Source organism: Malaclemys terrapin, chromosome 1 (assembly GCF_027887155.1).
Source record: "Malaclemys terrapin pileata isolate rMalTer1 chromosome 1, rMalTer1.hap1, whole genome shotgun sequence".
Taxonomy (NCBI): domain Eukaryota; kingdom Metazoa; phylum Chordata; order Testudines; family Emydidae; genus Malaclemys; species Malaclemys terrapin.
In genome coordinates, this window is record NC_071505.1 from 80,179,735 (window position 1) to 80,323,913 (window position 144,179).

General features: G+C 40.7%; 3 protein-coding genes across 4 annotated transcripts in view; all 3 read right to left on the reverse strand.

Annotated features, from left to right (window-relative positions):
• The window catches only part of KERA (keratocan), an 8,554-nt gene extending 7,674 nt beyond the window's left edge, over nt 1-880 (reverse strand). The window contains exon 1 of one of the 2 annotated variants that reach the window (XM_054016212.1): nt 815-880. The gene's annotated coding sequence lies outside the window, so the exon portion shown is untranslated. The other variant, XM_054016210.1, reaches the window with a different exon arrangement.
• A 20,662-nt stretch (nt 881-21,542) lies between these two features.
• On the reverse strand, nt 21,543-34,691 carry LUM (lumican). The gene is made up of 3 exons (XM_054027902.1): nt 34,347-34,691; nt 30,617-31,531; nt 21,543-22,618 (listed from the first exon to the last, which is right to left on the reverse strand). The coding sequence occupies exons 2-3, from the start codon at nt 31,509-31,511 to the stop codon at nt 22,464-22,466; spliced, it is 1,050 nt and encodes a 349-aa protein (XP_053883877.1). The 5' UTR covers nt 31,512-31,531; nt 34,347-34,691; the 3' UTR covers nt 21,543-22,463.
• Nucleotides 34,692-51,811: 17,120 nt separating this feature from the next.
• Nucleotides 51,812-102,498, reverse strand: DCN (decorin). The gene is made up of 8 exons (XM_054027914.1): nt 102,318-102,498; nt 98,576-98,813; nt 76,877-76,989; nt 63,054-63,267; nt 62,705-62,818; nt 61,341-61,434; nt 55,564-55,702; nt 51,812-53,377 (listed from the first exon to the last, which is right to left on the reverse strand). The coding sequence occupies exons 2-8, from the start codon at nt 98,775-98,777 to the stop codon at nt 53,183-53,185; spliced, it is 1,071 nt and encodes a 356-aa protein (XP_053883889.1). The 5' UTR covers nt 98,778-98,813; nt 102,318-102,498; the 3' UTR covers nt 51,812-53,182.
• Between the last annotated feature and the right edge of the window lie 41,681 nt (nt 102,499-144,179).

Below are 144,179 nucleotides of genomic sequence, written 5' to 3' on the forward strand. Positions count from 1 at the left end.
GTATAAGGATTTACCCTGTTTCATGAAATATACAGATTCACTTGTTTTGTATCCAATTCCATTCTGAGTTTGACGCTTTCCCCTATTAGACAATGAAATCACTGATAATTTGTTCCTACAGATACCATTTGGGTAGCATAGTAACAGTGCCTCATTGGACCTGCTGTATTTTCTGATTTTTGACAAAGATTGGTTAGCATTTTTGGAATATAATAACAAAAGATCAACAGCACAAATTTGTGGTGAAATACAAAAAGTTACTTTGGCAAAAATAAAATTTAGATTGAAAGAATATCTCTGATATCACTGATGCAAGAGTAAACTTAAGGGTTCTATTATTTGTGTGTAAAATGTGATCATTTATTGCTATTACTTTTTTATTATTATTATTATAATTATTTATTATTGCTGGAAGCAGCAAGTGCAATATTCCCACAGATCTGCTAGCCCCAGAAATTGCTGGATATTTGGAAGTATTCCAAAGAGGACAAACAAAAGATTTCTAGGGAATGTTAGAGTTGATTCACACACTGAAATGTTATCCCCCTATTATGTAAATATCTATAGCCTTAAAAATATTTTTACAAGTAATTAAAATAATTTACCTTGTTAGTCAAGTTACTGCAGATATCTGAAGCCTGTTAGAAATCACTTTACAGTGGAAAGCTTTGGCTGCTAGCAATTTGTTGGATCCTGTCCTCCGGACAATTATTAGCATATAAATCCTAAAGTACACACCAACATCCCCTGATACATTATCATTTACACCTTATCTATTCTTTCTAACTTGACAATGCTTCAGAATCTAGCTTACCTCAGCTTTCTTGGCTCTTCTCTTTCTATTGGTCACTGTGGTTAGACTGTAATAGTTTGACTCAGGCTACACGCTGTGTTTTATGAATACAGCCTAATATATACGCATCAGTGCCTACAACTTTTAACCCCTACAATAACTAAGGCACCTCAGCACCTAGCTACAAAAAGACAGGAAATCCTGACTCTAACATAAAGCAGCAACAGTACTAAGGACACTTTCCCTCAGTCTGTGCTCAGATTTTTAAAAACGAGCAGGTTTGATTTAATTGAAACGGGTAATATAAAATGCATCTTTGTTCACAATATTATGTGATACTTTACATATAAAGTTTGGTTCCATCATACTTCATTTTCATAATACCTAAATTAGGGCAAAAAGAATTAAAACCAGTGCCATCCGGTCCTACGGAAGTCTTTTATTTGATTCTGATGAAAACCAGATGCACGAACACCATTTAAAATTATGAATACTTGTTTAGGAGAAACCGATAGTAAAACCACTTGATAAGAACTTTTTAATCAAATATATTTTTAGTTCTATAAGAATTAGATGATGTATTTGACCTTTTCTTTAACAAAGACATTTTACATGCTCTTCTACAGAGATGATGTAGTCTGCTAGACTTGACTTTGTGCCTCCTGCTGTGAGCTCTGTTTCTAATAATTTTTGGACCAATAAAATGTTTTGTTTCTAATTTGTTTTAAACAAGTGTTTTCCATCCCTTATGCTATCCAGAGCACAGATACATGCTTCTCACATTTTCTTCTTTTTAAGTGCAAACTCAAAGTAACAATTTGACTTCAGGAAAATTAGCCACGTTCAAAAGTAATGTAAAGACAAAAATACTTTAAGAGAAAAGCTATTGTGAAATACTGCCAACATAAAATACATTCTGCCATCTTTATAGGGCTTTGTTTTATAGAAGTCTCACTGATATAATACCACTTTAGTTTTACTTTTATCTGATTTGGTTCCATAAAACAGAATGTTTTTATAACACTAAATATTTGGCTCTCATAAATAGGGTGAAATAGAAAGAAACCTGTAGTAAAATAGACAAAAAGGTTCATAATTAAATTTTAACCCTTACTTTTTCACATCATCTTGCAAACACAGGATGGTCAACCTGTTTTAGCAAAACATTAAATATGTGCTTCACTTCAGTGAGACTTATGTGCATCCCTAAAGTTAAGAACATGCTCAAGGCCTTGATTCAGCTAAACATTAAAGTAAATACTTGAATCCTATTTTTTCACTGGGACTTAAGCATATAAATTGTAATGTAATCTGTAATGTAAATCTGTTTTGACTTTGTAGCAAGCTTTTGCATAATGTATGGAAGGATATTGTGTTATAGAGGTCTGTTCACTACTGAACTGAGAACATCTAAATCTCTTTACTATGGAGACATAAACTAGAGAATCCTGGAGGCAAATATCTATTGTGATAGTCACTAAATTGCCAGATGTGGTACATTTTAGAAGAAAATAGAGATTGACAGTTGTATTATGCTTTCCATTGGGGTCTGTCTGAAAGTAACCTTTAACTTGTTAATCATTTGCAGGCTTCTATTACGTATTGTTGCATAATTTTATAACAGCAGTGAGACTCTTAGGGCCTGTACTGGTTCTCACTCGGTGGTTGGTTGGGAAGCGTGGCTTAGTGGTCAGGCTGCATTATGTGACCAGCAGGTGGGGTTGTTGGTAGGGGAGCCTGGGCCCTCCCACTCCACCAGGCTACAATTCAGGGCCCTTTGGGCTACCAGTGGTATGGCAACCAAGGCGGTTTAAGGCTGCCCTCCCTGGACCACTTCCTGTCTCCCTTCTACCCACCTAAGAATGGTCCAAGGCTTTCTTGTGCTGGGGGAGTCCAATCAAGAAAATAAGAGGGGATTACTAATGTCCACGACCTACATGCAGGAGAGAGGGAAATACTTCCTACTTTGATTGTTTCTGGGTCCTCCCTTCCCCTTGGGGGCAGTTATGTCAGAAACTTCAGCCTTCCCTCTGCTTTGTGCTGCTGGAGCAGTGGGCTGTCGGTCTACTGTCTTCCACATCTGCCCCCAAATGAGCTGTCTCCCTGCCTTTTAATTCCTCCACCAGATGGAGCATTTGCTGCAGGTGTGGTGGGGCGGGACTGACTGGGCCCAAAATAATCCCTTAATTCCACATTGGGCAACAAGGGGTTTATACACCACATCACAGGGCCAAATTGTAACAGACAGCATAATTGGTTGTGTGAATAACTGCCCATCAGTGCGAGAAGGAAGGCACAATCTGGCCCTTAGTAGTTTGTAGCCAGACATTCCCATCTGCTGTATAACTCAGGAGCATAAAAATTAATAGAAAAGCCTTTCAAATCAAGAATGGAGCGAGTGGTGAATATATTCCATGTTGATGTAGGCACTCAGTATTACAGAAACCTCTATGTGACCACCATGTGCTTGGGATACTACAAGGATTTGGGTGGATGGCCTGGGTGAGTCCCTTAAAAAAGAGCCCAATTTTCATGAACCCCTCAAAATTAGAAAGGCAGGATAGTTCAGTCCCTAGCTTGAGATTTGGGAGACACTTGTTCAATTCTCTGCTCTATCACAGATCCTCTGAGTGACTTTGAATCACTTAGGATATGTCTACACTACGAAATTAGGTCGATTTTATAGAAGTTGATTTTTAGAAATCGATTTATAGTCAATTGTGTATGTCCACGCTAAGCGCATTAAGTCGGTGGAGTGCGTCCTCACTACCATGGCTAGCATCGACTTACGGAGTAGAAACATTCTACGCTCTACAATTCTGGGGAGACTGCGTGGTCACCTGTGCTGCTGAGTTCACCATGCTGACCAAACAGGAAATGAAATTCAAAAGTTCCCAGGGCTTTTCCTGTATACCTGGCTAGTGCATCGGAGTTCAAAGTGCTGTTTAGAGCAGTCACAATGGAGCACTCTGGGTTAGCTCCTGGAGGCCAATATAGTCGATTTGCATCTGCATTACCCCAAATTTGACCCAGCAAAGTCAATTTTAGCACTACTCCCCTCACTAGGGAGGAGTACAGAAGTCGATTTTAAGAGCCCTTTAGGTCGACGGAACGGGGTTGGTTGTGTGGATGCATTCATTTTTAAATCGACCTAATGCGGCATCTTAAAAAAAAAAAAAAAAAAAAAAAAATGGAGATATCCCATCTCCTAGAACTGGAAGGGACCTTGAAAGGTCATTGAGTCCAGCCCCCTGCCTTCTAGCAGGACCAAGTACTGATTTTGCCCCAGATCCCCAAGTGGCCCCCTCAAGGATTGAACTCACAACCCTGGGTTTAGTAGGCCAATGCTCAAACCACTGAGCTATCCCTCCCCCCATTGGTAGAAGGTCACTGTTGAATTATATCATTACCTCCTGCTCTGTATAATTAACCTCTCCATGGGAGGGGTAGTAACATGCACCCACAATGGAGGATCCAACAGTAACATGGCATGTAACATGGTCATGTGCTCAGGAATAAAGCTGGAATGTGTTGTGATAGGGCTCAGATCAGTAGCCATCACTTGAAGTAAATCCCCAGGCATTACAGCCATGTTCTTTGTCTTTTCCATGAGTTTGATATCTTGGCCTCAATGAGGGGATGATGCAGGGGCTATGATGTGGCTGTGAAAACCTCAAGTTTTCAGCATGCAGTTTCTAACTTGCCAGAATTTCCCCTTGTGAGAAAAATCCTAACTTTGGTAGTTTTCCAATTGTCTATTGCACTGGCCTTGGTTTTAGTGTTTCAAATAAGCTATTAACAAATTATTGGTTACTCGTGAAAATTAGATGAAGCAGATACTGAAAGCTGTACAAATACAAATCTACAATATATTGAATAGTTTCCTTACTCTAAAATTCCCCATCATGTACATGTTTTTTCCTGTCCCCCCTCACATGTTACTGTTTCTTGTTTAAATAGTATAATAAATGGGCATAGATAATTACAGACCAATAAAGGACAATGGGCAAGGTTGCAAAAGTGACAAGTGATTTGAGGTGCCTTGGATTTTGAGTGGCCAACTTGAGACCCTGTATAAAGGGGCCTGATTTTCAGAGTATGGGTGCTCAGCACTTTCTGAAACCTGGGCCCCTTTAACGTGTCTGAGATTGGGCAACCAAACAACAAAGAAATAAAAATCACAGTCACTTCTGAAAATCTTGGCCACTGTCCCTGCTTCTAAGTGCTTAAATTAAGATACAAAAATGGGAAACAGTAACAAACACAAGGAGCTTGCGGGGAGGTAAAGGGAAGAGAACCAAGTATAAAGATCTGGTGAATGCTTTTATTAGCATTAAGTCTATCCCAAGGGCTTTATTTTAAAAAAAGATGCTATTGACAGTATTTTAACAATTAATACTGTTAGAGACTGTTAAATACTCTTTAGGGTTTTACTCCAGGCCCTAGCTTTAGCATTTTATTATCCTATATATCATAATCCATGCCTAATCAAATAAACAAGTTAAGAAAAGTGATGTTAACAGAGGACAGCAACATCTCTTTGAGCTCAGAGGTGAGCAAGCTCAAGACCCCAAATGCACAAGCATTTGAGCAGCTAGAAGATCTGGAGAACTGGGAGTGCCTTAAGAACTGCTGCTCAGAGGGAAAAATGGCTTACTTTTACATTTCTGCATGAGTAAGGACCTAGTCAGCATCAAACATGTTACAAAGCTCGTTACTAGCAAAACAAGGAGCTAGCTCACTATCCTCCTGGATTACAACATAGTTAAGCATATGCATAGGTACAAAATCTTCAAGGCATACAATTTATTCCTACCCCTGCTACTCTCAAATGGAACTGGAGCTTTCTACTGTAGGACATTCTTCTGGGTTAACACAGTACAGAAGAGAAAAAGTCATTGTGTACCTAGCCACTGTGGAGAAAGCGCTCGCCCTCTACGTGAAGTATCCAGCCTGGCTGAATGTGCTTCATTATGGAAATACTTGGCTGTCCATCCGCCTTCTCTGTTCTGTGCTCTTCACCATGGTGACTTCACAAAAGTTCCATGATCTGAGACTGAGTTCCATGCCAGGGACTGAGAATGGAATTTGTCTTGGCTGGCTAGTTTTAACTAACCTGCTATGTAAATCTTGTTGTAAATCTGTTACCTCAATTTGCCTGCATGCTTTAAGCAATCAGAACTTGATTGCTGTCACTGTCAATATTGAAGCAAGCCTGTCCACGGTAAATTCTTTGGGCCTGGTTATTAAAATATCAGGTATATAACTGTATATGCAAATATTTATGCAATCATTATTTTTATTACCACAATAGTGCCTAGGATCCCTGATCATGGACCGGGACCCTATTGTGCTGGGCACAGTGAAAACACACAACAAAAAGACAGCCCTTGCCTCAAGAGACATGCAATCTAAGATTAAGACGAGACAACAGATTGACACAGACAGGGGAGTACAAGTGACAGGGGACGGAATACAAGCCAGAAAAGGGAAAAAATAAGTTAAAGAATTTTTAGGTAAATTAGATGTATTCAAGTCACCAGGGCCTAATGAATTTAACCCTCAGGTCCTTAAGGAATCTTAGAACTTTTAGTGATTGCCTTTGAGAACTTATGGAGGATGGTGAGCTCTCAGAACTGCATAAGAACAAACATAGTACCTATGTTCAACAAGAGGAACAAAGAGAAGTCGGGGGACTATGGACAAGTCAGCTTAACTTTGATACATGGAAAGATATTGGAACAAAATATTAAAAAATCAATTTGTAAGCCTCTGGAGGATAATAAATAATAGCCAACATGGATTGATCAAGAACAAATCATGACAAACTAATCTAATTTCATTCTGTGACAGGGGTCGACTGGCTTAGTGGATGGGGGAAGAAGTAGATGTGATATATCTTGATTTTTAGTAGGCTTTTGAGACAGTTCCACACGACATTGTTCATAAGCAAACTAGGGAAAGATGCTCTAGATGAAATTACTATGAGGTGCATGCACAAATGGTTGAAAGACCATACTCAAAAAGTAGTTAACGATTCTCTTTCAAACTGGGAGGACATATCTAGTGGGTTCCCATGGGGGTCTGTCCTGGGTCTGGTAATAGTCAATATTCTCATTAACAATGTGGCTAATGGAATGGAGAATAGGCTTATAAAATTTGCTTATAACACTAAGCTGGGAGGAGTTGCAAGTAGTTTGGAGGACAGGATTAGAATTCAAAATATCATGACAAAGCAAGAAATTGGACTGAAATCACCCAGATGAGTCAATAAAGACAAGTGCAAAGTACTACACTTAAAAAGGAAAAATCAAATAAACTAATACAAAATGGGGAATAATCCATAGTGCGGAAACAGATCTGGGGGTTATAGTGGATCACAAATTGAACATGAGCCAACAATGTGATGCAGCTTTAAAAAAGAAAATATCATTTGGGGAGTACTAACAGGAGTGTCATATAGAAGATCCAGGAGGAAATAGTTCCACTCCACTTAGAAATAGTTAGACTCAGCTGACGTATTGTGCCCAGTTTTGGGTGTCACACTTTAAGAACGATGTGGGCAATTTGGAGAGATTCAGAGAGGAGAGAGAAAAATAAGTGGCTTAGAAAACATGACCTATGAGGAAAGGTTAAAAACCACTGGACATCTTTATTCTTGAGAAAAAAAAGGTTTAATGCGGATACCTGATGAGTTATGGACAGTTATGAAAAGGATGGTGATAATTTGTTCTGTATGTCCACCGAAGGTAGGACAAGAAGTAATCAACTCGATCTGCAGGAAGAGAGATTTAGGTTAGATATCAGGAAAAACTTACCAGCTATAAGCATAGTTAAGTACTGGAAAATGTCACCAATGGAGGTTGAGGAACCTCCATCTCTGAAGGTTTTAAGAACACGTTAGACAAATACCTGTCAGGGATGATCTATGTATACTTGATCCTGCTGCAGCACAGGTGATCAACTAACTTGGGTCCCTTCCATCCTACATTTCTGTGGTTCTATGAGACCCTACTGGTCAGTGTGGTTTCTGCACACCAGCAGCCTAACAGTTGTCAAGTTCTTTTGTAGGCCTCATGGCCTGGAGCACTTTGAGGAAGGCTTGAAAGATAGATGAGCAGGCAGTTTTGCAGATAATTATGAAAAGAACCCCTCAAGCATGAGGGGCAGCATGGGTACTTGTCTGCAAATTTAACAAGCGGACAATGGAGGCTGGCATCATGGGCCCATTGGAGATGAACATCGATTATTTAAAAGTGAATGATAGACTATGGTTATGATGTGGAATGACTATAAATACCAGCTGCTTATGTTTTATGTGATAGAGAAGGGGGAGCTAGTGGAGGGATGCAAAGAGAGCAGTGATGTGGCCAAAATGACAGGCTAGGAAAATGATCAGCAATATGCTGAATGCATGTAAGCAAGTCAAGATTGCATTTGTCAAGGCCAGAGAGGAGAATGTCGCAGTAATTGAGACACGAGATGATGAAAGCCTGGATAAGAACGTAATAGATAAGAATGATCATACTGGGTCAGACCAATGATTCATCTAGCCCAGTATCCTGTCTTCCAATAGTAACCATGGTGCCTCATAGGGAATGAACAGAATAGGCAATCATTGAGTTCTCCATCGCATGTCGTCCACTCCTAGCTTCTGGCAATCAGAGGCTAGAGACACACAGAACATGGGGTTGGATACCTGACTATCTTGGCTAATAGCCATTGATAGACCTATCCTCCATGAACGTATCTAATTCTTTTTTGAACCTAGTAATACTTTTGGCCTTAACAACGAGTTCCAGAGGTTGACTGTGTGTTATGTGAAGAAGTACTTCCTTTTGTTTGTTTTAAACCAGCTGCCTATTAATTTCATTGTGTGACCCTGGTTTTTGTGTTATGTGAAGGAGTAAATAACACTTCCTTATTTACTTTCTCCGCACGGTTCACAATTGTATATACCTTTATTATATGCCCCCTTAGTCATCTCTTTTTTAAGCAGAACAGTCCCTGTCATTTTAATCACTTCTCATACAGAAACAGTTCCATACCCTTAATCATTTATGTTGCCCTTATCTGTATCTTTTCCAATTCTAATGTATCTCTTTTGAGATGGGGTGACCAGAACTGCACACACTATTCAAGGTGTGGGAGTACCATGGATTTATATAGCGACATTATGATACATTCTTCATTATTATCGACCTCTTTCCTAATGGTTCCTAACATTCTGTTAGCTTTTTTGATTGCCACTGCACATTGAGTGGATGTTTTCAGAGAACTATCCCCCATGAGTCCAAGATCTCTTTCTTGAGTGATAGCAGCTAATTTATACCCCATCATTTTGTATGTATAGTTAGAATTATGTTTTCCAACACGTGTTACTTTGCATTTATCATCAGCCATTTTGTTGCCCCGTCACCCAGTTTTGTGAGATCCCTTTGTAACTCTTTGCAGTCTGCTTTGGACTTAACTATCTTGAGTAAATGAGAACTTCTAGTGTAGCTGGATAATAAAGGCCTAATCTTAGAGATGTTATGCAGAGAGAATTGGCAAGATTTAAACATAGCCTGGATGTGAAGATCAATAGAGAGAATTAGTACCTTCATTTCCCTTGACTGCATATACACATTGGGTATTGGTACATGCAAGTGGATAGTGTGATACATAATTTCAGCACAGATATAAATGAATCCCTTAGGGGCAAGGCTGGAGAATCAGGGTCCATGCGGACATTTAAAAACAGAAAAAGACATAGATCATGTAAATCCAGCCCTTCCTCTGTCTTCTTCTCTACTGCTTGTGTTATATTTTACATAGGATTGATAATACAAATCCTTTTGGGGGAAACTAATAGTAAAATCACATTGCATAATATAGGATTAAAAACCATAGCCACAGTTTTCAAAAGCTTGGCTCCTATGTGACTAAGAGCAGAAGTCCTATTAAAAGTCAGCAGTCTGGTGCTCCTAAGTCACTAGGTACTTTTCAAAATCCCACTCTGAGGTACTTTTGAAATCCATATTTAGGTGCCTAAATAAAACTGGCTTTATTTTCAGATGTGCTTAATAAACACAAATTCCTATTAAAGTTAATGGGCTCTGCTGCTATTTTTAGGATTTAGGATCCTAACTTTAGGCATCTTGATTTCAAAATGCTGGCCCTCAAATTTACTTTGTTGGCCTTAAAAAATATTTATGAGCCCATGGGGCTTTATTACATCATCCCACAAAATGGTCCCAATAATATGAATATGAAGTCCAGTAAACATTGTCTATCAAATCTGGAAAGCAGCCAGTAGAGCTAGATGGGTGACAGATGTGCAGGACGTGATCATGAAAAATTCATGAAGGAGGCATGATTTCAAAAGTTCGCATTTGGTCTTCCTTATCTTGATGAGAACTCAATATTGAAATTGCTTGTAAGATATAAAATTTCCAAAAAATCTATCTGCAGTCTTATTAGCTTTCCAACTAAAGCATTATCTTCAGTAAAGAAGAGTTCCTGCACGCAGTATTAAATATAATAGAAAAATTCCACTGTTTATTTTGGGATAGCCAAGACTGGACATGTGCAGGCTGCTAAGTATAACGCTGCCTCCATTTCTATCTTTGCTAACCCTTGCACTCCTTCAAATTCAAGGAAACATCAGAGTGTTCTTCTCCCTGGTGTAACTATCTGTCAGTATATTTGAAAATTCCATTTTCAGAATACTTGTCTTACAAAAGAACATGGCTTGTCTGACTCAGCTTGATGTGTATTTGACTGAATATAACGTTGTGATCCATTGTTATTTTAATTGTCCCCCTGCCATGGTTCTCTCCCCCACCCCAAAGTGTTTTCGTATTTATATTATGAATCTGAGAGTCCATGGTTTTCTCTCAACTTTGCAGTCATCTTCTTTTCAGGTAAAAAAGACTGAATGGTGCTGTCGTTGGAGCATATCAGTATCACTCCTCCATATAATATCTCCTTCTGGGCAAGGGAGTTGCCTTCTGGGCAGAGGTCCTCAGGCTTCAGAAAGTCTTTTGGGGGTCAGGGGACTATCCAGGAGGATATGTCCAAATTGAAGGATGTTCAATGACTTCACCTAGGAAACAATCTGCACTCCCAGAGTGCAGACATTAATTGCTCCAGAAAACATCACAGGGAAAATCAGAGTAATGCACTTATCTTAATGGGTGCAATGTTAGCAATCTAAGGAGCCAATAGAGGACACACAGTAAACACTCAGAATCTGGGCAGACCACCCTAAATGGTTTTATTTAAACTAATTATGGGTAAGAACCTGAAAGTGGAAATCTGTAGATAAGAAAGGGCTGGATAAACAGTTCAATTGCACACAAACTAACACGTAAAACCCTGCAGTCCAGCTATCCTGCCCCATCCAAAACACGCCCACCAAAGTTGTCCCTCTCATGTAAAGACAAATTCCAAACACCAAACATACATTCCATGTTAGGATGCTGAGAAATGAGTTGCAAACTGCCCGCATCTTAAGTACATAAATGTTGGCTGCCTTATAGGTCATATGGCCTGTTGTCTTGCAGAAGGGGCTCCAGTAATGAGGTAGGAGAGATGCTCCCCCAAATGATGTAATAGGTTGGAGGTCTCACAGGAACCACTGGGTCTCTGGCCAAGGTTTTCAAAAACAGGCATCTAAAGTTAGCAAAAGCCATATTTAGGCAGCTCCATAACTGGCCTGATGTTCAAAAAGTATGCTGTAGTTCCCTCTGACCTCCCAAACTTCATTGTACTCTCCCCCCCCCTTGGGGAAAAATCATTAATTTTTCTTTTCATTCAAAAGAATCAGGTGATTTTTTTTTGCCAACCTCCATTAGCCATTTTTAGAAGATGGGAGCTCTTTTTGTTATAGCAATTGGAGACAAAACCAATAATCAACTCGGAAGGCTTTGGGGAGAGTTCTTTTTCCTAGAGTCACTGTTACACGTGGGTTTGGTGGAAAAGGTGGGGAGAGTTCACAAACAAAGGCCCTCTACTGATTAATATTATGTAACATGTTCATTACGCCTTTCATCCCCAAAAGTTTTAGAAACTATAGATCAAAGGGTCATCTACGTGGGTTATTCTCACTCGTGGGACAGGAAACTCCATGAATCTGGACATTATTCTTTATGGGAATGTGGGTTTTTCCTCTCCACAGAAAGGGAAGGGTATTAGATCCCCAGAGCATGAAGCTCTCCTGAGAGCCAGAAGCCAGGGGTATTAGCACCACATCTGTCTCCACATTGACTCCTTGGCCCCTAGCAGAATCCTCCTTTACTTGTTCCATTGCACCCACAGAATCGTGATATCATGCCAAAAGAGTGTGCCCTGTGGAGTGTGCATCCCCCTTTCCTGTATTTGTCCTCTGTAGACAGCAGCCAGTAGTACACATCACACTGCAGAGCAGTGGGGAAAGAGGGCTACTGATGCTTGTATGATCAGTATGATGGGTTCTTTCATACCCATGCATGCCATATAGGATCTTGCTTTTTAAACATTCAGAAGACCCATATGCAGTAAACTGTTGACAACTTTAGCTCAGAAGGGTGAAGGGGTGAGTCTGTCCTGCCATGATTTAGAAGCTTGTGGTTTGAGGCAGTCTAAATATTTCAAGTATGATGCTGCAAGCATGAAATGATCCCTTCCAGCACAGTTAGCCAAAGGGATTGTTGTTCCTGAGTAGCACATTCATTTTCTTCTCTCACTGAAACTGAGTAAACCACCTCTCCAGAAATCCATCTCCTTGCTATCTTGGAGAACAAGACTGTAATGGGAACTTCCCCAGGGCTGCCTGGTTGTTCCTGAGAATGATCTCCAGTAGATTCTGAGTTTGCTATGGATTTTTGTTTGCCGGTTTTGTTTGAGAGAGGGGATAGAAAAGATTTCACAATACAGATACTATACCACAGCCATTGTGTAAGGCAAAAGTGTACATGCTAATTCAGTTATTCTCTATGGTACATTTTCCAGGCTTTGGGTAATGTTTTCAAAAGAGCTCAAAGGTCAGATTTGTAAAGGTATTTAAGTACCTAAGCTGCAGATAGGCACTTAATGGTATTTTCAAAAGAGCCCCTCTGCATCTTTAGGCAGCTAAATACCTTTAAATATCTGTCCTTAAGTACCATTTTCAAAAAATGACATAACTCCTTAGGCCCAGATTTTTAAAGGTATGGTAAAAGCTTTTTTATCCATCATGTTGGGGGTATGGGGGTGCTAATAAGTGAAAAATTCCAGTTAACTAAGAGGGAGGGAGTTTGGGTTGCGGGCGGGGGTCCGGGGCAGGGGCGTGGGAGGGTGTGTGGGGTGCCGAATCCGGGGGGCGCTCACCTCGGGTGCCTCCCCACAAGCGGCAACCTGTCCCTGCTGCTCCTAGGCGGAGGCATGGCTAGGCAGCTCTGTGCGTTGCCCCCAGCTCTCATTAGCCGGGAACGGCACCTGCAGTGTTACTCCTAAATCAGTTAGGCATTTCAGTGCTGAGCAAAGCAACACCTGCATGCCTTTTAAAAATCTGGGCCTACGTGGCTAGCTTCACAGAGGGGACCTAGGTATTGCAGCACTTTTCATCCTGCTTCAGGACAATATCAAATTTCAAAATTTCAGAATTGCCTGCAGAGCGAAAACAACGGTCTACAATTTTTGAGAAGTCGTTTGCTTCAGTGATAAAATGTGCTACTTATTATGTATTTTGATGTGCTGAATTCAAATATGACAATTAAAACAACTGATTGGCTACTGTTTCTAAGACATTTACGTTTTTACATTTTATGTCTATGTATATTGTGTAAATAGGAGAGTTTTAATCATAAATTGTAAACCTAGGTCTTTTCATGTGTTTATGGTTGCTTTACATGATAATATTTCACCTGTCCTGTTTATGTAACACTTTAAAAATCAGCAAAAGGGTTATATAAATAAAATGTATTATGAAACAAAAGGCAAAAAACTATTATGTACATAGTTTAGTCCTATTCAGTGTCTACTCGGCGCTTCTTGGCTTGTCTCTTGTATTCATTAAATGGAGCATCTCTTGTCACTGTCCAGCAATAGTCTGCAAGCACTGATGGGCTCCATTAGCCCCGAAAGCGTTTCTCCATTGTTGCAATGTCCTGGTGAAATTGCTCGCCGTGCTCGTCGCTCACTGCTCCGCAGTTTGGTGGAAAAAAATCTAGATGAGAGTGCAAAAAATGTATCTTTAGTGACATGTTGCAACCAAGGCTTTTGTATGCCTTGAGGAGGTTTTCCACCAACAACCTGTAGTTGTCTGCCTTGTTGTTTCCAAGAAAATTTCTTGCCACTAACTGGAAGGCTTTCCATGCTGTCTTTTCCTTGCCAAGCAGTGCATGGTCAAATGCATCATCTCGAAGAAGTTCACGAATCTGAGGATCAACAAAAACACCTTCCTTTATCTTAGCTTCACTTAACTTCACTTGGAAATTTTCCACGGAGGTACTTGAAAGCTGCTTGTATTTTGTCAATGGCCTTGACAAAGTTCTTCATCAGACCCAGCTTGATGTGTAAGGGTGGTAACAAAATCTTCCTTGATTCAACAAGTGGTGAATGCTGAACACTTTTCCTCCCAGGCTCCAATGACTGTTGGAGTGGCCAATCTTTCTTGATGTAGTGGGAATCTCTTGCATAACTATCCCATTCGCAGAGAAAACAGCAGTACTTTGTGTATCCAGTCTGTAGACCAAGCAAGAGAGCAACAACCTTCAAATCGCCACAAAGCTGCTACTGATGTTGGTCATAGTTTATGCACCTCAAAAGTTGTTTCATGTTGTCATAGGTTTCCTTCATATGGACTGCATGACCAACTGGAATTGATGGCAAAACATTGCCATTATGCAGTAAAACAGCTTTAAGACTCGTCTTCGATGAATCAATGCACAGTCTCCACTCATCTGGGTCGTGAACGATGTTGAGGGATGCCATCACACCATCGATGTTGTTACAGGCTACAAGATCACCATCCATGAAGAAGAATGGGACAAGATCCTTTCGACAGTCACGGAACATGGAAACCCTAACATCACCTGCCAGGAGATTCCACTTCTGTAGTCTGGAGCCCAACAGCTCTGCCTTACTCTTGGGTAGTTCCAAATCCCTGACAAGGTCATTCAGTTCACCTTATGTTATGAGGTGTGGTTCAGAGGAGGAGGATGGGAGAAAATATGGGTCCTGTGACATTGATGGTTCAGGACCAGAAGTTTCATCCTCTTCCTCTTCCTCATCTGACTCAAGTGAGAATGATTCTGGTGCATCAGGAACTAGCAGTCCTTCTCCGTGGGGTACTGGGTGTATAGCTGATGGAATGTTTGGATAATGCACAGTCCACTTTTTCTTCTTTGACACACCTTTCCCAACTGGAGGCACCATGCAGAAGTAACAATTGCTGGTATGATCTGTTGGCTCTCTCCAAATCATTGGCACTGCAAAAGGCATAGATTTCCTTTTCCTGTTCAACCACTGGCGAAGATTTGTTGCACAAGTGTTGCAGCATATGTGTGGGGCCCACCTCTTGTTCTGATCTCCAATTTTGCAGCCAAAATAAAGGTGATAGGCTTTCTTAACCATAGTGGTTATGCTGTGCTTTTGTGATGCAAAAGTCACTTCACCACAAACATAGCAGAAGTTATCTGCACTGTTCACACAAGTACGAGGCATCTCTGCTCACTTTGGCCAAACAGAAATGTGTCCCTTTGCAAAATCAAACACTGACAAATAAGAGAGCACGACACTGTATGATTTCTAGAGCTGATATAGGGCAATTTGTTCAGCAGAGTGATGTAAGCTTCGTTATGATTGCATCATCCATGACTTCTAGGAATAACATGATGCAATTCATATCATGTATGACGCAATACCAGCTTCAGATTGCATCATTCATTGTTTTGCCTAAAAAGCAAGTACTGTCCAAACCCAGTCATAGATTTATTCATAGATCCAGTCAAAGATGTATTTTAGTCATTTCTGGTTTAAATTGAGATCCCTTCCCTTTATAACTCGCTTATCCTCCGCCATTCCCAAGTCACGGGTCATATATACTGACCCAATAGCATATCTTGAAAACTAGAGCCAATCAACAATTTTAAGCATCATTTTTGTTCTCAGTGACCCAGAATTAGTAAAGTTTGACTACATTTATTTCAGAAGCATTTTGGCTGTAGAGCAGTGAAATCAAACTTTTTGACTATCTCTGCTAAAACTACACAGTGAAGTTACAAACCATGGACCATATTTGAGATCCTTATTTGGATTTTATTCAGTTCTGAAGTAAAATTTTATTCACTTCAGGAATTTGCTTAAATGAAAATTGTGTAAGGACCTTCAGGATTTGGTCCCACACATTAAATAAATAATCAATAAAGCTGTTACAAATAACACCCTATGTTATGACAGACATTTAAAAAGTAAATGTAAAAGTATTCTTCACTATTTATAAAGGGCCAGATCCTCAGCTTGTATTTAGTCAGTGTCACTCCATTTACTTCAACTGAGACACACTGTTTTACACCAATTGCTATCTTGCCTGCTGTCTGTATACGTGCTGCTGCATTTCTCTCAGCTTGATCCATTGATGCTATAAAACTTAATACAGATATGGAAGCTATAAAACTATTGTAATATGGCAAAGCTTTGCTCATAAAGAAAAAGTAACGTCCTGTGACTTTTCCTTGCTTTTTGATAAAAATACGTGGACAGCTTTCTCCCATTTTTATCCAGCGATAAAGCAGCTATACTTCATGGGAATGAGAAAGCAACACGTTTCAGGATGTCAAAGAAAATAAAGAGTAAAGTCCATGTGATGCCAGTAGGGTTTTTTTGGGGTGGTCGTGGCAGGGTACGGGAAGATTCATCTGATGTGCTGAGATTCACGAAGAGGAGCGTTCAAATGGAGGTTGAGTAGGTTTCTTCTCAGTAACACCTTTTCATTGTAAAACAAACATAATGTTTTAACTCTGTATCTCTCTAAGCATGGCTGGAGAGGAAATGTGGGTTGGGGAAAATTAATTTTTCTCTTGTTTCCTTGGGGGATTGATAGAACTTCCACCAAAATAAAAAAGAAGAAAAAAAAGAGGTCAGGGAGCACTTTCTGAATATCAAATCCCTTTAAGTTGTCCTAAGTTGGATACCCCAAAATCAAAACTCAGAATGGGTTTAATGTGATTTTAATATGGAATTTAATGGAGTTTCAGGTTTCCTTTGAAAAGTTTGCACTGCTCTAATCAGTGTATTGACTAAATGTGCTAAAGGATTTTTCCGATTGCACTAACCAGTTTCTATGTGACATACGCTGACACAGTTACTTCAGTGTTGCTGTGTGCCATGTTAAGTTACCAGCTGGCTTTAAAAAACAGTGGTTTCCTACAAGACTCAAAAGTTTGTTTCACTTTCAATAACAGATGGTGTGATTAAACCAGCATCAGTTTTTGCCTTCTAGTTAAATGTGCTCTGTACATTTTCAACTAGACCATTTTCTCCAGTACCAAAGGCCCCACAGCAAATTTGCTTAAATGAACAGTTTTGTTCAGTATTGGACTCGTACTAGCTTTCTGTACTGCATACAGAATTATGCTAAGTGGCAACAAAGATTAGTGACAGAGCTGTAGATATACTCTGGGGGGATACATGGCAAAATATTTATAGCTGTATTATCAACCTCTTCAATTTTCCATCATCGCAAGAACAATTGTTGCCAGCTGGAGTGTCTTTGCTTAATCATTTTATACTCAGGTATAGATCTGTGCTGAGTACTTTCTAAACACTCCTTTCCCAAAGGATTTGGGTTACATTGAGCAGTAACTGATGGAAAAATATGGGGCATGATCATAACTATCTGAGATGCACAATGTCACGTGGAACTTCCAGGGAACACAGTCATTGAACCACCCTTAGAGAGTATAGACATGATCTCCCATCATCATCTGACCAGTTCCTCTGGTTAGTGCAAAGGAAAAGCAGGGCCATGGCCCCTTCTGCTCTCTGCTCCCTTTAAATGCTTGTAGTTGGTGCTAGCTTTGGGTACTCCTGTTGTCCCACTAAGTCTTTTTCCTTACTTTGCACCTGCTGTGCATGGACTGGATAAATCTGGCCTGTACTGTGTCTTTATTGCTATATAATATAAATAATGAGAGTATCTGTCCTTAAAGGCAAAGGGAATCTGTTTTATTAAGCAGAAGTAGAAATAAGTTGTGCATTTGGATCTTTGCCTCATTGAAATGATTCCATTCTCTTAATGCTGCTCTCTTAAAGGGAGCATCAAAAAAGTGCAAATGGATCAAAAATATGTGCATCTTTAAATGTGATCCATTTTCAATGACTGAAAATATTTATATACGTCTGTTTACATAGGAAATGAAGTTCTGGACTGAGGCCAGGCTTGCCAAGATTTGTCTATGGAGCTATTACAATGCATTGAATATACAAGTTGGTAATGATAATGGAAATGTTATTTCAGTCTTGACTACTGCTACTGGAAAGAATGGCAGTGGATGCTGATAACGTTCTTTATCTTTAAAACAACTGTGGGTAATTCTTCCTAATCCATAAGTATCTGGATAGCTAGAGAAAGCTACTCTGTACCAGATGTGTGTTACAGCTGATCTTTTACTGCAAATATCACAGGCCAGTTTGCTACGCTTATGGCGCCTTAAATAGGAAAATCCATTGGCTAAGAGAGCCTAAGTGATAGCCTGGCCTTGTGCTCTATTTAGTCCTACCTCTGACAAAACCAGGACAGAAAGGAGAACTGCCATTTTTGATGATGTGGCTTAGCCATTTAATATCAAACTTCTATATAACAAGATCCAGAGAGAAATGGAGTTTTATTCAGATATGGACTGCCGAGTACATCTTTTGCCTTATAAACACTTTATTATGATGGGAGGGAAGCAATATATTTAGGGACTGCAAGCTCTCCACTGAGAATTTAAAAAGTTCTAGAGGCAGATCCCACATATTGTCATATTTCTTTTGAGAAGAAGTTTAGCGGTAAATGCTGGCATTTGAAAATCAGTGGGAATTAACCCCTTCCTTCCTTCCTCCAAAAACCACAACCTAATTGACACATGCCAATTTAGATCCAAAATTGAGCTTCTGTACAAACAGGTTTTAACAACTAATATCAACAGAAATATTCCTTAAACAACCACATTTCAATTGAAACAGTTTAATTTTTAATGAATAATATTCCCCCTCATTGTGAATCACTGAAGCACTGCACATTACCAAACCTGCCATTACCTTGTGCTCTCCTGCCTGTTTCATGTATTCAGCTCTTGCCTCTCAGCTTATATTTTGTAAGCTCATTGATTTAGGGGCTATCTTTGTGCTGTGTCTGCCAGCTGCATAGGGAAAGACAAAATTGTATTCTACAAAATGGTATAGTGGAGAGCATGAAAGCTTAATACTTCCAGTTTGCCCTTGGGATTGTCATGGGTCCACATATCCTCGTACTGGGTAGTGTCTATAAGGTAAATCTAGTCCTGTATGAAAATATATTTTAGATTAAGAAATACATTTGTTTTAAATGATAGCTTGATGGTCAATCACATTTCCCTCTGTGAAAGGCTGGATCAAATTGATGAAAATCAGTTTCTGAAATTCCATATGCAACTTTTCACCAGTTAATTTTGTGTATTTCCTGAACCCTTGAAATATTGCTCTTCATGAAATTGAGTGCCCACATTTTTTGCATATCAGCTCTCAAAATCCACATAAAATCAAAATGTCTTGATTGTACAAACTCACACACATGAAATTCCACCTTGAAATGTGATAGCAAACATCGTTGGCAATTTTGACTGGTGAAGAGAAGACAGGGACAGAAATAGTAAGCAACATACAAACAGCCACATGTACATCTATCATATATTTTATTCAGTCACATATACACACACATCACAGCAGGTCAGGTGAAGACAGGGAGGTATGTACTGTGGGTCAGCATTCAGAAGTAGCATGAAGGTCTGTCTTGCATCCTCAAGGTCAACAAACCCATCATCCAGCCAGAGTGGATGGGCCAAGCTCAAGTGACAAGTTTTCTAAAGTTTTCATCAGCTATTAAATGTTCCCAAACACAGACATTCTAGCTCAATGTCTAGAAAGTATTAACTTATATGGAAGGCCTAGTTTTTGTAAAATGAAGCCCAGAGTCAGTACATATTTCTGTTTGTCTGCTTTTGCATCATGTGTGCAAATTGGGCAGCTACATGTGCAAAGTGGGTATTTAGGTCTATTTGCATATGCAAAAGGAGGCACAGAAATGCACATGGACCTTGGCTCCTCACTCTATGTAAATCAGGACCAGAATGTGAAAACAAGGGGGTGGATAGTTCCTTTTTCTTTCACTAGCTGCAGGGACCCTGAATGTGTCAGATCTTCTGAGTGAGAGGTGAGTACTGGTTCTGCATCATCAACCTCACCCCCTTGTGGGCCCCCTGGGAAGCTTTGTGCTGGAGATCTGCAGGACTGTGCTCTATGAAGCTTAGGGAGTAAACAGTAGGGTGAGTACCTGCTCTCCAGAGCCACCTTCTCTGCTATGATGTTGGTTATCCATTTCTCATTTCAGAGGTGGAAAGGAGGTTATTCTCCAGTGGTTGTGGGGATTCATAAGTGCTATATTGCTTTGATGGAGGGGTGCCCTCTACCCCTCAGTACCCTGTAATGATGTTAGACAGTCACAGTGGTAGATAACTAATGAAATATGGAAAATAATAATAGGAGAAAGAGCCAGTGTAACCCACTGTTCAGTGTATGTTACAGGTCCTTCTCAGTGCCCAGTCCACAGAGGATATGAGTCTTACATCTCTGACCTACAGGGAATTGTCATTTAACTTAAGCTGTAAAGCCTCATTCTTTTAGCCCTGGAGGTCTTGTGTCAATCAAAATGGTGGTCATCACAAAAGTATAGCAGAAATAGCTTATCAGCCAACACAGGAGGCATCAAAACCATAACATACACCAATTCAAATCCTACACAAAGGGGCTATGTTGTCAACTCTCAAAATTTTATTATGTGTCCTGCGATATTTGGTGTTTTTGTAAAGTCCCAGGTGCTGGAGTCCTGTGATTACATGAGAAATGCAGATTTAATTTTTTTTAAGTAAGTTTTTAACCCTCAGTGTTGTGGAGAAAAGCTTGACGTCACAAACATCAAAGGCTCTTAAAAAAAAGAAGGCAAATAGAAAACAAACAAACATTATTTTGTAATTAATGATTTTGAGTACCTGTTGCATGCTTTTTGAAGTTTAGGGTTGGCAGTACTCCAGGGATATTTCTTTGGGTGGTGATGGTGGTGGAGTGAATGATTCTACCTTAAAAATTAAGATAGTACTTATTTGAGGGTTTTATAATCAAGGAGTCAAAAGGCAGATAGTATCCATGGGACAGTACTTGTTTCCAAGCAAGCTATCATATTGGCTTTTAGTTAATGCCATGCCTATTTTCGTGTGTGTTCCAAGACACACAGTACTTTGACTTCCCATTCCCAGGTAGCATGCACTAGTTTCTTTGTATCAGAAGGGATTGACACTGCCTTACACTTAGTGCCTGTGACATCTGATACATTTCATTTTCATGTTCACAAAATTCATAAATACATTTCAAATGATTACTTAACAGTTCATTATAGCAGACATGCTTCACCTGGCAGTTCTCAGTGCACCAGGCCTGAACAAAATGGTAAACACAAGTGCTAGTGGATATAATTGGATGATATGTTTGAAAACATTTTGAAACTACAAAGTTCAGAAAACAGTTTATTTAACCTTACAATAAATTCAGCAAAATATAATACCTTAGAATTTTTAGTTTTAACCTGAACTTCCTTTTCAAGTTTATAAAAGACTGCAACATATTTGACAATGATATGGACACAACAGAGCTATTTGCTATGTTTTATTTTCTACAGTCTGGTTAAACGTAGCATGCAAGTAATTGAATAAAAATACTCGTATATATGATTTACTGTGAAATAACAATTCTACTGGTAGCAGACAAAAACCTCTCCATGAAAGTATATAGGTAAGTGACAAAAACAACAACAAACAATTTAAAAATCCTGAAAAATGTTCTTGTTTCTTCATAATCTTTCATGTCTCATTAATGTCATATTCAAATGGGCTCTGAAAATATATTTTCATACAAATTTTATCATATTTATATTGCTAAATTGTATTATGCTGTTCTTTTGCCATTTCTAAAAATATATCAAAGGTGTGAATAATTTAGAATATTAATGTTGACCAGGATGAATATTGTACATACACAGTTCAGCCCTAAATTACCATTCAGTACTCTACCAAAAACACACCTGATTTCCATGAGAACCTGAGCAAAACTGCATACACCAATGTTTGTGTGCATGTGTTTGAAGGCACATAGCTTTTTACAATCATGATCATATTCCTCCAACTTGGAAGCCAGATTTATTGGGGGGAGGGGGCTGAATAGGGTCCTTTTGTGTTTTCAGAAACAAACAATTGAAACTACTTGTAAAAATATGCACAAACATGTTTTGTTAGGATCACCAGGTTCATGCTAAATATTAACAAACAGAATAGATAATATGCAAATTGACTTTTGTTAAGACATCCTAATTTTAAAGAGTTATGCTGGTGTAAATCTGCAGTATAGTTATGACCCTTATAAGGAAATCGGAGGCACTTCACTCCAGTGAGATATCAGCAGCTACACGGAGACAGTTGTACATTTCCTGTGGCAGGTCAGATCGAGTGAGATTATTTCCATCCAAACGCAAATGTTTGATCCTGGAATAGGTTAGTGGTCCAACAACCTTACAAAAGCTGCTCAGTGGGAACTCTGAAACACAAAATAATGATGATAATTAATCATAATAATAGTCTATTTGACACAATTGTCTGAAACTATGACTAATGCCAGCAGGTATCTGTGGCCTTGAACACAATGCACTATATATTTAGCTGGAGTAAAGTGGTAGCTCCCTTGACTTCAGTGGAGCTCCATGGATTTACATTAGACGAGAAGCTCACACTTAGTTGCTGGGTTTTCAAAGGAGCTCAGAGCTAGATTTTTCAAGTACTCAGAATCTATGATTGGTACCAGATTTTAAAAAGAGTCCAGCTCCCATTTAGACACTTAAATAAATGGCGAGATTTTCAGAAGAACTCAGCACCCAGTTGGCAGGCGTGTTTGGGAGGAAGGCATGGTCATACTGAATAAATTGTAAGAAAGGTATAAAGCAAATGCTGGATGGCATACATATGAAGAGAGACAGAAATGTGCAGGTGAAAACAGACTAGGGGTATGCTGGCAGATGGATGCAGGCCAATGGGCCTCTGTATTAGGGATTATCTTTTAAATATCTTATTTTTTATTTATTATATCTCAATGTGAAATTCATTTCTTTTGAAAATTCCACCCTAACCCTCATTTCAGGCTAACTAATGCTGTCTTCCCTTAAGTCACCTAGGAAAATTGCTGCACCTTGTAGATAAAAAAACCTTTTTCCTGATGGGGGTATTAAACAAGACAGAAAAAGATCTGAAAAATATGGTAGGTGATATCCCCATTTGGACTTCAAGGGGACTCCTTGTTCATGCTCATTAGAATCTTCCATTGTCATTGGCAAAATATGGCCCGTATGAACCAAACATATAAGTACTGCACCTACATGATTTAGGAGTCTCTTCAAAACATGGAAACTTAGGTCATTTCTAAGGAATGGAGACGTAAAATTGGGGAGTGGGTGAAGCTTTGTGGGGGATTCACAAAATAATTTTTTTTTTAATTACTTTAGAAAGTGGGGCCTACCTCAGCAGTTCTGTTTCATTCTGCCTTACTCTGCCACTGGCAATTTCCCTGTTGTTATATATTGTACGGCCTTCTCTTTGAAGGGAGAGAGATAATGGATATTCTTACATGACTAAAGGTGCTCAATATTGGAGTGTAGAGTAATATATAAACTATAGTGGAAAAAAGTAGAAAGTAGGTCAGATGTTGAAGGATGAATATCAGAAAACAATTCAAGTATGTAGGGACATAATTGGAAAGGCCAACCACAAAGTGAGATTAAACAAGCTAGAAACATAAAAGGTAACACGAAAACATTCTACAAATACATTAGAAGCAAGAAAAAGACCAAGGATAGGGTGGGCCCATTATTCAATGAGGAAGGAAAGACAATAACAGAAAATGTGGAAATGGAGGAAGTGCTAATTGCCTTTTTTTATTTCAGTTTTTACTAAAAAGCTTAGTAGCAATCAGACATCTAACATAGTGAATGCCAGTGAAAATGAGGTAGCTTAGGCTAAAATAGGGAAAGAACAAGTTACAAATTACTTAGACAAGTTAGATGTCTTCAAGTCACCAGGGCCTGACGAAATGTATTCTAAAATACTCAAGGAACTGACTGAGGAGATAATTGAGCCATTAGCGATTATCTTTGAAAACTCAAGGCAGACGGGACAGATTCCAGAGGACTGGAAGAGGGCAAATGTAGTGCCCATCTATAGAAAGAGAAATAAGGGCAACCCAGGGAATTACAGATCAGTCATCTTAACTTCAGCACTCAAAAGATAATGGAGCAAATAATGAAGCAATCAATTTGTCAACACCTAGAAGATAGGTAATAGTCAACATGAATTTGTCAAGAACAAATCATATGAAACCAACCTAATAGCTTTCTTTGACTGGGTAACAAGCCTTGTGGATAGGGGGGAAGTGGTAGATGTGGCAGATCTTGACTTTAGTAGGGCTTTTGATACTGTCTCACATGACCTTCTGATAAACAAACTAGGAAAATATAACCTATATGGAGCTACTATAAGGTGGGTGTATATCTGGTTGGAGAGTAGTTATCAGTGTTTCATGGTCAAGCTTGAAGGGCATATTGAGTGGGGTCCAGCAGGGATCGGTTCTGGTTCTGTTCAATATCTTCATCAGTGATTTAGATAATGGCATAGAGAGTACACTTGTAAAGTTTGCAGATGATACCAAGCTGGGTGTGGTTGCAAGTGCTTTGGAGTATAGGATTAAAATTCAAAATGATCTGGACAAACCAGAGAAATAGTCTGAAGTAAATAGGATCAAATTCAACAAGGACAAATGCAAAGTACTACTATAGGAAGGAACAATCAATTGCACACATACAAAATGGGAAATGACTGCCTAGGAAGGAGTACTGCAGAAAGAGATCTGGGGGTCATAGTGGATCACAAACTAAATATGAATCAACAGTGTAACACTGTTGCAAAAAAAGCAAACGTCATTCTGGTATGTATCAGTAGGAGTGTTGTAAGCAAGACACAAGAAGTAATTCTTCCACTCTACTCCATGTTGATAAGGCCTCAACTGGAGTAATGTGTCCAGTTCTGGGCACCACATTTCAGGAAAGATGTGGAAAAATTGGTGAAGGTCCAGAGGAGAGCAGCAAAAATCTAAAAAACATACTTGACCTCTGAGGAGAGATTTAAAAAAATGGGTTTGTTTAGTCTGGAGAAGAAAAGTCTGAGGTGGTGACATAACATTTTTCAAATACATAAAAGGTTGTTACAAGGAGGATGGTGAAAAATTGTTGTCCTTAACCTCTGAGGATAGGACAAGCAGTAATGGGCTTAAATTGCAGCAAGGGAGGTTTAGGTTGGACATTAGAAACAAAAATCTTAACTATCAGGGTAGTTAAGCACTAGATTGCCTAGGGAGATTACAGAATCTCTGTCATTGGAGATTTTTAAGAACAAGTTGGAGGAACACTTGTCAAGATTGGTCCAGTTATTACTTAGTCCTGCCTTGAGTGCCCTATTGAGGTCTCTTCCAGTGCTATGCTTCTGTGATTTTACAGGCTGATTCTGATATTCTTCCAGATATGGGATACTGCCTGACGTCAATAGGCCTATTTGCATAAGTAAGAATAATTTGCATGAGTGATGTTTGTAGGATTGGGTCTATGTAGATTGTTACTAAATTTGACACTCCATAAACTATGGAAACAGTAGGTATCACTTTGATCTTTCATGCTGCTGTGACTGCAGTTAAATACATGTCAGGACTCCAACAGGGCAATCAAAACCATGGGGCGAATACAGCCACTTCCTCCATAGCTAAGAAGGAACCTTTGGCTGTGGCATCAGTGCAGTTCACTGTGCATGGAAGGGATTGGATGTGTTATGTTATGCAGGGAGTTTGCCACACTTCCTACCCAAAAGGAGTCAGGGACCAGGAAAGGACCCTCAATCTATTCCAGCCAGGGAGCAATCCAAGGTCTTTTCATGTCTTTTGTGGGAGGATTCATCCCTGTATCTGTCCAGAACCTCTCCTGGTTACTGGATTTGCACCTATTAGTAAAAAACACAAAACTGCTCAAGAGTTCTTATTCATTCATTTAATCTAAAGTTTCTACAATATATTCCAATGATTAGGTCTGCTAAACTGCAGACAATTTGGCTGTAATTTGTCAACTGAACAGATAAACACATACAAGAATTTAAAGGCTAATCTTTTCATTTATTTTTCTTGCTTAGGGAAGCAAAATTAATGGCAGTCAATGATTTTAAGGGTCACATTTTAAAAAATGGCTCTTAAATTTGAACATAGAATTTTCAACATTATCTTTTGTGAGTACAAAGACTGCCACTTGGTTGTAATATAAGCTTTGCATGTATTAATGAATAGATATTTAACTACCTGATTGCATATCTAAACTCCATGTGTGCTTGTAAACTGTATCATATGTACATGTATTATTTGCATGTGTGAATGACTGCATACAAAATGGTGTACATTGTATTGGGATAAGATTGAGACCACTTTGAAAATTGGGGCCCGAGCCAGTCCTCACTGAGGTCAAAGGAAAGGCTCCTGTTGACTTCCATCAGGCTCCTGGTCCACAACTTCTACATTTTTACATGTCATATACAGAACATATAAATGTCAAATTGTGAGAGGCTTTTTTAGTGTGTTCACCTTTCTGTTGTAGTTATATGACTGAGGGTTTTCTGAATGCACCTGCCACCCTTACTTATGAAACATCTATAACAATTAGTCCCTCTTTAGTATAAGACCACTCTAATGTAGTCATGTGCATTAGCACCTGAATTCCAATATTATAGAGACAAATATTGCAAACACTTCTCCAATAATGTTCTGATGTGTTTTGTTTCTGGAAATCCCCAGAACATTCTGAAGTTGCCCAGACAAACATCGAAACATTTGTATATTGTAACTACTGGAAAACGTTGTGACTGTAACATGAGCATAGCTCTCCTTGACTTTCTGGGATCCCTGTGCATGGAGAAGTGTCCGGAATTTTGCCAGCGAGGTGCAATTCACCTCCTTGTCACTGAAGCCCGACATAGAGATAGTGACTAGGACAGGTTGGACATTTTCCATCAAAACTGTGTGTTGACAGAAAGTTGGGTTTTCAACTAAATCAAATTATTCACAAAAGTGTCTGTTTTCCATGGGAAAAGTAGCTATTTCATCCAGATACCAATTCCACAAAACCCAATTTTTTTTCAGTATTTGTCTGAAAGCCAAAATATTTTGATTTGAAATGGCACTGCAGTGCCTGAGGGAAGTTGTATTTCAGGTGACGTATGCTCCCAGTCTCCTCTATGGACTGGATTCTCTGGGCCAAACTACATCTCTCGTCATACACCATGACCAGGTACTTCTATGTCACATCCCCTGCACTCACCAGCCCATAATGGGGAATGGGAGTATAAAAAACTATTTTCTGACCAGTTTTGGCTGCCCAAGTTGCCAGGCAGGATTGCTTCTGTATTCCATTGAAATGGTGTCTGAACCAATCTTGCATAGGCCTCTGTGCAAAATCATTTTGGGGGCAGACCTGGAATGGACCAGGGGAAGACCAGTGTTTACACAAAATGAAGTGGCCCCAGAACTCACTCCATGCAGAACCAGCACTAAAGGGCTGTGGTTATTAATTCAGCCCCTAGGATTAATGGACTGGTGCAGAGGTTAATTTTCCTGCACTGCACCCACATATAGTCTGATCACTAGGGCTTTAGTTAATCTCCGTGTTTTTCAAATGAAAAATGACATATGGAAATTTTGTCTATGGGCTAGATTATTGTACCACTGAACTGCTTTGGCTGCTGCACAAATGGAGTCTCAAAGACACTTTTGCTAGATACTCGAGGTTATCTTTGGCATATGAGAATCCACAGTGATTTGGGTCCAGCATTTTCAGCTCTTCATCACCACCCTTTGTAGCCCCCAAGTGAAGGGAGGTATACTGGGGGCCCAGCTGGTGAAAGAGGCTGAAAAGATGTTGATCTCAGGGCTGATGTTGATCTCAGGGCTGCTCTACCATGTGTCGTGCTGGAATGGCCCTGGCCAGCTGTAACACTGGGAAGACTTGGGAGAAGCCATAAAGGTGAAAAATAGTCATGTCTGCCCACTTCTTGCTTTCCAAGGTATTGCACCAAGTGGAATTGGGCTGGAGCCAAGGATCTAGCCCTATGACTGTACTTAACTTGATTCAATTGATTTATTATATTTTGTTTACTGAATACATTTTGTATTTGGAAAAAAAATTACATTTCCTTTTCTGCACTAACACAAAGAAATGTGAAATGCTCCCAGGTTGTTTCTACCCAAACTGCAGCTCCAGTGACTAACTCAAGAACCCGATGGCCTAGCAAAGTCTGGGTACAAACTGTGACCTAGGTTAAATAGGAAAATCCACACTCGAGCAACCTTGCTAAAAATAGGATATTTAAACTAAGAAGGCTCAATCCTCAGCTGCACTGAGTTTAAGAACTGGAGGGGACAAAGGTGCCTATAAGCCTCCAATGATCCTATATTAGCTGGGAGACCTAGCTATTAATTTACACTAGCTAAAATGGTCATGTAGGACTTTTTCCATTGTCCTGGGATCAGTAGAATTCATTGCACTCAATTGTCATCCCAGAGTGCCTCACTCCTGGCCTACAGGTGACCCCAGCATGCTCCATGCAGTGGGGTGGGGACAGGATTAGCTAGTGTAAAGCTGTCTGTGTTACAAAATTGCTGTGTGTCTATATATGTCCACATCAGCTCTTAACAGGCTACTCTGTTTTGATACCAATTTAGGATTCCCTCATACCAGGCCAATTACATGCTTTGAAGCCATTTTCTGCAGCAGGCAGTGCAAAGTGACCTAAGGAAGGCCTGAAGACACTAATTTTGAGAAATGTTTTGTTTTCTTTCTAGTAATGTAGCAAGAATTTGCATTCAAAATGATTCTTTCTCACTCTCTCTCTCTCTCTCTCTCTCTCTAGCAGCTTACTTGCCATGTCCAATCTTGGTATCAAATCACAGTCATTTAGTGGAAATTATTATTCAGTATTTAGAAGGTAAAAAGCACTGTTTAATTGTTACATATCATTAATATTATTTTTACTCTGTCACATCCAGTTATGGTTTCATGTTAGGGCTAGGGCCCAATTGCATGGAACAGATGAACTCTGAGACAAAGTGACATTCAATACAAACATTGTCTGATCATTGCTAAATATGACTCAGAAAATGAAGGACACAAGAAAGAGTTCCTTAACATAAATAGTTTTATGTTGGGTCTCAGTATAAGTGACTTTTTTAAAAACATAAGTATAGTTTGAAATGTAGTCCATCAGTTTTTAAATATTGTTTTTGCTATCTAAAATTTTTGGGGTAGATCATCAGTAGCCCTTTACCCCCTGTGCAAGGCTCTCTTACAATATTTACCTGTAGCATGGGCTGCAGGGTGGAAGAGAAGTTGGCTCTGAAAGGCCCAATTTATCAAGGTGAATACACAACTCTCATTGTCTTCAGTGGGAGCTCTGAATGCTCAGCATTCCTGAAAATCATGCCCCTTTGATTTGGATACCCAAACACTGTAGGCCCAACTTTCTGAAGAACTGAACACTTTCAGCTCTCAGTTAGGCTTCATGGATGGAGAACTGCAGGTGCTTAGCACACCTGAAAGCTGGTCCTGCTTGGATTTAGGTGCTCAACTATAGATGCAAATCTCTGAAAATATTGGCCTTAATTTTTTAATTAGTAATTCATAGTAAATGCACAATTGTCTGCCAAAATCGAGACCTGATTATGAAAATTATACACAGAGATGTCTACATGAAACTGAAGAGAGCCTACAGCAGTCTCTCTGAGCAGTATAAACTCAATGAGGTGTTAACTCACATACCCAATAATGACAATTTAAATGTCAACATTTGTTAACTATTTCACATAAGAAAGGAGAGATAAAATCCCAGATCTCCAGAATTTACTGTGAGTGAGATTTCATTTTGGTGTCACAAGAGGATGGTATTTGGATGAGTTCCATCATTCATTTCCCCCCCACCCTCCCAGTTAAGAAAGAGCCAAGCTCAAGAACCTAGCAGAGTCCCAGGACATACTGAAGCTCCAGTGAGGGGATCCAAGCTCTAGGAACACACTGAAGGTCAGGGAGCACAATCCAATATGAGTGGTGTCCATTTCAGTGACTCAAATGGATGGAGTCTATTTTGTAGGTGGCCCCCAGGAGAGTATCACCACCTTCCCCCCTTTCCCATCTGACCCCTTCTTTCAGTGCTTAAAATGACTGTTGGCATGATACATTAATTTCAGCTCAGTTCAAAACAAGGTTAACCTCCCCCCCTCCCAAAATTGGGTTTCAAATGGAAAAATACAAAACTGATAAGTAAAAGCTGGTAAGCAAAAGCTGGTAAACATGGGGAGAGAACATGCCTAGCTTTGATAGATGTGTCACTATCTATGGATCTCCTGTGGCCTAGGCAGGGAGTGGCATTAACTGTATTATTCATTACATTAAAATATGTAAATGTGACTCACTGTTAATTTGGTTGACTTGGAGATAGAAGTTTTCTAGGTTCTCATTGACTGTTGGAATGCTCTTCAGCATGTTAAAGGAGAGATCCAACTCAACTAGGGAGGAGATATTGAAAACGTTGCCTGGTATTCCACCATCTGTCAACCGATTGTGAGACAGATGTAAATATTGCAGGGCCTTAAGACCTTGGAAGTACTCATCAGGAATGTTGGTGATCTGGTTGTTGTTAAAATACAGCATGAGTAAAGCAGGAGGCAGTCCTTTTGGTAGCTTTGTAAGTTGATTGGAGCTCAAGTCAAGATATAAAAGTGACTTCAGGCCTTTCAAAGCCCCGGAAACAGAGTCTGTTTTCAGCTGGTTATGCTGTAGGTGAAAGACAGTCAGGTTCACCAGCCCCTCCAGTACATTGGCGCTGACTTTTGTGATCTTGTTGTGACTAAGTTGCAGGTCATCCATGGTATTGGCAAGTGGTCCAACAGCTTCAGTCAAATTGTTATAATTTATATGCAATTTCTTTAAACTCTTTAGTTTGGAGAAGACTCTTCCCTTAATTTTTGAATTTTCCAAATGGTTGTGATCTAAGATCAGCCACTGCAGGTCTGTTACATTGTCAAATGTATTTTCTTCAATGCCCTCAATCATATTGTTTCGGAGATAAAGGTATTTTATTCCAGCAGGTACAACTGGGATGCTTTTCAATTTGAGGTCATCACAATACATTGCAGATGGATAGGTTTCAGGACAATTACATTCTGGGGCACAGACCGCTGTAGATGGCCCCATCATCGAATGAACATAAGGGTCATCTGGGTCTGGATAATATCCCATATCATAGTCGTAATAGCAGAAAATGCCACTGATCAATACCAGTAAGAAAGGTAGAGAGCTTAGATGCATCTTTGAAATGTGTCTTGTCCCTATATGGTGGGTGGGGGGGAAACAGTTATAATTTTGTATTTATTTTCCTTGATATTACTTTTAATTTTACCATATAAAATTATGCATAAAAACTGAAAAGGAAGATTGAGTTAATTAAAGTGAATTTATAAAAGTGCCAATTAGGTTTGTGACTAAGAAACTTGTATGCAAATCCACATCATATTTGGAAGGCCTAGGAGAAGAGCTGGCTCTGAAAATCTCTCTCTCTCTCTCTCCACTGAATAAATTGGTCATATACTTCTATAAATGACCTTGCAGATTCCCATTTTTCACACTTAGATAAAAATGAATATGGTACACAGTAAAACTTATTTTAAGCAACCATTCAAGGGGCCAATAACCCACTTGCTTAACACAGGTGGTCGTCTAATCCAGGTGAAGCAAAATTGTTCTCAGCATACTTGGGATGCGGTCTTGAGACAGGAAACTGCTTAATAAGGGTGGTCTCTTGTAACTTTTAACTGGTTAGTGTTTTAAAATATTTATATAAGCATGTGTATACACATACAATCCCACTATCAATTCACACAGTGGGTCAGACCCACATCTGGTGTAAATCAGTGTAGCATTAGGCTGAGTCACACCAGCTGAAGACCCGGCCCACTGTGTTTTAACTACAGTTCAGAATGTGATGCAAAACAATAAAAAAAAATTCAATTGTCCTCTTGTTCCCAAGTAATTTCAGAGCATATCCATATGCAACTTGGTATGCACAGTAGCATCGGACATGGATCTAAGATCCATGGAAAACTCCAGCAGAATAAGATGTTGTTTTTATGATTTATCTGGTGACAATATGTTCAGAGCTACACAAACAATTGAGAACTCCTGTGGTGCTTGCAATTTAGTTAAGAACAGCACATATGCCTTACGTTTGTTCCCTGGCTTTTGTTGGCTCACTAAAAGCCATGTTATATTCTAGTGGGCAAATAATCCTTAAATTAAAATATCTCCAAGCAGGTCCTGTTAATCTACCCTCCAACAGAATGTGAGAGTTTTTAAAGTGGTGTTATGGTATCTCCGATCAATGAATTTAAGTTTCTCTGTTCTGCCTTAGCTTTGATCGAGGAGATCAATTAAATATCTTTAATTAGGCACTTATCCAATCAATATTACCTAATTAGATACAGTAGGGTAGACATACCATTGGGGAGATTTTCAAATGTGAGTTACAAGTATGGTTTTATTTGTCTGTTAGCCACTATTGTCTAAGAACATACTAAATCAAATGCAAAATATGGCACAGGTCCCCAGCCAGTGTAAATAGGCACAACTTCACTGAAGTCAATGGAACTTCACTGATTTACATCAGCTGAAAATCTGGCTGGTCCCCTCTGTGTAAACACATTCAAGATGGGAGGTCTTACTATTTCTCTACAAGCGTGGAAAGTCAGAGCTATGGCCAACAATTTGGACTGGCACTCTTTGGTCTTACAGTAATATTCTCTGACATGTTTGCATTGGTTTTGGCAAAAGTAAAGGCCTATTAATATAGAAGAATGAATAGTCTGCTTTAACTGTATCTTTCATTGCTTTTCTGGTTTTAATTTGTACTTTTAATGGTTCTTAGTTGTTTTTTTCCCCTTAATTCCATATATAGGACACTTGCTTCAAAGAACATGCAATATTCAATATGATGCAAAACACTAGAAATAATGTCAAGATTTAAACTAAATTTATATGGATTAATGTAATCAACTAAATGTTAAAAATGAGGTGGCATATGATTCATATGAATGTGTTTGTATATCTGTATAAAATATAGTATGGTGCACGTGTGTGTATACACACACGTACACACACACACACATATACATACATACATAAAGTATAAATACTTTATCACGATAAAGTAAATATTATGTAGAACAATTATCTTGCTTATTGCCAGAGTCTTAATAAGTGGATCTAAAAAAGTCTATCAAAAATGTAAAAAAAGAGATCATTATATATACTCAAAATGTTACCCTGGACCATATGATTTTGAATTAGGTCAGAGTTTGTTCAAACATGCAAGTCTTGTGCTGGAAATATTTTTTGTAGAAATTATTTTTTGTTGTTTTACAAGTTTCATTGTAAAATACCTGAGCACACAGTAGGGAAGCTGCACAGCAAATGCAGACAATGGTAAATTGGATCGCCACAAACTTCAAAAAAACTCACCGGAGTGGAATAGAGAAAGTGGCAAAAACTCTTTAAAATATTTTGAAAATTGAGTACATTCATTATATTGTTTAATTGTCATGAAAACAATTAAATATATTCAATATTAAAAATATTGTGATTCGGCAATATCAGTTTCACTCTGCTGGCTATGGTGTATAAAAGGAAATTAAAATATTTAATTGGGTATTCAACAAATTTAAATGACAACTTAATGAAAATTTCAAACTGTCTAGCATTTTACCTTTCATCAACAGCCAAACTAATTATTTAAATGTTTCTATTCTGCATCCTCCTATTTAAATAGTACAATAATGATTTAACACATCAAGAGGACTGATAAGGCGTTGTTACTAACAGACCGCTGGAGGGCTAATTGAAATGAGTGGTATTTTTAAATTTTCCTTTTACTGTGTATGAAGTTTCCCTTCCCAAATATGTACAAAAAGTTCACCACTAATGCATGCAGCACGGGGTTATTGTAAGCACACTGTGAAATTAAATACACAAAAACTGCTGATTTGTGTTCAATTTACAAATTGGCAAACTTGTTCTGACATTTTTCATGTCCCCATTACAGCTTCATTTAAATAGCTGAACGTTATAGTTAAAACATGCAATAGCACTTACCTTACTGCCTTGAACTGCTTTCTTTAATTCCCAGAGCAGATGCAATAAAGGACTGAATCGACCAATATATGCTGTAAACGGTGTCAGGAGGTAACTGGTTGCCAGATCCTCTGTGATACAAGAGCTAAAAAAAACAAAACAAAAAACAACAACCCCCCAAAAAAAACCAAACCAAAAAAACCCTAGTCACGCTGTTCTCTGAAGCTGCTATGTCATCATGATGATCTTGTGGTGTGGCATGTACAAATGCTGCTCTCTAATGAAGTGCAGGTGGATACTGTATACTGTACAAGGACAACCCATCTGCAGTCCTTATGGACTAGGGAAAAGATAAGTGTTTCACAAACCTGAGAAAGTTCAGATTCTGAACCACAGCCTTACACAAGGAATTTTAGTATTCTAGAGGAAAAAATGCTTTAAATAAAATATAAATTACACACAGACCTTTCCTGTTTCCCAGTTTATTTTATACCATGAGGCATGATCTAACAAATAACATTCAAACCTCAATGTAGTTTTATATATCTTAAGCCAAGTCATTCACTCATTTATGTCTTGTTTTTCTTTCTATCACATTATTTCCATAATAATGTAATAAAAAAATTAACTGAGGAGAAGAATCAAAGATGAAAATACACTAGCATTTTTGTTAGAGTGCTATACTATAAATCTTTCTCCAACACATTGTAAGCGAATATTGACTCCAATGTTTTTTTTTCCGTTATACATACAGTAATGTACTAGGTTTGGGAATTTTCTTTGGTGATCCAGTTGATCTAATACATGTATGTTTCATAATAAAAATGTCCCATAAAGGCTTTTCTGCAGCTGTAAACTCACTTTAGACATTTTTTCCTTTTTAGTTCTCAAAACACTCTTCTACCCTTCAGAATCTGGAACCACTCAGCTATGCGTTCTGTTTCTTATTTCATGGATATCATTCAAGAATGCATCCTAAAGCTTGGATGAGAATGTTGGTTTTAGTTGGACAATCCCAAAAGATAATATATTAAAGAAAATCATTGGCAGAACCATAACTGTTCATTCTGAGTCTTAATATTTCCATAAGAAAACTCCCAGACACCTAAATTGTGAGTGCCTTGATTTGTTTATGGGATGCAAACCCTTTTCAAAGAGTTGTGTGAAGGAGGGAAAAAAAGCAAATGTGTCTATGGATAGTATAGACAAGGCATCTTGAAAGGTTCTGTGATAGAAGGTTTCATGCTGGTCAGATATGAAGCAATAAATACACTTGACTTTTATCCCAGAAGAGGTGATTATGTTGCTTGCTATCATTTGTAAGGAATAAGTGATTTTGTTCAGAATTTTAATCTGCCATTCATGTGCTGTCATCGGTGTTCAGTCCAAAACTGGCCTACATGCCCATGCAGGGGATTAAGGAAGCTACCCATATTACAGGTCATAAAACAGGGTCAGGGCAGGGGTGGGGTTAAGTTTAACACTTTTGGAGCCGTTACTCTTCCTTTTACACAAGAGGTGGATGGGGCCCTGGCTCTCTCCCGGCCATGCTCGCCTGCATGTCTTAGCCTGGTAGGGAAATAATCTGTACCAGGAAAAGAGTTGGCACAGGAAAGCAGGAACTGATTGCGAGTCTCTGAGCCACAACTCAGTCCCTGCTTTTGCTCCTGGGGCAATATAACTGTGTAGTTAAGCTGACCGAAGCCCCAGAATAGACGCTGCTAGGTCAACGAAGAATTTTTCCATCAACCTAGTTACTGCCTCTTTAAGTGGTGGATTTACTACAGTGAGAGAAAAACCCCTTCCATCACTGTAGCAAGAGTCTACACTTCAGTGCTTTGGCGGTGTAGCAGCAATGCCACAGCTGTGCTGCTGTAGCACTTGTAATGTAGACATACCCTTAGACCAGGGGTGGGCAAATTCCGGCCCACACACTGTTTTAAGCTGGCCCCCGCTCCGGCTGGGGCACTGGGTCAGGGATACACCACACAGCTAGGCCCCGCTCTGGCCGGGGTGCAAGGTCGGGGCCGCACCACATGGCTCAGCCCTGCTCTGGCACTCCAGATGGGATGCAGGGTCGGGGCTGTACCATGCGGCTCCCGGAAGCCGCAGCATGGCCCCGCTCTGGCTCCTACATGCTCCAATGCGAGCTGCAGGGGCGGTGCCTGCAGATGGGGTAGCGTGCAGAGCCGCCTGGCCGCGCCTCCATATAGGAGCCAGAGAAGGGAAATGCCACTGCTTCTGGGAGCCACTTGAGGTAAGCGATGCTCAGAGCCTGTACACCCTGAGCCTCTCCCCACACCTAACCCCCTGCCCCAGCCCTGATCCCCCTCCCGCTCTCCAAACCCCTTGATCCCAGCTCGGAGCACCCTCCTGCACCGCAAACCTCTCATCCCTAGCCCCACCCCAGAGCCCACATCCCCAGCCGGAACCTGCACCCCAGCCCTGATCCCCCTCATGCCCTCCGAACCCCTCAATTCCAGCCCAGAGCATCCTCCTACACTCCAAACTCCTCATTCCCAGCTCCACCCCAGAGCCCGCACCCTCTCTCACATCTTTACCCCAATTTTGTGACCATTCTTGGCCCGCCATACAATTTCTATTCCCCGATGTGACCCTCGGGCCACAAAGTTTGCCCACTCCTGCCTTAGACTTTTAACTTTTTGAGGCAAAGAACTTGGTCCAGCATCTTCTTTCACTTCCATCAGTTTCATAGCAGTTTGCAGTATTTCATTAATTTTAATTCATGAGAACAATGGGTAAAATACTCTTTGTCTAATCTACTTTGTCCTTAACATTGTAAGTATCTACACATTTTCACTTCACTTTACTCTACCAAAGGCTCCCTCCCTGTCATGCCATGTCTTCCTGGTTGAGGATGGCTTCCAGGAATCCCATGGAGCGTCTTAATGAAATCTGAGAACTGAAGTCAATGGAGCTCTCTTCATCTTCCATTCTGCCTGTTTCCTTTTCACATTTCCCTTCTTCACACTTCCTTCCATACTGCCCCAGTGTATACTGTCATTTGTGTCTTGTAAAAATAAGAGCACATACACTCGGTAACAATGATTTCTGCACTGGCAAAAGGAATCACTGTGGCATTCCCATTAAGGGGCAGTATATGGTGTACTCATAAGGGCTCGGGGTCTGCCACGGAGGTTGTGGACTTTCCACGACCTCCATGACTTCTGCAGGGGCCAGTTTGGCTGACCCCAGGGCCAATTGCTTAGGTACCCTCAGGGCAGCCACACCTGCTCCTGCAGCCCCGGGCAGCAGTCCGCAGCTGGCTGGCTGGAGCAGCCCCTGCTCCGGTGTCTGCAGGCAGTGGTCCCTGGCCGGCTGGCCGGAGCAGCTGCCATCTGCTGGTCCAGGCAGCCGATGCCACTGGCCCCGGGCAGCCACCCCTCAGCAGCTCCCCGCCCAGCACCCTCCCCCAGACACCCTCCCCCCTCCCCCAAGGTAATCTCAGGTATTTTTTAATATAAATAAAGGACAGGTCATGGGTCATGAATTTTTGTTTATTACCCGTGACCTGTCCATGACTTTTATTAAAAATACCCGTGACTAAAATGTAGCCTTACTCATAAAAATTGAACACGCTATCTCTTCTGAGTCTTTTGCCTTTGCTCTCGCCCAGTTAGAGAGACTAAAACTAGCAACAGAACTCACGTGCTTCAGTGAGAAGTGTGGAGCTCTACATACAAGGGCAATGGAAACGTTTGTATTGCTACATAAAATGTGTGGATTGAGTATACATTTTTCACTCATCTTGAATTAAATACCATGGGCCAAGTTTCTGTGTTTTTCTATGCAGATGCAACTTCCATTGAAGTCAATGTAACATTAATGTTGCTTGATTTGATTGCTTTGCTACTTTTGCTGAAGCAGAGAGAACTGAAATCTCCATTAAAGTCCACTGGCTGTGTCACAGGCATAGGCAACTTAATGTAAGTGGCATGTTGTAAGTTACTGAAAAGGCATGAAGTTTTCTTAGCCGCCGATATGTGGTGAATGAACAAAAATAAGGCGTTAGCTCAAGCCTTCAATAATAATTTAATGTTTTTTCTGAAGCCCTGCAACATTTTAAAAATATTAGTTAATGCTGACTCATATCAAATCAGTTCCACTAAAAACAACTCAGCTCCAGATCCTTGGTGGTGCAGGCACTCATTATTTTTCAACTGAAAGCTTTCATCCTGTTGTTTTGCTTGTCCAATATTTACCCTGCACTTATATTCAAATGGAAAATATTGGGGTGCATATTATGAGCATTACAGGGTTTGTAGTAATCCAATTCTTTTCTTTCTTTCTCCTAAAAAGGAAATAGCAGCTTTGGAGTTTTACAAAAATGGTAATACTGGTGGTACACCCTATTAACAGACCACGAGACGTTTTTTATTTGAGTCTGAATCTTTGTTTCTGAGGTTCAGAAAAATGAATCACTGCTTTGTGTTGCTTCATACTTGACAGTATTTAGAAGTTGGTAACATTTACTTCTTCCAGTGGAAGGGAGACAGTCTGAGTCTGCACATGCTGACTCTGCAACAGGCACACTTTATAATTCAGCAATTCAAGAGCAATTCGAGGTCTGATTCTTAGGTTCTATATCATTTAAGGCTTTCAATACTATTTGCCTGAAGGACTTCTGTGTCTCTATAATCCATGGTGGTAGTAGGGTTGAAGCTTCTGACCATCTATGTACAGTTTTGAAAGTCTGAGAAAGCAGGGCCTTTACTTATGAGAGGCAATTTAATGGTGAAACTCAAGATTCCTTTTTTTCCTATTTATTTTCCTATGTCTTTTGTTGTATAATGATGTGGGATGCTGTGTGTATCTGTGCCCACGTTCTAATTTATATAGGTAAATTCCTTAATTTGCCATAAATCATGTTCTTAGTTACTCTTTTCTAAGATGCTCCAAGTTCTTTGGTCATGGGTAGGGTGACCAGATGTCCCAATTTTATAGGGACAGTCCCGATATTTGGAGCTTTTTCTTACAATAGGCACCTATTACCGCCTGCCCCCTGTCCCGATTTTTCACACTTGCTGTCTGGTCACCCTAGATGGGTATTGAAGAATCTGAATTTATTATATAGATATTGACCAGAACTGATACCAATACAGCATCACCCGTTGTCATGCTCTTAGGATGCAGCAAATGGAATACTGTCTTACCTGAAAACCATGGAAAACTAAGACAGGCTATGGGGAAGTGGTCCAGGGAAATGTAAAGCAGCAATTAGTAAAAGAATGCAGCAGTTGCTGCTATATTTAAAGGGTCTGTGGGTTGGGACACAGAGCAGGAGGTGGGACTGGGTCCCTCCAGTCAGCTGCTGGAAGAAGTGGCTATGCCCTAAGGAAGGGATTTAGAACTGTCACACCCTAAGGGAGAGGGCCGTACTGGGACTGACTCAGCAGGGAGTTGTGGTCAGCAAACTGAATCCAAGAAGGGTGGCTTAACAGGAAGTCTGGGGTCACTGAGGACTCAAGTAAATGCAAGGAGTCGCCAGGGAAGAAGCCCTCAGGGTGCTGCTCAATTCCAGAGTAGGAACCTTGCTGGACCAAGCCAAGGTATTGTGATGGGCCCTGTTGGACTGTTAAAGGACTGAGCCCAGGGAGGGCTGTAGGACATTGGGGACATTTTGGATTGTGCACCCGGGAAGGGGTTTCGTGTATGGACAGTGTGACTTGGCCAGAGGGCTGAGTCACCAAAGACCCGCCTGATAAACACAGCGGCTGACAGGGGGCACCATGAGCTGAGGAAATGGAGAAAAGACAACAGATGCACCTGACCAGAAGAGGGCATTCATGAGAGGTGGATGACACTCTGTTAAGGGGACACAAGAGGCACAGAGGTGAAGTGACTTACCCAAAGTTACACAGCAGGTTGGCAGAGCCAGAAATAGAACACAGAAGTGATATTCTGTGCTGCTCCTCTAAGAGGAGTATTTGTAGCAGTGATTGAATAGGGAGAAAGCTCCTTCTAATATATTTTATCTGTGCAATGAGAGATCGCTTTACTGGAAGTAAGGGTCTCTTTTTGATTTTTGCATCTCATACACTGGTATAAAAAGGAAGTGATGAAGTTAACTGGTAGAGTGATTAAGGACAGAACAGAACTATGAAAATTGTTTTAATCTTGGTTAATGTCACCAGTTGCAGTTCTGCTGAATTAAGAGGGAAATTATTTTCAAGAAGTCAAGAAGCTTCACATTGAAGGTCAATTTTTCAGTGCAGCCTTAACCAGGGATTAGGAGGTTTTGTCTGTAATAATTTGTAGGTGCAGTTAATGCAGGCAGATAAGTACCGGAAGTGTGAGTACAATCAAGTTCTTTGTTGGAGCATTAATGGAGACATTAATTGAACTCACAAATAATTGTAGGCACAAGAGCTCTCTCAATTTGTGGGCACAATGGGAGAGGCAAGCTTCTAAACTGTTTCCTGATGTCATTAGCTGCAACAGTAAATATATGGGATCATATCCTCACTTTGTTTAGATTGTCTTTGCCCCAGTTACTTCAATGGAGCTATGCCAGTATATGTCAGCTGAGAGTCTAGCTCAGTGTCTGAAAGGAAATAGCTTAGAAACAGAACCAGACCAAATATGAAAAAAACAAATATAACTAAAATTATTACTCAGTAAAATATGTTACATTTGTTCTCTTTTTATAAAAAACAAACTATAAATAGATTTTTTTAAAGGTCAGATTAAAATGTAGAGACCAATTTTCTGCTCTCCTTGGATCAAATCCTGACATCTTCACTCTGTTTTTACACTGTACTTACTCAAGCAAAATTTCATAGCCTTCAATAGGAGTTTGTCTTCAAGAAGAATAGAGAACAATTGGAGGACTTCAAGATTTGCATCACAAGCTTTACTGGAATAACTGGTATACCTGAGAACATAGTCAGACCCAGATTGCCCTCTCCCCTTCCTATCTGTACAAAGAGGGACAAGCTGCACACAGATCTCTCTGCCCACATGGAAAAAGGGAATCAACCACTTCTGTGGCATTGTCTTCCACCTGCCTATGGACCTCGCAGCACCCTCTCTGGAGAACAGCTATCCACATAAGGTGGGAAGAATTGGGTGAGCTAGGAGCAGTGTGGCAGGTCAGAGGTGGAAGCAGATGGATACACATCATTCCTCCTTTAGTCTCACAGAGATTCCCCAGAAAAGACCATGCATCTTGTGGCTTTCCCACCAAGGACCTCATTCCAATGTCATTGAAATCATTGAGAAGACTCCCAGTGACTTCAGTGTACATTGGATCAGATTGTTACACACACACACACTATATAGATATAGATGTATATAATATGATCTAGCAGGTCTTCCTAAAACCTGGGTGGGAATTACAAAAGGTAGAAGAGTCCTTTGAGAAAACCCCACCTTTGAGCTCATAATGTAGATCTAATTTCCCTATATAATTCTTAGATACTATGGTGATGGACACCGTGTTTTCACAAGAGAAATCCTTCTAGTTACTTTATTATATTATTTTCACCCCTCTACCAACTGGTTGCAGATTTTGGAGGCTTGCAGGTTGGTTTTCCATTGGAGTAGAAATCATTGATGCTGTGTTTGGGTATTTTCTTACTGTAACCTATATTTTGCTCTATATCCACCAGTCTTTGAAGAGAGGTAGTCAAATAGTGTGCAGGTAAAACCTTTTTTTCAAGAATCTCAACCAAAACATCAGTCCCTCGCTGTCAGGGAGCAACTTTGCCTCAAGAGTTTATTTTATTTAGGGAGATTAAGGCAGGCAGCAAACTTTCGCCCTGCAAAAGAAACTGCCACCCAACCCTAATAATACAGAATTTCTTCCAAGACTCTACAGTGGTTGCAGAGGGGGAGGGTCCCCGAGCCCAGGCTCCAGTCCGAGCCCAACCATCTAAACAGCAATTTTTAACCCTGCAGCTGGAGCCCTGGAGTCAGCGGACCCAGGCCAGCAGGGGTATTTAATTGCTGTGTAGACGTACCTCTAATCTACCTTATTTATTGGAATTTTACACTTAAACAAATTGTTTAAGAAAGAAATCAACCTCAATTGTGCCTATTCTTACTCCCTATGCTGAATTGGTGTGAGTGAGAAACCCACTGTTCCCACACAAAACACTCATAGCTCGACAACACTAGTGATACAATTTTCCTTTGTCTTTTTCCTGCATCCATTTCCATTTGCTGTGCTCCTATATACGGTGGTGTATTTTCATGCTTGTTCTGCATTCTCTATGTCATATTGTCCTTTTTTATTTTTTATCTCTGAACAGAACTAAGCACAAAGTTTTCTTTTAAAAAGTAATAAAAGAATAATGAATACAAGAGCAATGGATTTCTGCTTAGATGATTGAGATACTGATCTTACTAATTATATTTATTATAGTAGCTCCAAAAAGTCATGCTCAGGATGTGGCCCCATTGTGCCAGATGTGGTTCAAAGATACAGAAGGACACCATCACTGCCATGAAAAGCTTAGGATCTAAGATAAGATACTAGAGCTGGTGCTGAGAAACAGGGAGGGAAGATGAGGGTAATTAGTAATACATGATTATATAGACTAGTATGATGTAAAACTTGAGTCACACTGTTTTTGTTAAGTATCAGAGGGGTAGCCGTGTTAGTCTGGATCTGTAAAAAGCAACAGAGAGTTCTGTGGCACCTTTAAGACTAACAGATGTATTGGAGCATAAGCTTTCATGAGTGAATACCCACTTCGTCAGACGCATGTTTTGTTGTTTTTAAGTTATAGGATATAAATAAACAAATTAATAGAATAGACTTTCCTCCAACTCTGGACTATATTTCTAGAGTAATGACCAAGGAATTGGATTTACCACTTCCAATATTTGTTGAGCCAATATTTAATATCTCTGAATTGAGATGTCATATTCCAGATTTTAACATAGGGCTAATTTTCAAATGAAAATTGTTTTTTTTTCCAAAGAAATTCTGATAAAACTAAAGCAGCACGAATGCGAGACACTATCATTTAACTCACAATTGATTGACTAGAGCTGATAATGTTAAGAGGATGACCCAAGTAACATTGGTTAGCCAGTGCTGGTGTAATAAAATCCCTTATGCATATCTCACAAGAGCACATTGGTTCTTTCTCACTCTGCAGCTAGTCTTTGTATTCTTGAGATTGTTTTGCTTGTCAACTTGATTTTGATTTTTGATTTTGTTTTTATTGAGAGATAACAGCTAACACTTGGCATTTGCTAAGGAGTTTTTGGCATGGTGGTGATCTAATATTCCTGGGCATAGCTGGCAGTACTGTTTTCTACCATCAGTGGCCAAATTGGAATTCACTTGGTCTCTCTGTGAAGGGGTTCCTCCAGGTATGGCTGTTCCTTTCCTGTGCAGAAGGGGCTGCTCTTCCTCTCCTCTGCAGCTTTGTTCCTTCCCCTTCCTGGGACCTGGCAGAAGGCTTTCCCTGAGACTGAAGGAGTGGCAGGGCGAGAATGGGGTGTGCACTTGTGAAGCCCACTCTCATGCACACAGTGCAAACATAAGAGGAAAGTTGATAGTATCAGAAACTGTACTCTTTTGCAAGAAGTCACCTCTGCACTAGAGCACCATGGGAGTGTGTGATTATGCTGCACCAATGGAGCGGTGTTGCCAGGCAGTATGCGGGTGTAGTGGTGGGCCACATCAAAGCAGTGGAGTCATTTTGACCCAAAGTTTGTTGGAGGGAGGACAAGCAGCTGGCTTCACAGATGAGCGCAATCCTCAAAGCACCTCCTGAAAGCCCCTGCTTTGCACCATGTCCTATATTTACCCCATCAAAGTGTGTGTGCTTCAGGCTATGGAGCCTTTTGAAAATTTTACTCCATGCCCATGTGAGTCTGTGCATGTTTATAGAGCGCTCTGTGTCCCACCCTGACCACATGTTGTGCCTGTCTTCTCAACAGGAGGCTCTCTCTCCCCACCTAGCAATATCTTCTTTCCCTCCATTGGGTGGAGGAGTGGGCAGGTGTTTTCTGCCTCCTCCCACAAGCCCCAGGCCTGGGGTGAAGGAACTCATTCCCTTCCTCCTCCTCTCCCCCATTTAGGGTGAGCAGATGTCCTGATTTTATAGGGACAGTCCCAATTTTTTGGGTCTTTTTCTTATGTAGTCTTCTACTACCCCCCACCCCGTCCCGATTTTTCACATTTGCTGTCTGGTCACCCTACCCTCATTACTTGTGAGCGCTGCCAGCAGGAGGGAAACTGGGGTCTTCCCTCTGATTCCCCCTGCTGGCTGGGTCTGGTGCTGCCACTGCCTTTCAGCTAATGAGTGGAGCTATTTTCTTGTGTTATCTTTCCGGCAGCTTCACACAAGGGGGAAATCTCCTGCTGCTCACTGCATACACAGCAGCACTTCTAAAGCTGCAACTGGCCTTCCCTTTCCTCCTTGGCTCTCCGCTGCCTAGGCTCAGTTGTGGGGAGGAGGAGGAAGATATTGTCCCCTCTGTCTGAAAGTTTTGGGGCTGTCTACTCCCTATTTGCCCATAACCAAATATAGAGGGCCAGGGTGTCAGACCCAGTGGCCTACTGGGGTGAGTGCTTGAGCCTTAATTAAGCAGATAGTAAATAGTTGGTAATTTGTCTTCATCATTAAAGAGGATGCTAGTTTATGGCAGTTGGCTGTAGAAATGGAATTGTGGACAAAGTGTAACTAACGCCAGTGTAACCAATGCTCACAATTTTATCAGAAGTCTCATGATATTTGGTGTTTGGTGTTTACCAGCTTCTGAATTCCTGTGATTATGTGAGAATCTCAGATTTATTTATTATATTTTTAAAATAAGTTTCTATTCCTCGTGTTTGCAGAAAAAGAATTGGAAAAGTGAACCCTAAGGGTTCAGAAGGCAAATAAAAAGACTGAAAATATATTGACAAAAAACAAAACCCTCATGATTTTTAAGTCAATCTTTTCATTTTGGAGTTCCTGAGATGATTTTTGAATGTTTGTAGTTGGGAATATTGTAAATGAGATATTATAATTTGCAATTTATCCAGCTATCATGTGCTCAGTCACTTTATGGCATGCCATGTTAAATCTTTATATATTGACTGAACACAAAAAAAACCAATTTTCTTGTTTGAATACTATCAGATAAGCTTCCAAATTTTTTGCATCTCACCTGAACTAAACCCAGTTTCTGAATTGTTTGATTTTTACCACAAAAGTATTGGCTGACATAAAATAATCTAAACCTGTTGTGCAATTGTATTTGTCCTCGGTGTCAATAAAACATGTCCATTTAAAAGTTGAATCACCTCTCAGTGTCATGCTTCAGAGTTCCACAGTGTGAATTCAAAATATTGCCTTTACCAGTAATACTTTCCTCTTACTGAAAAAGATGAAGTCAGTGTGTAGAAAGTAATCAGGGCCGACGAGAGAGGGGAAGCCGGTACAAATTACTGGGGCCTGGCGGTCCGGAAGTGGGCCCGGGGCCTGGCTTCCCCCCCTCTCGCCGGCCCTGTTTAGCTGGTTCACCCTTGCTGGGGGGCCTGAACAAATTTTTTCACCGGGGTCCGAACCTGCTCTCGGCGACCCTGAAAGTAATGAGGGCCCTTCCCATTTAATCCCTTACAACCTATTAAATGGTATATATATCCACTGAAGGAGAATTCACATGACCTTAAGCATACTGAACAGGATACACTTTACATCCTAATATGAATTCTGTGGGTCATTAAAAATGGTTGGCATGATTTTAAAAGCTCTAAGTGTGAGCAGTGAGGGACTGGAGGGAAAGGACACCCAATGGGCTGACACTTTTGCTTAATTTTGGTAAGGCTACGATGTGATGTTAAATTGCCTTGAGATTTGGGGTCTGTGAAACCCTTTCCATTAACAGAAATATCAATGGCACTTCTATGTTTTGAGATCTCATTACAACATACTGACTTCTCCCTACACATTAGAAAGATGTGCACTGACAAACTAAGTAATTAAATATTTTCAGGAGTGAGCCTTCCGAAACAAGACAGTTCTCTGAAGTTCCCTACACAGATAAGCATTATTCAACATGATTCCCTTTTTCCTTTTGATGTAGACCCATACTTGAGTGATTTTTAAACCCCATCTTTTTCCTTTATGCTCTGGAATTCAGCTTATCCAGGATAATCTTTTGGTTCCTCTGAAAGAAAGCTTTAATCTAAAATTAAAAGAAGATAAAAGGAATCACCAACAGAACACTATATAATTAGCTTAATTGGCTCTTCTGAGTGTTTTCCTGTTAAAAGTACCTTCACAATACATGATAACATTTAGTAGCAAACACATATGGTCCCTATTTTCAGTGCTTATATGGATTTGCTGGAATTTGAACCTTTTCTAAAGGACAGAGCATGGAAAGGCACTAGTCTAATTGGTTTCACTAAAACTTTCCATATGATAGCAATAATCCGATTTGTCCAAAGTTGAATTTTGTCAAAATAATAGCAAAATCCTTAGTTTTCTTCTTTAATTCTCTTAAAAATATATTTAGTTGATTTGAAAATGAATATCTATTTGGACTAAATATGAAATATAAAGATACGATTTTAATCATGGGAAATCAATAATGCAGGAAGAGCTGAACAAAAGCATTAGTATTTAGCTTGGTTCATTGTCACTTGTGAAAGCGCACTCTTTGAGCATGTGCAAATTAGTACAAAGGAGAAAAAAATCATGCTTTCTGCCATTTCCACCAACTGCTAATGACAAAACAAAAAAAAAGTGTCCTAGACCAATTTTTTTAACCAAATAAGATCTCACCCATTTCATGACAAAACTGGTAACATTTTGTCTCTCCTGTCTTATACTACCTTAGCCCTGGCCTGATCCAAAGGCAATAAGTCAATGAAAGAACTCCCATTGACTTCAACAGGCTTTTAATCATGCCCGAGTGAAGATATAGGGTTTTTTTCCCCTTCAAAAGCTGCATTTAGTTTTTGACAAGGAAAACAATGGGTGGGTTTGTTTCTGCAACTCTGAATGCACAGTAGTAACTTTGAACACACTGAATAGTTTAATTGAAATCAATGAAGCTAGGCAAATGCAGAAGTGTTTGTAGATTTGAGCCTAAATAAGGGGGGTTTTTTTTGTAGTTTTGTTAAAATGTTTAATTTGATCATCTGCAATAGTATTTTGTTTTTCTTTGTGCAGCTCTAAATATGGATTTCAGAATCTGAATGTCCCTTTTTCTTGTCTGCATATATTCCTTGGATTTGTTATTGTAATACTATATTTTTAATATTTATGATACTGTATAACTTCTATTGTTGTATTATATTAGTAACATTATTTGTAAAGAGTGACAGTACAATAAACAGGGGCAGGAATTGCCTTTGCTATACCCTCCAAATCCCTCTTCCAGTTCACTTGCATCACTTCCATTTTCTGTTGAATAAACTTCAGACAGCTCAGGTTCATTCATCCAAGTCCTAGTCTCGGCTAGGCACTGAGAAATCACTAATAGTGCAGCATCTGGGTTTGCTGAATTCTGAGACATTAAGCTAAGGGGCATCCACATATTACTAGCACCACATTCCTATCATCTGAATATGTCCCCAAGTGGCCTTATAAATATGTTGAATAAGAGAAATGACAAGGCAGCTTTGAATAACCTCACACAAAAGTCCTCCAGAATCACCCTTTGAAACCTCTCGGACACAGAAGAGTGGGGCTTGTGAGGGAAACTAGTGTAAAGCTACAATAAGCAGTTCTACATTGCATCTACCCCAAGATAGCTCCTCAACCCCTTGCAGTGCATTAACAGGCCTTATAAAGTGCTCAACGGTATGGGGGGAGGAGAGGAAGGAGGATAAAATCTGTCCCATGGCATGAAACCAACTACTTGTGTTCCTTTTTAAAACAGTTTCTAAAACTGTGGTTGGCATTCTCCAGAGCCAGTGGGGTAGCACACAGACCTCTTACTCTGTTCCAGTTGATCCTGTGGGATGATGGGGATATCTTCCATTCACAATTAGACAACTTTATGGCTCATGCTTCTCAACTAGTTTTACTTTTCCTTCTGTGTAAAAATGTTTGTTTATAAAGAGGGTGCACTTAATGTACACTTTCCTAATACCACACTTCCCCTGGTCAAATGCTGTGCTGGCTTTTCAGTGATGTCACTGTTTAATTTCTCTTTGCTTATTATTGGATAACTAGGAGAGAGCAAGTTAAAGCCAGCTAATGCACTTGTTCATCCTTTAAAATGGGAAGGAAAGCCTGAAATCATTTCTCATTGACCGTTGTATAAATATGACTGCTAATGTTCAATGAAATGACGGAGAGCGTAATTCAGCCCTGGTGTCAGAGCATAGATTGCAGTGCAAATTTCTGTGTGCAAATCACATTGTAAATGAGAAAAATCCTGGGTGACAAAAAAGAACATAGAGATCAAGGGTCACATTTTGAATCTCTGAACGTAGGAGTTCAGAAGGTGTTGGGTTTTTCCTAGCTGTGCTTTCTGATTGCAATGTCAACACAGAGTGAACAGAATAAGTATGTTAATTTGTGCCACTGCTGCCATTTTTTTCTTTTGCTCAGCCCTTTTTTATTATTATTTTTAATATTTTTCTGGCTTAACAGTAGGTGAAGTAGAGGAAGAAAAAAAAACTGTGCAACACTCACTGTCCGTAGATGGCACCTCAGAATAGTTGTGCGTCGTGAACCCTTTGGGAATCTTTCATGGCTGTTTTAATGATATTACAGTGGTAAAGAGTTAACATTAATCTAAAATAGAGGGTTAGCCCTTTATACCTCTGTTAATTTGTGTCTAATAAGCATGTCTGAACTAGGTAAAATTATCTGTGCAAAGAAACAAAAGCATAAACGGAGAAAGGCTATGAGAAAGAAGGTTCACCGGCAGGTCAGAACATGCAGGGCTTGGGACTAGGATCAGCTGCCAGACTCTGAGATTGGAAGATTCTGGACACAGACTAACAATCAAAGGGGGACTAAAGAGAGTCTTCAGAAGCTGGAAATTGGAGCAGCATGGTCTGTGTAGTTTCTTGATTTGACTTCAGGGAATTTGGAGTTGATCCTTTCCCGAGACTCCGAGACTAGAACTGTCAATATTGTTTATATATCAGTCTGGAAGTTTATATCATCTGCAGATGACCTGGTGCACTTCAAGAGAAAATAGGCAGCTCTGCAACTGATCATAATGGCCATTTTTGCCTTTATAATCCACAAACTGTGTATCTTTAACTGGTTATTTTTCTTTTCAGTTACTCTCCACTTACTATGGTTGACATTCAAAGTGCAACACTCTCTGTGGATATTTGGTGTTGCTAAGAAAGAATGTGTGTGTATTTTCGGAAAATCTTAAACCTATGAGCCATAGTTAAAAATTACTGGAAGTCGATTACAGAAGCAATTGAACAGATTTACAGTATTGCCACTAGAGACTGAAATAAGCATTTGGGAAGATGCAAGAACATTAGAAACCGATAGCAATTTTCTTATTTCCAGTCTTTCACTGCCAATACAGTACGAAGAAAAGGGAGAAGGTTTCCCCTTGCAATCGCTTACACAGATTTTTCATTAACTGTTATACAGAAATTTATGAATGGAGATGAATTAATATATATTTGCACCATGATTGGAAACACTGGCCTTGATTCTGCAGAGCACTTCAGCGTGTGCTCACATTTAAGTGTGTGCCTATGGGCTCTGCTGAATCACGACCATTGTTAGATTCTCATAATACAAAAGGCTTGCTGTATCTCTAACTATTATTACAACTTCTTTATTGCAAGATTCTAGGGAGTTTTTCAATGTAGCTATTCCTTTAATGAGAGAGAAAGAGAGAGCCTGGGAAACAAAGACTAGCAAGGACAATGAAGTTAGTATAGATTTTTGTGGCCAGATTTTATTTAATAAAACTTTTGAACGAAATAAGCAGCTGGTGTAGATTGGTGTAGTTCTTTTGTCTTCAATGGAGCTACACTGATTTCCACCAGCTGAAGATCTGGCTCTAAACTTTTTCCCCTCAGTATTGCTGTTTCACCCAGCTTGAAGTGGCAAATGAAAGCAATTGTAAGCATATAGTTTCATTGTTGATTCTCTAAAAATGCCCTCCACTATGCAGGTCTGCCCGAGGAGAGGATCATAGTGTTTCCTTATAACCCACCTCTCCATGGAGACATGGATTTTCTTCCCTTACCAGTGGGCTTGAATCCCAAAGGTTATCTATGGGTTACCTTACCTTTTCACAACTCATGGGGGGGAGGGAGCGAGAGGAGATTATATTGTCCTGCCTGGTCAGAAGGCATTCTGCTCTTGTCCATTTCTGTCACTCATTTCTGCCTGTTTGATATATGTTTTTTTTCTTTTCATTTCCTCTAATGTGAGGCAATCTGGTTTTGATTTGTATGGGAAAACAGTGCTTTTAATAGTGCTGGGCTTCCCATTGGTTTGGGGTCAGGAAAGAATTTTTCCTCATTGCAGGCTGATGACCATAGTGTGTTGGGGGTTATTTTCAGCTTGTTCTAGGCTCTGTAGGGCCATTGGCCAGTGAAGTAGAATGATTTGGGGATGTTCATATATTTGATGATACGCCAGTCAAGTGTTGTCTCATTTTGGACCAGCTTTAATTTGGCATGAGCCCACCAGAGTGCGGGTGTATTATCATGGCCTTTATTTATTCCAACCTAAAGAACAGGTCTGAGAGGCAGTGAGGCCACATTATATTAGCAGTGGTTGGATCATACGAGGGATGTAGTCTTTGGGGACAGCATTTGCTTTAACATTGATCATACATTCATCTTGTAAGGACCCAGTTCCTTGAATGCAGAGGTGAAGTATGGACTGAATCCCACAGATGTGGTACATAACGGGATCTCAGCCATATGAGACATATGACCACAGCATGAAAGAAAGGTACTGGATTGGACTAGTTCTCCTGCCAGGTAGGGAGAAATGGGAAGTTTTGGTTATATACAGATTTAGATGTTTACGTAATACATTAACAAAAGTTGTGGCCATTTATTTAAACAATGTACATATTAGTTGTGTGGTCTTTATGGCTGTTCACGATCCTTGTATCTTTTGCTGAAATGCTATTTTTGTAGTTTTCTGCACTTGCCAAGTAAAGATTCTGATCTTAAACTCCCAGATACCCAGAACTAAATAAGGAGGTTATTTGACTGAATGCATGGAAAAGACATGAAATAAGTATGCAATTAAATTCTGTCCCCATCTCTTATGAATATTACGGGTCTTTATCATTTCTGCTAGTTACAGTAGTGACAGCTACAAAAAAGAACATTTTGTTTCTCATGAAAAGAAATTTGTAGAAGACTGCTGTGTAGGAAAGTGGTTTTTGTTTTGTTTTGCTTTCTAATTTCTTTGGGGAATAAGAGACAATTTGTGCTCATTTTAGCTGTCACTGAGTATAGAAGGTTTTTATTTTTGTGGATCCATCCAGGATTAGAATTCTGACAATTTGTCTGTTTTGATTACATAACCTACATAATAAAGACGAGGAATTGGGAGTTTGCCTGTATTACAGCATTCTTTAATATAAAAGCCATACAAGTTTTACAAATTGAAAAGATTGACTTGGAGAATTAAGTGGCCTCGGAAGGTTCTTTTAACATGACAATTGGAATGAGTATAAAAAGAACTTTTAGACAATGGAAGTAGAAATGTGCAGCCTTCCTTTGCCACGCCTATTACCCTCTCATACCAACTGGAGAACCCAAATACATGGATTGCTTTCAAATCACTCTTAGAAGAAGAAGGGATTTCCAAGAATGATGTCCCAGTTCTGGCCAGTGATTTATTCTCATTCCCAGAAGTATGAATTAGCTGATATTCCAAGTCCCATGAATACCTTCATTTCTTCAGACAGGCAGGCTGCATATCTCTACTTGACTTTTAAAAAAAAATAGTTAAAAACTGAAAACAGTGAAAAGAGTCGACTAGTGTACAATACAGAATCAGTGAAGAATGTTGAAATTTTTAGTTTTTATATCTATACGTGGATTAATATATAAGGCTAAATCATAATTACCTCACTCTCACAAGTAGGCCCAGTGAAGACAATGAGACTGCTCATGTGATTAAGGTGTGCTGGATTCGCCCCAAATAATGGTAGTCATCATGATCCAAAAGTAGTGAAGAACAGGAATATATGACAAATGTCTTGTACTGCAAATTATTTATTTTTTTAGGCCAACAAAACTCTTATTTGCTAACCTTGACTAGAATTGCTCAGGTAGATTTGTAAACACTTGGAAAAGGAAATATGTATACAATATGAGTTTGTTTTATTTTTTTTTTTTTACCAAAATAATGACATTAGCAACAATTTATATTGCCTTTGCTAAATAGATACATTCAGAATTAGGCTTTACACATGTTTTAGCAGATATTTTTAAACCTCCAGGGCTTGATTTAAGTTTAAAGGGGCTAACTGTGCCCAAGAATAAAAAATAGAGTCTCATCTCCTTTTTACTCTACCAATTTCCATGAGTGGCTATAAAAACAAAAAACCAAAAAAACCCAACAACCCTCAATCATTATCATTTGTTTTTAATATCAAAAGATTTGACAAATATGTACCCCGAATCTCATATACAATGGAATGTGAAAACCTGTAGTGTTCAACTAACTGAAAGATACCACAGAAAGCATTCTGGCAAAATGAAGGCTGAAATAAGTCTAAATAGAGTACCGCTGGCAATTCTTTTGGTGGTGTGTTTTGTCTTATACACTTATACAGAATCACTTATTTTACATCAATGGGTGATATCCACTCAGTGAAGTTTCCAGTATTTGGCTTCAATTGTTAACAATTTTTAAACAGGCTTATGACAACAGGTATTTGTAGCTGAAATACAACTGAGCCCCATTTCTATGGCTCTATTTGTAATTTCCAAGCTGTATTGCCGAACGTTCATAGACACATCGGAAAGTAGATGGCTGGATTTCCCAGTATTGTACAGGGTTGCTGAAAAGACTCACACCTGAATAGGAAGCCTTTTTGGTGTTGTATCCAGGAGGGCAAAAGTCGCTGGGGCCAACAGAAGCAATTTTATTGTTATGAAGGTAGACTACCTGAAATATATACAATTGTATAAGTGAGAAATCAGACTAATCTGGCGAAGTGCGTAACTAATCTGGATATCTCAGAACATCAGTAAACATTGTACAGTACATCACAGCATAGTAATCTACCTGCTCCTCTAAATACATTCTCATTTGATACTTTATGCTCATTTTCCTGAGCTACTAAAAATGTAACTGAATTTTGCCATGGCTAATAACTAGGGATCCTAGTTTTCTGTGATTAAAAAAAATAATCTCTGATTAAAAAAACATAAAAAGACACCTTTTTCCACATTTAAAATGAAATGCTGAACTTTAGTTTCCCTAGATACAATCTTTATTGAACACAATGTTTTATTGATACAGTGGAACCCCCTTTATCTGAACTAATTGGGACTGGGGCCAGATCAAGTAATCAAAAATCTGGATAATCTGGAGAGCTTCAGCCCTGCCACACGGGGCTGACAGCCTGATCCCTGCCGCCCAGGGTTGACAGCCCCTCTTCAGTTAATACAGAGTGCTGCATAATGGAGGCTCGGATAAATGGGATTCTACTATATATGTTTTTATTTTTTCACAAAATGTAAAAACTAAAGATTCTCTGTAAAAATGCAAATTCCGCACTTTTCCCACATTTTTCCGTGGCAAATGGATTTGTAGGATCCTTGCTAATAACTTGGTCAAATAAAGCTGTGTCACTTCTAATCTAAGGGCCCAATTAGAAAGATACTTAAGCACATGCCATACTTCAAGCAAGTATTTGGGACAGCTCATGTGCTTAAAGTTAGGCTTGTGCTTAAGTATCTAGCTGAATAAGAGACTACAACCTAAAAACTAAAGCAAAACTATAGCACTGTGATATAATCATTATTGATGGTAGACATTTTTCAATCATAATAATTCCTTTGGCCAACATATTTGTTACAAAAGTGGATAGGCACAGACAAGGAAAGAGAGAGTGTGTTTTTTTTTTAAAGTGAATATGGACTGTTTTCTATTTGGTCTTTTGCTTCAATATAGGGAATATCATCAATATTGTGATCATTTTAACTCCTTGCCAAGAGCAACTATAAAGATTTTAAGGCTGACTACAGCCTGGGCACTATTTTTCCACCAATGATTGCAATGTATAATTCCATTATTTATGACAGGTGAGGGTTACCAGATAGCAATTGTGAAAAAATGGGACAGGGTGGGCGGTAATAGGTGCCAATATAAGAAAAAAATCCCCAAAATCGTGACTGTCCTTTTAAAAACGGGACATCTGGTCACCCTATGACAGATGCTATATGCTTTAGTCAAGCTTGATGATATTTTTCTCTTGTACAAGATACACATAGATGGGGTTCAGAATGATAACTCACTTGGATATGGAGGAACAAAATACCTGAGGTTGTTAGTTTGGTATCTGTATTTTTATTAGCATTATTTTAAGAATTGAGTTATTTTCTGAGTGGTAAAGCAACTATGATATAGGTCATCCCAAATAAGTGAGCAAAGAGCAGCGAAATGTGCATGATAAATTTATCATCAAATTTATTATCTCCATTGCACACATTTATGGGTCTGTGGACCTCCGCCCTAAGGGGACTATGTACCTCCATGTCCATATACTCAAAATTAGAATTGATATGTCAATCCTCTAATATGCTACACTTTCTTTTACATACCAACATACATTCAATGGTGTAGTCCAGTGGTTCTAAAACTGTGGGGGTCGCCAGGGCTGTCTTAGACTTGCTGGGGCCCAGGGCTGAAGCTCGAGTCCCACTGCTAAAGCCCAAGGGCTTCAGTCCAGTGCAGTGGGTCTCAGGTTACAGGCCCCCTGCCTGGGGCTGAAGCTCTTGGAATTTGGTTTTGGCCTGTGGACCTGGGACAGTGAGGCTTAGGCTTTGGCCCCTGCACCCAGGGCGGCCGGGCTCAGTCGGGTTCAGGCTTCAGTCCCCATTCCTGGGATTGTGTGGTAATTTTTGTTGTCAGAAGGGGGTCACTGTGCAATGAAGTTTGAGAACCCCTGGTGTAGTCAATTACTAACAAACAGTGGATATGAGGCTTGCCTCAAGTCACAGTTTGGGGGCACAAATGAAAAAGATAGGACGTCCAGTACTGTGTATTGTTCAAAGATCAATAGTAGTGGACCTGTTTTTCAGTCCCTTTCAATTATTGCACATTTGAGTCCATAAGATATACTTTACCTGGATGTATTTGTGGTCAGCCAGCCCACCAGGTACTTTGACAAGTTCATTGTTATCCAAGTGGAGTTCTTTCAGGTGAGGTACACTGGCAAGAGAGCCATTATCAACAGCACTGATATTGTTGAAACTGAGACCCAGTCTGCAAGAGGAAATGACACTGAGTAAACATTAGCAAAACAACACATTTTCACAGGTGGTTGCCATTGCAGTTCTTGACAAAGTATGTGGTTTTTCACATTTATCACATAATGGGGCAGGATGGCCTTATGGATTGCTAATGGGATACAGAATCACAAAGCCACAATGCATTTGGATGAGCAGGAAATTCTATGACTTGAGCTACCAGAATTATCATTGCATAATTCAATTTGTTTCCACTTCACCTTGTATTGCTGAGTTACTTGCTTACTATTGCTACAGCATGTATTTGTGTATACACTCACATCTATAGTAGGTACCAGGCTATCAAAACTGATTTCCTAAAATTCACCTTATGATCTTCTTTCATGACAGGTGGAATATTGAGGCTCCAGACTATAAATTTCTCTTTCTATTTACGTGACCCCATTACAGTGTATCTGAGCATTTCACAAACATGCATCAGTTTATCCTGACAGCATCCCTGGGAGATACGGATGTATTTATGTCCATTTTACAGATGGGGAACTAAGGCATAGAAAGATTTAATGACCTGCCCAGCAAAACCCAGTAATTGTGTCAGAGCTAGGAAATGAACCCAGAGCTCCTGAGTTGCAGCCCAGGGCTGTTAACCATCCTTCCTTTTAATAGTATGCACATTCTGGATTTATTAGCACAATTTGTGTCCAGACTGGAAAATCTGGTCCTATGTGTATTTGCATATTGTTGCCCTTCAGGTCTGAAATCACTAAAATTCATGAGTTTCCTTCTCTAAAGGATCTGGTAATTCAAGTTAAAATAGTCTGTTCTTCAGCAAGAATGCTATCCTGTAAAATAATCTTTTATAATATACCTAGTAGGGAGGAGCCTGCTTTATCCTTTAACCTAAAGCATTGCTTTTCAATTTTCAGGAAAATATATTTGTTGTGGGACTTCTTAACTATACAACTCCAAGAAACAGCCCAAGAATTTTATAGATGTAAATCAGAACCTCTAACAACAGTAGAACTTACTATAGATGAAAACTACTAGAGAATGATGGTTTCACAACAATCTGCTATGGTAATGCTGTATAGTTTATACCAGGTACAGAAGCCAGATTCTGGACCTAATATGTAACCACACAACACAACTGAACACATCTGATTAGGCTTTACAACCATAAAGAACTTCCCAGAACTGATGCCAGTCAAGAGTAGAACCCCTTGTGCAGAGTGTCTTTAATAAAATAAACATGCAAAGAAAGAGTAATGCTAACATCTAGTACAACTCACTATATTTAAACTACAAACAAAACTAGTATAATTCTACAAAACTATTAAAGGTCTGACAAAGGCCTATTGAAGCTTCCTACTGACATCAGTGGGCTTTGGATTAAGCCCTAAATAACTGATATAACAGTAACATTACTTCTACAAGAATCAACCTTAATGTAGGTCAAAAGATCCCTTACCTTTACTAGAAACTTGGTATGTGTCAAATCCTAAGAACTTCACTTAAGTTCTTACTTAAACAAAGTTCCCAATAATTACAGTGCATAAAAACTAAGTAAAGCCTTCAGGATTTCATTTCATGTAATTAGCTTGGCCTGAAGAGCAAATAACGTATTGGAATTGTTTAGAAAACTTTGGCAATGTGTATCACACAGGATGTTTGGGGTTGTGTCAAAAATATGGTCATTTTGGCAAAATGTTGTATAAAATCTTAATGAACACATATCTAAAACATAATTTGGATACAAATACAAGTTTCTAAGCAGACGTGTCTAAGATAAAGAGCATTCCATGGGAACAGCAGAATTGGCTTTTATTTTTGTATACTGACAAAGATGAAAAAGTGTCATACAATAGTTTTAGTGTTAGAACAGAGTATGGTTTTCATCTTCTTTCTTTTTTTTCTGTAGGGATAGAAGGGGAGGAAGTTGGGTAATGGTTCTTAATATAATAGCTTTTTATATTTGTAAATGTTTTACAGATGTTTTAGTTGTATTAGTCTCATCACTGAATAACTTGTGAAGACTAAGAAAGAAACAATATATAAAAATAGAAATGAACATTTATATTGTAATCCAAAAGGATGTGTTCAGCTTCTTTAGTCTCTAACCCAGGGGTGGCCAACCTGAGCCTGAGAAGGAGCCAGAATTTACCAATGTACATTGGCAAAGAGCCACAGTAATACATCAGCAGCCACCCATCAGCTACACCCCTCCCTGCTCCCAGCGCCTCCCGCCCACTGGCAGCCCCGCCCATCAGCGCCTCCCCACACCTCCTGATCAGCTGTTTCGTGGCATGCAGGAAGTTTGGGGGGGAGAGGGAGGTGCGAGGGCACTGCAGGCTCAGGGGAAGGGGTAGGAAGGGGTAGAGTGGGGGCAGGGCCTGTGGCAGAGCCAAGGGGTTGAGCAGTGAGCACCCCCCAGCACATTGCAAAGTTGGCGCCTGTAGCTTCAGCCCCGGAGTTGGTCCCTATACAAGATGCTGCATATTAACTTCTGAAGAGCCGCAAGTGGCTCTGGAGCCACAGGTTGGCCATCCCTGCTCTAACCCCTCTGCTAGCTCTTTCCCATGTTGCTGTCATATGGATTACACAAACACCACAAATCTGAAAATTAGCATTTAGGCCCAGATACAACTTCCACTGTATGCAATGGGAGACTTCTCATTGACTTTTAATGGGAGATAGCCCTTAGTACAGTCATGTACCTAATGCATGCACTCTCCTGTGGAACTCCATACTATATACGATCTACAGAATCATTTGTCAAGTTAGAGGGGTTTTTTTGCTGTAGCTTTGTGTGAACTGTGTTTTAGGAGACTTAAAAGTAAACTTTAAAAAAAAACTGTGGTTCTGCTAGTGGTCAAGGATTCACCACAGTGTAAACAGTAGAACTAGGAAGAGTCATCATGCTGAACAGTTGCCATACTAAAATGTCCTAACACAAATATACACTGAACTGGCCTGTGTCTGAAATGTTAACTGCAGCTTAAGGAAGCTATTAAATTGTTTAACCATGACATGTTCCAGCAGAAGCGAAGTCAAATTCTAGCCTAACTGGGTGGCTACAATAAAGTACCTACATTTTTATTTAGGCACTTAAATGAAAGTAGCTCAATTTTTCTGGTTGTTTTTTTGGCTCTTGTATTTTATTCAACACACCCGTGGGGATGCTGTTCCAATGGCCCTAGCTTTCCCTCCTCTTTCTTCAGCCTTCTTCTCTCTGCCCCATCCCCACTAATCTAATCCATGATTAATCTAAATTTAAAACCAGGTTGATTGAGCCTCACGGTTTGATAATCCTGCAGCATGCTATAGTGTAGTATGAACTTGGCACAACCCTCTTCCCAAGCCAATAGATTTAATCTAGAGCCCCAGAAAAAAACTGAGTGTCTTTCTAAAGACCTCTGCCCTCTACAAGAGCTCCTGCAGTCTGATTAAAGAAGTAGAGGTGGCCTCTTCACCACTTCTTTCATTGGCCAAAGCCATAATCATACTCATCGGAAGTGAACAGGTGAAAAGGAAGTAAAACGGTAGTTCTTCAGAATGAGGAATTTGGAATGTGTAGTTCCTCTTCTGGACCAGATTTGGTTGGAAATATTTGGATAGCTCAACAGTGGTGGGGAAGAAAGGGGAATGCCAGGACCCATACTACAAAGTAAAATATTAGGATTTTTGTTTTGGTGGTTTTGGAAGGTTTTTTTTTCCCATCATTTCTATGAAGGTTGTTACACAAACCACTAACTTTAGACTAAATGGTTGCAGTTAAAAGTATTGCTTCCTGGTCCTTAATTCATAAGTAGTTTTATTTTTCTCACATGCTTACAAAAAATTCAGGAGCCTTGCAATAAGGCATCAGAATTTTGTGTATGGCTCTCTGGGTGAAGGTGTATCTGTGATAACACACGGTGACAAAATGAGACGTACAGCAGAGGACTGAACATTTTCATTACTGAAATGTTCTGTTTGGATTTTACAAGCCCCCAAAAGCTTTTCCAAGAGACTGATTCCAAGAAAGAATAAAGGGACTATCCACATTTAAAATATCGAAGAAACTTCATTTGAACCAGTTATATTTACTTCAGTACATTTAATTCCAAGCCAAATTAATGTATATAGAGAGGCAAATTCAGCTCCTGTTAGCTTCTAGTACATTTTCCAACTGTCTCTCTTCTCTGCCTGCATTCAGTCAATCAGATGAATGATAGACATATAAGTTATCTCAATGACAAAAAAGGCCTGATAAATTAAATATGTGCCTTCATAAAGCAATATAAAGTATCATAATCTTATAACTTCCAAAGCCCCAGTTTGATAAGTAACACATTACTGGGCCCATATTACTCTCTGATGGGATGGTTAATGAGAGGTAACCCATGGATAATTCTACTGGTTTATTAGCATCCTTGACTGAAGTAATAGACATCACCCTACATTTTCCTGCCTCTAAAGGAACCCCAAAATACCATTATTCAAAAGAAAAAAAGCCCACCTTCCTGCACAGAGTATGATTCTTTTGCATTGTGCTGTTGACCCAGAGCAGTGCAAGATTTACCTCACAAACCCCCTAGTCTGCTTGACTCTCATGGCTTTGTATAGTCATTTACAGTGTAAAGTGAGTGAAGAGTTGGCGTAAAGTGTTACCAAACCATAAGTGCAGCATTTTACACCTACTTTGCATGCAGTCTGTACTGATGTATATGAGTACACAATGCGGTGAGAATCATATGCACAACGCTTATTCAAAATATTGCACATGATATTTTCAATCAGTTCACTGAGTCATTGTCCTGACATGTATTTTGCCACATCTACCTACTGTCAGGTTCTTCTTACACCTTCCTCTGAAGCATCTGCTGCTGGCCACTGTCAAAGACAGGATACTGGCCTAGATAGACAATGGATTTGATCCAGTACGGTAATTCCTATGTTCCTATCTATTTCTCTCATCCTACATTGATGTACAGGTGTAAGTGCTTTGCTGAATTGTAGCAGTAGTCCTTAGTGGACAGTTTTGCACAGCATATCACAAACACTGGCATTCCTAAATTTCCAAATTTTCCTTTTTTTTAATCCTCAAAATTTGAGAGCATTTTCCAAAACAGGTTTTTGCTAGGTCTGTTCAACATTCATTCCAGGGTAACAATATTTTTGCCTGGTAAATTCCTTAGATTTCAAAAAAGTTGTTTGAATTACTCAGTGGCAAAGTACCTGTGTTCTCATTAAGCCTCATCTACACGGTGGGTAATATACACTATGACAGTGTAATTTCTAAAGTTCACTAACATGTTCCACATTAATTGGCCCATGTAGACCTTGCTGGTGCGTACTAATGGTTCCCTATTGCGCTCTGACTTAGTACTCTTTCAAACAGCACTAAGTTAAAGTGTACTAGCGAACTTTGAGTGCGCACCAGCGGGGTCCATATGGGCCAATTAACACACAACACATTAGTGTGCTTTAGAAATCTCACTCCCTTAATGGGCATTGCCACACCATGTAGACAAGCTCTAACTTTTCTGCTAAATGGCACATCTCAAGCTCAAACATTATCACCCTTCTTAACTACAGAGTGATTTCTTCCTATTGTGTGCATTGTAGCTATTGTTTTTACATAATACTTGTAAGTTATGTGAAAACGTTATTACTTAGCCAAGTTGGCGAGTCCAGATAGACTTTCAGAATCAATTTTGGTGATCTTGTTGCTGTCAAGATGAAGCTCCGTAAGGGATGGAGGAAGGCCTGAAATAGAAGGTGTCCCAAAAAAGTTTTCAGTATAACTCGAACATAAAAATGGGCCTGATTCTCAATTCTATTATGTGTCTTTTATATTGCTAGAGTGGTGTGAAAGGGCCTTAGCATAACTGAGGCCCAGTAATTTTGGAGCATGGATACATCAGAGAAGAATCAGGAATCTTGCAACTTGCACTTTGTGAAAGTTTTTCTTTAATGTTTAAAACAAATACTTTTCAATGACAAGAACTTGAAAACAGGATTTTCAAATACATTTCACTCAAAGTGAACTGCTAACCCTGTGCTGGGGACCAGCATTCACCAACTAAATCCCACATAAATCTTCAAAACAGCAAAAGGGGACTCTGCACAGAGGTGAATTTCAGCCTGCACACATTTACACATGCAGGTGTTAAATTTGGACCCAGATGTCTTTGAGAGTTAACAACAGGGGCAAAAGAATTAATTTAAAAATGAAAAATATTGTTTTTCTTTTTACTTTTATATAGAGCATATTTAAATATGAATTTTAGTCTGCAAATCCCATTTATTACAGAAAAACACCCATGACACAATATTTTGACTATCTGAGGCAGTATGTACACAAGAACAGCCATAACAGAAAGCGAGGGGGAGAATAATACTAAATTAAAAACTTCTGGTATTAACTTTCTGAAATTGTGTGCATTTTTGCAACAGTTTACTGGGCAAAACGTTAATATAGCTACCATCATTTCCTGCAGTTTGGAGCCATTTTGTATATTTTTTAATCCTTTTTGCATAGGTTACATTAGAGATCTTTTACTATAATATACAATGAATTATTCAAAAAATTGTAAACTTTTCCATTTTGCAGATGAATGTTTCTTTGACCCTGAAGATCACACTCACTCACAATCACGGGGCCTGATTCTCATCTCATTTACAGTGGTTTTACACCAATCTAATGCCACTGAGTTCAATGGGGTTACTCCTGATTTACACCAGTGTAATTTCAATCAGAATCAGGCCCACAAACATTTCTCCCACATTCTCTCTCAGCTGGAAGAAAGCCAAAATAAACTGGTTTACCTTTGTAACTGAATCTCATGCAGAGCTCTATTAATGGAATATCAAATTGCACAACCCTTGTACTAGCCCAGTCGAGATTTGGAAGTGCCCAGATTTAACTTAAAAGGCTCTGATTGTCTTCTGGTGGAATTTGACCATGACCTTGAAGTCTTACTGATCAGTGTATTTCACATGCCTGAATCTCCTAAAATCTCATAGCTGTTCTTACCTCTAGGGATAGTAGTAATGTTGGTATCTGAAATACGGATATAGGAGAGCTTCTTCATTCCTTGAAAGGCTCCATTTTCAACCCCTGAGCTCTTGAGTGGGTTGGTGCCCAGTTCTGCAAACAAAACATGTTTGTGAACTGTCCTGTAGTTTACATTTATAAGTATTAAACAAAAGAGCATTTTTTCTTTCAGTGAATCATGGATAATTTGGCCAATTGCTGTAGACTATCAAGACTCTTCTTGGCTTACCCATGTGAAAGATATTTCAAGTACAGTGGGTTAAGAGTAATATCTAGAAAATATATACTCCATCAAGTTACTTTAGCAAAAATCTCTTATGATGCATACCTATGACAATCATACTATTCAGTCCATTAAAGACAGCTTTCCTCAGCTTGGTGATCTCATTCTCATGGGCACGGAGCTCCTGAAGGCTTTTAGGCATATTTTCTGGAAGTTCCTTCAGGTTATTCTTGGAAAGGTAAAGTCTCTCCAGTTTCTTCAGTGGAGCAAAAGCTGTAGGGCTGATCTTGCTTATCTTGTTGTTCACAAGGATCAATGCCTGTAAAATAATAAAGCAGGAGATTTTGTTACCTCCATTGTGGGCATAAATTTAGGGTGAAGTTGCATTAAGATTGAAGAATTAAAAAAAAACCCACTGATTCGCTGTGTTGAAATGCAGTGCAAAATTTCAAAAAATCAGAATAACACATATTAGCACAAGACAAATAACTACAAAAATACCTACACAACTACTTATGGTCAAATCCTGCTCTAAGGTGCATGTGCAGCTCCCATTGGTGTCCATAAGAATCATGTCTACCTCCAAGGACAAAACATAATCCTTTCATTTGACACCAGTGAGAAGAGGCAACTCACATAAACATAACTGCATCACCATCTCAGTCTCTGTAGTAATAACAACAATAGGCCAAATTGTGTCACTTAGGGCTCCCTGGATGTGATGGGGATGGGAATAGGAGAGGGGAGTAATTTGCAATACCTATTTTGGGTTGCAGTATTTTGCCTCTACCACCATGCAGCCAGCCAATTCTCCCCACATTCTACCCAGTCTCTCCAAGGAAGAAAATCTGTGATGACTGCATAAGGAAAGGGCACAATCTAGCCTACTAATAACATATGACTTTATAACTATCCTTTGGGTCTTCCAGTCTGTACTTGTTAGTTTTTTGTCTGACTTAAATCACAAATCACATAGCGTGGCCCTTGAAGTCAATGGGATTACTCACATCTGTAAGGACAGCTCACTTTAGTAACAATTGCATGATCAGCATTTTGGTTTGTAAATCCAATAGTTCAGGGATCATGTCTTAATTTGTAACCCTCACAGCACTGATCACACTGTTGTTGTTTAACAAACAATAATGTAATAAATAGACAAGAAGTTCCTATGCCAATCATTAATGTGAGGACTGTAATAAATCTAAGATAAGGAGTGTTATATGTTACAGTGAATCCACATGAGGTTCCTTCCGTCTTTTCACCCATTTATTTATGCACCTCACATAGTGTTATGAAGCTAAGTGAATTAATGGTTGTACAATGCCTTGAGAGTACCGGATAGAAAGTGTTATGTACATGTAAAGTATCATTATTTTTATATTTATTAGCAGAGCACAGTTCTAGGGCATTCTTGTTCACTTACTGCACTATATTATTTGTAGGAATGCAAAAAAAACCCAGATGCCTTCACTCCACATGTTTTGATAGCCCACGTATTTTGGTCCCATTCCAGTATATTTCTCACCAATTCTTAATCCTCCCATAATTAAACTTCTGTCAGTTACCAGTATATCTAATGGGGAAAAGCTGAACGTTTGAGTCTTTCATCAATCAGTTATGCAATAAATAAGTGCCCGAAAGGATATAAGTGTCTGTGGCCGCAACCTCTTCTGAGTGAAAATGGAAAGGTGAGAGGAGAAAAGTGGAATGATAGTTTTGAACAGTGTGTATATGTGTGTGGGCACTGTATATTTTTCCCTAATGTATTCCCCTTTCAAATTCACCCTAAGTAAATCAAGTAGTATATTTTACAAATGGCTCCACAGAGTACACACATAGCTGTATATATCTGCTTTTAATTTTGTGTACTAGCCAACAGCATCCAGATTGTTGGGAGGAGGTCACTCATAGTTCAACAGACTAGTTCACTGGCAATAATTGTTGCCCAAAATAATTTTAATGGTCATATCGAAGATAGGGTCATAATTCTTACTTACTCTCTTGACACTGATAAGTCATAAGAACTGCAAGTAGAACAGGCCAATGTTCTGTCTAATGCAAAGACCTTTCTCTGAAAATAACCTGTGTCACAATTTTTGAAGGACGCTGTAAACCCCATCCCCAGCATAATGCAGCTAGCCACACAATATTAGCACCAGGGGAACAACACTTCTTGACATCAGCTAGTGGTGAATATTATGCCTTGAATCATGAGGATTTAATGCCCTTTATCATTTTTAATGTAACCAGAGTAACTACAAGGGTTATTGCGAGTAATGTACATTTTTTGTTGATTTTTACCAATGGTGATATTTGTATAAGCACCTAAGTGTCGTAGGCACCTAACTCCCATTGACATTCAGTGGAAATTAGGCTCCTAAGGCACACCAAGACTACATTTACACTACACACCCACTGGTACGTGTGGCTACATACTGCAGTGACGAGCAGGCCGAGTACATGCTGTGATGTGTAGTACATGCCAGTGAAAGACTCCAGCAGCGGGGAGGCAGGGCGGAATGGCTTCGGCAGCTCCCCACTGATGAATCTTTTCCCAGCTGACATCCTACTGCCAGAGCATTTCCCTGTGGTGGGGAAAGGCGCCAGCTGTGGGGAGCTGTTGGAATTCTTCCCAGCTGCCTCCCCTCTGGCAGAGCCTTTCCCTATTGGGGGAATCTTTTCCTGAGGAGGGGAAAGGCTCCAGCAATGAGGAGGCAGCAGGAGACTACACTGCTAAAAATAGTGTGGACAAGGAGGCAGAGCTTGGGCAAGTAGAGAGCCACGTAGGGCATGTACTCAAGTATATACCCAACCCCGTCAGGCATGTCTTTATGGTACTTATTGAAGCTGTGCCTCACAGTCAACATTGCTGTTTAAACCCATGCAAGGGGGGCTATGCAGGGATGTACACCAGTGGTCTCCAAAGTGGGGTGCGCGCGCCCCAGGGGGTGCGCAAGAGGATCTTTTGGGGTGCGCTGCAGGAGGAGTGCCACCGGAGCAGCTCCGCTTCGGCAGTTCAGGGGGCTTTTTTTTTTTTTTTGCTTTGGGAGTTAGGGCGGGAGTCCGAGCAGCTTTTTTTATTATTATTTTTGCTTGGGGCAGCAAAAATAGTAGAGCCAGCCCTGCATGAGTGCTCAAAAATGTTTTACTGATAGGGGTGCACGATCAAAAAAGTGTGGAGACCACTGATGTATGCTACCTGTCGCTGCAAGAAGGGTACGGTGGAGATGTACCCCTAGGTGCTTTTTTAAAAGTTTATCCGAAGTCCTACCTTACATTAGTGAGTAACATGTATTAACTAAAAAATTCATTCAAATATTTCTTTTAATCTGTTTTAAGTTTGCTGCCCTTTACTTAAATTATATCCTTATCAGCTTCTTTAAAATTCCTTGTTAGTGTCTTGGAAGTAGTTTTGGCCAGAATTAAACAGGCACAGTAACTCTCTTTATCCCAGATCTTAACTATCTAGTTGATATTAGTAGAATCTGTAGAGCCCCTAGGAGCAGAACTTTTAGTAATGGCTCTAGTCAAAATTGCTTCGGCCGAACTGTGTTCTACTTACGAAAATTATGTGCTGAGTATGACAATGTTCTATTTGGGAAATTTCTGCAAACTTTCACAAAATCTGCTCAGTTTTCAAATCAGGCTGGTTATAAAAAGGCACTTTTTACAAAGATTTACGTTGTGGGAAAGAAGATGGGTGTTGTGAAAGTTATATTCCATATGCCAGTAGTTCTTAACCTTTTCTCTACCATGACTTTGCCCCTCATCTCATAGACTCATAGACTTTAAGGCCAGAAGGGACCATTAATATTAGGTAGACTGGTCTCCTTCACATTGCAGGTCACAGAACCTTAACCACCTACTCCTGTAATAGACCCATAACCCCTGGCTGAGTTACTGGAGTCATCAAATCATGATTTAAAGACTAGATAGTACCCCCCATTTAACAATAAGGGAAGGGAAAGGTAGGGTGGTTATCACCCCCTGACAGCCGGGTGAGCACCCCAATTGAAGATCCCTGCCTTTGGCATTTAACATATTTTTATGTTATTTTTTTGATATAGTTATTTTTCACTATATCATGCAGCACAGAATCTGCAACAGAAGCTTTGGCGTGCCTCAGAGCAACAACAATTTCTAAGATTAAGATACCTGTACAGCACCTAGCAATGTCATAACCATGTGTTCTTCTCCATGTCACAATAACTCTATTATATATGGTACTCAGAGAAAAAGAACTAATTAGCCTTGGAGTGATAATGTTGACTTTTCTCTGAATGTGTCTCATATGGTGTCATAACTATAAAGGGAAGGGTAATAGCTGTCCTGTGTACAGTACTATAAATCCCTTCTGGCCAGAGACTCCAAAATCCTTTTCCCTGTAAAGGGTTAAGAAGCTCAGGTAACCTGGCTGGCATCTGACCTAAAGGACCAATAAGGGGACAAGATACTTTCAAATTTTGGGGGGGGAAGGTTTTTGTTTGTGTTCTTTGTTTGGGAGTGTGTTCGTTCTCGGGGACTGAGAGGGACCAGACATTAATCCAGGTTCTCCACATCTTTCTAAACAAGCCTCTCCTATTTTAAACTTGTAAGTAAATAGCCAGGCAAGGCGTGTTAGTTTTCCTTTGTTTTTTTTAACTTGTAAATGTACCTTTTACTAGAGTGTTTCTCTTTGTTTGCTGTACTTTAAACCTGAGACTAGAGGGGAGTCCTCTGAGCTCTTTAAGTTTGATTACCCTGTAAGGTTGATTTCCATACTGATTTTACAGAGATGATTTTTACCTTTTTCTTTAATTAAAAACCTTCTTTTTAAGAACCTGATTGATTTTTTCCTTGTTTTAGATCCAAAGGGGTTTTGGATCTTGATTCACCAGGAGTTGGTGGGAGGAAGGAGGGGAATGGTTAATTTCCCCTTGTTTTAAATCCAAGGGGTTGGATTTGTTTTCACCAGGGATTTGGTGAAGGTTTTTCAAGGTTTCCCAGGGAGGGAATCCATTGAAAATGGTGGCAGCCGAACCAGAGCTAAGCTGGTAATTAAGCTTAGAAGTTTTTATGCAGGCCCCTACATTTGTACCCTAAAGTTCAAAGTGGGGATCTCAGTCTTGACATGGTGGATAGCGATGGGATCATTTTAAACCCAAAAGCCAGTGAGATTTTTTTTCCTTCTAGCTGCTTGGAAAGCCGAGCTGGAAGTAGATAGATGCATATCTTATCTCTCCTTGCCTGAAGGCAGAGGTGTTAAGTTTTTTTAACAGGTCCTTTGTTAAGAGAAGGGTTCAATTAGCAAACTTGACTGGTAAAAGGACTTTACAAGCTGAATTGTTTTTTTTTTCTTTTTACATCCTCGGGAGTAGCTAGTTAGAAAGTTTCTGTTAACTCAGCAGCAGCCAGAGCTGAGAGCTTCCCAGTTTCAGTCAACTGAAAAGGGGGTGACCCAGCACAAGAAAACAGGAAAATAACTATCAAAGAAGTAGCTAAAAAAATAGAACTGGCCAAACTAGAAGCAGAAGAAAATGAAAGAAAACATCAAAGACTGCTTCAATTAACAAAACTCAAGACAGAGCAGAGAGCAAGAGAAGAAAAAGCCAAAAAGGAGGCCCATGAAAGAGAGATGGAGCTGAAAAAAGCCAAAGAGAGGGCCCACAAAAAAGAGATGGAGCTGAAAAAAAAAGAGATGGAGGAGAAAGAAAAAGAAAGGAAACATGAACTGGAACTAGCAAAGGCTAAGCAAGTTTTCACCCCCATCCCTGTTCCTGAGCTGTCCACCAGGGCCCCGTCTGTGTTACCGGAGACCCAGACAAAGGTGGTGGAACTGGATCCCCTGCCAATGACTGCAACAGCCGTAGTGGATCCAATCCCAGAGACCCAGCCAAAGCCAGTCCCAGAACCGGAACTGGCAACGCAACCAGCACCAGAACCATTGCCAGCACGGAGTCCAGTGCTTGCAAACCCGTCTACAACTCCAACGCCAGAGGGCACCAGCGAGCCTGAACTGGCAGAAGCAGCAGATAACCCTACCCAAGAGGCTCAGCCAGAGCCTGAGATACCACATAGTGCACCAGCGGACAGCGGTTCACAGTCAATGGAAACAGCCCCAGCACCTGCATCGCTTCCAGAGGGACCAAGCCCCAGTCCACAGTCCAAGGAGGAACTGATGTCTCCAGCATCAAGGGAACAGTTCCAGGCCGAGCAGGAAGCAGATGACAGCCTTCAGAAAGCTTGGGCGGCGGCGCGGAGCACCCCACCGCCTCTCAGCTCTTCTAACCGATCCCGGTTTGTTGTAGAACAAGGACTTTTATACAAGGAGACTCTTTCTGGTGGGCACCAGGAAGACTGGCATCCTCAAAGGCAGTTGGTAGTTCCCACTAAGTATCGGGTAAAGCTCTTGAGCTTAGCCCATGATCATCCCAGTGGCCATTCTGGGGTGAACAGAACCAAAGACCGGTTGGGGAAGTCCTTCCACTGGGAGGGAATGGGCAAGGACGTTGCTAATTATGTCCGGTCTTGTGAGGTGTGCCAACGAGTGGGAAAACCCCAAGACCAGGTTAAAGCCCCTCTCCAGCCACTACCCATAATTGAGGTCCCATTTCAGCGCGTAGCTGTGGATATTCTGGGTCCTTTCCCAAAGAAGACACCCAGAGGAAAGCAGTACGTACTGACTTTCATGGATTTTGCTACCCGATGGCCGGAAGCAGTACCCTTAAGCAACACCAGGGCTAAAGGTGTGTGCCAGGCATTAACAAACATTTTTGCCAGGGTAGGTTGGCCCTCCGACATCCTTACAGGTTCGGGAACTAACTTCCTGGCAGGAACCATGGAAAACCTGTGGGAAGCTCATGGGGTGAATCACTTGGTTGCCACCCCTTACCACCATGAAACCAATGGCCTGGTGGAGAGGTTTAATGGAACTTTGGGGGCCATAATACGTAAATTTGTAAATAAACACTCCAATGATTGGGACCTAGTGTTGCAGCAGTTGCTTTTTGCCTACAGGGCTGTACCACATCCCAGTTTAGGGTTTTCACCATTTGAACTTGTGTATGGCCGTAAGGTTAAGGGGCCATTACAGTTGGTGAAGCAACAATGGGAGGGGTTTACGCCTTCTCCAGGAACAAACATTCTAGACTTTGTAAGCAACCTACAAAACACCCTCCGACATTCTTTGGCCCTTGCTAAAAAAACCTAAAGAATGCTCAGGAAGAGCAAAAGGCCTGGTATGATAAACATTCCAGAGAACGGTCCTTCAAAGTAGGAGACCAAGTCATGGTCTTAAAGGCAATCCAGGCCCATAAAATGGAAGCGTCGTGGGAAGGACCATTCACGGTCCAGGAGCGCCTAGAAGCTGTTAACTATCTCATAGCCTCCCCCGCCTCCAACATAAAGCCTAAAGTATACCATGTTAATTCTCTTAAGCCCTTTTATTCCAGAGAATTAAACGTTTGCCAGTTTACAGCCCAGAAAACAGATGACGCGGAGTGGCCTGAAGGTGTCTACTACGAAGGAAAAAAGGATGGTGGCGTGGAAGAGGTGAACCTCTCCATGACCCTTGGACGTCTGCAGCGACAGCAGATCAAGGAGCTGTGCACAAGCTTTGCACCAATTTTCTCAGCCACTCCAGGATGGACCGAACGGGCATACCACTCCATTGACACAGGTAATGCTCACCCTATTAGAACCCCACCCTACCGGGAGTCACCTCATGCCAAAACTGCTATACAAAGGGAGATAAAACATATTGTTAGTTTTTATATAATCAGTAGTATGTCTAAAGGTACATGTGTCTTATTAACTCTGGAACCAAACATCCAACACTATCTGTGATTTGGGGGGCGTGTCATAACTATAAAGGGAAGGGTAATAGCTGTCCTGTGTACAGTACTATAAATCCCTCCTGGCCAGAGACTCCAAAATCCTTTTCCCTGTAAAGGGTTAAGAAGCTCAGGTAACCTGGCTGGCATCTGACCTAAAGGACCAATAAGGGGACAAGATACTTTCAAATCTTGGGGGGGGAAGGTTTTTGTTTGTGTTCTTTGTTTGGGAGTGTGTTCGTTCTCGGGGACTGAGAGGGACCAGACATCAATCCAGGTTCTCCACATCTTTCTAAACAAGCCTCTCCTATTTCAAACTTGTAAGTAAATAGCCAGGCAAGGCGTGTTAGTTTTCCTTTGTTTTTCTCAACTTGTAAATGTACCTTTTACTAGAGTGTTTCTCTTTGTTTGCTGTACTTTAAACCTGAGACTAGAGGGGAGTCCTCTGAGCTCTTTAAGTTTGATTACCCTGTAAGGTTGATTTCCATACTGATTTTACAGAGATGATTTTTACCTTTTTCTTTAATTAAAAACCTTCTTTTTAAGAACCTGATTGATTTTTTCCTTGTTTTAGATCCAAAGGGGTTTTGGATCTTGATTCACCAGGAGTTGGTGGGAGGAAGGAGGGGAATGGTTAATTTCCCCTTGTTTTAAATCCAAGGGGTTGGATTTGTTTTCACCAGGGATTTGGTAAAGGTTTTTCAAGGTTTCCCAGGGAGGGAATCCATTGAAAATGGTGGCAGCCAAACCAGAGCTAAGCTGGTAATTAAGCTTAGAAGTTTTTATGCAGGCCCCTACATTTGTACCCTAAAGTTCAAAGTGGGGATCTCAGTCCTGACATATGGTTTACTTGTAACAAAGTTAAAAAAAAACCCAACAACCTAGTGAGAGTTTAGGGGCCAGTGAAAACATGAACTGAAGGAGAAAAGCCGAGGGAAAACATCTGCAGGCAGCGCGAATGGGGAGGGAGATGATGTCCAAACACACACCACGTGGGTCAACTAGCCTGAAAAAGAATCAACCTCACAATGGGGGATTATATCCATTTAGTTCAAAAACAATCACAAATGCACTCTGCTGTTTTGTGCAGAATCAAAAATGCTAGAAGGAAGATGGGTACACTTCAGATTTCATGACAAGGTGCTGAAAATGTCTGACTCTGGTTTACTCTAGCCTAGCATGGAGCCACTTGGAAGAAAAAAGAAAGGTAACAGATTAGTGCAATACTTAAACAAGGTTGAGGTATTGATGGTTATGTGAGATCTGTGTGAGACTCACTTTCTATTGCTGGTCTGAAAGAAAGATAAATCTTAAACATACACACACAAATTAGAAAAAAAGTTGGCGCATACAATTACTTTTCCATAATGCCCAGTTTGAGCAGTGGATTGGCATGGACATTGGGATACCTAAGCACAGATCATCAATAGTGCAGAAAGGAGTCAGGGGGAGAAGAGAAAATAAAGAGGAACAACTAAAGCTTGGTATCATAGACACTTCCAAGATAGAATTATCTTTCCTCAAAGCCCATTTAACTGTGGCTGACAATTAATAACAGTTCTCTGTATAAGTCACAAAGTGTGCTTCCATCACCATCTTCCTTATATAAGTCCCTTTTCCCTTTTAGTGGCCCATGGTATGTGCAGGAGATAATGTTGTCTTTCACCGCAGGCACAGATTACTAACTAGGAAAGGGGGTAACATTACTTCAGGAGTTGATAATAAACAGGCACCTTTTTGAGTGCATTATTTCCTTAGGGCCAAATTCTTATCGTGCCTTCACTTTATGTACGGGGATTTTCAGGTGCAAATAGGATAATAAGGTCAACAGTTACTGAGTCTGTGTTATTTGCAAATTTTACATGTAAACAAAATGGAGGCTGGATGGTGACAATCCAGCTATAATTATAATATGTAAAGCCTCTCATTGTTTCTTCTTTCTAATGCTCAGCTAGAAACAGATTGATTTCTTGTCCAATAGCAGACTTCAATAGGAAGCAATGCTATTATCAATGCTAATATGGATGTTGTGAGTTGCAATGTCCGATAGTGGATCAAAAAAACACAATATTTTCAATATCTGTATGATGTTTCTCTAAATGTAGTCACAGCTAAATGAATCATTCATAATGACTCTTTCCACTGAAACAAGAAAAAGAAAGCAAACCTAAAATGAGTAAAAATGGAGCATATGCTTTCAATTGAACTGACATGTAAACCTCTAGCATCTCCCATGACTTCATTAGAGTTTTGCTGGATTCTCACCTCAACCACTGAGAGAACAAGCAATCCCATAAAGTTTTTTATTTTAAACTTCCATTTTCTTTGTTTTATGGGTGATAGTGTAAATTACATTTCTGCTCACTTTAGGGTCCCTGGACACTGCCACAGTGGTGTAACAACAATGAGGGGTCCAGTGGCACCTGAAAGATTAAGATTTATTTGGGCATAAGCTTCAGATGCATCTGAAGAAGTGGGGGGTTTTACCCATGGAAGCTTATGTCCAAATAAATCTGTTAGTCTTTAAGGTGCCACCGGACTCCTCGTTCTTTTTGTGGATACAGACTAAAACGACTACCCCTCTGATACTTGGCACCATGCAAAGTGTGTAAAGGGGCTTATGTGTAAATGAAAATCAGTCCCTCCAACTTTTATAGCAAAGTTAATTGGTTCTGACAAAGCACAGAAATAAAACAAAGAGAATGACTCAGCTATCCTATCTATTAGCAATGTTGTGGAAAGATTTATTATTATTATTTTATTATTTATTTATTTATTGGCATTATCGTCGTTCTAGGTGTGGTACAAAAACAGAACAAAAAGAGCATTATTCTCATTTTTAAATATAGCTTAGGTCAGCGCATTGAGCAAAAATCACTATCTGAATGGGATAGATGCAGGATGAAATGTTGGCCCCATAGAAGTCAATAGGAGTTTTGCCATTGATGTCAACAGGGCTAGGAGTTTTATCTTAAGAGTTTGCAGCTCCAGAGCAAGAAGGCAGTGGTTAAGATTTCAAAATATGGACTAGCAAACTACACACATATGATGCGACAACAATGTAGAAACTACCACCTCAGAGACTCTCTTTGTTATTCACTAAAATTAGGAGTGAATTGTAAAAAGTTCTTCAAATTATAATTAGCCATAATAAATGATAATATAATATTATTCATAGCTGTTTTTGCCAGCCGATGATGGTATCCTTATCTGATGTTAAATCTCTAACACATTCTTAGGGGACTTACAAGTAAAAGCAGTTTTTTTAATTGATGAAAGTTCTTTAATTTGCTAAGCAATTTATTAGATTACGCCTCTACCTCGATATAACACTGTCCTCGGGAGCCAAAAAATCTTATTGCATTATAGGTGAAACCGCGTTATATCAAACTTGCTTTGATACACCGGAGTGCGCAGCCCCGCCCCCCCAGAGCACTGCTTTACCACGTTATATCCGAATTCGCGTTATATCGGGTTGCATTATATCGAGGTAGAGGTGTATTGCATTATGATGGTGCCTAGATGCAATATTGCCAACTCCAAGCACACAAAACTCATGATTCAGGCACCAAAAAAATCATGAGATATGGCTTCAACATCATGAGGTTTTTTTAAAAATTAATAATATTGGAGTTGTATTTATCTAACTTCTGTCTTTTAAGTCTTTAGGTCACACTCGGGTCACATTTTCAAACTTTTCTTCACAACCTTTTTTTGAATGAATGCTGAGATCCTCACTTAATGCCATCTCTCCAGAAGCTGAGGCTTTAAGAAAAGTAACAAATATGCCTAGACTTGTGATAAAATTGCAAGAGTTGGCAACTCTGGAGCAGCCAACCAAGAACAGTGCCCCATTGTTTTAGGCACTGTACAATCAGAACAGGAGACAGCCCTGCCCCAAACAGCTTGCATTCTAAATAGAGATGGTTGCCTCATGCAGTAGTCTGCATGGGACTGTGGCTTTGCTTAGGCCTTGGAACAATGTAGCTTGTGACTGTAGTGTATATGAGTCCTTACTATATAGTAAATGCAGTGTACCAACACCATTTGAAAACCACACTATAAAGTGTAAGGCATGAGCCAGTCAAATATCAGTATCAGAGGGGTAGCCGTGTTAGTCTGAATCTGTAAAAAGCAACAGAGGATCCTGTGGCACCTTTAAGACTAACAGAAGTATTGGGAGCATAAGCTTTCATGGGTAAGAACCTCACTTCTTCAGATGCAAGAAGTGAGGTTCTTACCCACGAAAGCTTATGCTCCCAATGCTTCTGTTAGTCTCAAAGGTGCCACAGGACCCCCTGTTGCTAAAATATCAGTATTTCCCAGGCATCACAGTTAGAGAAATATCTGTGCTATATAACTTATTGATGATCCACAAGCTGTACAGAGGTATGTCATCACCATAATCTCTGAGATACACTTCGACAGGTAGATGGTTTTTTTAATAAGACCCTTAGAAATATTTAATTGTAGCAGGTGAAAATCTATAACTAGAAAATCTAAACGGCCCAGCAAAGGTGAGGAGCAATGCTTACTGGGCGTAACGATGCTGACTACTCAAGCTGGCACATTATACAACTAATTTGGTTTTTTTCAGGAAGGATAACAAAGTTCTCCCTCTTTTATATTAATAGCTAATTATGAACATAAAAATAACTCAATTTAAGGTAATTTTTAGTATTAGTTTTATGTTTTTTTTTCTTTTGGTGCCCAAATGTGTTTTGGGGGCTCTCAGAATTAAAGGGAAGACATAATCTTTCCTTGAAGAGTTTACAAATTAAATTAGACATGTGGGAACAAGGGGGAAACAAGAAAATAAAGGTGGTTTTACAAGAAAACATGGGACATCAATAAGATGACAGAAACAATGAGGAGTCCTTGTGTCACCTTAGAGACTAACAAATTTATTTGGGCATAAGCTTTCATGGGCTATAACCCACTTCATCAGATGCATGGAGTGAAAAATACAGTAGGCAGGTATAAATATATAGCACATGAAAAGATAGGAGTTGCCTTACCAAGTGAGGGGTCAGTGCTAACAAGGCCAATTCAATCAGGGTGGATGTGGCCCATTCCCAACAGTTGACAAGAATGTGTGAGGGAAAATTATTTTTTGTAGTGCTAACGAGGCCAATTCAATCAGGGTGGATGTGGCCCATTCCCAACAGTTGATAAGAAGGTGTGAGTATCAACAGAGGGAAAATTACTTTTTGTAGTGACCCAGAACTGCAGAGCTAGAATTAATTTACAAATTTGACACCATCAAATTAGGCCTGAATAAAGACTGGGAATGGTTGGGTCACTACAAAAAGTAATTTTCCCTCTGTTGATACTCCTCGTTGTTTTTGCTGATACAGACTAACACAGGTACCCCTCTGAAATAAGATGACAGAGTTATTCACTGGGGATTAATGCACAGCATAATGTTTAACAAAGATGGTGGGTAAAATCCTGACCGTATTGATGTCAATGGGGCCAAGATTTTATCTAGTGATTTTTTTCTCTTTATTAAATGGATATCTCTGTTGGTTTATTTTATGTAGGCATCATGGCAGAAGTGTAATAAAGAAATAGTAAGAAAGAACTTGAATGAGAAGATGGAGGGGGTCTTGTAGAGCGCTTCAGTAAGGCCTTGATCCAGCAAAGCACATAAGCACATGTTCTGTGAGGAATATAAGCAGTCCCATAGATGGTGGTGTGGACAAATGGAGCATAGGTGGGGAAATGGACAAATAGGGCATCATGGCTGGCATTGTTAGCAAAGCAGAACAACTTGAAATGAAACTATGTTGGCTAAACAGGTGGAGAAAGAGTTACAAAGGGCCTTGAAGCTGATGACAAGAAACTCAAATTTGATGTGAAGAAGGGGGAGCCAGTTCAGTTATTCAAAGAGGGGCAGTGACGTGATCAGGCAAATAATATGATCTTAGCAGCAGCATTTCCTAACTTACTGAATGGGAAGCAAAGAGGGTATTGCTGCTTGATTGCACAGTATAAGTGTGAAGTATAGAAGATACAGCATTAACACGTCTCAAATTTCTTTCTCTAAATTACAGCTCTAAAATGCATCATCTCCTCCTCCCATTTTCACCAACCGTCAATTCATTATTCACTTACATGGAGATCCTTTAAGTTCTTGAAATCCCCTTCCTTTATTTCAGTGATTTTGTTGTTCTGTAAATCGAGCAGAGTTGTGTCTGGGGGAAGATCCCTTGGCACTTTATCCAGGCCTGTGGATGGAGAAGAGGAGAAGCAATCAGCTCCAAAAGCATTAACCAGCTTTGAAGAAGGGCCAGGATTTTTCTTGGCAACATTTAATTTTTCAGTAAACCAACCCTCTCTAGGATTAATTTTAATAGGAGGCTTTAAGCAAATTTTTTCCTAGAGTTTTTCTGTCCCCATCCAGTCAAAAGGGGCCATGCTTTTAATTTTGTCATGTCATGTCAAAATACATTTATTCGCATTTCCACTCCACCATTTTTAAGAATTTTTCAAAGCTATAATTCTCTACAGTGTAAGGGATTCAAATTTCACAAACGCTTTCTAATCCAATTAATTGCCCTGGCTTTAGTAAATTGCTTGAAGAGTCAGGTTAGCTGGATCAGGCCCTAGATTTCTGTCTGTTATTTTCACTGCATACATGGCTTCTGTGAACAGAAACCATTCCTACCACTTAGATTATGCTAGATTTTTAGAGGTAAAACTATGCTTAATTACAGTTACTTCAAGTAAATGAAATCTCCAATAAATGTTAGATGGGCCCAATCCTGCTCCCATTCAAGTAAAAGGCAAAAACTACCCTAGATTTTAATGGGCGAAAAAATCAGAACTTAATTTCAGAAGCTGCTAGTAGTTTTCATTTTCGCCTCTATCACTCCTATATTCAAACAAAATATCAAGGCTATTGAAGCTGAGAATGACTGAACAAATTTGCAGTAAAGTTGACAATATCTCAACTCCACTTTAACAAAACAAAACAAAAAAAGAAATTTTTCTTTAAACTGAAGCTACATCCAAGTTTTATAGAGAACAGATCTCTTGGTTTCAGGATGCCAAAATGTCAGAATGCAGGAATGCCAAAAAAACATCAGACAATGTAAATTAAAGACTCTCTTTGGGACCATTTTCTGAATAGCTGATATGTAGCTCCGATGAAGTAATGGAAATAAAATTACTTAGTGTTAAATATTACAAGCTTTACCCAGTTTTCCTTTTATACTGTGACTTAGTCTGATGAAAACCTCACAACAGATATAAAAGTTAACTATTTTCTTTCCTAACTATTGAGTCTGGTTTTAACAAAATGCAAAATATTGTACAAGAGAGGGCAGAGATAATTTATAAATACTAATAATATCTATGTATGCACAACTAACTGAAGTAGAACTGTGAACTTGTTTAGAACAAACATTCCATCAGTAATACTGTAAACTAATATAAAATATATGTGAAATCTCCTCAAAAAGGATTTGAATTTCTAAAAAAGGCTATTTTAGTTTGACCCAGTCCTGAGTTGTCTCTGAAAGGTCACTCTGTTGATACGTCTCTGATATGGTGTTCTCTGAAAGGTCACTCTGTTGGTATGTCTCTGATATGGTGATACATTCTGATTATTATGTTGTTTGCAAACTGATGAAGAACAATTTTTCTTTTCACGTTTTTTCTTTTAAAATAAAAAAAAAATACTCTGCAACATCAAGCCCCGATGCTGTAAACACGTAAGCACATGCTTAAAGTTAGTCATATGCATAAATGTTTGCAGGTTTGGAGCCTGTGTTTCTATCCTGAAATCCAGTTTCAGGTGAAAAGTCTTGTTTTTTTATATATGGAAGAATGCCTCTTTTGAGAGAGAGAGAGAGAGAGAGAGAGAGAGAGAGAGATTACTTTGATGAATTGTGGCAAACTATCAAAAGAGGCATTCCTTTGGTAATATATTTAATTGAGCTTTATAACAATCACTGTTATTTTAAAATGATTCTGTTTGCTAACTGCCAGCACTACCTGCCAAACTTTGGATAATGAGTGGCCATGCCTGAAACCAAGTAGAAAGAGATAATTTATGTAACCATTGTGGAGACTTTATTCCGATATAGGGTAAATCTACACTTGCGTTGATGTGTAGAGTACACACATTGCATGCCTAGCTAGCATAGGCATAAATAGCAGTGTAGATGGTGAGGCAGGGCATATGTGGGTAGAGTAGACTAGAGTGCCCTACACACCTGAATCCTATAATGTACAGCCTCATAGAATCGTAGCACTGGAAGGGACTTGCACTCATATCTAGACCAGCGCTGACAGGGGTTTGTCTAACTTGCTCTTAAAAATCTCCAGTGATGGAGATTACTCAATTTTCCTGGGCAATGTATTCCAGTGCTTAACCACTCTGACAGTTACAAAGTTTTTCCTAATGTCCAACCTCAACCATCCTTGCTGTAATTTAAGTACATTTCTTCTTTCTCAGAGGTTAAGGCAAATAATTTTTCTCCCTCCTCCTATTAACAATCTTATGTACTTGAAAACTGTTATCATGTCCCCTCTCAGTCTTCTCTTCTCCAGACTAAAAACGCCCATTTTTTTTCAATCTTCCCTCCAGATTATGTTTTAGACCCGGGGTGGGCAAAATTTTTGGCCCGAGGGCCACATTGAGATTGTGAAACTGTATGGAGGGCCGGGTAGGGATGGCTGTGTCTTCCCAAACAGCCTGGCTCCCTGCCCCCTATCTGCCCCCTCCCACTTCCCGCCCCCCTCAGAACCCCTGAACCATCCAACCCTCCCTGCTCCTTGTCCCCTGACCACCCTGACCCCTATCCACACCTCTGCCCCTAACGGCCCCCGGGACTTCTCCCCCTGTCCAACCTCTCCTGCTACCTTACTGCCCCCGGGACCCTCTGCCCCTTATCCAATCCCCCACCCCCTTACCACGCTGCTCAGAGCAGCAGGAGCCCACTGCCCAGCCAGAGCCAACCTGGCAGGAGCAGTGGGCCAGAGCACTGGCGGCATGACGTGCTGAGGCTGCGGGAGAGGGGCCGGATGTAGCCTACTTGGCCGGGAGCTCAGGGGCCCGGCAGGATGGTCCCGCAGGCCAGATGTGGCCCGCGGGCTGTAATTTGCCCACCTCTGTTTTAGACCTTTAATCATGTATGTTGCTTTTCTCTGGACTTTCTCCAATTTGTCCACATCTTTCCTGAAATGTGGCACCCAGAACTGGACACAGTACTCCACTTATCAGCTTGGAGTAGAGCAGAAGAATTTCTTCTTATGTCTTGCGTACAACACTCCTGCTTGTTTGCTGTTCTTGCAACAGTGTCACAGTGTTGACTCATATTTATCTTGTGATTCACTATGACCCCCAGATCCCTTTCTGCAGTACTCCTTCCTAGGCAGTCATTTTCCATTTTTTATGTGTGCAACTGATTGTTTCTTCCTAAGTGGAGTACTTTGCATTTGTCCTTATTGAATTTTATCCTATTTTCTTCAGACCATTTCTCCAGTTTGCCCAGATCATTTTGCATTTTAATCCCATCCTCCAAAGCACTTGCAATCCCTCCAAGTTTGCTATCATTTGCAATCATTATAAGTGTACTCTCTATGCCATTATCTAAATCATTGATGAAGATAGTGAATAGAACCAGAACAAGAACTGATCCCTGCAGGACCCCACTCGATATGCCCATCCAGCTTGATTGTGAACCACTGATAACTACTCTCTGGGAACTAGTTATGCACCCACCTTATAGTAGCTCCATCTAGGTTGTATTTCTCTAGTTTGTTTATGAGAAGGTTATTAGGGTGACCAGAGAGCAAGTGTGAAAAATCGGGATGGGGATGGGGGATAATAGGATCCAATATAAGAAAAAGACCCAAAAATCTGGACTGTCCCTATAAAATCGGGACATTTGGTCACCCTAGAAGGTTATGCAAGACAGTATCAGAAGCCTTACTAAAGTCAAGATATACCATATCTACAGCTTCCCACTATCCACAGAGCTTGTTTCCCTGTCAAAAAAAGTTTTTAGGTTGGTTTGACACAATTTGTTCTTGACAAATCCATGCTGACGGTTACTTATCACCTTATTATATTCTAGATGTTTGCAAATTGATGCTTAATTATTTGCTCTATTATCCTTGTGGGTACTGAAGTTAAGCTAACTGGTCTGTAATTCCCTGGATTGTCCTTATTTCCTTTTTTATTGACGGGAGCTATATTTGACCTTTTCCAGTCCTCTGAAATCTCTCCCATCTTCCATGACTTTTTCAAAGATAATCACTAATGGCTCAGTTATCTCCTCAGTCAGCTCCTTGAGTATACTAGGATGTATTTCATCGGGCCCTGGTGACTTGAAGACATCTAGCTTGTCTACGTCATTTTTAACTTTTCTTCCCCTATTTTAACTTCTGATCCTACCTCATTTTCACTGGCATTCACTATGTTAGACGTCCAATCATTACTAACCTGTTTGGTGAAAACCAAAACACAAAAGTCATTTAACACTTCTGCCTTTTCCACATTTTCTGGTATTATTCCCTACCCCGCATCCCCCAAATTGCGTAATGGGGCCTACCCTGTCCTTGGTCTTCCTCTTGCTTCTAATGTATATGTAGAATGTGTTCTTGTTACCCTTTATGTCTCTAGCTAGTTTAATCTCGTTTTATGCCTTGGCCTTTCTAATTTTGTCCCTACATACTTGTGTTCTTTGTTTATAGACATCCTTTGTAATTTGACCTAGTTTCCACTTTTTGTAGGACTCTTTTTTGAGTTTCAGATAATTGAAGACCCCATGTGTTCTATGTTCCTCTTTTAACTCTTGAATTAAGGCTGTCCAGAATTTCCACATCAGCACTGGTGTGGGTTTGATGTGTTCACAAATCTCAGTCCCAATGTGCATGGTACATGAACTACAGATATTCATATAGAGTGGCCACCATTGTAAAGACAATAGTTACCACAAATGGTGGTATCTGAGATAGCACAGTTATTTCATTCAACTTAAAACAACAAGTTTTCCCTATTCTTAGCCTAGGAAAATAAACTGTGGTTATGCCATTCTTATGTAATTGTGAATAAATATGCACCGTTAATGGTGACCATCATAGCCAACAAGAAGTGGGAATCCCTGCTCCTGTGGATGTTTCAGTTAAAGGTGCCTTTTTGTCTAACTTTTACTTCTTAACAAACATACAGGGTAGGAGTGTTTCACTTTCAGCCCCTATGAACCAAAATGTCACTTACTTTCACAAATCCAGCATGCGCCAGATCATGGAGGGGGTCACATAGCTGTATATCATCCTTGTACTACCATGAATGTTCCACATAGGACTAATTACAAACTTTAGCCAAGATTTTCAGAAATAGATGCCTGAAGTTGGGCTCCCAAACCCTTATTTAGGGACATGAGTGGCATGATTCTCAAAACTGTTAAGCACCGAGCAAGTCCCACTAACCTCCATGGCAGCTATTGGGTGCTCAGCAACTTTGGAAATCAGGCTAGTTATTTAGGTGTCCAAATATGGAGTTAGGGGACTAATTTTGGGCACCTATTTTTGTTAAGCCTGGGCTTCTTTTAAGCGTATTATTTATAAAGACCCTGCATTATATATCAAGACATTGTTTGATCATTGCCAACCTGAAACGTAAAACATACGATCCAAAGTTTTCAGATTTGAGCTTTTTAACTTTAGGCCATTAAATCCATATGAAAGTTGCCTAATGTTAGGCAACCAAGTTTAAATATTCTAGCTCTGATATTTATCAAAACTAAGCATGATATACATTTAATCAATGGATTTTTAATTACATTAACATCCAAAAGCTTTTGTACAACAGAACCATCCTGCTTGAGATGAGTTATGAGTGCTATGTTCTGAGAACAAGATGACAGGCTCTGATGGGCTGTAACTGGCCCTTTGAGGGCCCCTACCACACCCCACCCCAGGAAAAGATCAGTGAAGTTGGGTACTCCAGCCCTGCCTAGAGAGACTGCATAGAAGCAGCCAATCATAGCCCAATAGACTCAGATAAAAGGAGGTGTAGAGGCTGTGCATGTCAGTCTTTGGCTGGGAGCAGAGAGGTGAGGAAGGGGGTTCGGCTTGGACCTGACTTGACCAGACCAGAAGTGTGTGATGGGCTGATTTACTGGCCCTGGGAATGAGAGAACCTAAGATCTGTAACCTTAAGTTAGTGGGTAAAAGGGATGGGGCTTTGTGGGAAAAGGCCCAGGGAATAGCAGCAGTGAACTGGAGGCAGTGGTATGTGGCTGCTGTATATAGGGTCCGTGGGTTGGGACTTGGAGTAGATGGGCCTGAGTTCCCCCACTGGCCGTAGTGAAGTAGCCTAAGTGGGTCCTTTAGAAGTCTGATCAGAGAGCTGGAGTTAAAGGCGCCCAGGAGGGGTTGAAGAGAGAAGGCACCTTCAGGAAGGATGGGCTGAGACTAGCTTAAGCTAGGGTTTGAAAGACTTTTGTTTTGGACTTCAATAGCCTGCAAGGGGTTCATCTGTTTGACTGTGTGATGTAGCCAGAGGGCCGAGCCATTGAAGATGTGCCTAGCAAGGTAAGCAACCTACAGAGGACACCAGCAGCAAGTGAAAAAAGATTGCAGCATCACATCCCAGCAACAAGAGGCACTGAGGAAGTGAGCACTCCCTGTCACAATGGCAAGAATCAAACTGGCATCATATACTCTTCCATCTGTGTTCAGGGCATGGAACTGCCCAATACGGCATAAGCTTCTCCACATTTCGCTGCTAAAAACATTACCCCTAACATAGAGCTGGGTCCTACTCCCATTAAAGTCAATGGCAAAAATCCTATTGATTTCGAGGGTGCAGGATGAGGGCCTCAGTGCATTAACCATGTTACTTGGTTCAGATACAAATTTGCCTTCAGATAGAGGCATGGTAGTGACAACTCTGATGACTATTAACACGTGCTAAAATAGCACTTTTCAGTTGAAACAATTTTTTCATAAGAGGGGTTTACTGTAAAACAAAGAGCTTATCAGGTTTTTACACAAATATGAAAATGGTTAAATCATTTGTATTCCTAGAAATATCGGTACCCTATAAAGGACTTCTATATATTTTTAAATAAAATTGTGTGTGTGATTTAAGCAGTTAAGGCACACTAGAAACCATACAATTGTAATATTATCTGATGCGCAGGGAACATGCTCAGTAGGTATGCTTGTATTACCACTGAGGGGGTTACTTGCTAGAGACTAGACCTCGAGGTGTATTTTCAGACTGAATACTTCAGGTTTCAAATATCGGTGATCTACATCTTCAAGCTTCATGTATGAATGAGAAATGGAAAATCTTTTTGGATTAATTAAAATGAATCATAAGTGACACGTGTGATGCAAATCATCAAACATCTGTTTGTAATTTTGGCACTAGCAATATAAAAATGAATTTGTAAATGTTTCCTATGCTTTTCTTTTAAACAGAGAAATGTACAGTAACATCAAAAGTCTGTTTCATATATATTATGTATAAACATATATATAATTTCCACCCTTAAAACACTAAACTTATTATACACAATGTATAGTGTATGTTACCTACATTTTTCTACTGCAGCAACTGATAAAAGCCTAAAGGGGTGGGGAGAAGCAGTGGGGAGGAAGCAGGGATTTTTGTTGAATCCTCTGTCTGTGTGCATGTGCAGAGAGCAGCACAGAGCACTTAGAAGTTCCCAGAACACCTAGAGGAGTGGTTGTTACAAGGCATGTTCAATAGTTGTCTCTGGGGCTGTGCAGAAGGTTTCCATTAAGGGCAAGCAAACTACCAAGATCCACACGTTCATGGTCACACTCAGCCAACTGGAGTGCAGTGGGGAAGCAGCCAACTACTGACTCCAGGATTGGAATTGCTGAAGAGGTTCTAAGGAGTTTGAAGGAGAACTGTTCAAGTCAATAGGAGTCTTTCTATTGTCTTCAATCGGCCTTGATCAGATCTGTAAACGGGGAAATTTCTATCTCATGACTGAACCACAGGGAATTGTAATAAAGAGGTAAAAGGCAAATACCATGGCCAAAGGCAATCCCAGCAGCAAAGGACAGGGTCAGCTCCTTGCTTCACTTACTTAATTACTGCTGCTCCAAGACACAGGCTGGTGGTCTTGTACAAGAATGTTGAGGGAGATTATATGATTGTGTAATTAAAGCCCAAATTGTAATGCACATGTAACAGGTTCAACCTTCACGTTATTTCATTTTTAAATTGTTCAGCACTGAGAATGTACTCAGTGCTGTACAGCAATATTGTACTTGGCAGACACCGTTAGTCTGCCCCATCAGGTGTAATTTACAAGATCCGTAGGAGGTGGGTTCTCACAACCTACCTTAAAATATTCATAGTGAATGAGACAAAGAATCCTGTAAAGCCCTTGTGCGTTCTGTGTGCACTATACACAATGTGGTTTGAGGGCTTGATGCCACAAGGTGCTGGGGGGTGAGGGGAGTGCCCTTAACTCCCATTGACTTAAATGGGGTCAAACCGGCAGGGTTAAGACCTTCATGAGATAAGTACTCCATAGCACCCCTTGCTTCACACACAACACATATGTACATTCTTCACAATGCAACTAACTATACGTGGTATGCTATGAAGCCTATCTCCTTCTCGCTGAGCACTGCTAATAAATAGTACCCAATTGTACTGCATATAGTACAACTCAGTCAAATCAAAATCCTATTTCACTACAACCACTCAGCCACTTTCCCGCAAGATGTGTTATTTCCATGCAAGTTCTAACTTTCTACCGCAGCTGTTCTATTTTCATGTCACTAATTTGTGACCATTAGGAAGATTTTGTAGGTAGGTTTATCTACCACTAATTACTTTCTTTCTTGAACTGGTCTCAAAGGTTGCATACTACATTTCACCCATGCTCTCCCACCATTACATTTATACACACATGTAAACAGAGGAACTAATATACAGTTGTTTTCTAAAGATACCACAAATTTCTGGTGATGGTAAACGTTATCAAATGTGTTTGAGGCATGTCTTCCTGGACTGTGAGATCACTAGCATTCCTTTCCTACAACGCATCAGGGACCACCCTAGGCTTTGTAAGGTGCTGGAAAACAAAAGGTATGTGATTTCCCATGGACACTTCAGTAATCTAAATGGATCATTTTCTGGGGGGAGGAATTAATAACTTGACAGGGGATCATGGCTCTTGTCTGTGGGGGTTGGTATAGATCAAACAACTTGTCTATGTGGCCCCTATTTACATATGCACTTCTTATCACCATAGTGTCTGAGGACTCCACAAACACTCCTGAATTTATCCTCACAACACCTATGAGCTTTGAAAATATTAACTCTATTTTTAGCTCAGGAAACCAAGACACAGACATTAAGTGACTTGCCCAAGGGCACGTAGCATCTTTGTGGTAAAGCCAGGGACTAAACCCAAGCCTACCCAAGGCTCAGGCCAGCACCTTGACCACAAGACCATCCTTCCTTTCTCTGTATAAAGGGCCTTCAATCTCATCTTTCCAGGGGTGTGGCAGGGTAGCAGACACAGAAGGAAGGGAAAGTCATTGATGTGACATATAACCTGCTGGTCCATGGCATGTTTCAAAAAACATATTGTATATAAAAGATCATATACATTGTATATGTTATAAACTGATATGCTAGAAACGGGTTGAAGCAACAAAGTTAGCATGTGGGTTTTGAATGTTCAGGGTGTTTTCAGCCAAGATGTTGATTATGCTCATTATAAAGAAGGACTGTCATTATTTGCTACAATTAGAGCCAGATCCAGATCTGGATTTCCAACATCCCAAAATTCAGGGTTATTGATATCTGAAGTCTGAGGTCAGAGCCTTCTCTGGTATATTAATGTCTTAATGCAAACTCGGTTGTTGCAATGTTGAGACCATATATTCAAAATAATAAATCGGCAGTGCGAGGGTTGCCAACCCTCCAGGATTGTCCTGGCATCACCAGGAATTAAAGATTAATCTTCAATTAAATATTGTCATGTGATATGATGAAATCTCCAAGAATACGTCCAACCAAAATTGGCAACCCTAAGCAGTACAAATCATAAAGTTCTATTACAACTGTAACTGAGCAATATGGTACATGATGTATTTTATACTGTATATATTTAATAATATAAATTGCACTATTGCAAACAGAGATGGACCTGAACCAAATCCCTGAATAAACTCACTACCGCAAACTCTAGCAGAGGCCAAAATCCAAATACAGGGATGAATGTTGTGGTTCAGGTGTCAGTGTTACCAACACTCACAATACTATCACAACAGTCATCATTTAAGGCTCTTTTAAAATGTTGCTCTAGATTGTAGACAGCTGAGGAATTTGGGCTGAGCCACTTGTGATTCCCAGCTGTGGTCATCAGAGGCTGCTCTCCTGATTGAGTAGGTCTCTGCAGCAGCTGCTTGTATTTCCTGTGCAGGCAGCTCTGTCCTTTGAGAACATGCAGAGCCAGGAAGTACCCTGGCAACAACACAGAGAGAATATGGAAGACTGCACTACTGAGCTAACCAGCACCTCCCCTCCCCTTAATGATGCAGTAAGTGGAGTCTGGAGGACCTGAGAGTTTGAGATGGGGAATGGAGCAAGGAGAAGGGGAACGGAATGCCTAACTTGGGGGAAATAGTTGAACATGAGGAATTGCTTTTTTGGGGGTGGAAGTCTGCTTCATGATTTTTGAATTCTCAAACTATGCATTTCAAAAGGTACTGAAAATATGTTCTGTACTGTGTGGCATTTGCAAATGGCAATAATTTATTAATTGCTTCCTGTGATACATGAAATAAGAAATTATTCTGAGGAATATCCAGAACTCCCTTCCCATACTTGTCCTCTGTAAAAATAAAATGTCACTTGTCTGCTACTAAGTCACTTGTGCTATTGGGTAACATCTGCAGAGGTGCTGAAGTGACTTCACAGTCTAATTGTGTGATTATTTTTTTTATTTTTTTTTTAAGATTATCCATTGGCTTTGTTTTGTTTTACACCCAAAAAGCTGAAGTGCCCTTGAGAATATATTAGAGTGTTACAAGCAACTTCTTTGTAAAGATGACCTGCAAACCTTTTTCAAGTGTGTTCACTTTTCAGCTTATGAGACTTTTGGTCCATGAAGATCTACTTTGGCTTTATTTTTGCCCAAACCATTGTTTTCCGATTTGTTTTTTAAAATAAGACTAGAGACTCTGAGCCTCCCTATGGAAAAACATGTGCAACAGACTAAATGCCACCTTCTGCTAATGCATCTGTAAATAGCATTATCTTCTTTTTTTGTCATACTGCATTTACTTGTACGTTGCTACTTCCCAACACAGAGAATGACAAAGGTGAAACTGCATGTGCCACAGTCCAATATAAAGTTCTCAGGTATTGCAGTGATTAAAAACTGATACAGGCGCTTGCGCAGGCTCTGAATGAAGGGGTCTCTCCTTGAGTGCTAACCAACATGTATATTTAATTGTAATTACAGTAGTCACACTTCCAGTATTGCCAGCTGCAGTATTCAAGAGACATGAGTCAGGACCATGAGATTTGCTTTGAGGTAGAAATTTACTTTACATGAGAATCTTAGATTTCATTAAATCATGTGTTTCCAGGAGCTGGGGCTGTAAGTGAAAAGTCAAATACCACAAGACTCATGTTAAATGTGCAAAAGCTGACGATACTTCATTTTGCCTGGTGGTAGCTAGTGATCTAAATCATCCACTCGGGAAACAGATATCTCAGGACTCCTGTAAGTAAGTAGGACAGTGTGCATTTTGAGTTTGACAACTGTTTATACAGTTGATGTCATTTCTGAGAATATTCATTTGTGAAAGGTAAAAATACCCTTCTCACACGTATTTACATTAGTAGAGCATGAGCACTCCAGTGTTTGGGATGTGAGCACTGCCAAACTGAAATTAAAATTTGAATGAATAGCTGGGACAATATTTCCCAATCTTTTCTTAGCTCTTGTTTTAAGCATCTGGAAACAGATATTGTAAACTGTTTTGCAACTTTTACTACAGGCTCTGCCAGAGTCAGCATTATTATTTAGGGGCAGGCACGAAGAACATTTTTTATGTTCTTCTCTGCTTTCTACCAAACTGACTTTTGTCTGCTATTATCATGCTCCTCTGCACAGGACCAGTTTTATGGTGGGGGGAGGGGGTGTTGTATCATGTCATTGGTAGGGTTTTCAGGGGCTCCCAAACTTAACTTGGCCGTTGTTCATAAAATGGGAAGGATCCCTGGGGTATCACCAGCCCATTCTAATGCAAGAAAAATGGAAGCAAACTGCTGTGCTAGAATATTGGCATATTTACCAACACTTTCCTAAATGTCAAAAGACAGTTTTCCAAATAAAGTGGGGTTGTAGGTGGCCACTAGGAGCCTCCCCTTTTTTGCTGGAGGGTTTTGTGCATGTTGGGCTATTTTTTTTAAGCTATTTAATGATAGATCTCCAGATTAGCTGTTATTTTCTCTGATATATATATATATATATAATCAGAGAAGATGTTTAAAATAGCCATTGATGGGTCATTTCCCCAAGATGTGTTGTTCTCTGCTGCTGGAGGATCATCCTTACATTGGTATGATCCTCTTGGGACTCTGTAGCTACAGGGGTTCTGGGAAATGTAAGGAGCATAAATAAAATAAACGCAGTAACCAGAAAGTTGTTTCTTTTTCTTGGTTATTCCTATTTTCCATTTCCTTATCTCCTCTCCTTTCTTATCTCTGTCCTGTTTCATACATCTCCAGACCATTTTTTCTTTCTTTCTGTCTGGTTTCTTCTTTTAGTCTCCTTTCTCTCATCGTCTTCCTTTGAAAAGCAACATCTCCTCTCCTTTCCTTTCCTAGTCACACCATTTTATATTACCCACCCCTTTCTCTCTCTTATGTGCTGTGATCAGTTGGCTTTGTCCCTTTTGCTGGCGACATTCTCATCTTTCTTTCTTTTATTGTCCCTCTGTGGCGCTACATCTTACCACTTATGAGCTTCAGCACTTTACAAACATTAACTGATTATGAATAATCATCACAACCCCCCCTAGAAGATAGATGAGTAGATCTGACTATGCCCATTTTATGGTGTGTGGGGGGGAACTAAGGCAGAAAAAGCTAAATGACTTGACCGAACTAATAAAGTTGGCATCACAGCTAACAAAGGAGTGCTCAGTCCTCTGCTTAGTCTACTATCATGCTGCCTGTCATGCCCTTCCTTTTAGCCAGAGCTAATCCTCAAAGGAGCTAGTTTATCTGCAGGCAGCTGGGAGGAACTTGATGTGGCACAAATCCATGTAACACTCCTCCATGGAAGCTCTGTGAACTCACCGAAAGTTGTTCCAGAAATTGAGGGACTGAAAGTCATTAATTTCCAAGGCCTTAAAGTTCAGCCCTAAAATAGTGGGGACCATGAATAAAATTTAACTTTTAGGGAAAAAATACTTTGCTAAGCTTTCTGCCCCAGTGTTTAATGTATATATTTTCAGCTATCATCACAATGACAATAGTCAAGCACATTTAATGTGAAAAGTGAGGTTATTCTTGACTCCCACAACTCAGAGAGTTGCAAAGGTTGGCTCTCGGATTGGCTGGTGGTAAGTGCTATAATACACACACATATATTTAGAAATTATATGGAAGCAGCCTGTAGCTATATAGCACGTAAATGCCAATGGTTCTCTTTCTGTTAAGAGCTTTCAGTTTTCACACTCCGTGTCTTTTGGTAAATTTCCCATTTTACTTATAGGCCATGGGGCTCTGCTTCTTATTGGAATGAAACTGACCGCATCCACTCATTAGAGTTCATTAGCAAATCAAAGCAACACAAACTGATTCAATCTAACAGTAAACAGTCAGCTACACAGTTTTCTCCCAGGTGCCTTCTCCATTCAGTGCATGCATATAGAATTCTGCCTCAGGCTCTAAAAGACTCAGGATTGGGCTTCTGTGATGTAGTCTCCCTGATTTGTCTTGGAATGAGACAATGATTTCCTTGTACTCCGGATTCTGTGTTTTAATTTCTCTCCTCTCTGTCTAGCCAATCAAGTCAGAACAACTCCATCTAATCTGGTCTCATTTTCTGTTGCATATAGTGTGCTGAATGGACAAACCTTTAAATATGATGCAATTGGAGAGAGCTGCAATTTTGTCATTTCTTAACACTGTTTGCAAGGCCAAGCTCATCAAGCACAGAAAATGCTAAATTAAAAAAAATGGAGTGTAAAGTATTTATTGGTAAAACTGCCTAATCAGCCATTGTACTATTGGAGAGCTTTGTTACAGAAAAAGGCAAAATCAGATGTAATGAAACAAAGACAGCTGTTCTCTACTACCTGCTTACCCTCTTTTGAGCCACTTCCCCATGAACACTTGGAGAGCATGAGCATATCGGACCTCTGAATAAAGTAACTGACATTTAGAGCAACAGTGGGTCTAGAGAACTTTATTGCAGCCCAACCCACTTCTGACAGAAACATCACTACCCGACCCCAGGAGGGGGGACTGAAGCCTGAGCCTGCCAAAGCCTGGTCACCCCAGGTGGGAGGCCCACAGCCAAAGCTTGAACCCCACCACCCTGGAGGGACAGGGGGGTAAAACCAAAGCCCAAGGGCTTCATCCCCAGGCAGGAGGCCTGTAACCTGAGCCCTGCTGCCAGCTCAGGCTTTGGCTTCGGACCCAGGCAGTGCGGCTTGGACTTCAGTCCCAGACCCCAGCAAGTGTAACACCAGCGCTCTGGTGACCTCATTAAAATGGCATTGCAACCCACTTTGGGGTCTCAACCCACAGTTTGAGAACCCCTAGTCTAGAGTAGTCTTTTCCTGGTTCTGCCGCAGCTGAAAGGCAGTGGAAGTAGCAGGCTCCCCTAAAGATCTTTTCTGGGAAACACCTAAATGGATACAGTGAGCCAGCAAATTGTCATCTAAATATCTGGGTTGGAACATCTTTGTTCAATCCGCTTCTGAAGATACTGGGAGTGGGGAGTTTCCCTTCAAAGGCAGTACTCATCTGGTGCTCAACCTTACGCAGTTTAAGTACCTTGCTGACCTAGGCTCTGTGTGAGTACCCAGTACTCACTAAAGACTTCATCTTGCATCACTGAAATCAATGGGTACTTTCCCATTGACTTCAGTGGGTCCAGAATAAGACTCTAAACTTTAAAAATCTCATCCTGGCTTGCATTGTGTTTGGTGTAAAAACTGAGATGGATACTCTGAATATTGAGTAGCTTCTCTTTGACTATTTCAAAGTCTTTGGAGGACATTACGCAGTACAGTCTAGACACAGTCATGCTTCATATTGAGTACATATCGTTTATAAAGGGTTAATAAATGATTAATAGATGCAGTAAGATATTACACACATGAGCAGTGTGAATTATAGATGGTTATGAGACTATTAGTAGAGGATTTTATTGATGGCTAAATCATGGCTATAAGAAGCTTGTCCTGTTGGATTCTATAACAATTGATTAACCTTTCATTAAAATATCTATTAAACATTTCTTAACCTGATATACATTTTTATAAACATATCCTTAATATAGCATGATCCAGAAAACTGCCAGCTAAATTTGGAAAAGTCAAATCCTGACTCCCATTGAAGTCAATGGGATTTTTTGTCATTGACTTCAATAGAGTGGGGATTTCACTCTTTTCCTCTCAGTGAACTTTTTCAAATATGCTTTTCCAACTTGAAACAGAAAACTCAGGCATCACATATATGACACAGGAAATGTAAATAAATGGCAACTCATTTCTGAACAAGAAAACACAAAATTAATTTTTAAAGAGATTAATTCTCAAGCAGAAGCTTATCAACAGGAGAATCAGAACATTAGCAAATCAAGTATGTATGATATACGAGACCTACTTTGCAGTAAACATTATTATCAGCAATGTCAATGTAGTTACAATGTGGATGTAGTTTACTTTTGCCTGGCACTAGCAATTTTTCTTGACAATTTTCAAGGAAGTTTTAGAATTTCATGGATTCTAGACTTCAGAAACTTTTAGAATGTTCTGAGTTCTGTGTTCTGTTTATTCAACACCAAGACGTGCATAAACACTTAGATCATAGAGATCTACAATAGGTATCACCACAAATAATATAATCCATGGTATATTTACTGCAAGATATGTGCTTGTCAGCTGGTGGTGCCACAGTCATGCTGTACAAATATCATGAAATGATCACATTTTCCAGTGAATTCTCATCATCCTCTGAATCTCTCTGCAGTTGTTCAACAGATCTCTTGCAAGACCATATTCATAGATCCATAGAGTTTAAATTTGGGGGTGGAGAGGAAGGAAATTGGATTATTAGCTCATCTAGTCTGAACTCCAATATATTACGGGCCATTAAATTTCATCTATTTATCCCTGTATTGAGCCCCAATAACTTTTGTTTGACAAAAACATATCTTCCAAAAGGGCATCTAGTCTTGATAGGAAGACCTCAGGAGATGATGAATCCACCACTACCATTGGTGGTCTGTTCCAAAGACCTATTTAGATAGCAATTAAATCACTACCCAGGAGTGCTGCCAACTCTCATGACCTTATTGTGAGTCTCTCCATATTTATTATTTTTCTTAAAACCCTGGCTTCTGGAATCAGGGGATTGCATGAGAATTTCAGTTTTTATTTTAAAATGGGAGTAAGTTTCTAGTTCTTACTGTTGCCAGAAGAAATCATGAAAACAGGAAGGAAGCATATCCTAAAGATTCAAAAGCTAGAAGACAAATAAAATGGCCAATTTTTAAAAAAAATCTCATTATCTGAAGATGTATGCATATATGTTTTGTGTGCATGCCATTTAAAAGCCCAGTGAAAATTCAGGTTATGTATTTGTCTTGAAATAGTCCTTTACTGAAATGAAGGTCAAAATTCAAACACAGAGGTAGAGATTTTCAAGCTAAATATACATGGCAGAAAATGACCCTATTTAGGAGAAAATAAACTAGTCAAACTAAATCTGGACTTTGAAAACAACTTTTTCAAGTTAGACATATTCTGTAAATGTGGCAGTTGTTTGATTTGAGACACCTAAAGAGTATTTGAATATTTCTCCCATTACAGCAGATTCCGGCTCAACACCAAGGAAGGTGATATCATTCCTCCTGACAGATTGTATAGTGAAAACAGAAGTCTGAATCAAGATCCATGCCAATGCAGCTGGAAGCCTTTGTAGCGGAGTAAATATTCCCACATTGAGCCATGAGTATAGAATGGACTTTTAGGTGTTGCTGGAAGACTTGAAACAAGCAGACAAATTAATTTGTGTCAGGGCTCCATGGTACAGAATGGAAGGTCAAAGAGTTAATACATTTCTATGAGAGAAACTATGTTAATTTTTTTTTCTTTTTTTAAAATACAACACTAATTATACTTCTGTGAGCTTTTCGTCTAGTGATCTCAGACAGTCTTTGACACACTGAGGAATTAAACCTTACAACACACATCTTTTTGGGGCAGGTAGTTTCTCCATTTTACAAATGGAGAAACTGAGGCCCAGGAAGGTTAAGTGATGCACACAAGGAAACACTACAATCTGAGCTGGAAGTAGAACCCGGATCTGATTTGCAGGTTTCCTGTGCTTTAACCACTGACTGTGCATTCATTCCTTGTACATCTTATTCATTTCAGGGCCAGATTTTCTCCATTGGTGTGCCTGAGAGAGGGCTCAAGGAGCAAATTTGTGCCCTGTGCGGCAGCTGGGCACAAATGCATTTTCTGTACTTCTCAGGATGCAAGGACTGCTCCTTCCATGTATCACCTGGGCAGAAGACACGGGCAGAGATGATGCAGGGCCATGGCCCTGTCCCCCTATGAAAGGGCTAGTGGACCATTCTGTACCTGCTGAGGAGGCAATATAAGCATGTGCACTGCCTTGCCTTCTAGAGAGCCCTAGGAGGAACTCTTCTTGCAGCAGCTTCTGGGAAGTGAGACTCTAAATGCCCCCCTTGCCAGATGGAGGGAGGACTAGATGAAGGCATTTCTTCCCTATACCTATATACATATACACACACACGCACACTGATTCCTAAAAAGAGCAGGCCCGGGTCAAGAGCAGGCCCTTCTGTAATCCTCTCTCTCTGATTAAATGCTAATTGCAAAGGTGACTCCAATCTCTGGGGAAAGGTTGACTAGTTTTATAGAATGCAACACATTGAGACAAAGATTATTATAACATGCAATGCTGCGGTTGCTTTTTGACAAGAGAAGGCAGGTTCTGGAGCGTATTGAGTCTATATAATGAGATACCAAAACAGTCTTGTCTGCTCAAAGTCCTGGGGCATGTTGCATTTGGGTAATTGTTAATTGGGCTGCACTCTTGAAGTGCCATTGTCACAAATAGATGTGCATTTCTCATCTCCATTTTTGAGTTTGGAAAGTTAGCTACCTGCTTACAGTTCATCTTTTGGCTCCGAGGCAGAACAAATCAATTCCTGGGGATCTCTTTAGGAGAGCGTGACTGTTTTTTTTTTTTTTAAATACAACAATACAGCTGACATGACTGTTATTGGAACACCATGCCTGTTTTTGTTGTATTTATTTATTTTAATTTGGATTTTTTTGTTGTTGTTTTAAATGTGCCCAGCTGTAGACACAAAGTGTACTGGGAAAAAGGATGGAGTTGGTCTCTGGATCCCATATGGTATAAATCAAGTTCAGACAGTTCCCCTATAAATGCTCCTTGCTTCTTAGGTGTAAAACAATATTCTAATCCAGATGGTGGGATTGTTTAACCCCTGTTGTGGCAGAGGTTTGCAAGTTGTAAGCCTTGTCCCAGCAGGTGCAGATTCATCCTCTGGCAGGAGTATTTACTTTGCTAACCCTCAGAAATTCTGTCAGTGAGGAGGGAGGGGGAAGAGTTAAATTCTGCCCAAGGTTCCACAGGAGCCTTCCAATGGAGGCTGTCCAGCAAATCAACTCGACCAGTTCATCCCCAACCACCTACTGCTGCTCTCCCCACAACAAACTTTGGACCTCCTGGTGGAGGAAGGATTGTGAGTGCTTTGTGCCTCTGTGACTCCCGTACTGGGCAGACGTTCCTCAGCAGGGCTGCTTGTGCACTGGTCTGCACCAACTCTGGATGAATCAAGTCTGGAGCTCTCTAATGGCTTTCCTTTCATGACACATATTTAGTTGTATATATAAACCAGACATTCTCTTTCCCTGTGGGCAAGGGTGGAACTGGTTAATCCTTAATATATTCTTCCAAAGATCCTATTACTGTTTGTGGCCATTCTGTATAAACTCCCTTTGGAGAAGATGATTAAATGTGATAATAATGTAATTTATTTGACTAGGTAAAAAGCCTAGAGTTATATAAATACTATCGCTCGTTGACAGTGATTAGGGTGGAGGTGGATTTTTCATTGTTAGGTTTTATTGTTTCAGTGTGGATTTTTTAATGTGTTATTTCTCTGACCTCAATTCCATTCAATGTTTGCATGAATCCAATTCATCCGGCAGCTACTGATTGGCTTGGTTGACTGAGAACAGATAAATGAGCAGTTGAGGGCAGATTTCCAGTATGGGTGACTCCTTACAACCTACTTCCCAGATACTGTGGCACCCTTACTCTTTCCTGCAGCGTAGGGATCTGGAAAGGATATGGCCAGTGCACATGAAGCTCCGTGATTCCCCTACCCTAAAGAGCTGTTATAAGATGAGGCTGAGAGACTGCTGTAAAATACACTTGGGACAGAGATGGAGGAAATCTAGGAGTAGGATTGGAGAGCTGCATACAGCTTCTTTGCCGCTCCCCATCAGCTGTGCCAGCACTTACTGGACACTGGTAAGGTTCCAGCCCTGGATGTGGATGTACTTCCATTATTTGAGATGTGTATCCTTAAATGTCTAAACTCCAAAATGGGTCAGATTTTGTCTCCATGTTCTGCACATAGCAGGATCCCTCTGTGAGCATATCTCCTCCCTCTCAACTAAGATATTGTGTGTTGTTGGGTCAGCCTCCTCAAGAGCACAATCTCACCCTTCCCAGTATCTACACTATGTGGGCTGCAAGCTGGGATGGGATGCACATCTTCTGCTATCAGTCCTGCTGAGATTATCTGGGAAAAGTAATGTGTCCAGTAATATTGCCTTCCCCACTGAGACCCCTTAATAGCATGGAACCTGCTGGAGTTGGGTGGGAGAAAAACAGGACCCAGGAGCAGTTGTGTTTCAGGAGAGTCCCTGGTACCACAGCTCTGTTGAAGCCGCATCACCAGGGAGTAAGCTGAGGGGACAGTAGGAAATCAGAACAAGTGCAGACATGATCCTATGAGTGAATGACTCCAACCTCCTGCAGATCCCTGGGCTCCTTATAAGATGGAGCAGGAAGAGGTTGAGGGAGATCACAGTTCCCAAAATTCCCTAAATTCAAGCTTCATATTAACCAGTTTTATAACAGTAGAGAACCCTTGGTCTTCATGGCATGTGAAACATCCAAATTAGCAAGTATTTCTTATTGTCTTGGTGCTAGGACTTTTCTGCTGGGATCAGTACTCTGAGAGGTGCACATGCTGATGGTTGTTAGTCTGTGCTCACAGCTGCAACTTAGGTTGGAGAATTTTTCTCTTTGCCAAACTATCACTGTTTCATAATTATGTGACATGCTCAATAATTCACAAAGCTCTCCAGGGAAGGGACCCTTTGAGCAATGCCCAACACAATGAGGCCCCAATCCTGAGTGATGCCTTTGTGCACTGCCATACTACAAATGATTGATAATTACAAAGAACAAAGCTACAGTATAGAAAAGCGATAAGAACATACCAATCCATTGAAATAGCTGAATTGTTGGTTGTTTTGAAAGTGTTTATTACTTTATTGAGTTTGATCAAATCATTATCAACTCAATAGACTAACCAATTGCCTTGGAGAAAACAACTTTTCATTTCCTTTGAGGGCCAAATTGTGATACCGTTACTCACATTGAATAATAAGCTATGTGTAGTCCTATTGAAGTTACTCCATAAATAGTGCCATTAAAGGTGCTACTTATTGTAAGTAAGGTATCACAATCTGGACCTGAATAAATTTGTAGACAAATGTTTTATAAATAGCTCTAAAAGTTTTTTGATGTTTTGAAATGTTTGAACTTTTTTGTCCAAGTAACTACCTCCAGTCTAATTAAGGGTCCAGTTTTGGACATATTGAGTAAAACCTTTACTACACAAACATTCCCATTGAAATCATTGACTCATCATAGAATCATTGAGTATAAGGCCAGAAGGTACAACCAGATCATCTAGTCTGACCTCCTGTATGTCACAAGCCACCAACACCACCCAACCATCCACACAATAAAGCCAATAGACACAAGTATTCTAATATACCTAAACCTATTACATATAAACATAAATAGGATGGTTTCTCTGTGTGAGTAAGGATAGCAAAATCTGGCCTATAGAATTTAGGGCCTTTTTAAGGTTTTCCCATCCCTACCATCTAACCCCATTGGATTCATGTGAGATACATAAATTATAGAGCCTGGAAAAGTGATTTTGCTTACAGAGGTTGTGGTTTTGCAAGAAAATATACATACAGCACAAACCTTTCACTGGTCATCACAAATCCCCAGCTTGCCTAGACTTTATAGACCTCTTCATACAGTTCATTCTAGTTAACAACAACCTTAGCAAGGTTTTTTTTTGTATAAAGCAAATCTTCAACAACAACCAAATTATAGTGTGACAGGACTCACTAGTTATGCCATCCATCTAAAGTAACTGCTATAAACAGTAACAGTTAGCTATAAAACAAGCATAGACAGATTCTCTGTGAAGCTACTTCACAGCTTACCTAAATCTGAACACTGAACAACCCGAAGATGGCACTGACAGCGGAATGGACATACTGCTCCAGGTGGGTATAGTTCAGGACTGTCTGTCGGAAGATCAGCAGATCCTTCGTCTTCTAGCATAAACTCAAATAAGCCTTTTTGGTGGAATGGTTTGGCCCAGCATACTGGCAGAAGCAGGAGGAAGAAGACAGCCACCTTCATGGTTTACTTCATTTACTCAGAACAGAACCAGTGAACCTAGGAGTCAAATCAAAGGTTTAAAGAATGGTAGCATACTATCATTTCTGCAAAGCTCCTTTCCTAAGGAGATACAGAGCATGTCTACCAATTACATAAATGTGTGACTGTTCATTACAGATAGGCCACTTATATTACATGGGTCGGAGAATGTTAAACACTTGTCAAAAACACTTTTTACAGAGGAGGTTTAGGGTAATTGTAAACACATCTGTTTGCATTTATTAGGAACAGGAAGCATTGTCAACATTATTAAACAAAACAGTCAACACAATAAGCCACATTTTCCATTTGTCAGTACTTAGCCACCGTAGCAGTTTGAGTGTGTGCTTTCACTACCAGTTGTTAGCTATGAGTTTGTTCCTTTGGGGATGAACCTGAGATTCTCAAATCCACCGTAATGCATATTTCATGTCTTGTAATTGTTTTTAAGAGCCAGCCTGTTGTATGTGTTTTAAATTATAGCCCACCGAGGCTGATTGGGAAATGAAGCAAGATCTAGAGATTGGGCAAAAAACTTTTAGCTGTTTAAGTTGTACTTATTTCCCAGTTTAAATAATATTATGAAGCTTCATTTCATGTTGGTTTCTTCTTGGCCTCCTTTCCAATTATTTGGCTTAGAGTATGTTATTTTATAACTCTATTGTGTAAAAAAATCTTTTGCTTTGCACTGCGGAAGCATTTGAACTCCTGCTTATTTTTTGTCAGCACATTTTCTAATGAGACTTAGGGGCCTGATCCTGCAAACATTTTTTTCCACAGGAGCAACTTTTGTTCATGTGAGTAGTCCCATTGGACTCAATGAGGAAAGCTACATAAGTATGTGTTTTAGGACTGGGCCCTAAGTTAGTTTCTGCAAGTTCTAGAATATATGGCATGCATTGTTCAGTATTGAGGGAAATATATTAAGAGTAATTTTCATATTTCATGGTAGGTAATTACAAATTAGTTAACTCCGGAATAGTTTCTCTTTTCACCATATGCAATATACAGAGAAAGTTATCTTGAAAAATCTCTCATGGGATTAGGAGCCTTTTCTTACATTAGTAAATGTAGTCCCAGATAGAAGTTATAACTATATACAAAAATAAGTGTTCATTTAATTGTTTAAATCAGTAACTCAGCAATACAAAAATTCATTTTGAAATGAATTAACTAGAAACCAGGCACTGTATATTGAGGCCTCTCTTCAGAATATTAGAACTTCAAATTACGGTACTATTAGAGAGCTGGTGGTAGTCTAAGGCTAGATGGATTCGCATGTATCTAGCTCTATGCCTCTGTTACGTAATTTGCATAGAGTAACTCCCAGAATGCAACATCACAAAACATTTTACCTTTTTCTTAAGCAAATGACAAGTCTGCCATACAAAATATGCTAATATTTTAAAAATATAACTGAAGCCTCTCTAATTTAGCCATTCTATGATCAGATTGTGATACTATCAAATATGAGTAAGGATATTTTACTCTGTAAATAATCCCTTTGCCTTCAGTGGGATTTAGGGTTCACCTGGAGAAAGGTATTATTCAGTGTGATTATGTATATTGCAATATGGCTTTTAATTAGAAGCATTTTCCTTTCCTGTAGATTCTGCAGCATGCCATCAATAGTAATCCAATTTATCCCCATAGCGGGTATTCCAGTAATAAGGAGTACTGTGTGTGGTGAGCCTGCACAATTATAAGTATGAGAGAAAGTAAGAAAAATAACAAAGTGGCATTAATCCATGACCATTTTCTTAGTACTACTTCATCTAATACAGCACATTTATAATTTTGGAGTGGAGGGTAGTAAAATGACAATACAGTTTCCAAAAATATTCTGTACCTTGGCATAAGGAATTAAAGTCCTAATTTATTGCCATTTATCATAACATGTTGTATTGTAAACAACATAAATATTAGCAGAGCAAAAACAAATGTTCTGAATTTTCATTAACTTCGATATGCCATGTGAATCAGATACACAAGAGAAATGCCATGATACTGGCATTCTATGGCTGCTTTAAAGAGGTTTTCCTGGGTATAAAGTAAACTGCTTTTGACCCATTAATATTTTGATCCTGTTCCCATTGATCCCAGAGGTAAAACATCCATTAGTTTCAAAAAAAGCAGAGTCTGGATCCTCTACTGGAAATAAATTGTCAGACAAACAACACAGAGGCACTTTTCATATTTTACTCATGCACACTAATATATACTGATGACATATATGTCAGCTAAATACTGTCATAGGGCCTTATCCTGTAAACACTATACAGCCAAGACTTCTAATGAGTTCAATGGAAGTCTTGCGTGAGTGAGAACTGCAGGGTTAGGGCCATAATGGATGTTATGGGGCTTAGATAATATATATTGCATTAAGGACTCAGTGGGGGAAAATCATATTAATGAAAAATAATCAGAAGATAGGAATATATATATATATTCCTTCCTAACAAAACAACAACCATTTAAAAATCATATAAAAGAAAATTGTCCTGTTAATAAATGTTCACATTTCATTTAGAAAGGAAGAGGGAAAGATAGATTGAATTGAATTTATAATGGTTTGCGATGTGGTATTTGGGTTTAGAGCACAAAACTGTTTACATTTGCATTAAATTATATGTACACAATGAGAGACTTTTCCACAAAAGCTACATCATTTCACGTCACCAGAAACCACTGTATTGGTGGTCGTCTTGTTACCCTGCATTAAAACTAATGAAAAAATGACCACTTTCTGTCAGAAGAGTTTCTTATAACATCACAAAATTTTACTTGAATGAAATGTACAATGGAAAAAAAATTCCTGGACCACGTGTCTTACCTATTCTGTATACAAAACAATAGGTGTGAAAACACAGTAGTTGGGATTTCAAAGTAGCCTGAATGTCCATTGACAGGAGTTCCAGCTCTGTAGGAGTTTTGTTTTTCAACTCTTTCTTTCAGAGCCACCTTCTCTAAGAGGTGTAGTCCATTGTTTATATATGTTAACATACCACTTTCTAATTTTATAAAGACATTCATCAAGTCTGTATAACTGTACATCACATTGTTTTGAAGTTGAAAATATTCTGAATAAAGTTTAAAACGCATGGAAAGAAAGACTGCAAAATTTCACTCTGTCGTTTGCAACCAGAAATGTAACTACTCATACATTCCCCCCCCGCACACACACACACTATATCATATACTCTAAATATATGCCTACAAACACAGAATATATTGCTGCCAAAGTTCACAGTAAGAAAAAAGGAATATAGCATTACTTCTACACATCAAAACAAAAGACAGCAAAAATCAAATGAACAATAGGAAATGTACTCAGTCCTTGAGAACATATTCTGCTTCTCATGTTCTTAAACAACACAACTTCAGGGTACAACATTAACATTGCTAAACATTTAGTAGGATTTTTCTTGCTTCTCCCAGTAAAATGCAACCATTTTTGCTTTAGACTTGACTGAAGTTTTATTAGTCTGAAGCATAGTTCAGGACAATGATTGAAAACCATACCTTTTTAATCCAGGGATTTGCAAGAGGAGCTCTCAAAGCTGAGATGTAATTAAACTAAATATTCAGCCCCGGCAAAGGACCTGCAGGTGTGGAAAGGAGGAGGGGGTAGGTTACTGCTCAGTGACTGTCACTTGGTGGAAAACCCTCCTGCTTCTATTCCACAGCACAGTTAAAAAATAAGGTTTCCCTCAATGAACACAATCCAGGCTGACACCCACATTAGATCATATGGTAATGATATGTCTCCTGTATTGTAGCCAAAATCTTTATCAGCCCCCTTTTCTTTTTTCATTTGCTTTATTTCTTTTTCATCTGTTTAGGATCCCAAACTGCTTGTACAGTACAACACAGAAGCTCGATTGTAATTCATCTTACTTATTTTCTTAACTTCCCTAAAACATATATTGACCAGAGTTTTTTTTCTTCTGTTTTAACCATGCTTATCTGAATCATTGACTTTACTGGAAAAAATAGTTTGGCTATTTTTCTTGTTTATAGTCTGTATAACTTAAGGAAATGATCTAAAATTAATCTTGGAGTTAGTCAAAATGTAGATTAGCAGCAGAAAAATAGTTTGAATAGCCTTAAGTTAAACTATTTATACAAATACTAACCTGCCTCTGCAAATGTTACAGCCATTGCATGAACCAAGTAGTTTAGCTAAAGAATATAATTCCATACATTTTTAAAAGATTGCAGTGTATTCCTGACTGTATATGAAAAGCCTGTTGCTTATTGTTTTAATTAGTGGAATGATTTTAACATTTGTGGTCAGAAATGTTTCATATAAACAGATTTAAAAGTGCATTTTCACCAGAAAGGAAATTAGCTTAAACTCATTTTTGGTACTACAGTGGGGCTTTAATAGAACACACATGTGACTAATGATGTGTCTAGCTCACTATTTAGATTTATAAGTTGATTTAGTAATCTGCAGCTTTATTTGATGTAAATATCATCAATTGCTGAAATCCAGTTCTGCTCTGTTTTTAAAACTCCAATATACTAAAGGGAGCCCAAATATAATAACTGATATTTATTTAGTAACCTAAAAGCAACATGAGCATGTGTAAATTTACTATACTGTTGGCTCTTCTGTCTAAATACTGCAGATTTATGTCTGTGTTTTGACTTGTACCCTCTCTGTTTGCCCTTAGGCTGTGACCAGGTGCAAATCTGAAATCAAAGTCTGTGAAATGTGAAAAGATGTTGAAAAGAAGTTTTGAATTTGTAGAATCACAATAAACACTTGAAGATCGGTCTCTTGGCCTGATTGAAAAAGAAGATGTTTTAAAAAAAAAAAAAATCTTCTCGTTGCATTTTCTTGGTAGAAAAAGACACAGGGGAACAATTCACCTTTATAGATTTTTGCTGCAGTCAGTAGCAGTAATCAGATATTTTTATATTAAAATATTCTACTAATTTTAGGGAGTCAAATTCTTTCCTTATATTAACCACAGGGCACAATAACTGGTAATGATTTAGCTGTAACATTTTGATATGCATGATTAGTTTTGCTCTCAGCTTTTTATGTTTTAAATGCAGCCTTAACTTGTTCAGAGGTGTCACTGTTAGATTCACCGAAATTTTGGCTGCATTTTAGTAATTTCAACTAGTCAAATCTCTGTCCACCTGCATCAGCTGGTTACAAACATTTCAAAGCAGGATTTTGATGGACAGCAGGTCAACAGTGGGGCAACTGAACTTGTCATCTTGAAATTTTGCCTCAGGGTGAACTTACACCCTCCCGCACTAAAACCTAAAACAACTGCGCTGATAACTATTAAAGGGGTGAAAGGTACTAAATTAGTTATAGCTTTTTCTCCTTGTTATCGGAAAGTGGGGGATGTGAAGGAGCACCGTGTCCCATCCTTCCTTTTCTCCTCCAGGCTTTGGGGGAACTGAGATCCCTGCAACATGCTGCCTCCTCCTCACTGGCTGGAGAAATGGAGATTAGAGTGGGAGTAGCAGGACCAGTTGTTATCTGGCTGGAGAGTTTATAGGGTTCCAAGCCTCCTTAGGTGGAGTAATACTGGCACAGTTAGAGAAACAATTGTCCAAGGTGGGAGTACCCTATCAGCCTCCTTTCTTCTCCAGGAAGATCTGACCCACCTGGTTCCCTCCAGGAAGCACAAAGAGGAAAAGATGGGAGAGCTTACCACTTCCAGTTTTTCCTTCCTTCCAGGGGTAAATGGAAATCCTGATGCTGGCATCCTCTTTCCTAGTCAGCCATTCAGTTTTCTCTGGACTCTATGCCAGTTTCCTCTCCCCTCCTAGAACTCCACAGTGGGGGAGATAGTTGGGAGCGCAATAGTCGCTCCATTATACAGCTCCACACTAAGAGTACATCTACTCGGCACACTCCTTATGGCTTCATATAGATTACATACACCTCTCCCAGCAGGGATATAAACTGCAGTGTAGATGGTGAGACATGGCATACGCAAGTAGAGAAAGACACATGTGAACCATTAGGGTAGGAGCCTACACGGCTCTCCATCCCCAAGCAGTGTGATATTTTTAGCTGGATAGTGTCCCGGTTCCTTCCTGCTGCCAGAGCCTTTCACCATGATAGGGAAAGGCTGCGGCAGTAAGGAAAGGCTCTGGCAGGGGGGAGGCAGTAGGGAAAGTGTCCAGGAGCTCCCTATTTCTGGAGCCTTTCCCTGCTGCCTTCCTCCAACTGGAACCTTTCACTCATGTGTGGACACAGCCTGATTTTCACAGCAATATGTAGATACACATGCCCTGCACACACCTCACTAGTGTGCTGTGTAGACGTACCCGATGCACAACCACACACTTTTCCTTGGCTTGCTGTGGGCCTACTTGGGGACATGGACTCCTTTCTGATATCTGTTTTTCCGTATCACTGTTCTCTTCCCCGTGTCATGTCCTATCACACAAGTTGATGCAATGTCAAGTTACTGCCTTACATCAATACACATGATGACCTACAGCCACCAGAATTTGTGAGCTCCCCTCCAATCTGTTAATCACTGCTTAATATTTTTGTCATGATTTGAATAAGTGGTTTTTACCAGAGTCAGTGCTCCAAACAAAGACCTAGATGGCTACGTTTGCTCTGCGGCAAGGCTAGACTTTCAGATATTAAGTACTGACTTCCAAAAGGTTCTAGCCAAATATTCCTTATTGTTATTTTTCTTATAACAAAATTATTTCACATCATCTAAAAAGACAAAGAAATGGTTATGAGTAATAAAGAGAAGGGTTCAGAATGAATAGGCAATGGGCAGGAAATATTTTTTATATATCTGTTGCAGGAACAACAGGGCATTATGTCTTTTGGTGCTTATTTCATATCCTCTCCCATTATCAGTTAGTTCCAGAAGGATGCCCCATGGTTTTCAAGGTATTTGGTCAAACCTCTGAATAGATCTCCCCTTCCCCTCTGCCTCCCTGTTTAGCTATGTGCCCATTCCTCTTGTCTATTCTGCAACTTTCTGTAAAAATTTTTTACAAACAGTGGTCAATGAAGTATCTATGGAATAAATGTGGTTCTATGTTTATCCAGGCATGGCATGACAAGGTAGTTGAAAACACAGAATTGCAATTGTTGGATATTCTGGATGTAAAGGGTTCCTTCATCTGTTCTGTCATCTCAGAGCTATATTTCTGAAGTTTGTGACAGTTCTACAGGTCACATATCGCTGAGGTCTCCCGTTTTGTCATTTGCCAACAGTAGGGTTATGTATTGTCTGCAGCCATGGAGAGCACTTTGAATAAAGTTGAATGAAATTAATGCCTTGCTCCTCCCAAACTATGACCGAGATTTCCTCCTCCTCTGAGGAACAGGGACTCTGCCTTCTCCGTGGTATTTCCCTGTAACCCCAGGCATGTCCCCATACCCTGCAGCATATGCTCCCTAAGTCTGGGGTCTGTGTGGCTGGAGCATGTGGAGACTGGATAGGCCAGAGGGGTAGGAAAATCATCCTTTCTCTGGCCTTCCCAGGGAGTAGCCTCTTATGGAATTGCTCCTGACAGAAGACAGAGCCCTTTCCCATGGGAGGGCATGATCTGGCCCTAGAGTATTTGGCACCTACATTCCTCTCCAATATGGCCTGAGCCAGATTGTTTTCCAGCCATCACTGGTTGAGGAGGAGCTGTTACAGTCTCACCACTCATTGTGATTGCTAATTCCCTGATTTTAGTATTGGGCCCACAGGAGAGAACCTAAGTATTCACTCCTTATACTTCTACCAGAATATAACTTAACTCCCAACTGCACATTTTAAGAGCACTCTTACCTATCCAGCTTCTCAAAAAACATGGTTGGATGGGTATAACTACCCTTGACTAGCAAGAAATCCACAAATAGCAAGGTTTCTCCTTATTACTAGCTATGGTGGCAGGAGAGAGAGGGTGCAGAAGTATGTGTGAGACAAGCAAAAGAGCACTTTACTCTCCAGTTAGCTAGGAATCCATATGTGAAAGCAAACAGCTACTTGTATATGGGATCAGGTAGTACCCTGTTTCCCATGAGCTGGGCTACTGACAGAGGGAATGTTGTTACTCTGAGCTGACTCACATGCGAATGTCAACACCTCAGAAAACCCCTATTAGCAGGGGTTGGGGATAGTAGATTCTGTCCCAAAAAGACACTATGGGTTGGGAAGAAGCAGGCAGACTGTGACTAGAAGCCTGAGAATGCCTTATCAGGAAACAGTGGTGGTGAATGGGAGCCGGGAAGAAAGGTTGGGAGGGATGTCAGGGGAGCCTGAATTGGAGAGAGAATGAGAGGTCAGGGTCAGGCAAAAGGAGCAGAATCTCAGGAGTATATCTGTTTTCATGAGATTTTGGCCATTTATTTCAGGGTCTGGTTTTGGAGGCAAACAGGTCTTGCTGGGTGAGGGAGGGAGGGAGGTTCAGATTAAAAGTAAAACTTTTATTTTTAATGTTGGTGACATTAAGATCCTGAACCAGACATCCCTGGTCATCCCAACTCTGCTTTGTAGATACCTTCTGTAGGACTGTTACACCATTTCATACAATTGTTCAAGCAATGTGCCTTGCGTGTCCTCTATTAGTCAGGGGTTATGAACCAGTGTCCAAAAATGAACCACACATCCTGTGCAGCTATGCATTGCTTAAGAACCTTGTACCAGACTATGAAAACTGTGAACTGCTGTACCAATAGGTCAAGTCCCTGACCTCAGTTTTAGTCATAGCAAACTTCTTGGTTCATCAGAAGTTAATTATGCTTGAGTTAAGTCCCTGTCCTTTTGAATCAAAGAGCCCAGCTAGTGTGCCCTACAGTAGGGTTCTTGTGCGGGTAGATATTAGGATGATAAGATGTGCATGTTGCAGTCTAGTGGGGAAATTAATGATTTCCAGGAGTGGCTCCACCTATACTGAGTCCTGTGAACTGCAGGTTCTTTGGTAGTGTAAGCAATACCATCACTGAACTTACTGCTTTCATTCTGGTTATTTGACTTCTTTATGGTACCGGAGCTCATTTAAAAAAATTCTGAATCAGACACTGATGACACAAATGCAATTTTTGTTGGAACAAAATTGTGCATTGAGGCTCAGATGAAAACCAGGGGCTTCTGAGCCTAGGATTTTGTAAACTTCCATCTCTCAAATGTGAGGAGTAATTGCATGTGATGTGAGGATCACCACCACAGAAAGTTAAGTTCTGGCCAGGGGCTCTACAGGAACCCTGCCAATTGCATCATAGGCTGTGTATCAGTAAACTCATACTGACCTCCAAAAGTTGGGGGACTGGAAGCCTCAGGGCTTTGGGAACGGAATAGACGTACAACATTTTGCTTCTAATTTGTGCAATGAGATGCATCACAGGGTGGTGGAGAATGGAGATCAAAAGTTTTTGATATCGGATAGCTGTTGTGTGTCTTACATGAAAATGAGTTGAGTAGTCTCAGCCCAGTTTCCAGTGGCCATGTGTCTGCATTTTAAAAAACCCTCTGAATAGGGAAAAACTGACACTCTGATCAGCGAGGCCAAGAACTAAATAAGCACAGGGACTAATCTAACATGTTACCTTTAGATGTTAGTCCTGCAGGTCTAGACAGAGGCACACTAATGGGTCAGCAACTTTCTGTGCTGTTACTCATGTTGTATCAGCTTTCTGAGTAAATAGAAAGCTTCAGTCTCCAGGGCTCTCAGTTCTGTACCTTCCAAAAGCTTAATGTTCACAAAATGTAATCTAAAAAAGAAAAAATCTAAGTAACTTGAAATGTCATGTTAAACTAAGTTACATTTTATAGTAAGCTGGTTCCTTCATTACAGTTGCCAGCTGGCATCACTCAAAGTTTACAACCACAGGGATCTTTAGGTTTCCACAACATTTCCGGTTGTCTCGACTAGCACCCACTACATTGCTTGTCTCTCCTCACATACAAAACCCTAGTCCTGATTTTTAAAATGTAAGATGGCAGATCTCTATATGTACAGCAATATTTAACCAGGCAGGATATTTTCTTTTAGAGAAAAGGGGATAGAATTCACACTTTTTTTTTTTCAAAGTAGGCCAAACAATTTCAAGACAACTATTCAATCTAGCCTCAAACTGCAATAAATATTGTATAAACTTTTTTTTTACAAAGCAGTAATATGATCCTATTTTTCCTTTGAAAAATATTTGCAAATATTTTTTTAAAAAAGATTTAGACCTGAAATCCAAGAATGTGAATTTTCATTTTTAAAAGCCGCCTGACCATTAATTACAAACCTACATTTATATTGTAGTTTCATTTTTTTATTAAATATGTTCAGATATACTTTCACAAAATAATCCATAAAAATCATCCCAGACTAACTGAACCTTCCTCTAAGTTTTAAACAGTATTTTTTAACAAATATAAAAACATCTCACTGTCTCCAACAAACTTGATGGAAACATTTCATACATTTTGATAGCACTACCAGTTCTCCTCTTAAAATGAAACATATACATTGAGAGTTTCTATTTAAAAAAGAAACAATATAAAGAAGCTACTTGCTCTGGGTAAGGAGTTGAGAACTAGTCAAAGAAAGCTCTCTAATCAGCTCTCTCTATGACAATGATCAGTTCGTGAATATGAAGCCTGATTCAAAGCCCATTGAGATCAATGGGACTCCATCCATTGACTCGATGGGCTTTGGATCAGGCCCAGAAAGTATACAACATATAGGTCCTGATCCCAGAATGGTCTGTAACATGAATTTAAGTATATAAGCAATCCTGATTACTTTGATGGGATTATACACTTATTTAAAACTAAGCATGGGCACAACTGTTTTTCTGAATTAAGGCCTCCTAGGATAGGTCTACACTGCAATAAAACACCTGTGGCTGGCAGGTGTCCGCTGACTTAGGTTCATGGGGCTCGGGGCTATAAAATTATAGTGTAGACGTCCAGGCTCAGGCTGGAGCCCAAGATCTGGCTCCCTGTGAGGCAGGAGGATTCCAGAGCCCAGGCTCTAACCTGAGCCTGGATGTCAACACTGCAATTTTATAGCCTCACAGCATGAGCCCTGTGAACCCGAGTCAGCTGACACAGGCCATGTCAAGGCAGCTTCCCCACTTTGAACTTTAGGGTACAAACACGGAGGCCTGCATGAAAACTTTTAAGCTTAACTACCAGCTTAGATCTGGTCCGCTGCCACCACTCCCAAAGCTAATTCCCTTCCCTGGGTAGCCTTGAGAGACTCTTCACCAATTCCCTGGTGAATACAGATCCAAACCCCTTGGATCTTAAAACAAGGAGAAATTAACCATCCCCCCTCCTCCTTTCCACCAACTCTTGTTGGATCAAGATCCAACCCCCTTGGATCTAAAAACAAGGAAAATCAATCAGGTTCTTAAAAAGAAGGCTTTTAATTAAAGAAAAAGGTAAAAATCATCTCTGTAAAATCAGGATGGAGAATAACTTTCCAGGGTAATCCAACTTAAAGAGCCCAGAGGACCCCCCTCTAGCCTTAGGTTCAAAGTTACAGCAAACAGAGGTAACCACCCTAGTAAAAGGTACATTTACAAGTTGAGAAAACAAAGATAAACTAACACGCCTTGCCTGGCTGTTTACTTACAAGTTTGAAATATGAGAGACTTGTTCAGAAAGATTTGGAGAACCTGGATTGATGTCTGGTCCCTCTTAGTCCCAAGAGTGAACAACTTCCCAAAACAAAGAGCACAAACAAAAGCCTTCCCCCCACCAAGATTTGAAAGTATCTTGTCCCCTTATTGGTCCTTTGGGTCAGATGTCAGCCAGGTTACCTGAGCTTCTTAACCCTTTACAGGTAAAAGGATTTTGGAGTCTCTGGCCAGGAGGGATTTTATAGGACTGTACACAGGAGAGCTGTTACCCTTCCCTTTATAGTTATGACAGGCCAGCTGCTTGTATTTTATTGCATTCCCATAGAAGAGAGTTGGTTTTTTTTCCTTATACACTTAAACCTTTGCAGGGCTCTGGCAGATAAATGTAATTTACACCCTCTTTAAGGCACATTTACATTGCCAGAGTGTGAAAAGGATCCTTCATATAACTGAGAGTCAGGCCCTATGGTACCTGCTGTAGTGCAGTGTTTAGTAGGACACAGGTTTCCATTTCTTGGTAAAAGGACAATTTAACATTTCTAAGATCCAGAGTAAATGTAGTGTCTGCACATTGGATTATCTGCAAACAAACAGCATCTATCCTATAGGTACAGTCAATGCAGACATTACAGGGAAAATTCTGAACTAAATAGCATCTAACTTCCAGACTACAATATAAACAAAAATACAAGCCAAAACCTAGAAAACTTTAAACTATTCTGTGATTGTGAACGTTTCTACAGAACTCCGAAGTTCTACGTATTTTAAACGCTTCTCCCTCCCTCCTCCATCAATTTTTTTTAAAGCAGCTGTTCACATCTGTGACCCTGTTCAATCTCTTCTCCCCCTGACTTTTTTCTCATATTAAATTGTTTTAACACTTGCTGCAACCACTCTGCAGGCCATGAACAGACACCAGCATTGTGCAAATTGCCCCACTGAAAGCAGAACTTGGGAGAAGCATCTCCCATTGGAGCTGATTCAAACAGCATAGAGGAGAGACAGACAGCAGGAACAGGGTGAAGAACATTTAACACGATGACAAATGGCCGCGGCCGTGTGTCCAAGTCTCAAGATCCAATTGTCAGTGGTTTTCTTTTTTTTTCTTTTTTTTTTTTTTTTTTTAATGAAGAACAGTCACAGAATAGTGTTTTTGCTTCCAAACATGTGAAAGGTGTCCATCTCACAGACAAAGCCAAAAATGTTGTTACACTAGCTCTGAGACAGTCAGCACTCATCATTCTGGACAAATGGAAAGAGAGACAGGATGCAAGGGATGTGGTTTAATTAGGTCACAACTTTTATTAACTTAACTCAGATGAAAATGGTCCAGCAGTAACTCATACAGTGCAAGTCATCAGTCCATCCTTAATCATTTCCACCTGGTGCAGGGCTGCCATCACCCCATCCCTCCACTATAGGTCCCAGATAATTGCTGGGAACCCAGTGCCCTCCCCTGGTATTGGGAGTTAAGGGGCTTGTGACAAGTTTGGTCACAGACACCCCCTTGGGACTGTCACCTGACGTGCTGAAATTTCCTGTGAGCTTGTTTTCCCTGCCAACTTGGGACTCCAGAATCCTGCCTTGTTGAGCCAGACACGCTAGTCTGCGGCAACACAGACCCAGGGTCTGGGCCATGCCCCCAAAACTACAGACTTTAACTAAAAACAGCTCAACAGGTTACCTATCTCCAGTACCCAGACACCCAGCTCCCAATGGGATCCAAACCCCAAATAAATCTGTTTTACTCTGTATAAAGCTTATACAGGGTAAACTTGTGAATTGTTCACCCCCTATATCACTGATAGAGAGATATGTACAGCTGTTTGCTCCCCCAGGTATTAATCACTTACTCTGAGTTTATTAATTAACAAAAGTGATTTTATTAAGTATAAAAAAGTAGGATTTAAGTGGTTTCAAGTAATAACAGCCAGAACAAACTAAGTCACAAAGCAAAATAAAACAAAACACGCACGTCTAAGCCTAAAACATTAAGAAACTGATTACAGGTAATATCTCACCCTCAAAGACATTCCAATAAGCTTCTTTCACAGACAAGATTCCTTCCCTAGTCTGGGCCCAATCCTTTCCCCTGGTGCAGTCTTGGCAGTTCTCCACTTTATGTAGCATAATTCTCTGAATTAAAAGTTGTACTGATTCCTATCAGAATTTAGGCTGCTTCAAGAATGCAGGAGTGAAAAGACGAGGAAGAGAAGGTGGCAAACCAGGAAAGAATAGCAAGGCATAACAATATTCTTGAGATTTAGCTTTGCTTTCACAATAGAATTGGAGAATTAAAAACTCAGTCTGTCTGTCTTAGGGTTTTGTACTATGTTCCATTGCTGTGGGATCTGAGTTACTATGAGAGAAAATTAGATCGCTGGTATAATTACAAAATAATTTGTAATTAGTCACTGGACCATTCAAATCTTCCCTAGAGTTAGATTCTGGGAATTACTATGATCTACCATTGATCCTCCAGTCTGGTTACCTATCTTGAAAAATGGTCAGTGCCAGATACTCCATGGCCAATTGAACCCCCTCCAGGCAACTCATTATTTTTTATTCTACCATTCGGAGAACTTTACTTCCTCACTATAGGCAGCCATCACTTTATGTCCTGAAGCACAAGAACTGATACCTTTATATGTTTTTTTGTTCTAGCTAGTGTAGTGGCTGCTGTTATTCAGTCAAATTAAAAAAAAACCCTGACCTTTGAACCTCACTAATCTTCCACGATAGTTAGTTCCTACCGTCAGTTAGATTCTGAACAAAACAATACTTTATTTGTAGTGTCTTTTGTTATCACTGGACACTGTCTTGGTTGGGTTACTCATTGGCTTTCTCTGTATAATTCATTGTTTCATCTTCTCAAGGTTTTTAGAGTAATTTCTATGAAACCAAGAATTTTGTATTCTTATTAAATTCTATAGAACTTTTCAATAAGAATGCAGTGTGTGGGAGAACCCCATTCCTATTAGTCACATCTGGGCTATTAACTAGTCACCTATTTACAAAAGATATGTTGTTGTTCCAGTGAGCACTGGCTGACAGACATTCAGTATAATAATCTCTTTATGCACTCATTACAAACACAACATACTAGCTAGTGCTAACATAGTCTGATGCACATGTGTGTTTTATAGGTGGTGATCTCAGAAAAGTTGTGGTTCAAGCTATAGACACAAAGTGTTGCAAGCCCAACCTTGAACCTGAAATGATTTTTGATGTGATGAGTTCGGTAACACTTGTGGCATGTAAACTGAATGTCATGTCCATTAACTAGAACAATTGTCTCTCATCTTCTCACACTGGGATGCCATTGCTAAATCATGACATGGTGCTAGCTGGTGAGCTTGGTGATGAATGAAAGTTACAATAATATCATCGGAGCAAGAAGAGGGATAACAGTGGGGGAATCTGCTCAATATTTTAAATGTCTGTACATAAATGCACGGACTATGGGGAATAAACAGCAAGAACTGGAAGTATTAATATATGAACTAAATTAATTGGCATCAAAGAGACTTGGTGGGATAAATCTCATTACTGCAATATTGATAGCTTGTTTAGGAAGAAAGGCCAAGGGGAAAAAAGGGAGGAGGTGTTGCATTTTACGCCAAGAATAAATGCACTTGTTCTGAGATAAAGAAAGAGGTGAGAAGCAGACCAGATGAAAATCTTTGGGTATAGACAAAAGGAGGAAAAAGCAGGGCTGATGTTATGGTGGGGGTCTATTATAGACCACCAAATCAAAAGGACAAGGTGGATGAGGCATTTGTAGAACGAATAAGAGAAATATCCAAAACACAAGACCTGGTAGTAATGAGGAACTTTAACTACACAGACATCTGTTGAAAGAATAATGCAGCAAACCATAAAATGTCCAGTAAGTTCTTGGAATATGTTGGGGATAACTTTCTTATTCAGAAAGTGGAGGAAGTAACCAGGGGGACAGTCGTTTTAGACTAAGTGGGAGGAATTACATGCAAATCTGAAGGCTGGGGGCCATTTCGGTGTAAGTGATCATAAGATGATAGATTTAATTACTCTAAGGCTACATCTACACTACGGGGGGGGGGGGTCGATTTAAGGTACGCAAATTCAGCTACGTGAATAGCATAGCTGAATTCGACGTATCACAGCCGACTTACCCCGCTGTAGGGACGGCGGCAAAATCGACCTCTGCGGCTTCCTGTCGACGGCGCTTACTCCCACCTCCGCTGGTGGAGTAAGAGCGTTGATTCGGGGATCGATTGTCGCGTCCCATTGGGACGCGATAAATCAATCCCCGAGAGGTCGATTTCTACCCGCCAATTCAGGCGGGTAGTGTAGACCCAGCCTAAGGCCTGGTCTACACTAGGAGGTTATGTCGAATTTAGCAGCGTTAACTCGAATTAACCCTGCACCAGTCCACACAATGAAGCTATTTATTTCGACATAGAGGTCTCTTTAAATCGATTTCTGTACTCCTCCCCGACGAGGGGAGTAGCGCTAAATTCGACATGGCCATGTCGAATTAGGGTAGGTGTGGATGGAATTCGATGCTAATAGCTCCGGGAGCTATCCCACAGTGCACCACTCTGTTGACGCTCTGGACAGCAGTCCGAGCTCAGATGCTCTGACCAGCCACACAGGAAAAGCCCCGGGAAAATTTGAATTCCTTTTCCTGTCTGGCCAGTTTGAATCTCATTTCCTGTTTGGACATCATGGCGAGCTCAGCAGCACTGGCAACGATGCAGAGCTCTCCAGCAGAGGTGACCATGCAATCGCAGAATAGAAAGAGGGCCCCAGCATGGACTGATCGGGAAGTCTTGGATCTGATCGCTGTGTGGGGCGATGAGTCCATGCTTTTGGAGCTGCAATCGAAAAAATGGAATGCGAAGATCTACGAGAAGATCTCCAAAGCCAGGACGGAGAGCGGATACAGCCGGGATGCAACGCAGTGCCGCGTGAAAATTAAGGAGCTGAAACAAGGGTACCAGAAGACCAAAGAGTCAAACGGACGCTCTGGATCCCAGCCCCACCCATGCCATTTCCACGAGACACTGCATTCCATTCTAGGTGCAGCCGCCACCACTACCGCACCACTGTCCGTGGACTCTGACAATGGGGTATTGTGGACGGCCGCTTCCTTGGAGATGTTCGCGGACGGGGAAGATGAGGAAGGAGATGAGGAGGATGAGGCAGTCGACGGCGCTTTCAATGCTGATTTCCCCGACAGCCAGGATCTCTTCATCACCCTCACGGAGATCCCCTACCAACCCTCTCAAGGCGGTAACCCAGACCGTGAATCAGGGAAAATAGAAAGAATGGTAATAGACCAATATGGCTTCATCAGGATCTCTTTAACTATCTGAAAACCTAAAAGGAATCTTACAAAAAGTGGAAACATGGACTAATTGTGAATAATGAGTACAAAAGAATAGTACAAGCATGTAGGAACAAAGTCAGAAAGGCTAAGGCACAAAATGAGTTACACCTAGCAAGAGGCATAAAAAGAAATAAGAAGAGATTCTATAAACACATTAGGAGCAAGAAAAAGAACGAAAGTGTGTGTCTTACACTTAGCAGGGAAGAGAGCTAATAACAAATGACATCAAAAAAGCAAGGGTTTTTAGTGTCTATGTTGTTTCTGTCTTCACTAAAAAAGTTAATCATGACCAGTTGTTTAATACAATTAATATTAACAAGGGGGAAAGAAAACAAGCCAAAATAGAGAAAAAACAGGTTAAAGAACATTTAGCCCTGGTCTACACCACAAGTTTAGGTCGAATTTAGCAGCATTAGATCGATTTAACCCTGCACCCGTCCACACAACAAAGCCATTTTTGTCGACTTAAAAGGCTCTTAAAATCAATTTCTGTATTCCTCCCCAGCGAGGGGACTAGCGCTGAAATCGACATTGCCAGGTCGAATTTGGGATAGTGTGGACGCAATTCGACGGTATTGGCCTCTGGGAGCTATCCCAGAGTGCTCCATTGTAACCGCTCTGGACAGCACTCTCAACTCAGATGCACTGGCCAGGTAGACAGGAAAAGCCCCGAGAACTTTTGAATTTCATTTCCTTGTTGACCAGCATGGCGAGCTGATCAGCACAGGTGACCATGCAGTTCCAGAATCGCAAAAGAGCTCCAGCATGGACCGAACGGGAGGTACTGGATCTCATCACTGTTTGGGGAGACAAATCCGTGCTATCAGAACTCCATTCCGAAAGACGAAATGACAAAATATTTGAAAAAATCTCCAAGGGCATGATGGACAGAGGCTACAACAGGGACCCACAGCAGTGCCTCGTGAAAATTAAGGAGCTCAGGCAAGCCTACCAAAAAACTAAAGAGGCAAATGGCCGCTCCGGGTCAGAGCCCCAGACATGCTGCTTCTATGATGAACTGCATGCAATTCTAGGGGGGGCCCTACCACTACCCCACCCCTGTCCTTGGACACCTGCAAGGTGGGAGTCTCATGCAACAGGGATGAGGCTTTTGGGGATGAGGAAGATGAGGAGGTGGAGGAGGAGGAGGATAGCACACAGCATGCAAGTGGAGAAACCATTCTCCTTGACAGCCAGGAACTGTTTATCACCCTGGAGCCAATACCCTCCCAACCCTCCCAAGGCTGGCTCATGGACCATGAAGCTGGAAAAGGCACCTCTGGTGAGTGTACCTTTGTAAATATAATGCATGGTTTAAAAGCAAGCGTGTTTAATGATTAATTTGCCCTGAAGACTTGGGATGCATTCGCGGCCAGTACAGCCCCTCCTTTTAAATGGCCAACCCAACGGGTACTTGGTATGGAAAAGAAGGGTGCTGCTGTTTGAAACCATTCCCACATGTTATGAAGGTTGAAGAAGCTGAAAGACTGTGGCTTACCATGGCTGCCTGCAAACCAAATTCTGTTGCCCGGCCCTGCGTGTGTGATCTCTCACAGACAAACTGGCAGGCCCTCAATATAAGAGGCAAAATGTGACTTTGTACCGAAAGCACATGTGCTATGTAATGTTAACAGCTTGGTTCACCATGAAGGAGTCTACCCATTGTTCTCTAAAATGTGTCTTTTTAAATACTACTCTCCCTATTTTTCCTCCCGCAGCTGCAAATGTTTCAACACTCCCCCTATCATCTCCGTCCCAGAGGCTAGCACAGATAAGAAGGCAAAAACACCGCACTTGCGAGGAAATGTTCTCTGAGCTCATGCAGTCCTCCCGCACTGAAAGAGCTCAGCAGAATGCGTGGAGGCAAACAATGTCAGAGTCCAGGAAAGCAGAAAATGAATGCGAGGACAGGAGGGATGAATGAGATGAGAGGTGGCCAGAGCAAGAAGAGAGATTGCGGGAGCAAGATGAGAGATGGCAGCAGCGTGATAAGCAAAGGCAGGATGCAATGCTGAGGCTATTGGGGAATCAAACTGATATGCTCCGGCATCTGGTGGAGCTGCAGGAAAGGCAGCAGGAGCACAGACCGCAGCTGCTGCCCCTGTGTAACCAACAGCCCTCCTCCCCAAGTTCCATAGCCTCCTCATCCAGACACCGAAGAACGCAGGGGGAGGGGGGACTCTGGGCACCCAACCACTCCACCCCAGAGGACTGCCCAAGCAATAGAAGGCTGGCATTCAATAAGTTTTGAAGTGCAGTGTGGTCTTGTCCTTCCCTCCTCCCCACACCTACCACCCTGCCCAGTGCTTCCCTCCTCCATCACCCCTCCCGGGCTACATTGGCAGTTATCCCCCTATTTGTGTGATGAATTAATAAAGAATGCATGATTTTGAAACAATAATGACTTTATTGCCTCTGCAAGCAGTGATCGAAGGGGGGAGGGTGGTTGGCTTACAGGGAAGTAGAGTGAAACAAGGGGGAGGGTTTTCATCAAGGAGAAACAAACAGAACTGTCACACCATAGCCTGGCCAGTCATGAAACTGTTTTTCAAAGCTTCTCTGATGCGCAGCACGCTCTGCTGTGCTCTTCTAATCACCTTGGTGGTCTGCCTGTGCGTAATCAGCAGCCAGGCGATTTGCCTCAACCTCCCACCCCACCATACATGTCTCCCCCTTACTCTCACAGATATTGTGGAGCACACAGCAAGCAGCAATAACAATTGGAATGTTGGTTTCGCTGAGTTCTAACCGAGTCAGTAAACTGCGCCAGCACACTTTTAAACGTCCAAATGCACATTCTATCACCATTCTGCAATTGCTCAGCCTATAGTGAACAGCTCCTTACTACTGCCCAGGGTGCCTGTGTATGGCTTCATGAACCATGGCATTAAGGGGTAGGCTGGGTCCCCAAGGATAACTATAGGCATTTCAATGTCCCCAACAGTTATTTTCTGGTCTGGGAAGTAAGTCCCTTCCTGCAGCTGTTCAACCAGACCAGAGTTCCTGAAGATGCGAATGTCATGTACCTTTCCCAGCCATCCCATGTTGATGTCGGTGAAACATCCCTTGTGATCCACCAGTGCTTGCAGCACCATTGAGAAGTACCCCTTGCGGTTTATGTACTGGCTGCCAAAGTGGTCCAGTCCCAAGATAGGGATATGCGTTCTATCGCCCCACCACAGTTAGGGAATCCGATTGCAGCAAAGCCATCCTCTACGACCTGCACATTTCCCAGAGTTACTACCCTTGATAGCAGCAGCTCAGTGATTGCATTGGCTACTTGGATCACAGCAGCCTCCACAATAGATTTACCCACTCCAAATTGATTCTCGACTGACCGGTAGTCTGGTGTTGCAAGCTTCCGGGGGGTATCACCACTCGCTTCTTGACTTTGAGGGCTGCTCTCATCTTGGTATTCTTGTGCTTCAGGGCAGGGCAAAGCAAGTCAGAAAGTTCTATGAAAGTGTCCTTATGCATGCGAAAGTTTCACAGCCACTGGGAATCATCCTCAAGGAGCTAATAGAGGAGGTATCTGAGCCTCTAGCTATTATCTTAGGAAAGTCATGGGAGACAGGAGAGATTCCAGAAGACTGGAAAAGGGCAAATATAGTGCCCATCTATAAAAAGGGAAATAAAAACAACCCAGGTAACTACAGACCAGTTAGTTTAACTTCTGTGCCAGGGAAGATAATGGAGCAAGTAATTAAGGAAATCATCTGCAAACACTTGGAAGGTGGTAAGGTGATAGGGAACAGCCAGCATGGATTTGTGAAGAACAAATCATGTCAAACCAATCTGATAGCTTTCTTTGATAGGATAACGAGCCTTGTGGATAAGGGTGAAGCGGTGGATGTGGTATACCTAGACTTTAGTAAGGCATTTGATATGGTCTCGCATGATATTCTTATCGATAAACTAGGCAAATACAAATTAGATGGGGCTACTATAAGGTGGGTGCATAACTGGCTGGATAACCGTACTCAGAGAGTTGTTATTAATGGTTCCCAATTCTGCTGGAAAGGCGTAACGAGTGGGGTTCCGCAGGGGTCTGTTTTGGGACCGGCTCTGTTCAATATCTTCATCAACGACTTAGATATTGGCATAGAAAGTACGCTTATTAAGTTTGCGGATGATACCAAACTGGGAGGGATTGCAACTACTTTGGAGGACAGGGTCATAATTCAAAATGATCTGGACAAATTGGAGAAATGGGCTGAGGTAAACAGGATGAAGTTTAACAAAGACAAATGCAAAGTGCTCCACTTAGGAAGGAAAAATCAATTTCACACATACAGAATGGGAAAAGACTGTCTAGGAAGGAGTACGGCAGAAAGGGATCTAGGGGTTATAGTGGACCACAAGCTAAATATGAGTCAACAGTGTGATGCTGTTGCAAAAAAAGCAAACATGATTCTGGGATGCATTAACAGGTGTGTTGTGAGCAAGACACGAGAAGTCCTTCTTCCGCTCTACTCTGCTCTGGTTAGGCCTCAGCTGGAGTATTGTGTCCAGTTCTGGGCGCCGCATTTTAAAAAAGATGTGGAGAAATTGGAAAGGGTCCAAAGAAGAGCAACAAGAATGATTAAAGGTCTTGAGAACATGACCTATGAAGGAAGGCTGAAAGAACTGGGTTTGTTTAGTTTGGAAAAGAGAAGACTGAGAGGGGACATGATAGCAGTTTTCAGGTATCTAATAGGGTGTCATAAGGAGGAGGGAGAGAACTTGTTCACCTTAGCCTCTAAGGATAGAACCAGAAACAATGGGTTTAAACTGCAGCAAGGAAGGTCTAGGTTGGACATTAGGAAAAAGTTCCTAACTGTCAGGGTGGTTAAACACTGGAACAAATTGCCTAGGGAGGTTGTGGAATCTCCGTCTCTGGAGATATTTAAGAGTAGGTTAGATAAATGTCTATCAGGGATGGTCTAGACAGTATTTGGTCCTGCCATGCGGGCAGGGGACTGGACTCGATGACCTCTCGAGGTCCCTTCCAGTCCTATAATCTATGAATCTATGAATCTATGAATCAGACCTGCAACACTATGCTGTCCCACCAGTCTGTGCATTTCCCGGGCCCAGAATCAGCGTTCCATGGCATGAACCTGCCCCATTACCATCATGATGTCCAAATTGCCAGGGCCCGTGCTTTGAGAGAAGTCTGTGTCCAGGCCTACATCAATATCGTGATCACGCTGTCTTCTCCTCCTCGCCTGCTTTTGCAGGTTCTGGTTCTGCACATACTGCAGGATAATACGCGAGGTGTTTACAATGCTCACAACAGCAGCAGTGAGCTGAGCAGGCTCCATGCTTGCCGTGGTATGGCATCTGCAGTACAGCAGAGTTGCAGCAGAAGCGGTGGATGATGACGGATGCTACGAGAATAGATATTTATACCGAATGACGAGAGGACCTGCGAGGTGGATTCATGGCACCAGGAGAGCAGGAGAGCAATGTTGCAGCGGAAGCGGTGGTTGGATGATGACGGTTAGTAGTCCTACTGCACCGTCTGCTGAAAGCAGTATGGCATCTGCACGGAAAAAAGGCATGAAACGATTGTCTGCCTTTGCTTTCAAGGAGGGAGGATCAACTGACGACATGTACCCAAAACCACCCATGACAATGTTTTTGCCCCATCAGGCATTGGGAGCTCAACCCAGAATTCCAATGGGCAGTGGAGACTGCGGGAACTGTGGGATAGCTACCCGCAGTGCAAAGCTCTGAAAGTCGACACTAGCCATGGAACTATGGACGCACTCCACCGACTTAATGCGCTTAGTGGGGACACACACACAATTGACTGTATAAAATCACTTCCTAAAAATCGACTTCTATAAATTCGACCTAATTTCGTAGTGTAGACATACTCTTAGATAAGGTAGATGTATTCAAGTTAGCTGAGCCTGATGAAATTCATCCTACGGTACTTAAGGAACTAACTGAAGCAATTTCTGAACTGTTAGTGATTTATCTTCGAGAACTCATGGAGGACAGGTAAGGTCCCAGAGGCCTGGAGAAGGGCAAATATAGTACTTATCTTTAAAAAGGGGAACAAAGAGGAGCCAGGGAATTATAGACCAGTCAGTCTAACTTTGATACTTGGAAAGACACTGGAACAAATCAATTTGAAAGTACCAAGAAGGCAATAGGATTATAAGTAATAGGCAACAGGCATTTGTGAAGAACAAATCATGCCAAACCAACCCAATTTCCTTCTTTGACAGGGTTACTGGCCTGATAGATAGGGGGAAGTTATAGAGACAATATATCTTGATTTTTAGTAAGATTTTTGATACACTCCCACATGACATTCTCATAAGCAAACTCAGGAAATGTCTATGGTCTTGATGGAATTACTATAAGATAAGTGCATAAAAACTGGGCATGTTTATTTTTGCTTTGAGCCCAAGATAGCAAGTGTGAAAATATCAGTGCATTAGCCAAACAGTACACCCACTAATTCATTGGCAACATTCCTTTTTCACTATATACTTGGTATACTTGTTATAATCAGACAGAATATGTTTATATATTCAAGAATACTTTTAGGCAATCTAAAAACTAGAATCAGCAGGGACGTAGGAAGATAGGACATAAAACTGTAAGAGGCCTCTTGGGTCATTGAGTCCAATCACCTGCTATCACAGGCAACCCTATCATATACACCTGTTCATAAACCTATCTAGCTCCATCTTAAAACTAGTTTTGTTTGCCCCCACTACTCCTATTGGGAGGCTTTTCCAGAATCTCAGGCCTGGTCTACACTACGAGTTTAGGTCGACTTTAGCAGCGTTAAACCGAATTAAGCCTGGACACGTCCACACAACGAAGCCCTTTCTTTCGACTTAAAGGGTCCTTTAAACCGGTTTCTTTACACCACCTCCGACGAGGGGATTAGCGATAAAACCGGCCTTTGCGGGTCGGAATTGGGGTAGTGTGGATGGAAATCGACGTTATTGGCCTCCGGGAGCTATCCCACAGTGCTTCATTGTGACCGCTCTGGTCAGCACTCTCAACTCAGATGCACTGACCAGGTAGACAGGAAAAGACCCGCGAATGTTTGAATTTCATTTCCTGTTTGCTCAGCATGGAGAGCACAGGTGACCACGCAGAGCTCATCAGCACAGGTAACCGTGATGGAGTCCCAGGATCGCAAAAGAGCTCCAGCATGGACCGAACGGGAGGTACGAGATCTGCTCGCCATATGGGGAGATGAAGCAGTGATAGCTGAACTCCGTACCAGAAAAAGAAATGGAAAAGTATTAGAAAAGATCTCCAAGGCCATGAAGGACCGAGGCCATAACAGGGACACACAGCAGTGCCGCGTGAAAATTAAGGAGCTACGGCAAGCTTACCACAAAGCCAGAGAAGCAAACTGAAGGTCCGGGGCAGAGCCGCAAACTTGCCGCTACTACACGGAGCTGCATGCGATCCTAGGGGGTGCAGCCACCACTACCCCAACCGTGTGCTATGACTCTCTCACTGGAGAAACACACAGGGAAGACGGTTCGGGGAACGAGGAAGATGACGATGGAGGTACTGTAGGTAGCTCACAGCAGCAAGGAAGCGGAGAAACCGGTTTCCCCAACAGTCGGGATATGTTTGTGACCCCGGACCTGGAACCAGTAACCCCCGAACTCACCCAAGACCCTCAGGGCACACAGGAGACCTCTGGTGAGTGTAACTTTGTAACTATTTGTAAACATTACAAAAAAAAAGCAAGCGTGTTTAATGATTAATTTGCCCTGGCAATCGCGGCCAGTACATCTACTGGAAAAGTCTGTTAACGTGTATGGGGATGGAGCGGAAATCCTCCAGGGACATCTCCAGAAAGCTCTCCTGGTTGAAATGGGGTGATTTTATTAAGGGGACATTCAGAGGCGCCCGTTCCTGCTCTTCTGACCAGAAATGTTCCCCGCTGTTAACCATGCGGTGGGGGGGAGGGGTGAAGTGATCATCCCAGAGAATCGTGTGTGTGTGTGGGGGGGGGGGGTTACTTGTGTTTGTGCCGCATGTTAACCGGGAAACCGCAGCCCCCTCCTTTTACATTGAAACCCCATTTTAAATGGACAGCCCAATTCATCCTTGATATGGGAAATGCGCTGCTGTTTGCAACCTTTCCCGCATGTTAAGAAGGTTAAAAAAGCCAAAACACTGTGGCCTACCATGGCTGCCTGCAAGCCGAAATATGCGACCTTGTAATGAAAGAGTGTACCCATTGTTCTCTAAAATGTGTCTTTTTTAACCTTCTCCTCCACCAGCTGCAAATGTTTCTCCTTCGCAGAGGCTCGTGAACATTAGAAAGAGAAAATGTAGGACGAGGGACGATATGTTCACGGAGCTGCAGATGTCCTCCCACGCTGATAGAGCACAGCAGAATGCGTGGAGGCAGTCAATGTTGGAGATGAGAAAAGCCCAATATGAACGAGAGGAGAGGTGGCGGGCTGAATCGCGGGATGAACAGAGCAAGTGGCGGGCTGAAGACGATAGGTGGCGTCAGCTTGCAGACAGACGGCAAGAGGCAATGCTCCGTCTGCTGGAGCATCAAACTGATATGCTCGAGCGTATGGTTGAGTTGCAGGAAAGGCAGCAGGAGCAGAGACCGCCGCTACAGCCCCTGTGTAACCAACAGCCCTCCTCCCCAAGTTCCATAGCCTCCTCACCAAGACGCCCAAGAACACGGTGGGGGGGCCTCCGTCCACCCAGTCACTCCACCCCAGATGATCGCCCAAGCATCAGAAGGCTGGCCTTCAATAAGAGTTAAAGTTTTAAAATGCAGTGTGTCCTTTTCCATCCCTCCTCCCCCACCCATCCCAGGCTACCTTGGCAATTATCCCCCTACCTCTGTGAGGAACTAATAAAGAATGCATGAATGTGAAAAAAACAATGACTTTATTGCCTCTGCAAGCGGGAGGGGAGGGTGGAGTGGGGTGGTTGGTTTACAGGGAAGTAGAGTGAACTGGGTCGGGGGGGGTTGGAGGGTTCATCAAGGAGAAACAAACAGAAGTTTCACACAGTAGCCTGGCCAGTCACAAAACTCGTTTTCAAAGCTTCTCTGATGCGCACCGCGCCCTGCTGTGCTCCTCTAACCGCCCTGGTGTCTGGCTGCGCGTAATCAGCGGCCAGGCGAGTTGCCTCAACCTCCCACCCCGCCATAAATGTCTCCCCCTTACTCTCACAGATATTGTGGAGCGCACAGCAAGCAGCAATAACAATGGGGATATTCTTTTCGCTGAGGTCTGAGCGAGTCAGTAAGCTGCGCCAGCTCGCTTTTAAACGTCCAAATGCACATTCCACCACCATTCGGCACTTGCTCAGCCTGTAGTTGAACAGGTCCTGACTACTGTCCAGGCTGCCTGTGTATGGCTTCATGAGCCATGGCATTAAGGGGTAGGCTGGGTCCCCAAGGATCACGATAGGCATTTCAACATCCCCAACGGTCACTTTCTGGTCCGGGAAGAAAGTCCCTTCCTCCAGCTTTCGAAACAGAGCAGAGTTCCTGAAGACGCGAGCATCATGTACCTTTCCCGGACATCCCACGTTGATGTTGGTGAAACGTCCCTTGTGATCCACCAGGGCTTGCAGCAGCATTGAAAAGTACCCCTTGCGGTTTACGTAGTCGGTGGCTTGGTGCTCCGGTGACAAGATAGGGATATGGGTTCCGTCTATGGCCCCGCCACAGTTTGGGAATCCCATTTCAGCAAAACCATCCACTATTGACTGCACGTTGCCCAGAGTCACTACCCTTGCTATCACCAGGTCTTTCATTGCCCTGGCAAATTGGATCACAGCAGCCCCCACCGTAGATTTGCCCACTCCAAATTGATTCCCGACTGACCGGTAGCTGTCTGGCGTTGCAAGCTTCCACAGGGCTATCGCCACTCGCTTCTCAACTGTGAGGGCTGCTCTCATCTTGGTATCCTGGCGTTTCAGGGCAGGGGAAAGCAAGTCACAAAGTTCCATGAAAGTGCCCTTACGCATGCGAAAGTTTCGCAGCCACTGGGAATCGTCCCATACCTGCAGCACGATGCGGTCCCACCAGTCTGTGCTTGTTTCCCAGGCCCAGAATCGGCGTTCCACGGCATGAACCTGCCCCAGTGACACCATGATTTCCACATTGCTGGGGCCTGTGCCTTGTGAGAGGTCTATGTCCATGTCAATTTCCTCATCACTCTCGTCGCCGCGCTGCAATCGCCTCCTCGGCTGGTCCTGGTTTTGCTTTGGCATGTCCTGGCTCTGCATATACTTCAGGACAATGCGCGTGGTGTTCATAGTGCTCATAATTGCCGCGGTGATCTGAGCGGGCTCCATGATCCCAGTGCTAGCTATGGCGCCTGGTCTGAAAAAAGGCGCGAAAGTAGTATCTGATGGACCAGGAGAAGGAGGGAGGGCCGAGTGACGACATGGCATACAGGTACAGGAACAGGGAGAAACACAAACAACTGTCACACAGAATGGTCCCCCCAAAGATTAAACTGAAAACCGTGGGCTTAGCAGGCCATTGATTTCACGGAGGAAGGGGAAGCAAATGAATACAGAACAAATCTATTTTTTACATCTTAAGCTGGCAGCCGACGGTGCAGCATGAGTGATAGCCTCTCCAGTATGATGACGATGGGTACCAATCATAATATACCATCATCTGCCAAAAGGCAAGGGGCTGCTGCTGTGTAGCAATGCAGCCCCACGTCCGCCAGCACCCAGCATCGCCCTCGGCCTCTTCTGGGTGCTTAGCAGACAATACTGGGCAATTGGCAGGAAATAGTATATTACGACTGGTAACCATCATCATCGAAACAGTAGCATGTCTGCCCAGGTGGCCATGATTGACAGCCACACCAGTACGACGACGATGGGTACCAGTCATAATATACCATCGCCTGGCAAGGGGCTGGTGCAATGCAGCCCTACGGCTGCCAGCCCCACGGCTATCACTCATGCTACACCATCTACCGCCAAAAGGCAGTTAGCAGCTGCTGCTGTGTAGCAATGCAGTCCCACGTCTGCCGGCACCCAGAGGACATATGGTGACGGTGAGCTCAGCTGAGCTGAGCGGGCTCCATGCTTGCCGTGGTATGTTGTCTGCACAGGTAACCCAGGTAAAAAGGCGCGAATCTATTGTCTGCCGTTGCTGTGACGAGGGGGGAGGGGCCTGACGACATGTACCCAGAACCACCCGCGACACTGTTTTGCATCATCCGGGCATTGGGATCTCAACCCAGAATTCAAAGAAAAGGCACGAAAGGCGCTTCTCGGCTCTCTGAGCTGTGGCGCAAACGTAGTATCTGACGGACTAGGGGAAGGAGGGAGGGCGGGCCGAGTGACGACATGGCGTACAGGTACAGGGAATTAAAATCAAGAAAGGTGGCTGTGCATCAGGGAGAAACACAAACAACTGTCACACAGAATGGTCCCCCCAAAGATTAAACTGAAAACCCTGGGCTTAGCAGGCCATTGATTTGACGGAGGGAGGGGGAAGCAAATGAATACAGAGCAAATCTATTTTTTACATCTTAAGACGACGGTGCAGCGTGACTGATAGCCCTCGGCATCTTTCTGGGTGCTTGGCAGCAAATACGGGGCGGTGTATGACGATGGTCTTCAGGCCTATTGCACAATCGGCTGCTCAGGGAAGACTCTGCTAACGTACGATGACCCGACTTGTAATAGGACGGCTAACAGTCGTAATACACCATTTACTGCCAAAAGGCAAGCCCCACGGCTGCCAGCACCCAGATCGCCGATGAAGGCTACCAGTCTACTGCACCGTCTACCGCCAAAAGGCAGTTAGCAGCTGCTGCTGTGTAGCAATGCAGTCCCACGTCTGCCGGCACCCAGAGGACATATGGTGACAGTGAGCTCAGCTGAGCTGAGCGGGCTCCATGTTGTCTGCACAGGTAACCCAGGTAAAAAGGCGCGAATCTATTGTCTGCCATTGCTGTGACGGGGGAGGGAGGGGCCTGACGACATGTACCCAGAACCGCCCGCGACACTGTTTTGCATCATCCGGGCATTGGGATCTCAACCCAGAATTCCAAGGGGCGGCGGAGACTGCGGGAACTGTGGGATAGCTGTGGGATAGCTACCCATAGTGCAATGCTCCGGAAGTCGACGCTAGCCTTGTACTGTGGACGCGGTCCGCCGACTAGAGCACCTAGAGCATTTTATTGTGTGGACACACACAATCGGCTGTATACAACCGATTTCAATAAAACCGGCTTCTATAAATTCGAACTAATTTCGTAGTGTAGACATACCCTTACTCTTCTAATTTCCACCCCTAAGTTTATTCATGGCCATTTTTTTTTTGTTCTTGTGCCAGCATTGTCCATTAGCTGAAATTGATGGTGTTATGGATCGTAAGATGTTTGAAGCTGGGACTGTCTGTTATGATATATTTATTCAGTGTTAGCAAAATAAGGGCTCCATGTCAGTTGGGACCTCTAGGCATTACAGTACAAATAATAAATAACATGCCATATAAGTTTTAATGACCACAGGTGATCAAGAGACTTTAGTTTTATGTTCCATCCAAATGATCTTTCTGAAAGATTATTCTACTGGCCTCTTAGTCTGTGCTCAAGAAAGGAAAATGGTATTGATGGAAATATTGCCAGGAAAATAATAGTAATAAATAGGGCTGCGTGACTTCTTAGTAGCAAGTAATTTCTGTCAGTTTAGTCTGTATTTCCGTTCATGAATTGTCCCCAAAGAAATGGTGGTTTATTTATGTATTATTTGAATTGCTTCCAACTGAGGAGACAAGTAACAGTGTGAATATACACGTTTCCCAAATGTTCACATGGAAACAGCCTTCACGTGCACAAACGTTACAAAGGGGTTGAACAAAATCAAAACTAATGTGATTTACAATTCTTGCTTGCAGACCATTTTTTCCTAGTATTCATCCAGCCATAGAGGTAACTTGGAACTCTTTCCAATTTAAATATGTTTTACTTAGAATGTATATGTGAAATGTCCCCCTCACTCACATGCTGCTTTCACACATACATAAGCATGTTCAAGTGCTGGTTGTATTCTCAAAAGAACCTTACATTTTCTTTTTTTTTTCTTTTTTTTTTTGTACAGCTGTTAGGACTGTGGATATGAACCATGAAGACAAGCAATCTCTAAAATCTTAGGGGGGAAATTACTGCTTCCTTTTATCTGAATTAAATTACACCCTATAAGAAGTCAACATATTGATTATGACATCGTAAATATTATTCAACATACTGGTCATCACGTATGTTCATAATTCTTGATACACCTTGTGGATACAGCTGAAGATTAAATACACCATAAATATTAGCCAGGAAAGACCGTCTTTAAATAAAAAACAACCATTTCGTTCCACAAAGAAAATGGCTAGAACCATAAAACGCTTTTTGTCAGATACTGTGACCAATCTCTGGCTTCAGTTATTAATTTTCCTTATTACTAAATAATATCTCAGGGCCAAATCCTGAAGTCTTTAACTAGAGTTCAGTTGTGCCATTTAGGACAACCAGTAATCAGGGATGGAGTTATAATGCTACATAGGAAGCTCTGGGAGGCATTTTGTCTCAGGAAAGCCGAAAAGAGCACCTCTTGGGATTCCCACTGTGAAGAATGAGCAAACTCCTACTGGCATCACTTAATGGGAATAAAACTAAAATATAATTTATTATTTCATCTGCAGTACCATGTTGTATTGATCCCTTTGGTGTTATTCCCTAACAGAGCGAAACTTAATCACTTATTTATAATCCTTGGCTCTTGGAACATAAATCTAAATTAAGGACAAAGTGTCCTATAGTTTTAATAATCATTAAGTCCTGGTTTTACTCTAAGTAGGATGTCTTCCTTTTACTTGTACTGATGATTTCCCATGGGGTAGATGACTGCTCAGTGGACACTTTTTCTGTTCCCTTCACACAAGAGGTTGGAATCTTTTAGGCAACTTTGACCTTCCACAGCTGCTATTTTTCAAACAGAAGTGTGCCATAATACTGAATTGACGTAATCTATATATTTCTTTCAGGTGTAATTATTACAGCTTCTCAGTCCTGTGATACATCAAAACTTTTACAGGACTCAGCAGTGTGCCAGGCAGATCACAGTTGGCAGGCAAATGCTGAAGGTGCTACAACTGCTACACCATAGAGGCTCTAGTGCTCGTGTGTCCAATAAGCGCTCAGACACATGGCCAAAGAGAGAGGGCATTGTCACTAGGTCTACCAAGAAGGGGAAGGTTATAAGTACCCCAGGTACAGTGGCTTAAGCAGTTACAATTCATGCTAAAACACAGCAGTTCCGCCACTGATTAGTAGGTTTGCCAACCTTCCAGGATTGTCCTGGAGTCTCCAGGAATTAAAGATTAATCTTTAATTAAAGATTATGTCATGTGATAAAACCTCCAGGATTACGTCCAACAAAAATTGGCAGCCCTACTGATTAGTGCCTGGGATGCCCTCTCCAATCCAGTCTGACCTCTGTATTATCCCCCATCTGTTAGGGCAGTGCTTCTTGAAGGGTTTCTGCTTGCAGACTGCTTCAACTGTAGTGACAGCTAGGCCAAAAGGCCACCCAACAGTCCCTGGCTGTGTATAATCTCTGCAAGGACAGTAACCCCTCCTCTTGAGTCCAATGTCCAGTCAGAGCACTTCCCAGGCTAATCCCCAGTGTGTAGGTCACTTTCTTTGCAATAGCCGTCTTCAGGCTCATGCCCCTTTAAAGATTGGGCTAGCCGCTGGCTGTGTCCCTGATAGTATCTGTACGCTGCAACTGGGAGTGAGCCTCCCAGCCTGGGTCCACAGATTTGGGCTAGTGGAGCTTGTACTAGTGAGGTAAAAATAGCTGTGTAGACGTTACGGCTCAGGCTCGCAATTCCTCCCCCTCCAGACTTGAGAGCTCCAGCTTCAGCTTGAGTCACAACGTCTACAAGACTTCTTTTTAGAGAACCAGTGCAAACCTCGCTAAAACAAGTCTATGAACCCAGTCTGGGAGACTAGGTCTCAGATGCAGTGTAGACGTACCCTGAGAGTCCCCTTCCGGTCCCTCTCTAGGAGCCCACTGGCTGCAGGGCCCTGCTCAGTCTCTGCTCCTTCCCATAAGTTCTGCAGAGGCCTGAACCCTGTTGCAGTGTCTGCCAGTCACAGCCTGCTCTGCACATGACTTTTCAGCTTCTGCTCCCTTGGTCGGCTTCCTGCTCTGCATGCCTCACATCTATGCCAACTTCCCCTCTCTGCTCCCAGCTTGCCATGGAAAAGGTGGCCCCTCCTGTGGCTCTTCAGTTCCATCTTCCCTACTCACCTTCTTGCCTGCCACATGGCTCAACTACAGCATATCCTGCTCCACTGTTGTCTTCCCAGAGAGAGAAAGAGGCCCCTTCCTGGGTTGGTCCCTTTTCAAAGAGTTCCTGCTTCCTGCTGTATTGATGTGGGAAGGGGACTGGGTTTGCTCTTCCACCCTAGAAAGTCATAGGTCAGTAGGGCAGGAGTCAATGGGATGATTCATTCATGCAATGTTCATTTGTTGCTTATCAGAGTCAGTGCCAGCACTGGGCATAAACAGACTAAACAATTGCTTAGGGCCCCGAGCAGCTCAAGGGGGCCCCCTATTCGATTTTTTAGTATGTGTTGTGCGGGTGGGCAAAAATATTCCCCACTGGACTAGCACTGCCTCTGATTCAGAGTCATCACACAAGTAATTGTGATCATCCTCAATAATGGTCAATCTAATCCAATACAACACAAAACAAGAATCCTGTTCTACAACTATCAGTACTAATGAATGTGTCTTTAAGTGGCCAGCACACAAAAAGAATTGCAACATAGACTTGCATTTTTCCTGTTGCCTACACGCAGCCAAATATATCCTCAATGTAATTCTGTTACCGGAGATGTGTTAGGTGCATTGAATTAGTTATGAGGGCCAGAGATAAGGAGTTCATTGTGGAAGCCTCCAGTTCTATCCCACTTTACCCTAATTCTTCCCATGGATGTCCATATTGACTTCATTTTGCAATTCATCACTGTAATAGGCCTGTCTGATATTTAGCTATTTATCAGAAGTAGAGACTGCTTAATAAAGGAAATGCCCTGCCAATGGATTTCTACAACTCTTGTATTGAAAACATTAGGAACTGAGCATTGGTTAGTTTAAGACATGTCTCTTTCTTCATAAGACTTAGATGTTACCCTGAGTAGCAAAGGTCATAATCAGGGTTTTGATTTGGCCTGTTACAGAAATAGGAGATACCTGCAAAGTTCTGACCAAGATTTGGATCTGGAACTCTTACAAGTTTAGTAATGCTTGATTCTACAGTTTGGATCTGGGCTAATATCTAATAGGAATGCAACAAATTCTCAACACTCATTTATCTTGTACTTCCATGCATTCGATTCCTAACACCTGTTAGAAATCCAGGGGAAGGCCTATCTTTTGTATCTTGACACAAGCCATACAAATCTCTTTAATTGCTATTACAGTTCATTCAGTCTTTTCTTAATGAACTGATGATAACATCTGGACTAGTTTAGGCTTATTGCCTTGTATAATGGTACTGGTTTCTTTTGTGAAATCTTGGAAGAGTTTAAACAAACAGGCAAAGTAGGAGAATGGAGATGGGAGAGTGGTAGATATCTATCTATCTATCTATCTAAATGTGTATTTTATATATTATGGACAAAATTCTCTCCTTGGAGCCTTATTGCTGAACTCTATTGCTTATTTTCTGTGTTTGGGAGCTTCTATTTATGCTAGTAAAAGTTCCATTCATGGAACTAGTGTAGTATATGGGATAGAGAGGAAAAAATAACTCACATACAGATTGTAAACAGCACAAAAGGTAGGCCAACAGCAATAATTTGATCTAGCTTTAAAGGGACTATGCCAAATTCTATTCTCAATTGCACCAGTGCAAGCCCATTGTCTTCTATGGGGTTGCACAAGTTTAACTAAGAGTAGAATTTGGCCCATTATCTATGGTTCCAATTCCAAAAACACTTAAGTGTGTGCTTATCTCCACCCATACTGATGAAAGGCATTTAATACATGCGTAACTTCAAGCATGTGCTGGGACTCAAGGAAGAGGGATGCTTTCCTGAATTGAGGCTTATATAAGTACTTGGTCAAGAGTCATGCTATGGGATAAGATCCACATGCAAAGAGGTCACTCTACACCTGGGTCATCTTTACTTCAAGGGGGGGGGAGAGATAGCTCAGTGGTTTGAGCATTGGCCTGCTAAACCCAGAGTTGTGAGCTCAATCCTTGAGGGGGCCACTTAGGGATCTGGGGCAAAAATCAGTACTTGGTCCTGCTAGTGAAGGCAGGGGGCTGGACTCAATGACCTTTCAAGGTCCCTTCCAGTTCTAGGAGAGAGGATATCTCCATTTAAAAAAAAAAAAGGGAAATGGGGTCAGCTGCCTCCATGACACCATCCCTTATCTTCTTGGGCCCAAATGGAGGACTCTTCAAGGTGTCAGGCTCTGGAGAGTGGGTGAGACTGGGGCATAGAGAAACTTGGTGGGTTTAGTATGGGACTCGCCCATTCTTTGCAGACACTAGGGAAAGGTAATACAGCTCCTGACTGTACTATTTTTTCTACAGAGCTGCTTTACCCCTCTGAAGTTCAAAAGCACTGAGCCTACTGACTGCCTGTTTGGTTCAATGAGAGTGACAGGTGCTCAACATCTCTGAAAACCAAGATATTTTAATTTAGGTGCCTACATAAGGAAATAAGGCTGATATTTTCAAAGATGACTATGGGATTTAGGCACACTGCTCCTACAGAAATTGATGGGAACTGTCTAGCTAAATCCCAAGTCAGTTTTGAAAATCCCAACATAGGGGGGGAAATTCAGAAGCACCTGAGTGACTTAGGAACCTAAGTCCCAATTTCAAAAGTGATATAGGGTCAGATTTTCAAAGGTATTCAGGTGCCTAAACTGTTTTAGACACTTTTGAAAATCCCACTAAGTGCCTGTGTGCATCTTTAGATGTCTTTGAAAATCTAACCTTATATCACTTTTGAAAACGCGACAGACTACTGAATCACTTAGATACTTTTGAAAATGTTGCCCTAGTTGCTTAATGTTAGACATCTAAATTTGAAAAGAATAGGCCAGATTAGTACTAAATTAAAGAACAAAGTTTTAAATTACTAGAATTTTCAATCTGAAAACAATGATTCTTTGAGTCATGATCCTGAGTTCCTTGAAGTCAGTGGTACAACTTGCATGAGTAGTAAAGTGCATGGTAAGTATCTGCAGTATGGCAGCCTTAATTCTCAACTTCCAGACAGTCATTACTCTTAACAAACAAATTTAGACTGTTTTATAGCTAATTTATGATATGCTAGTTCTTATCAGTTTGTGTCTTTAAATATTTTATAGCCAACCCCATTTATGTAAAACTGGATAAAGTGAAAAACCAAAGGGTAAGACTATTATGCATTCAAATAGTTTCACTGAAAATATTATGCTTTGTATAAAGCTGTAGGTAAATCATAAAGGATAACAAGATGTCTGGACTAAGACCTTTATAACTTTGTTCTGTTTAATGTTGCCTCTAAAAGCTGTCTTTGGCAATGTTTTGGTGTGAAGACCATTGAACTCATATGGACACCATTTGTAAATGGCCATAGAAGGAAAGTGTTTGGGTTTAGTGGACAGGTATAAAATATATTAGAATTTTTGTGTGCTTTTGTTTAAAATATTTATAGAACGCAGACAGCTGGAAATCTAAAGGTAAGGCTTAAAAATAAGGAACTGTTAATGAAGTATTCAAGTAAGGAATTTTGACAACTAACATTATGACAATTGTTTAAATATTTATCACAAAGCTACAATTATGTGTGTTTCCTTTGTATAAATGTGACTGCATTCAGGGATTTATAATTCTACCCAGTGGGACAGGGAAAAAAACTACTTTAACCTTAAAAGAAGTCTAAATGAAATAAATGTTTTACTCAGGCAGAGTCTAAAAAGGATTATTTAGCTCTTGTTAGAGCCTGTCCTTTCATCTCTGTATTAAGCTTTCTTTGATGCATAAACCCACACTAGAGAGCTCTGTACAGAAAAGTCCTTTTTGCACTCTCAAATCTTCAAAGTAAAGTGGTAATTAAGAAAAAAATGTAGGCCCCAATACTAATATTTGTGTCTATCTATAGTAAGTACTTGTATGGCCCTCTTTCCTGTATTATCTGAGCACTTCACAATCTTTTAATGTATTCGTCCTCGCAACAACCTTGTGAGGTAGGGACGTAATATTATCTACCATTTAACAGACGGGGATCTATTGCTACACACGTGCGAACCTCACCTACTGACTTTAGGTCCACACGGATGCAGGGTTCTGCCCACACATTTTAACTAAAGGATTGAAGCCTTGGTGGTTAATTGCTGCATAGTACATGCTAACCACGAATTTGTTGGTGCCTTGAAGTTCTTTGCTGTAATATTCAAATGAACAGTGTCAATTTAAATATCACTCCTCCCCTTGTAAATATTTCATATTCTAGTGGTACACGTCACACCCAAGATTACTATAAATAGACTGTAGACAAAATATTTTTCTATGATTTTCAATGTATTTATTCTGTGCATTTGATATCATGTTGTGTATAGTCAGTTTCACTTTTTCCCTTGTATAGTGAGCCAGTTTCCCTTTGATGTGTTGTTGTCGAAGTCTTTCCTTCATAGCAAATGGAAGAGAGAGAAACTATTTTAAAAAATAGGAAAATGTGATTACAAAACCATAAAAAAATGGTTGGGATTGAAACTATTTTCAATTTATTTTTTTGACAGTGATTACGATTTAAACTAATAGTATCCTTTTAAGGTTAACATTCTCCTTATGGTATACAACTAACTGTGGGAAGCTAGGACTGGTTAATTTAGTGGAAAACAAACTTAGGTTCAAGTATGTTCCAAATGAGTATAGTGGTCACAGGCTCAATTTCTTCTTTGGTAGAAAGGAAGACAAAATAATAGAGCCACTCCCCAGAATCTGGCAGTTTGCATTTGCTGCTCAAAAGAGGCCCAAGGTTGCATTGCCATGGAAACTGAGTTAGCAAACCACTCATCCTCTGAAGTGTTGTAGCTATGTTGGTTCCAGGATATTAAAGAGACAACGTAGGTGAGATAATATCTGTTACACTGCTCTACAGCCAAAATGCTTCTGAAATAAATGTAGTCAAACTTTACTAATTATGGGTCACTGAGAACGAAAATGATGCTTAAAATTGTTGATTGGCTCTAGTTTTCAAGATATGCTATTGGGTCAGAATATAGGACCCTTGACTTGGGAATGGTGGAGGATAAGTGAGTTATAAAGGGAAGGGATCTCAATTTAACCAGAAATGACTAAAATACATCTTTGACTGGATCTATGAATAAATCTATGACTGGGTTTGGACAGTACTTGTTTTTTAGGCAAAACAATTAATGATGCAATCTGAAGCTGGTATTGCATCATACATGATATGAATTGCATCATGTTATTCCTAGAAGTCATGGATGATGCAATCATAACGAAGCTTACATCACTCTGCTGAACAAATTGCCCTATATCGGCTCTAGAAATCATACAGTGTCGTGCTCTCTTATTTGTCAGTGTTTGATTTTGCAAAGGGACACGTTTCTGTTTAGCCAAAGTGAGCAGAGATGCCTCATACTTGTGTGAACAGTGCAGATAACTTCTGCTATGTTTGTGGTGAAGTGACTTTTGCATCACAAAAGCGCAGTATAACCACTATTGTTAAGAAAGCCTATCACCTTTATTTTGGCTGCAAAATTGGAGATCAGGACAAGAGGTGGGCCCCACACATATGCTGCAACACTTGTGCAACAAATCTTCGCCAGTGGTTGAACAGGAAAAGGAAATCTATGCCTTTTGCAGTGCCAATGATTTGGAGAGAGCCAACAGATCATACCAGCAATTGTTACTTCTGCATGGTGCCTCCAGTTGGGAAAGGTGTGTCAAAGAAGAAAAAGTGGACTGTGCATTATCCAACATTCCATCAACTATACGCCCAGTACCCCACGGAGAAGGACTGCCGGTTCCTGATGCATCAGAATCATTCTCACTTGAGTCAGACGAGGAAGAGAAAGAGGATGAAACTTCTGGTCCTGAACCATCAATGTCACAGGACCCACATTTTCTCCTATCCTACTCCTCTGAACCACACCTTATAACACAAGGTGAACTGAATGACCTTGTCAGGGATTTGGAACTACCCAAGAGTAAGGCAGAGCTGTTGGGCTCCAGACTACAGCAGTGGAATCTCCTGGCAGGTGAGGTTAGGGTTTCCATGTTCCGTAATCCTCAAAAGGATCTTGTCCCATTCTTCTTCATGGAAGGTGATCTTGTAGCCTGCAACAACTTCGATGGTGTGATGGCAGCCCTCAACTTGTTCACGATCCAGATGAGTGGAGACTGTGCATTGATTCATCGAAGACGAGTCTTAAAGCTGTTTTACTGCATAATGGCAATGTTTTGCCATCAATTCCAGTTGGTCATGCAGTCCATATGAAGGAAACCTATGACAACATGAAACAACTTTTGAGGTGCATAAACTATGATCAACATCAGTGGCAGCTTTGTGGCGATTTGAAGGTTGTTGCTCTCTTGCTTGGTCTGCAGATTGGATACACAAAGTACTGCTGTTTTCTCTGCGAATGGGATAGTCGTGCAAGAGATTCCCACTACATCAAGAAAGATTGGCCACTCTGACAGTCATTGGAGCCTGGGAGGAAAAGTGTTCAGCATCCACCACTTGTTGAATCAAGGAAGATTTTGTTACCACCCTTACACATCAAGCTGGGTCTGATGAAGAACTTTGTCAAGGCCATTGACAAAACACAAGCAGCTTTCAAGTACCTCCGTGGAAAATTTCCAAGGTTAATTGAAGCTAAGATAAAGGAAGGTATCTTTGTTGGTCCTCAGATTCGTGAACTTCTTCGAGATGATGCATTTGACCATGCACTGCGTGGCAAGGAAAAGACAGCATGGAAAGCCTTCCAGTTTGTGGCAATAAATTTTCGGAAACAACAAGGCAGACAACTACAGGTTGTTGGTGGAAAACCTCCTTAAGGCATACAAAAGCCTTGGTTGCAACATGTCACTAAAGATACATTTTTTGCACTCTCATCTAGATTTTTTTCCACCGAACTGCGGAGCAGTGAGCGACGAGCACGGCGAGCGATTTCACCAGGACATTGCAACAATGGAGAAACACTATCAGGGCAAATGGAGCCCATCAATGCTTGCAGACTATTGCTGGACAGTGACAAGAGATGCTCCATTTAATGAATACAAGAGACAAGCCAAGAAGCGCCGAGTAGACACTGAATAGGACTAAACTATGTACAGAATTGTTTTTTGCCTTTTGTTTCATAATAAATTTTATTTATATAACCCTTTTGCTGATTTTTAAAGTGTTACATAAACAGGACAGGTGAAATATTATCATGCAAAGCAACCATAAACACATGAAAAGACCTAGGTTTACAATTTATGATTAAAACTCTACTATCTACACAATATACATAGACATAAAATGTAAAAACTGAAATATCTTAGAAACAGTAGCCAATCAGTTGTTTTAATTGTCATATTTGAATTCAGCACATCAAAATACATAATAAATAGCACATTTTATCTCTGAAGCAGACGACTTCTCAAAAATTGTAGACCAGTGTTATTGGACCAACTTCTGTCTTGGTCCAATAAAATATATTATCTCCCCATCTTGCCTTTCTAAGCCACTCACTGACAGCCAATGTACTCCTTCTGGTTATTGTTGAAGGCATTTTAGAGTCAGCAAAGGGATGACAATTCAGGTAGCAATGACTTCTGTTCTGTGTGTTCACCTAGACTGTGATTTTAAAGAGAGGGAACTGGAGTTCTTTTTGGCTGTCTGTCTGAACGTTCACAATCACACATTCATGTGGAAAAAAAATCTCACAGAAAAATAGCATACACTTTTGCTTGTTTAAAAAAAAATGGGACCTGAGGATAGACCAGTAGCCTTAACTATGCATGTTCTGCCTGCTGTTTATTGGTTTAACAATTGTCTGTTGAAATACAAAGGTGTTTTTTGTCTTAATAACAAGAGTACAATATTCATTCTTTTGAATGTCCTAGAGCTAGTAGGATTTTCTGAGCCATTGTAATTTGAAGAGGCTATGGGAAACCATGCTGTAAGGGGTAATGTGATACTCTTTGGATGAAAAAGCTGCTTCAGATGAAAATGTCATCTGTATATGACAGGTCAAATTCAAGTTACAGGCTTCTGGAGGCAGAAAGTCCCTTTAGAGAGGGGTGCAGTTGCAGAAGCCTTCTGTAACCCCCACTCTGCCAGAAGATCTAGAGCTGGCTGGCACATCCCCGCTGGTTGGCTGCTTCAGAAATTATTAGATGTGCTCTAGGAATTATTTGGGGGAAGTTCTGTGTCCTGTGTTACACAAGAGGTCAGACTAGATGATCACAATGGTCCTTCTTGCTTTGGCTTTTATGAATCTGACTCCCACAAAATGGACAGTCCTGACTGGAGAGCAGGTGGTGCCAGATCAGCTGTGCACTGATTCAGCACATCAAGTAGGTGGGTTGTACGGTCATTAGGGTTTGGTTGCTGGGTTCTTCCTGCTGAGGACTACTTGTATTTTGTTGCACGTTATCTGCATTTTTTTATCATGTGCACCTCAGTTTGTCTGCTGGATATTATCCCAGATGACTACATTAAATCTAAAGAGGCTGTTGGGGGAAACAAACAAGAAATGAAACAATGGCAAAGATAAGGTACTGCCAGAAAAAATATGAAGGTTCATTGAGGAAACATTGGGGAATGCCCAACTGCTTGGCCCTAGCTAAGCTAGCAAGGTTTATTTTCCCCAGGCCTGAACCTGGGATCAAAGGGATACTAAACCATTAAAGTCCATGGCTAGGGTTGAAAGGGGTGTTAATAGGGCAGCAGTGACTGAAGATGAGTCTCTAGCAGAGAGAGACTCAGAGGGGCTGTCTGATGCTCCCGGACCAGGAGCAGACCATCTGGACTGAGTGGAACTTGCCCAAAAATTGTGAGGAAAGAATAAAGTTTAGTTAAGATTCAGGTATGTAGGCCTTTTGTTATTTTCTCTGATTGTTATGTGCCATTGGGTGAATAAATGATTCTTTGTTTTGACAAATCTGTTTGGAGTCACTTTTATCAGTCCATGTCACCGGCCCCTGAAGGAAAAGGGCTTACAAGTGCCAAACAGTTGCGCCTGTCATGTTAATATGGTGGGTAAACAGGGGGGTTGCAGCCTGGAGATCCAGTCCAAAAGTGGTTGGACCATAAAGTTCCACCCTCGAGACAGGTGCAGGAAATCAAGCCTGAAGAGTGCACTCATAAAGGACTGAAAAGGATCTAAAGCGCAGATAGCCCTGTAACTGTGATATACATCCTTGGGCAAGCCACTTAGGCCCAAATCTTAAGTCTCCGCTGATGTATTTAATACCTGATTTTCAGAGGTACTAAACACCCAGCACCTGCAGGTGTGTTGGTATTGAAAAACTGAAGCACCAAAATTAGTAAACTCTTTAGGCTTTTACTTCTTTTAACCTTGTTTCTCCATCTTCATATTAGAGAATAATACAACTTTGTTTCTGACTGGTTGTTAGGACACAACCTTTAAAAACTTGTTTTTAAGTTATTCAAAACTATGATAAGTATAATATAGTTGTCTATATATGGGACAGCAAATTAAAGTAATTTTTCCATCAGCCTTTGCTGCAAGAGCTCCTATGATTCTTTGGCTGTAACATTTGCTGTTCCCCAGGAGTGAATCCCTATCTGGGGTCAGCCTTCCCTAAGGATGGAGTGTGTGTACACAAACTGCATGTTCTGGCTCCTGCCGGACTGAATCAAAATCTATAAATCAGCTACAATTCTAACAGATTTTCCCCCCTCCCAAATATAATTCACTCTGAGCATGTGATTGTTGGCGCGGTTTGCAGAGTTGCACTTCAGAAACACTCATCAGTCAGTTCACTATCCGTATTTAACCCAGCAACTTCCACTGACATCAATGTGATTGCATTATATGTAGGTGCATTCGCACATGTGTGTGCCCACACACTTTCACATTTTACCCCAGAAATATTGGGAAGAGTGGGACTTCAGAGGGAATTTTTGTGTTTGTAAAGATTGTGCCCAGTCCCACCTGAACAATTGCATATTCAATGTTTTAGACCCCTGTATGCTGTTTTAAAGCCCCATTAGATTATACAAGTTCAAATAATATGATGATGGACATACAAGAACCTGGATGGAAGGATAGATAAGCATCCACTAATTTGCCTCACAGTTTTTAATAAATTTGTAGCTGATTATGCCATCTAGCGTTATGTTCATTCCCGTCAATGAGCAAAGCACTTAGACCCCCCGATCCTGTGAAATCATTTGCAGGATTAGGGCATTAAATTTGCACAGTGATCATTAAGGTTAAGATTTTGTCATGGTTATTTTTAGTAAAAGACATGGACAAGTCAAGGGCAATAAACAAAAATCACAGAAGCCTGTGACCTGTCTGTGACTTTTACTAAAAATAAGGAGGGGGTATCTGCTGCGGGGGACTAACAGCTCCAGCCCCCATGATGGCTGCTGACAGCTACGGGGCCCCTGCTGCCCATAGCAGCTGGGAGATTCAGGGCCCCCACTGCCCATGGCTGAGAGCTGCGGGGCCCCTGTCACCTCCATTGGCTGACAGCTTTAGCTCCATCGCGCCAGGGGCCTGGCGCTGAAGCTGAAGCAGAAAATGTCATGGAGGTCTTTGAAAGTCACAGAATCCGTGACCTCCATGACAAAATCTTATTCTTAGTGATAATCAGTCTTTTCATGTGTCTTATCATCGTTTAATTTCCTTTGCTAAAATTATATCTCACCAAAACCAACCCTCTAAATTAACTAATTTAGTCTGAGAATCTCTTTTTAGGGCTGGTATCTGAACTAAAATTTCATCAAAAGAACTAATCAGTGCAACATTTTCTTTTCAAAAGAGCAGTTTTTAAAATTAGTTTACACTTGAAAGTCCAAAAAATGAACATTTATGTAAGTGTTGAGTAAATTAAACACAAGTTATTTTCCTTTCTTTACCCATTCATAAAATACTGCCTCTCTATATATAGTGAATTAGTTTTAGTGCCCACAGAGTTTAGTGATTGTACATATTTGCACTGCCTTGTGCAAGGCATAGTGCTGGCAGTAACAATCCTATCCACATAACTCATACAAAGCATCTTAGTCCTAACCTTATCATTTTAATCCTACATATCTTCTGAGCAGGAACTACCAGATGTGGGTTTGTGGTATGTACGAAGGAGAATAGGATACTCTACAAATTCATTTTCATGAGCAACGTTTTGAACTAGGTCACCAGAGATAGAAAGTTAGAGCATTGTGGCATTTATTAGACATCTTCACTCAAGCACAAATGTATTCCATATCATTAATTTGCTATTTATTCTTTTATACAGCTGGTCAAATAATGGAAACATACAGATGTGTAAATGTATTTATGAATAAACAGCACAGATTTGTTCACTGCTATTCATGGGATTGTACTGTTATTTATTCACAAATGTTCACAAATCCCAAAAGTTTCATGCATTCATACCAGAAGCATCTTATTTGTTATTCATCCTCCAGTTACAAATTCAAAATTTGCATTGTTAATTACATAATTTCTCATTTTGCTTGTTTTGCAATATGTGAGCATTTAAGTTTAAAGTTTCTATCTACTAGAATTCATTCCTTGTTCTCAAGAATATTAATGGAAAGCTAACATGGAATGGCTCAAAGTATATTTGTTTAAAAATCTTACTGAATATTTGAGGAAATGTTTTTGTAGTATTCAAACGTCTCTAGTGAAGTACTGTTTCCCCTCTCCTCTCCACATAACCTGGTTTTTCTTTGGTACAGTGGGTGAAATCCTGGCTCCACCGAAGTCAACTGCAAAGTTTCCATTGATTTCAGTGGCACAAGGATTTCACCCTATGTATTTCTAAGGGGTGCTTGCAATTTTCTTTCATTCTTAAAAAATGGCATCATTCAAGGCAGAAATATGTTTCCTCCTTAAGGCTACACCCTTTTTGTTTCCTTCACTTGGCCTAGTTAACATTTTTTATGTTGCTGTGGAATTTTTTATGTGATTTCTGCTGGGTTGGTCACATTAGACACAGACACCTCTGCACTTGTCTTACGTTTCTGAATTTCTCCTAGCAATTATACCTCTAATAAGTATTGTGAGTTTAAAAAAAAAAAAAAAAACTTTCCAAAGCAGTTTCTGGGGAACCAAATATAAGCTAAAAACCCTACAAATATTAGCTTGTTTCATCAAACAAGACTGGGAATCTGAGAATCCTTCTTTCAAAACTGCTTCACTAAGCTGCTTAACTCTGCTACAGGAATAAGTTGTTATGACTTTGAAAGTTTTACTTTGCTAGCTCTGAATGTATATCTTAAATAATGACATTACATCTGTCTCACTTCCATTTCAGGCACTTTCCCAAATAGGGTTTGTTAATTAATGCCTGATCCAAAGCCCACAGAGTTTTTCCATTGACTTCAATGGGTTTTTTATCAGGCCCATGGGCACTTTGAGTAAGGGCAGTTCTTTCATGACAGGCCTCGTTCTGCAGGATGCTCTTGGAAGGTGTTCAGGTTCCTCAACTCCATGAAGTTGTAAAATTATTCTTGTCATTTCTTCAATGCTTTAAATCTTCAAGGGTGTTGTTAAAGTCAATGTGAGTTTTGCTACTGATTTCAATGGGGCTAGGATTTCACCCCAAGAGTGCATATAGGAGCCCACATGGACTGATCCTGCATGGCGCTTAATACCTCCTCCCAGATATACAGTCCATCAATTTCCATTGACGGACCTCTCAGGAAGGATCCCTTTGTGCTACAACCATGAAGATTTAAAGCATTGAACAAATGATTCAAATATTCTTTATACCTTGCCATTGTTAATTAAATAAATGTAAAGCATTGTACTGTTGTCCTAAATAAAAAAATAGAAATCCATTCTACAGCTGCTGCTTCCAGAGTTTATTACCAAAAAAAAAAAAAAAAAAAAAAAAAGACACCTACATTACAGTTGATTTATCCAATGTTCTTTATAGTCATACATACATTGGCCATTGTTCAAATCTGACGTTATTCCTCTTGAATCTTTGGAATTCCCAGCTGCCATGTCCAGGTGTACAGACCCAGGCCTCTCAACTGTAGCTGCAGGATTAATCATTAGTGTTAGCAGTTAGAAAACATTCACACCCTGAAACTGAATGCGTTTATGCAGAGAATACTATACGTGCCTGAAGGGTTCTTGTTTATTTCCCAATGGCTTACAGATCAGTTAACGATTAGAAGGTGGATGACTATGCTTATTTACATTAATTTATCTGTATGGATGG

What these genes read in the sequence shown, in the direction of transcription:
- DCN (XM_054027914.1), bottom strand. Translation starts at nt 98,777, where the DNA reads ATGAAGGTGGCTGTCTTCTTCCTCCTGCTTCTGCCAGTATGCTGGGCC. An exon ending in TGTTCAGTGTTCAGATTTAG is followed by an intron (nt 76,990 to 98,575) that starts GTAAGCTGTGAA and finishes CTCCATCCACAG; the next exon opens with GCCTGGATAAAGTGCCAAGG. An exon ending in CTGACCACAAATACATCCAG is followed by an intron (nt 53,378 to 55,563) that starts GTAAAGTATATC and finishes TATATATTTCAG; the next exon opens with GTAGTCTACCTTCATAACAA.
- LUM (XM_054027902.1), bottom strand. Translation starts at nt 31,511, where the DNA reads ATGCATCTAAGCTCTCTACCTTTCTTACTGGTATTGATCAGTGGCATT. An exon ending in CCAAGTCAACCAAATTAACA is followed by an intron (nt 22,619 to 30,616) that starts GTGAGTCACATT and finishes TTTGTGTTTCAG; the next exon opens with AGTTCCCACTGAGCAGCTTT.